The sequence below is a fragment of the Lissotriton helveticus genome, chromosome 5_1 (genome assembly GCF_964261635.1).
Source record: "Lissotriton helveticus chromosome 5_1, aLisHel1.1, whole genome shotgun sequence".
In the NCBI taxonomy this organism is placed as follows: Eukaryota; Metazoa; Chordata; class Amphibia; order Caudata; family Salamandridae; genus Lissotriton; species Lissotriton helveticus.
The window spans coordinates 2,956,447-3,084,113 of NC_136065.1; the positions used below are offsets into that span (position 1 = coordinate 2,956,447).

At 50.0% G+C, this 127,667-nt stretch overlaps 1 protein-coding gene across 1 annotated transcript; it reads left to right on the forward strand.

Moving 5' to 3' along the window:
• Positions 1–33,738: 33,738 nt before the first annotated feature.
• Positions 33,739–100,160, forward strand: LOC144754045 (proteasome subunit beta type-9-like). The gene is made up of 8 exons (XM_078641557.1): positions 33,739–33,860; positions 42,726–42,793; positions 81,921–82,052; positions 86,915–87,044; positions 91,675–91,816; positions 94,174–94,702; positions 96,231–96,472; positions 100,018–100,160. Exons 1-6 carry the CDS (start codon positions 33,810–33,812, stop codon positions 94,299–94,301), a joined length of 651 nt encoding a protein of 216 aa, XP_078497683.1. The 5' UTR covers positions 33,739–33,809; the 3' UTR covers positions 94,302–94,702; positions 96,231–96,472; positions 100,018–100,160.
• The last annotated feature ends 27,507 nt before the right edge of the window (positions 100,161–127,667 follow it).

The following is a 127,667-nucleotide window of genomic DNA, read 5'->3' on the forward strand; positions in this document are numbered from 1 at the left end:
CCCCTTTCTCTGCCTCTCCCTCCCGCTTGTCAGCCCCCTCCCTTCCAGGCAGTGCTGTAAGAAGTTTCTGCGACCCCCACCCCCCTCCCCCTCCCCCTGGCATGAAGAGATGTTTCAGAGTTTAATAAAATGTCTTCTATCCAGGCTGGGGCAGGATGCGGCCTCCATGCAGCCTCTGGCGCCCTCTACTGGTGTCAGCCGAGGCAGCGCCCGCATTAATACACGGGAAGCTTTGTTGGTCAGGCTCCTCGTGGCCCTCAATAAAGTGAGGGTTCTGAGGATAATGCCCACCTTGCCCAGTCAAGCCCCTGAGGAGACTTATTCTTAGGCGCATTACACCGCCCGCTGCATTCAGGATGAACTGCCCTGACGGTGGCTCACTTCAAGTGGAGATGTGCCCACTAGGCTGGCACTGGACGGGCACTGCACTGGCACTCCGTTTGCACAAGGCTGGTGCTGGGCTGGCACTCGGCTTGTAGTGGGTGGGATGGCACTGGACCACCACTGTCGGCTGGCACTAGGCTGGTGCTGCTCTGGCACTTGGCTGGCAGCTTTCTCTGAATCTGAAGACCTGTAGTTAGTCAGGGTGGCGGTGGTAGTATACTCCGCCCCCTGATGGACGGTGCGCCGCCCCTCAGACTTCGCATCAGGTCCAGTGGTGCAACTACACAGGATCTTACCCCAGAAGGGTCCCGTGCCAAAGCAGCGGGTATGAAGCGTCACCGGGGTGGGGGTAGGGGGTGGGGGGAGTCAGCTTTATACTGTTACCTCACAGGGCAGTTTGTGTGCGTGGTCTGGGTACACCCGAAGACACCTGTCGGGGGCACACGTGACTCTACGTCACAGGGCACCTTTTTTGAGTTTCATTCCATAACCACGCCGACCTTGAGGTCACCGAGAGGGGTTATGACGTAATCTTGTACTTTACCCCCTCCTGGAGTAAACCTTCTAATGCTGCCCTTTGTGAGCCCCTGTCCGGTGCAGGTGGCATGGACACAACAGCACCGCCCACGGGCACTGCCCGGTGACCAGCCCCTGCCCCAGTGCCCGGAGGGCAGTCTCCCAAGCAACTTTTGCCCTTTTCCATGTAGGACCGTGGAGGCGCCTAGAATAGGTTTAATGAAAGCAGCGCTATAGGAGCACCTCGGCAGGACTCTCACAAGGCGGAGAGATGACGTCGGAAGGTCTGACGTCACCAGTGTACGTCACCACGGCACGTCATCATTGCGCACGGATTTGGCCTTGGAGCCAGCAGACCTGAGGTCTCATCCTGGCTTTACCACTCTGTCTGGAACTGATGACCATACGCGGTCCTATACATCCGGCTGGGCCCACACCGCGGGGGCGTTTCCTGGAGCAGAGCCCCCCCCTCCCCCTCAGGCCCCCACTGGACTCACCCCCCTCCACCTGCGGTCCGCCCCCTCGCTGGAACACTCAGGAAGAAGCTCAAGACATGGCTGTTCGACCAAGGCTCACAGCACCGGGGTAACGAAACTCAGGCCCCCCCTGCAAGGCACGTGCAGGGGCCCCTCCGGGCTCACTCAGGAGCTCTGCAGCCAGAGTGATGTGCTGAGGGGGCCCCCCTGCAAGGCACGTGCAGGGGCCCCTCCGGGCTCACTCAGGAGCTCTGCAGCCAGAGTGATATGCAGAGGGGGGGCCTGAAGCTCGGGGGCCCTCCAGCTCCGCAGGGGCTGCGGGGGCCTGTGTTACGCCCCTGGCTCACAGAACCCCAGCGCCTGGAGACCGCCACCCAACCAAACATTGCGCTTTATAAGACTGATTGATTCACACACCCCTAATAGCGGTCTAGATGCAAACCGAAGATTGAAGGGACCAGGGGGCATATGTACAAAGGAAGTGGCGGAGTGAGGCGTTAGCCTTCCTGGCTTAACGGCACACTCGCCACTTCTGAAACACAGGGCTTCACCGTATTTACAAGAATATGGTGCAGCCTTGCGTTTCCCCCTGCGCTGGCGCTACACTTAGCAGCCTAGCACCGACGCAGGCACCCTTGCACCATAGTGTGAAGGGAATGACCCGATTTAGGGTCACCCGGGTCACTTACGACCACCTCTTAGCCTTCCAAACAAGTGAAGAGTCGGTCAGACCGGTCAGACCGTGGAGAATACAAACAATCATTTATTAGTAAAATACACTGCAGCGGAGCCCATCTGACCAGCCTCCAGGGATGGCTGTCGAGGGGACTGGCTCCCCAACACTTGGTAATGCATAATGATTCTTCTGACCGCCCCGAACCACGTCCCCAGTGGAAAGTTACCGGCTTGAGCCGTTCATGAACAAAGGAGATACAGAAGGATGGGCTTCCACCTGCGAGATGGGCACACACTATCTCAAGGTTGCCTCGATAGGGCTCGGCTCCTCCTAACGTGGAAGCAGAGCTACGGAGAAGGATAGGAATGCAGCGGCAGAATGGCCTATTCATTAGTAAGTCGGAATACAACCTTGAACACGAAAGAAAAAAATTGCTGAACACAGTCTTCTGCTGAGGCGAGCAATACAGAGAATTGGAGTTCAATCCAGTCACAAAGTAACATGGCCTACGAACTGCAAAATGGAGCCGCTTACGCCAACTTAAGCTTGTGTGACAGGGAATATCCGTGGGGTACAATGGGCGTGGTGGCTGTAACTAACATAGCCTTATATAAGCTAACCTAACATAACGCAAATAAAAGTACATGAATTGCTGAATTCCAACAAGTGCAAGTGTTCCTGAGTGCAGAGGAAAATTGTTTATGTGCAGGAAGGGACACCTTCCTGCACATAAACAATCTTTCAATACCGTTTTGTAACTTGTATGTGTGCTTCTTAATGCAGATTTTGGAAAAGGGGGGTGGTGATGGACAGAGCTTCTGAATGATGCAGAATACTCTTACCAAGTCAAGAGATCATGGTTTTAATCCATCACCGTTTTTTAGCTCACTGCACCATCCCAGCTCAGAACCTGGCTATATGCAAATTAGTCTGTTCCTGTCCCAGTGCATGATGGGAACAGGGCAAACCAAACTACCAAGCCAATTCTTCACTGGAAAGGAAACAAGCTTCCGGGGACCGGTTTCTGGCATTGCAGCCGTCTTCGGCCCGGCTTGCTTGAATCCTGATGGTGCAATGAGCAAGGGACTCACATCTGAGTATACCCTCCCACATTCTTAATGCAGCACACATAGAAGTTGCAAAACAGCATTAAAAAAAATTATTGTTCATGTGCAGGAATGGACACCTTCCTATACATAAACAATCATCGGCCTTTTGGTGTTTTCTTGTGAGCTGCACAACGCCCTGTCACTGTCCAGCACATGCCCTGAGAGATGCTCCTGACGGAGTTAGATTAGTAATTTTGCCCCTGTCACTGTCCATTATATGCCTTGCGGTATACCCCCGGTGGAGTTACAATAGTACTTTTAACCCCTGTCACTGTCCTGCACCTGCCCTGAGAGACGCCCCTGGCAGAGTAAGAAAAACAATGTAGGCCCCAGTCACTGTCAAGGACCTTCAATGAGGTATGCCCCCGGTGGAGTTACAATAGTAGTTTTGCCCCCTGTCCAGCACCTGCCCTGAGGGATGCCCCAGGTGGATTTAGATAAGTATTGTCCCCACAGACACTGTCCAGCACCTGCCCTGAGGGATGCCCCAGGTGGATTTAGATAAGTATTGTCCCCACAGACACTGTCCAGCACCTGCCCTGAGGGATGCCCCAGGTGGATTTAGATAAGTATTGTCCCCACAGACACTGTCCAGCACCTGCCCTGAGGGATGCCCCAGGTGGATTTAGATAAGTATTGTCCCCACAGACACTGTCCAGCACCTGTCCTGAGGGATGCCCCAGGTGGATTTAGATAAGTATTGTCCCCACAGACACTGTCCAGCACCTGCCCTGAGGGATGCCCCAGGTGGATTTACATAAGTATTGCCCCCCCCAGACACTGTCCAGCACCTGCCCTGAGGGATGCCACAGGCAGAGTTACAATAGTATTTGTCCCCCAGTCACTGTCCTGCACCTGCCATGAGGGATGCCCCCCAAGGACTAAGAATAGTAATTTACCACTCACCCCGGTCACTGTCCAGCACCTGCTCTCAGGAAAAGGTATATTTTAAAGCACATGTCCTTTTTATTTATTTTGTTTGAAAAACAAAAAAATGGTCAAAAAAACTCCTGGTAAATTTTAGAATTAAAATATTGTTAAAATGATTCAGATCTTGACTTACATTAACAGACTTGTAGTAAGTGCACCGTAAATAAGTTATCTGTGAATCTGTTAGTAATCTTAGAATTTAGAAAAAGAAAAATGAATATCTATTTATAATTTTAACTGGTCAATTTAAAATGTTTTGTGTTAAGAGCTGTCAGTGTATCACTGAACACAAAATGGTAGACGGCTTAATTTATACATGTTTTTTACTGGTAAACAATAATTGAAACAAGATTATGTTTTGGAATGTATATTTTAACGTGAGTTTGATTCTGACAGAATATGTATTTTTTGTTGGGTGAAAAATAATGTTTTTTGGACTTCCTCATATACTATGACAGCCATTTTACTTGTGGATTAGCTGCACTCATAGGGTTAAAATAAAGGAAGGACTACTGTAGAAAGGTGGTAGTTCGCAACACGTTTATTACAGTAATTGGTGTATTGTGACATGCTTAATTAATAATGTTTATACCTAAAATATGTTTTGAGTAACATTATTATGCTGGCTTATTTTTTTTTACTTTTCATGATTAAAATTACATCTTTTAAATTTCATTACATATTGATTTTAAACATAAATTTCAACATAAAGTTTAATAGCGCGTTGTAACGGCATGCGTGGTCATGGTATGCGTGGTAATGGTGTGCATGGTAATGGTACTTTTAATGTATCCCTATGTGCATGTGTTGGGCTTGGCCCTTCTGGCAGGTTCACCCCTAAACTTTTTGCTTTGGTATATGTGATTTAGTGTCAGTTGTTTCTGGCTTCTGCGCACTTTCACTGTGTCCCAGTGTAAAGTGTGTGCGCACTCTGAGTGCATGTAGTGAGGTTGGCCTGCCCTCCCATAGGAATGCATGGGGAATGTATGTGTCCCTGGTAGTTCCTGATGTGTGGGAAGTGCAGGTGCGAGTTTGGTATGTGCGAACTTGTGAGAGTGAATGCTGCGCGATGATGTGTGCGGCATAAATGTGTCTAGTGTGGAAGTGCCACTTCTAGAAGTTGGCCTGTCTGTGTATAAAAGGTAAATTGGCTGTCTGGCTTGTGATTGGCTGAGACTGGATGGTGAGCCGGGCTCCAGTAAGTCAGGATGGGTCTGCCCCGGTGGTAAGTGGAGAGATCTGCATGATTGATGTGAGGGAGGAGTGCTCCTAGGACCTGAATAGGGCTGGGCTTTCCCCACACAATTCTGGCTCCACCCCCTGTGGTGCGACTGATGGCCCTACCCTGCCAAGTGAATAGTGAGAGGGGCTGAGCACATCAGAGTGCTCTAAAATCAGCTGCGACTGGTTCCCCCCCCCCTGGCAGCTTAGACAAAGGATTTCTGTGTATAAGAAGGGGCTGTGACCCCATACCAATGTTCTTCTCCTGATCCTAATCTGAGGGGGGTCTGCTGCTGCTGGGCGCCAGTAGGACTGCCACTGGGGACTGCCTCCCTGCCTGGAGGGCCCTGTGAGTTGGCCCCTGGGCCCAGCTTTTGCCCCCCTGCCTTTCTAAGAACCTTGCTGGACTTTGGACTCTATTTCCTGTGGCGCTGCGTCAGCGCCTGATTTTTCCCTCAGGAGAGCGCTGGGAATCTAGCCTACAGCCCGGGGCTGCAATCCCCTTTTCCCCGAGGGATTCCCCGGCATGGGGATCCCCCTTTGTGCCTATTTTTCGAAGCAGGTGCCCACCCTGCGTTTTGCCGACTTTTAGTGTCATTCACCGGGTGCCCACCCCGGATTATTGTGGTGACGTGCTTCGCCCCCTCCGGGCCGCCGCGCTGCCTGCGACGACCCGGAAGTGCTTCTGCCAGGAACTGGAAGCCAACGGGAGCCCACCCCGCGCTCCGGTGCGAAGAGGAGAAATTCCGCCTCCCCAGCGAGGCTCTCCCGAGGGAGAGAGCCCCGCCGACGCCGACCGGAGAAGCCCAGCTGCCCTGCCCGCTGCAGAGAGGAGCCGCCGCCGAGAGGAGCCGCAGCCTCCCCAACAGCGGGTGAGTGTGGGCATCCCCAGGGTCGCTCCTCAGCTCTGGGAAGCGTTTCTTCTGAAGAGCCCACGAGAGGCTCAGGGAGCATTGTTTATTTAAAGCCTGTCAGGCTCCGACGTGACCTAGGGGCATCGCTGCATTCCAAGCCCCGAGGCCCCAACGACGGGGCACATTGTTATTTCGATCCCGAGAGGCTCCTGGGCATTGCCTTGTCTTCCGAGTCCCCAGAGGGGGGACTCCAACGTTGGGGGCATATTCAATCAATAGATAAATCAGGCAAATTTATATAGCGCGCTACTCACCCGGAAGGTCTCAAGGCGCTGGGGGGGAGGGGTCCGCTTCTGCTCGAAAAGCCAGGTCTTGAGTTGCTTCCTGAAGGAGAGGTGGTCCTGGGTCAGCCGTAGGTGGATGGGGAGGGAGTTCCATGTCTTGGCTGCCAGGAAGGAGAAGGATCTTCCTCCGGCAGTGGCTCTGCGAATACGTGGTACGGTGGCGAGGCTGGACGATTGCAGCTGGCGGGTGGGCGTGTAGAAGGTGAGGCGATTGTTGAGGTACTTGGGGCCCAGGTCATGGAGAGCCTTGTGTGCGTGGGTGAGGAGTCTGAACGTGATCCTCTTGCTGACGGGGAGCCAGTGCAGGTCTCTCAGGTGGTCGGAGATGTGGTTGTGGCGGGGGATGAGTCGTGCGGAGGCGTTCTGTATGCGCTGGAGTCTTTTCTGCAGTTTGTTTTAGGGTCCCCCGAGCGGGACTCCAACGTCTGGGCACGCACTCTTTCGAGCCCACGAGGCTCCAGCTCCCGCAGGCATTTTGGTATTCAGAGCCTAGAAGGCTCCCAGGGCGCATCATTGTTTAGAGCCAGAGAGGCTCCCACACCCGTATTGTTGGGGGCATTTTGTAGGGTAGAGCGGCCCCGGTTGGCAGCAAGCCGCTCCCCCCAGTGTGGTGGCATTGTTGTCCAGAGCCCACGTGGCTCCAACCACAGGCGCAGTTGGTTATTCGACCCCCAGAGGAGAGCCAGGAGGCACGCTGGTGCCAGGCTCAGCCCTACAGCTGCCCAGCACTTAGTGGGCAGCTGCTCCGTTTAGGAACCTTTGCACAATCTTCTGTGGCTGCCTGCGCAGCCTGCCTTGACATTGTGGACACAGGGCGTTTCAGCCCCTGAGAGGCCAGTTGTCCTAGGGACAGTTCATGTGTTGTGCCCTTGCGTGGGGTACATGTTTGGCCTCATGTGATCTTTGCGCAATTGTGATACCTGCCTAATGTCATTGCTGCATCATGTGTAATGCTTAATACCTCTGATTGTATGTGATGCTTAGGAGGTTGTTTTCCTAGGATCGCGGTCTAGATGATCGACTATCCCACCTTCCTCCCGCCCCCTACAGTGGATAGAAACATCAGATCCGCCCGTCCGCGCAGCGGGCGGACGCAGCGGGCGCGCCGGCGGCGCGCCAAAGGCAAGCCCGTCTGCGCCCGTCCGCGACCGGACGGGACCAGGGGCCACCCCCCCTGCTCAGTGCGGAACAGAACGCAGCAGACCGATGCGGTATGATTCTATTACATTAAAAAACCTAATGCTGCCTATTGACGACACCTGTCGGCACTCTATTCATCCTAATTCTACCACTGGAATCTGTTCTCACTGCAAATTCCTACTTTCCAGCCATGAAGGTAAACTGCACCCTGCCAAAACGTACAAAATGTTTCTTTTAAATTGCCGATCATTAACCAAACACGCTGTGCAAATGTCCCTCCTGCTAGAGGAGAATGATCCCGACGTAATATTTCTGACAGAGACGTGGTTAAAAGATGCATCTGACCCTGATATTACTTCTATTATGCAAATGGGATATATCTTGCAGAGGGTAGACAGACCGGAAGGCAGAGGAGGAGGCCTAGGCATTCTTCTTAAAAACCACTACCTCTGTAGGTCCACCTCGGCCGCAATTTCCAACTGTGAGAGTATGCTCTTCACACTGGATTTCTCACCTACAGTCTCATTTTCTGGTGCTCTCATCTACCGTCCCCCTAACCAATTGGGAGAATGTATGGACTCACTTCAATCTAAGATAGCTGACTTAGTGGTTAGCAGACCCTACTTCTCGCTATTAGGAGACATAAATATTCATTTAGATGACCCCAACAACTCAATGGCCAGGGCATTTCTGGACAGTCTGGCGGCTCTCCAGATCACACAGAAAGGCTTTGAACCCACACATGACAAGGGCCATCTCCTTGATGGGGTACTCAGTAACGATCATAGGCTGGAAGTAGGGACCCCTCTGCCCCTTACTTGGACAGACCACTATTTAATACCTATACAGTGGACACCAGCTATGTCAATACAGGCCCCCCCGCACTATCCTACAAGGGAGAGACTGGTCCAAAATTTCCCCAGACCAATGGGCCAATTCTCTCTCCTCGGCTCCCCCCCATAATGAGACAGACCCGGCACTGCAGTATGAGAACTACATCAATTGGTTGTGCACAGCCCTGGACTCCATTGCACCCATCAAAGCCCTCAAAGAAAAGACCAAATCTAAGGATTCGCCTTGGTACACTCCCCAACTTAAAGAACTAAAGAGGGTGTGTAGAAAACTTGAAAGGAATTGGAGGGTTTCCCGCAGTAACATAGACAAAACCATTCATCTTGAAGCTATCAAAAAATACAAAACAGAAATTAGATGTATTAAAACCTCATACTTCGAGGAAAAAATTATCACCGCCTCCAACTCATCCAGAGAAATCTTTCGGATAGCTAAATTCCTGATTGATACCCCTCCGACTCCCACTGACCCTAGCAAAGCCCAGGCCCGCTGTGATAGCCAAGCTGAATGCTTTCACAGTAAAATACAGAAAATTGCCTCTGCTTTTAACCCATCCAATCGGTTCCAGGACACAGGAACCATTTTACTAAACGCCACGACTCCAAAATTAGATGAGTTTCCACTGTTGGATGAGAACTCACTGGGGGCCCTAATGCTGAAAATTAAATCTGGATCTCCTACGGATCCTGCCCCCCCCTGCCAGCTAGTTAAAATCGAGGACACCATCAAACCTGTTATTCTTAATATTCTGAATGCTTCTATTACCACACGCTCAGTACCCACTGCCTGGAAATGTGCCCAAGTTAAGGCTCTATTGAAAAAGCCTACCTTGGACCCGGAGAACATGGCCAATTATCGACCTATTTCTCTCCTTCCGTGGGTCAGCAAACTCTTAGAAAAACACATCAATACGTCCATTGTCCAATTCTTAGAAAATCATCATCTACTTCATGATTCCCAAGCTGGTTTCCGTCCCAAATTGGGAACTGAGGCGGCTCTTTTGGCGGTAACTGAGCTGGCTAGGAAACAAATGGATCAAGGCGGCACTACAGCAATTATGCTGCTCGACCTTAGTGCCGCCTTCGACACTGTCAACACCAGCATTCTCCTCCACCGCCTCTATCAAATGGGAATTTCTGGGAAGGCCATGCACTGGCTCCAGTCTTTTTTGGAGAACCGCTCCTTTGAGGTTGTTGAGGGCACCACCCATTCAAAAAATTGGCCCCTGGACCAAGGTGTGCCCCAGGGCTCTGCTCTGAGCCCTACCCTTTTTAATATTTATATGCAGCCTCTTGCTGATATAGTGCACTCATTCGGCCTTGACATAGTTACTTACGCCGATGATACACAATTAGTTGCATCTATGAACCAGCTTGACTCTTCCCCCTCGAATCTAAGTAATTGTCTGGTAGCGGTCGCTCAGTGGATGGCTACCTCGCATTTAAAACTAAACGGCGAGAAAACGGAGCTCATGATGCTAGGCAACTCAACCATCCCCAGTCCTATGTCGGACTGGCCCCTGTGTATGGGTCCTCCGCCCCAACCAAAGTCCCATATAAAAAGTCTAGGCATCTGGCTGGACACTAACCTCAGCTTTTTGCAACAAGCTACTACTCTGTCCGCCACATGCTTTGGCCTCATGCGTATGCTGAGAAAGGTGCTACCACTTCTCCCCTTCGAAGCCCGTAGAATAATGGTGCAAGCCATTATTTTGTCCCGTTTGGACTATGGGAACTCCCTATATTTAGGGGCTCCCACCTCCACAATAAGGAAGTTGCAGGTGACACAAAATGCTGCAGCCCGCCTTTTACTAGGCCTCAACAAACGGGAATCAGGCACAATGGCCCTGAGGAAACTGCACTGGCTTCCCATTAAGGCCAGAGTGCTGTTCAAATCCTTGTGTATCATGCACAAAGCCATGTGGAAGACTGCCCCTACCATGATTTGCTCCCTTGCAAACCCCTACCTTCCTCACAGATCGCTGCGATCTAGTACTGCTTTCCTGGCTACTGTCAATAAGATCAGACGCTCCAGATGGGGTGGGCGTTCCTTCTCTTGGAATGCCGCAAAGGCATGGAACTCTCTGCCCTCTCTCCTTCGTAGTGAACCCAGCCTTCTAAAATTCCGGAAGGATCTGAAAACGTATCTGTTCATTTAACTTCTTCCCCTTACATTAGTATGACTATACACAGCGCTACGAGGCCTCCGGGTTGTTTGCGCTTTACAAAACCCGATTAATAATAATAATAATAAATAATATAGGTCCTACTAGTGAGTTCATGATTCCCTGCGTGATATTCTCCTAAGGCGGTTAGGATTGCATAGGTGGTACTTACCTTTTCACCAGTGGTTACTGGTTGTGTGCTACATTTTGTTATTTGGTGCCACAGTTCTATGTTCTATGTGATAATTATTATCTCTACCAAGTGCTAGTTCTAAAAGTGCTTATTCCTGACAGTGGTCCATGTGGCCCTGTCCTGTACATATATCCCCTGTAAATTCTGCCCGTGCCTGTTGGAACATTGTAAAGTGTGTGTTTTTATCTAATATGTTTGTTATAATACAAAGGCTATTTTTATATATAACCATGTGTGGACTTTCCTATGTGGTGGGCCTTGGGTGTTGTTGCTGGGTGCGTGCGCAAATACTTAACTCACATTGCCTCCAGGATAAGCCTTACTGCTCGCGTCATGTTGCCTAGAGGGTGAGCAGGGGTTATCTTTGGCGTGTAACTCCCTTGCCCTGACTAGAGTGGTGGTTTCTGCCTGGCTTTGGCGCAAGCCTTAGCCAACCGGAAATCCCATTTCTAACAATATGCTTGGTAGTGACATGTAGGGTTAAGATGTGCATTGTACGGGTAAGTTCTCAGTAAAGACCGCGTTGTAAAGTACTGCGTGGTAAAGCCATTCGTTGTTCCACCATACATCCGAAAGGTGGTACTTCCTTGGGCCCAAGATCTGTTGGGTTAGAACCGCAACGTTCCCTACATTCTGTCTTATGCGCAAAGTCTACAGTAGTTACATGAAGTGTCACTTAGGACAGGCAAAAATGTATGCACAATATGTCTTTCGAATACGTTCCAAAAAAGATTAACTTCTTCAGCTCAAAACATAGGACCTGATTACGAGTTTGGCGGAACGGTCCTGCTGTTGTTTTTTCAGCGGTCTTCCCGTCCGCTGCCTTGGCAGTCCGACAACTAAATTATTATCTTGGGTGGAACTTTGCTACAAAACCGCTGCAGTCCTTCTGGCACCACCAACACCCCTGCTCCCACATCGAAGGTGGGAGAGCCAGAGGCGGGTCTTGGAGGCAGTCCCGCCAAACATCACACCATCCAGATTAAGATCTGCCTTTCTGTTGAGCTTTTCCTGGTGCCGACACCGCCATATGCGACTCGGCAGAAAGGTAGTAAAGGAGGTGCTTACTGACCTATTTTTGGGGTCCCACTTCGAAATCCATGTAGGACGCCATTATCCAGGTCCTTTCTGTGCTGCTGACCCCAAACCATGACGCTCAGATGTTGTCGCTATAATCGAAGGTAGGCTTCTCTGTCTCTTATCTTATGTGGTGAAAGGTAACAGTTACTTTTAGCTTGTGTTATTTTACATGCAATAAAACACACAGTACGCATAACCTGCATAACCTGCATAACCTGGTTTTTAGCGCCTTGACGCCCACGGGTATATGCAGCGCTTTATAAATATTAAAAATAAATAAATAAATAAATACACATTACGACACACACAACATATATATGTATTTTCTGATATTGACATGTAGTACTTACATATATTTACAGAAGCGGCACGCCACTCCATCAGGACACTGCTGCCAAGAGACCGCCAGTCGATCGTTAACATCCAAATGGGCTCGGCGGTATACTACCAGCCTGACGGCGGCGGAATTCTCCAGCCGCAAGATCTTAATAAGGCGGGTGAGAATGCCTTCAGCTTTCCACTATTATCAGCGCTCCCCGTTTGATGGTATTGATTTGTTTTAACATTTTCGTCTGTATTTATCTATATTTATTTTGTGCTCTTTTTATTGGAATGTATCCATATTTATTTTAGGTTCTGAGAATAAATGGAGTCATAAAATGGTATATTTCTGTATTTATTTAACTGATAAACATGCACTCATACTTTGATACTTTTCATGTTTTAGCAAACGAATCATCCAAATATAACAAAACATTATACCAACAGGTAAATATTTCCATTATATACAAATATATGGTCCTCCTCCCTCCCGTCTTCTACCACCCTGTGACACACTAAGCCTTGAAACCTGGCAACTACTCACCACGCTGCTGCCACATTGCACCGAGGGAGCGTTCACCTGCGCTTCTTGCAAGTTTTCATGCACTTACCACACTCAACAAACCTGCACCAACAGCACTCAACACCCCACTCTTTCCCAATCATACAGTCCTGCAACCACCAACAAAACACTTGCATGTATGCTCCACAACACGCGCTCACTCACGAAACACGCCACTGAGATCTGGGTCCCCCTGCTTAACAATGCCCTGGATTCACTTTTCCTCATGAAAACCTGGCTGAAATCCGCATTAGCACCTGACATCAACACAGCCACCCCCTGCCAGCTACAAGATTACCAGTCAAGACAGACTTCACACAAGCCCAGAGGCAGAATTGTCATCATCCACAAGAACGGCAACACCTGCACCACCTCAATGACCACATCACACAGCATGGACCACCTGCTGTTCAAGCTCCACGTCACAGCCAACTTCAGTCTAAGTGACACTCTTGTCTCTGACTGCTGGGGCCGCACAACAACTTCACCAACACAATGTTGCAATCAAAGAAAGATCCTTTGTAGGCAGGTCAAGTAGGCTTTTTGTTGAAATATATTAGGAGGTAATAGTCTTGGTTACAGAAGCCTGGTAGATGTAACTCCAATGCCCCACCAGGAGCAGCCTCCCGCTGCTCAGCCTGCTCTCCCCAACTGATCTCTAAAGCATACATAAACATTTTAACACTATGACATCATGCACACACACACACACACTGGCTGAACAGCAGGTAGCAGAGAACTAAGGAGAGAATGCATCATGCCTAATTTAAGATATAACACACCATCACAGACTTTTTCACACCACTCGTCTTCGACGCTAGCAATTACATCCTACTTGACCTGAACTTCCACCCGGAAGACTATGCCGACCTCAACTCAAAAGCACTCATCAAAAACCTTTGATGCATGGGCTTCATCCAACTAATAAAAGGACCTAGCCACGTTGCTGGCCACCTCCTGGACCTTATTTTCACCATCTTCTACAACATCCAAGTCGACAAGCTAACACCTGTCTCCTGGACAAACCACATTCTCATCAAGCTCAGCATCTCTGTCCTGGTCCAACACACATGCACCACCACCAGACCAATTTGTCGAAACTGAATAGCATCACTGCCAAGGAATGAAACACTGCTCTCAAAACCTACTGACCTGAACACAGTAGAAGCCTCCCCAAGCAATCAAGAATTTCAACAATTGGATCATCTCCAGCACCCACTCCCTAACTCCGTACAGAGAAACAACACTATCTAGACTCCAGTCCAGTTGGAACACAGAGGAACTCAGACTGATGATACACAACAACAAACAAATGGAGAATAAGCCAGAACAATGCTGACAGGACTCAAATGAGCTGAACTACTAAACGCACTGCTTTGGCATACCGCATCGATGCTGTCACCAACAGAAGCAATGAATTCTTCACCATCATGAACGATTTGACCTCATGAGCTTCCGCCTTTCAGGTTGATAACCCCCTTTGCAAAAATCTTCAGCAACAAAATCACCTCTATGCACAGCATCGCTACAGCAACTTCAACACACAACTGGACCCAACAAGCTTCGTAAAATGCCTCTAGATCGTTTCCAAAGAACCAATGCTAACTACATGACCTGTCATCACCCCAGAAGAAACTGCCACCACCATCAAATCCATCCGCTCAGGGGCCCCATGAGTCCCAGGCCCCACCACACCCACTCCAGAGGACTGCAACCAATCAACGCCATGCTCAAATCCATCCTGAAGTCCTCCTTCCCAGTTGCTTGGAAACATGCAGCTGCCCTCGCACTGCTGATGGAACCCTCCCCGGACCCTTCAACTCTCGTCTACTACTATGTTCTCCCTGCTACTATTCCCAGCCAAGGTCTTAGAGAAAATCATCAACAGACTCCTAATACCTCAGCGACCACCAACTCCTCAACACCCCTCAGTCTGGTTTCAGACCAAACCACAGCACAGGATCTCCCCTCATCGCTGCGATCAATGATATCCTCAAGACTCTGGATGGAGGGGAGATGGTGGTCCTCCTTCTCTTGGACCTTTCTGCAGGGTTGGACACAGTCTCCCACCCCATCCTCATCCAATGCCTACATGGCACTGGAATCCAAGGACACACTCTGATGCATCTGCTCCCTCCTGACAGGAAGGACCCAGTCGGTCAGCCTGGCACCGTACACCTTGGATGCCCGCAACCTCATCTACGGAGTTTTGCAAGAATCCTCCCTGAGCCCGACCCTCTTCAGCACTTACATAATCCCTCTAGCCAGCATCTTCTGCTCTCACGATATCAACGTCCCTCTCTTACACCGATGACACTAAACAAATCACTGACAGAATATCGACGTCAAAAATATCGATGTCAAAAAGTTCAGGGCCAAAATATCGATGTCAAGAATATCGAAGTCCTATCTATATTACGGTAAGTACAAAAATATCGAGAAAAAAATATTGTCCAAAATATTGTTGTTAAAAATACTGTTTTTTTAAATGTTAATGTTAAAAAATCCATATATTTAAAATAAACAGTTAAAAATATGATATAAAATGCATATAAAATATAATATATATACTTAATAATATTTGCAATTAATTCTTGTAATAACTTATAAATCGTTAAAAACATTTTATAAATGATAAATTCATACACATACAAAAAATAATATAAATACAAATATAAAAAATATATCAACAAATAAAAACAAGCATTTACAATGCAACCGTTTCGCCTTTGTAAAAGTTAGAGCTATGTTAATATTGTGCTGTTAAGACCTGGTATATGGTCACCAGGCACTCTTCACACTGCATGAGAACAAAACTACACTAAACAGTAACCCGATTGGCCCCGACGTAATGACACCATCAGTGCTGATACAGCGACCTCCCGCTGTGCCATCCAATCAGTGGCGTCCTGCTACCAGTCTGTCCGTCTTTGGGACCCTGGCACAGAACCTTAACGAACAAATGCGTTTCATATTTATTCTAATTAATGCAGGAAATGACGCACGCGGTGTAGACAGGTCAGCAAGTGTGAACACTGCTAGAGGACTCGACAGACACGCAATGTATTTGTGAAGGACCAGCAAAAGCGCACAGACAAAAATATCATCATAGTAAAACAAATATATTTTATTTTAAGAACCGAACACTAATATTGCAAAATACAAATGACTGCTTATTCGGCTTTGACAAATAATAAAAAAGCCTCATGTTTCGCGTAGCTATTAATGTGCATAAAGCGTGTTTCCTTGCGATGTGCTCTAAAGACATTTAAACAATCTACGTTTAACAGGGCTAGTTAGCCGTCTTCTAAAAAGATTTAAAAACTGATATTTTGATCTTCTTTGACAACCAGAAAAAAAAAACGTTGTTTCGTTTTATTTTTACATTTACATTGAAACTCATCTATACCTGTTGCTTTCTTTGCGCATTAATTATTCCGATGTTTTTTAAGGAGCTCACGGTTAGGGCTGCTAGACTTACCGACGATGCTGCGAAAGTACTCCTCCTCTCTTCCCTTGACACCCCCTTTCTCTGAGTTTCCCAAGATTCCAGTCGCCAGGGGCTATTCAGGAGCAGCCGTCCACTTCCACTTTCGACAATGTACAGGGCTATGACCGGAGGTGGGGGTACGCCGCTGCCTCTAGCTGGCATTCACGAGGAACTGGGCTCGCATTCTCAGGAGCGGCACCTGAGAGGCGACAGGTCTTCCGCAAGGCCGCCCGAGCCTCCGCGCACTGGGCTTGGCAAACACCACAAGCAAGCAGCCTGGCCTTTAACCCGGTGACGAACCATCCCACACAGTGTAAACACGGCCTGAAACGTTCATTACCTCATATATTTTTGGCTGCTCACAATTTTTACTACCTCATGTATTTTGTTTGCTCACAATTGTCACTATTACCTTTACTACCTCATGTATTTTTGGTTGCTCACAATTTTGACTACCTCATGTATTTTATTTGCTCACAAATGTCACTATTACCTTATGTAACGTAATGTATGCTTTTGTAATCTGTTCTTCTGTAATGTTTCTCATTATGTTTCATTTTTGTTCCTTTTGTGAAGCGCTCTGACACCTTCGGGTAAAGTCCGCGCTATATAAAAATGCATAAATAAATAAATAAATGCCCAGCGAAGCTTAATAAATAGAAAAAAAGTTTCACAGGACCTTTAGCACTGACTGTTGCATGGAAATAAAATGTAACCCAGCATAAAATGAATAACGTCACCGCATTCATGTCTGTTCTAATCACCGACCGCATCTGGCACCGGGCGCTGAGGGCCCTGATGAAGAGAAAGATGCAGTCCCCAGCGGGGCCGGCGGAGCCAAGCCCGGCAGGACACCAGCAGGGAGTCTGAGGTAAGATGCGGGAGGGGGGGGGGCGGAGGGGCGGAGGGGCGGAGCAGAGCCCAGCCGCGACGGCAGCAGCAGCGGGAGAGTCACCAGCTCACTTCAGACCCCGGCTCGCTTCAAGCCCCGAGCCCCAGCCAAACAGCGTTTCCCCTTTGAAGAGGATTTTTAAATCTATCGGAGCCTACAAGCCCAAAGATGCCTCGTTCAAGTTCAGGACGGCATGCAGAAAAATAGTTTTTCAAATATATATTTTAAACCTGCGGTAAATATTGTTAAACCACTTACACTCTCATTCTGAGTTCGTATTGGGAGCACGTAAAATCACATGCAATTTTACCTTTAGAGTGCAGTACATCTGCCCCACTACAATGGTTTGGTGAATTACCATGGGGACAGAGTGTTCCAGTTTTAAGACCACATGTAATTAACATACATTTACCACCTGATATAAGATGGTGAATGTATGCGCAGGCCTTTAGGTCGGTTGGTAGTGGTGAATGGGGGGGGAGAGAATATGGGAGGGAGGAGAAAGGTATGTTCTGGCAGCTCTGAGCCATCAGAAAAATAGGGGAAAGGAGGTGCGGCTGCTTCTTCAAACAAAGCCTCATGTGATGTTACTGTGTGGAGCGACCACACAGTACATTTGTGCCTCGTTCTCCCATACCCATGTGTAAAAACTGTTCCAGTTGGAATTAGGTGGAGAAGACACTCCATGAGTTAATTCCGCTCTACCTGACTTGTAGTTAGTTGTAATGAGGGCTTAAATGTTCGGATAAGAAACACATTTTAAATATTCAGCAATATTGTGCCCGTGTCTTATCCATTGCCAAAAAGGTAACATGTTCATTAATCCAAGTGCAGTGGTACAAAGTCACGAGAGAGCCTTGGAACTTCCAAGCTAGCTAGAGGCAGCAAAATCTGTTCTCCGCAGCAACAACAAGTCAGGTCCTGGGCCGTGCTGTGATTGGCTGACGTCACGGGGGTGTCCCGGGCCGGCAGCCAATCACAGCGCGGCCCGGGAATGACGTCACGGGGGTGTCCCGGGCCGGCAGCCAATCGCAGCGCGGCCCGGGACAAAGGGGCGGGGCTTAAAAAAAGCCCGAGAAACGCCCCCGAATCGCGTTTTCCCCGAGAAAGCGCGATTGACAACCTCTGTCTCCCAATGGCTAGCCTCCATTTATGGAGCTAGCCAATGAGAGACAGAGGCGGGTCAACGATCAGATATAGAACTCAAGAGGTTTTGCTAGCGCATGCGCACTACGTGCGCACTTGCAGGCAAAACCTAAAAAATGATACACTACATTAACAAAAACAGTAAATATTGGATAGCGTTGGTGTAAAAATTACTATTCCCACTCCAGAAAGTGCAAAAATAGGGAAAGTGTTGGATAGCATAAGGGTAAAAATTACTATTCCAACTCCAGAGAGTGCAACAGTAGGGACAGTGTTGGATAGCTTAGGGGTAAAAATTACTATTCCAACTCCAGAGAGTGCAACAGCAGCGAAGGTGTTGGATAGAGTAGGGGTTAAAATTACTATTCCAACTCCAGAGAGTGCAACAGTAGGGAAAGTGTAGCATAGTGTAGGGGTTAAAATTACTATTCCAACTCCAGAGAGTGCAACAGGGAAAAGGGAGTTTCGATGGCCCTCCAGCCGTCCCCGGACGCCTGGTTTTGATCGCCCTCCGGCTTCCCTGGGCGCTGGCTCCACCCCCCTGCTGGGGGTCTGGACACCATCATCCCGGCCCCTCTGACCCCCAGGCGCGAGGGTCCGGACATCAAAGGACTCCAGTCCTATATCTGGGCCAGCCCCGGAGTAGGACGCCAGTTGTATCCTGGACTGGAAGCCCTGCTGACGCTGTCACGGCCAACACCAGAAGAACTCATTGCCTGTAACCTGAAGAGACCCTGAGAGCCTGCTGGCGCTGCCGCGGCCCACCTTTGCTGTACCATCCGAGGAGCCTGCTGGCGCTGCCGCGGCTGAACCACCTAGGAGCCTGCTGGCGCTGCCGCGGCGGAACCACCTGAGAGCCTGCTGGCGCTGCCGCGGCTGAACCATCTTGAGAGCCTGCTGGCGCTGCCGAACCATCTTGAGAGCCTGCTGGCGCTGCCGCGGCCTCCTCTCCGTTAAGACCACCTGTCGAGTCCTGCTGCCGCGGCTCGACCTCTCGGAACCCCCGGCTCGAGGATTGAGAGCTGTGCGCAGGGTATCCCTTCCTGTATCCATACCGAGACTGTCCCGCTACCCTGTCCCTTTTACGAGACTCTACAGATCCCTCGATCTGCCTGTATATACCGCTGAGACCCAGTAACCTTTATTCTTGATAAAGCCTAAGAGCTTAACCTCCTGTGTGGTGTCCGTTTGTAGTGTTGTGGTTACCCTGCTGTACGATCCTAGGAGAGGACCCTCACCCAGGAGGCCTCTCGATAACGCTCGGCTACTTCTCGACGGAGGGGTGGACCTAGGGGTGGTCAGTCAGAAATCTTCTGCCTCCCCCGGGATCGCCTTTCTAACACTCCCCTATTCTTTACTGCAAATCACAGCAGCCAATGAAACCGTAACAACATTTCATCAAACAACCAAAAACTACATTTCCCATGAGCTATCCCACCCATGACATCACTCCCTTTCACCAATCATATCTCAATACAGAGTATATAACAGGCTGGCTCAGTTTTCATTCCTCTTTTTTTGTGCAAGTCCAACATAGGTGAACTAGAACATCCAACAAAACTGTCTGGAAAAACTTGGTTTCTCTTTTATCCAAAGATCCCTCCTGCATGAGCAGACGTCGCCAATCTCTCCGACCGCCGATCGAATCCAGAGCATTAGACTGTCAACCAGCTCTGCTAGCGGTATCTCAGGATTCAATCCTGTTTGCCATCAGAGTCTATGGAGAAAAGAAAACATCACTTAATAACCCCCCAAAATACTCCATAAATGCAAGGGTGGGCTGTATCACATATAAGTCCATACTTGACATATCAATGAAATCACTATTAAAATCATTGAAGTTCACCATAAGATACATAAAGGTGGGATAATCCTCGCCTCCATGTCCTTCATAGCATTGAAAATTATTTGCCGCACCAGCTAGAATTTTTTTTATTCAATGCCACGATCGGAGGCTTTGGACTATGCTTGTTCAAAGCTGACCCACAACAACAGGGGCAACAATTGGTTTATGATCAAATATTTTCAGAGCAGAGTCTGAGGACCAATCAGCTGCCGCCATGATATCTTCCAAGCCGGAGCCCAACGCAAAAGATTTGGATGCCAAAGCACCCCTCATTGAATTAACCCAAAAAATGAAGTAGCAATGCCCGCTTTGGACAGCAACCCCTTAACCCATCTGGCCACGGTGGCTGATTTCACTGGATGGAAAGGTTTTTGTAAGGAGATGAGCAACTGACCCCCAGGGGTTTAGTGAACCTCCCTGGTGCAGTCTTTATAGGCCTTAAGACATCGTACTACACAACGTTTATGGTGGTCTGGAGTGCAGGATAGCTCACACATCGAGAGTTTGTTTTGTTCTGATTAGATATACAAAACATCACACCAGTAGGGGAATATACTCTACCTCAAATTCAAAGCAGGCACATCTGAAACCCCTCTCCAGGAGATAAGGCATAGAAGAACAGTAGGGTTTGCTGACAACTGGTTTCTGGAGAGATCCTCATTAGCTGGCCATGGTCTAAGAAAACAAAGTACCACATCAGCATCCCATATGTCACAGTACTTTAGTTTATGGGGTTTAATCAATCTAATATCCCTCAAGAACTTACACACCAAAGGATGTTCACCTCCTGGTCTACCTTCCAAAGGATGGTAACCGTAGAGACAGCTGACCGGAAATTATGAATTGATCTGAAGACAAAGTCAAGTCAAAGTCAAAAAAAGTTTATTTGTAACGGTACTCTATTGAGGACCACAAAATAAAATATATACATTATACATTCTCATTTAATACATTTTCAATGAAATTTTCAAAAACTTAAAAATTTTATAGCAAACATATTCATTTGGGGGGTTTTTACAAATTAATAAAAAGTCCCTTGAGTTTACGATCCTACATGATCGGTAAATGGGTATAAGACATAATAACCTTGCCTTCACAATTACTGTATTAGGACATATAAAAAGAAGATGTTCCAAATTCTGATTGCCCCCCTGACAAAAGGTACATAAAGCTGTCTTATCTGATCTCCAGGTAGAGATAAAAGTTAGTACAGGAAGGGTTCCCAGACGCAGCATCATAATTGCGCGCCTTGCACCGTGTATGAGGGTATAGTCTAGATAGGGCAGATATTGCTTATATTCATGGGAGTCTGCATAGGTCTTATACAAAGATAAACTAACACAATGTGAGTGGTCAATGTCATAACTCAATTTAGGGGTGAATTTTTTTAAAAATAGTTTGAGTTGGGCTGGAGACCATGTAGACAATATTTCCACACTTACTTTAGCAAGCTGAAAGGCCTCTCGCATATTTTTTGAAAAAGTGAGATTGGTAGAACCGATGTTAAATGTCTAAATTTTTAGTAAACTTCGGAGAGTACCTTCCTTGGAGTGGAGAAGGTTATAAGCCCACCTTATGATACTAGCTACAGCTGTAGCATAGGCACTCGTGATGTTGCATTCCAGTCTCAACGCCTGTACTGGAGTAGATGTGGAGAACTTCAGTAAGTTTTTTAGTATTTTACCTTCAATTAAGTTCATATATGTCCATTGATTAATAGGAATGTATTCCGAAGCATAGGAAATAACCGGCGGAATCTTCGCTCGATAAACTTGAATCAGTGCCGAAAAGTGCCTATGTCCAGTAGCAGAATATAGGCGGGACAATGCCCCAGCATGTAGGTCACTTTTCCTTTTTAAGTGTTCAATTTGACTGTTGTTACTCGTGTTTTGCGAAAAAATTCTGCCCAGGTAAGTATATTCCTTTACCTGCTCTACTTTCTCCCCTCCCAACTTCCATTCATATCTCACCCTTTTCTTCTGGTTTGAGAAAGCAACCACTTTGGTCTTACTAATGTTTGGGATTAGGAAATTTTTCTTGGAGTACTGATGTAAAGTGTCTAGGAGATTTTGGAGTCCGAATGGTGTTAAGTCGAACAAGACAATGTCGTCCGCATACAGCAGGGAATGAATATACTCATTGGCTATCTTTGGCGGCGTACTTAAGCATTGTTGTAATTTGCATGGTAAATCACTTAAGTACAAAGGAAATAAAATTGGAGCCAAGAGGCACCCTTGTTTTAAACCATTTGATGTGCAAAATACCCTTGATAGACCTTTATCGCTCCCCATTTGGATACGGCACCAGGTGTCGCTGTGAAGATTCACTATTAAGAGCAATAGCTGTTCCGGTATGCCCATTCTTCTCAGTTTTGACCACAAGGTCGGTCTATCTACTCGATCGAAGGCCGTCGAGTAGTCTATGAACGCTGCATAGATGGTTTGCTTTTTCCCTGATACATATTTATCCAGAATGGTTTGGAGGATCGCTACATTGTCAGTCACTGCATGGTTTGGACGAAATCCAGACTGAAACTTAGTGATTAAACCCAGGGAAAATGCCCAAGTTTTCAGCCTATCCAATATTTCTGCAGCAAAAATCTTCCCGACAGCATCCATGAGGGCAATTTGCCTATAGTTTCCCGGAATGCTTCTTTTTCCTTTTTTATAGATCGGGATAATTATACTCCCCTTCCAGGAGATTGGCATTTTGCCACTATCGATTATATAGTTAAATAGTGGCGAGAGTAGCCGTCCCCACTCTTTGTGGTCAATTTGATAGGCCTTGATAGGTATCTGATCGGGTCCCGACGCACCAGTACTTCTTGCCCATCTTATGATCGTAGAGACAGACACTGCCGACGTTTTATTAATTTTTATTTCATTCTTTCCCAAACATTGTACTTCAGCTTCACCATTATTAATCAACTTGTTTGGACTATAAAGCTCTCGAAGGTAAATTTCCCAATCTTCTTCTGTAACAGGAGTTGATTCTAACTTTTTCTTGGTTCCAGTCATTATTGCAATCAGGGCCCAATATTTGCGCTGGTTCTTTTGTTTAGCTGCTTGTTGGATTTCAATCCAATTGGTGTCCTGCTTCAGTTTTTTCTGTTTAGTTTTTCTCGTCGTATTTGATTTTTTAATCTATTGATTTCCTTTTTATTTGTAAATGAGAAATTCAAAAACTGGGCACGAATCAACCTGTTGATTTGTTTTACGACTGGTTTGTTTGAATTTTTATGTTTACTACTTCGTTTGCTTTTCCTTAATTTTGTTTGTTCTAACTTACTTTGTAGTGCATGTTTCAGCCTATTTAATATGCAGTCAAAGTTCTTTATAAGATCGGCTGAGTATGTAGTAGTCAACAAATTAGTTTGGGAGACCAATAGCCTCACATGGTCCAAATTTTCTGTCCCCCAGTAAATTCGGCCCCTCGTTGCGTTTACTTCCAGTTTGGTTTGGTGAAATATCGGCTGATACTGGAAAGTGGCTTGTACAATCCATTCAGTTGATAGACATAGGATAGCATGATCACTTTCCTCATTGAATGTGATCGAAAGTTGACTCATTCGATCTTTTTCTCCGATCCCACATATGAAATAGTCGAGGATAGAGGGAGATCCATTACCCTGCCTCGTATACGATGCTGGTTTATCACCGTGTATATTACCATTTAAAATTGTCCCGTTGATTCTTGGGAGAAATGATACTAATGCGCGACCTCTCCTATCAGATTTCATTCCTTTTGGGAGTACAGGGAGTGATGTTTCCAAGGATTCCTCATTGAAGAGGAGAGCCCATTTCTTTATTTCGCAGTTTGACATTTTTGCATTCATGTCTCCCATTATAATATAAGGCAAATTGAGTTGGTCTTCAATGATTTGAGAGATGGTCTCCATTAGGCGTTCAAACAACAGATCGCAGTTAATGCTGGGAGGCGCATAGATGTTAAAGAGTAGTAAAAAAGTGGCTGATATTTGGGATTTAAGAGATACCTTTAAACATTGTAAATTATCCGTATTTGTATTAATTATTTCTTGTGACCAAGAGTAATCTTCTTTTAATAAGATTGCTAGACCGCCTTTAGCATGGCCCCTTCTAGAACTTTTTGCCAAGGTTTCAAATACATAGTATCCTTTTTGAATAAAAGGGTTAATGTTCCATGTTTCCTGTAAACCAATAATGTCAGGGAGGATTTCAGTTACATACTTCATTTTTTTGTCCGTCTTCCCTGCCAAATTCCAGGACAGTAGCGTCAGACCTTTGCTAAACTTGATATTTTTGAGGTTTAACAGATTTTTTACTATTTAAGGTTTCTGATAACCATGCCCAAGATTTTGTTGAGTTCTCATTATCGGTAGGTCTTAAATCCCTGGACCATACTGACCTCTCACCTTGCTTTACTTGTATTTTTAGCGAGTCTTTTCTTGTGGGATTTGATACTGTTTCTCCCCAGATTGTACTAGTAAATTCGTTTCTTCGGTTATTTTGTCCCAGGGTACCTTTGTTTAAATTATTAGTAAGTGTGGGTTCCACTACGGATATTACATCGTAACCGTTTTTATGAAGAATTTCCTTCTCCCTGAGTATGATTCCAGGTAGAACTGGCGAAAAAAAGGATACTTGTGCTAGTTTCTTATTCTCTTTATTTGGAAAGAGAACTAGATCAATTTCATTGCTTGTCAGAGAGATCAGAGGTGGCATTTCTTGTAAAAGATTCAGTATTCTACCGCGATTCAATGGCATCTTGTCAATAGGAAACAGTTCCTCTATAATTAAGTGCTTAGATGGAATTCCTTCCCATGGTTGCGTAATAATATTATTCGCTTCTTCAGTAGCCTTAGAATTTCGTTCTGTTGTTCTATATTCTACCACTGGACAGAATTCTTCAGCTTTTGGGTTCAAATGTGTTAACAGCGGAGATTTTGGAATTTCTGAAGAGTTCATCAAGATTTTGGGAGTGAATTTTTGAAATTTCAGTTTATTCCCTTTTTTCCTCTGTATTCTCCTTAGTGGTTTTCTCTTCTTCTTCCCCCTAGCATTTTCCCTCTCATTTCTTTTTTCAGACTGTTCTTGTTGACTATTTTTCTGTTCAGCAGTAACGCCCAATGGCTCTACTTTGTTGTCCCTAATACCCTGATCCTGCTTGTTGTTAGACTCTTTGTACGAAAAGATAGAAAAATGCTTATTAGTATTTCCAGTAATGGATTCCGATTCTTCTTTAAACAATTTTTTAAGAGAATATGTAATAAGAGGTTTATTCTTCTTTCTTAGTTCCTTTGTTTTGGTCACAATTTTTGCTATGTTATTCGTTTGTGTACTAGCTTCTTGCTGTTTTGAAGTTATATTTACATTGTTTTGAAGATCTTCATCTTTTAATGTTTCAAGTGAATCAGGTTTTTTTGATATGTATTTATTTTGGAATATTTTCTTTTTTTCCTCAACCAAGTATTTCAGTATTCCTATTTGCACGTCCAAAGTGTCATCGGAATTAGCAAGAATTTGACCAAGATGAGTAAGCACTGATTCCAAGATTTCTTGCAGTGTAAAAAGCGCCTTTGAGAGAGGAGAAGTAGTATTTCCAAAGGTTAAATGTGAGAAAATTGGATCAGTAAAGTTGGCCTGGTTAGGGTATAGGATAGGGGATTTTTCTGGAGAGCTGGTTAAAGGATGTATTTGGCTCAATATTATTTCAGATTTATCTTGTTCTGGCTTCATATTCATACTTATAAACACATCAGAGGGTAACTCATAATCCTGTTTACTTATTGATATTATAGGGGGTATTTGAGCCGTATTTACGGGAGGATTTTGGTCTTTCCCAGTGAAAGAAATATTTGCCAAATTACTTTCAGATTTTGTCTGTCCTTGATTGTCAATAATCTGGACGAAGAGAGGTAGAGAATCGTAATTTTCCTTATTTATAGATAGTTCTAGCTTGTTTTGATTTTCAGTTGAAAGTGAAGATACAGTTTTTTTCTTCGAAAGGGTAGAAAAATACGTGTTTATAGCTGGAGTACTTGAAATTTGGCCAGGTTTCAATGAATTATCTGCAGTCTTTCTAACAGCTGTTTCAGTCCCCATACGCTTCATATAAATTGTTCGTGAGCGAAGTTTTTTTACAGCCCTCATATTTGGGATCAGAGGTCTAATTAATGGTATATTAGCCACAGTTGATTTTATTTGATTCTAGGATCTTTATTTCAGATGTGTAATAGAAAATTTTCCGTCAAACTTAAGATGTATTTACGAGTTGGTTTCGGAGTATAGGTTTGGTAGAACCTCAGTGGCCAAGCGTAAATGGGGTGGCCCGTCCCGTCCTCGGTCGTCCCCGGACGGCCACAGACGGCCCGCCCTTTGCCCGGGCTTCGCCCGGCGTCCCGCTTAGCGTGGAGGGTGTGTCGTAAATAGGAGGAGCAGGGGGCGGGAAGAGACTCCAGGTGCGCTCAGGTCTCCACGCGCTGAACCCTGGGTCTCGCAGTCCCAGCCCCTGTCAAGCAGCCTCCGACGTGAAGATATGCAACAGCCTGTCTCCTTGGCTTCCCGGAGCAACAGGCAACAGGCAATGAGTAGACGAGGGAAGTCTCAGCAAACAAGAGCACACAGAAGCAGCTGCGAGCGGCGCCCGCGAAGCGGGGGCCGCGAGCTGTAATAGTGCTAGTAGCCAATCAGAATGGAGCAGGCAACCAACTGAGGCGGAGCAGGGGCGGGAAGAGACTCCAGGTGCGCTCAGGTCTCCACGCGCTGAACCCTGGGTCTCGCAGTCCCAGCCCCTGTCAAGCAGCCTCCGACGTGAAGATATGCAACAGCCTGTCTCCTTGGCTTCCCGAAGCAACAGGCAACAGGCAATGAGTAGACGAGGGAAGTCTCAGCAAACAAGAGCACACAGAAGCAGCTGCGAGCGGCGCCCGCGAAGCGGGGGCCGCGAGCTGTAATAGTGCTAGTAGCCAATCAGAATGGAGCAGGCAACCAACTGAGGCGGAGCAGGGGCGGGAAGAGACTCCAGGTGCGCTCAGGTCTCCACGCGCTGAACCCTGGGTCTCGCAGTCCCAGCCCCTGTCAAGCAGCCTCCGACGTGAAGATATGCAACAGCCTGTCTCCTTGGCTTCCCGGAGCAACAGGCAACAGGCAATGAGTAGACGAGGGAAGTCTCAGCAAACAAGAGCACACAGAAGCAGCTGCGAGCGGCGCCCGCGAAGCGGGGGCCGCGAGCTGTAATAGTGCTAGTAGCCAATCAGAATGGAGCAGGCAACCAACTGAGGCGGAGCAGGGGCGGGAAGAGACTCCAGGTGCGCTCAGGTCTCCACGCGCTGAACCCTGGGTCTCGCAGTCCCAGCCCCTGTCAAGCAGCCTCCGACGTGAAGATATGCAACAGCCTGTCTCCTTGGCTTCCCGGAGCAACAGGCAACAGGCAATGAGTAGACGAGGGAAGTCTCAGCAAACAAGAGCACACAGAAGCAGCTGCTCTGAAGACCAAACCCTGATCTGCCAATGAAAATGGAAGTAAATTATCAGCGGTGTAGGAGAGTAGGGTCTGCTATCCTATGGTCACCCCAATTTTTGCTTTTTGCTTCACTGGTTTTCGACTTAATGTGGCTGTGGGCCTGCTGATCAGACCCACAGCCTGCTGTTCTCTCTCTAAATTCACAGACATGTACTACAGGTACATAACCAATTTGGTACTGGACACCTTGTCAGCCCCTATCCAGTGCACTATAGGTGCCCAGGGCATCGGTGCATCCAAGGCCTACCAGGGGCTGCAGCATATCTTTTGCCACCCCTGGCTGGTACTTAAATCGACACAACTGGCTGTTCCCACAGCTGGGGCAAGGTGGTGTACTCACCCCTTGCTTAGATGTAGTATACCTATATCTGAACCTATATCTGGACACATCTATACCTATCAGTCACTCCTATGGCAGGCCTTTACAGTCCTGGAGGCAGAGTGCTTGGTTTTATGTGAGATGGTGCTCTAGCATGAGCTGAGCCTGACTGCAGTGTTGGGACCAATTCCTTAATGCTGTTCCAGTGATACTGCCATACCATATACTCTTAAGTGCATTATAATCCTCGCGGTTATTGTAACTTTGGTTTGGCTTTATCAAAACATGTTGTGTTTGGTGTCATACACATTGGAATACTATCCCCTCGCCAGTCCTGATGAGGATAGCATTCCCCCCTGCTAGATGGAGAAGGCATGTTACTTTACTAAAATGCGGTTAATCCTAACCAGAGCCTCAGCATCACAAAATGGATGCTGCCTGCCACAGACACATGTCTGATCTCCTGCTGCTGACCGAAACTCGGCAGAGGACGCCTGGACAAAGGGTTTCCTGTCACAGGGAGGTGTCACACCACCCCAGACAGGAGATAGTGGATTGTAGCAGGGAGGGTTGAATGAAACTAGACACTGCCTGGGGCACACAAGGTGTCCCTGGGCAGATTCCAGTCAAACCGGTTATGGGGCCATCCAGCCCCAGTCCTGGCGCGAAACTGGACAAAGGGAAAGGGGTGTAACCACCCCTTCTCAGGTCCCACCCATAGGAGGGACCTAGCAGGTAATCCAGCCCCCAGATTTGGAATATAGGTGGGAGCAGTGCCAATGCACATCAGATTATCCTGACTGAAACTTATGAAACGAAACTCTGGACCCTTCGACATCCCACTCCTCGTGGAAGACTGAAGAATCTCCCTTGTGGTCAAGGAGTGACCACCCTGTGCAAACAGGCACCATCCAGCACCTCGACGTTTGCTTTGTTGCAGTTCCCGCCGGAACTCGAGCGACAGAGACCAACAAGAGCCAGCTATCCTGACTTCCAACAGCCCGATCCACAGTCCATGCAGAGCTGGGACCCATGGAGGCGACCTGAAGCGTGGGAGCGGCCATCTTGAATAAACCACGAAGCGCTGACCGTGCAGCACCCGAGGCTTCCTCGAAGCTGTGCATTGGACTTTGAGAAGCTCCAGCCCCAAGCAGCTTTTGCACCGAAGCTCACCCCTCCACACTTGACGAGTGCTGCGTGGGGCCCTTTTGCATTTTCCTGCTCGAAGCATTGGTCCAGTCGCTTGCCCCTTGGCTAGTGGCCCCAGAACCGATGAACCTACAAATTTACACAGCTGGTCTGGTTGCTCCAGACTGGCTCTAGCTCCCCTGAAAAGGAGCACCCGCTCAGACCTTGCTGGTCCGAGTGTTAAGCCATCTGCGAATCCTGCGTGGGTTGCCTTTGCCAAGGCTTGTTGACTCCGATCTTGAAGCCGACACCGCCGACAGCAAGAGCCTTCATGGGACAGCTCGTGATTCACTCCAGGACATCCTCGATGCCCCAGAGACCACGTGGCAGTGGAGAGAAGCTACATGACATTGACCTGATTGCGCCCGACATTGCCTGGTTCCTTCCTGGTTCCTTCCTGGTCACTGGCTAGTGACCCAGACTCTGTTCCCTCTGCTTTCAGGTACTCTACAAATTCGATCCACCCTTGGATCGCACCGGACACTTCTCTTCTGGACGCCTGCATCATCTTCATCTCCAGGCACCCTAGATCTGCGTGACGAAACCCGACACATCATTGCACCTGTGCACCCTCTTCCTGTGGGTGAGGTAACTCTTTAACGCCGATGCTCCTGTAGAGGTTTACACCTCTAGTGTCTAACTCTAAAGTTTTGTCCTTCTAGTCCAGTCGGAAGACTCTTAAAACTGTAACTCGATAACTTTTACGCACCATTGACTTTGCATTGGTGCAAGCCTGTGCTTTCTGCACTGCACCCGAATCCCGCGGGCTACTCCCGTCCTAACTGTGGGTAGTCCAGTGTAGTCCAAGCGATTCCCAAGGCCCTAGGCCTTACCCCAGATCGATTAGTGATTGTTATACCACTTTTTTGATATATGGTTTGAGTGGCCACCGGCCTCATCCAAAACGTGCAACTTGTCTATGTTTAACTGTGCTTTTATTTAAACGCTTGTGCTCCATTGCTCATAAAGAGTAGTGGGGATTATTCTAAAGAATAAATACATATATTTTGATAATATATAACTTGTGTGGTGTCCTTTCATTTGATATTACAGTATTGCATATGGTAAAACAGCTGGCTTCACATGTCCTTTGGAGTTAAGCCGTTAAGGCTGCTTAGTCCATGCTACCCCTAGGATAGCTTGTCTATAAGGTTGACTTACAACCACCACCATAAGGGATTGTTTGGACTGATACAAGGTGCCCACAGAACTGTGGACATCATATACCAGGCCAACTTCTCACAAGCGGTGAATCTGCGATCAGGTGATCCAAAGAGAAATACACTTAACGTATGGCTGCTGAGCAGCAAAGAAAGAGGAAGGAAATTGTAGTCAGCCTGTTATAAACTCTGTATTGAGATATGATTGGTGGAAGGGGAGTGATGTCATGGGTCTTCTCATGGGAAATATAGTTTTTGGTTGTTTACTGAAATGTTGTTATGATTTCAGTGGCTGCTGTTTTTTTGCAGTAAAGAATAGAGAAACACAATCCTTGCCTCTGTGTCCTTAACAGAATTGAAAATTTTTTGATGCAACAGCTAAAAATCTTTTTACTCCAGCCTGACTTGTGTGAAAACCCAACTCTCCCAACATGGAGGGAAGAGGTGGATGTAAAGTGTGCAGAACCAGTGAAAAAGTTGAGGCTAGTTGGAAAGATAAAAGGTGAAAGGTAGTGCATGGATGGTGGCGGCAACTATAGGAGAGGCAGAATCAACAGGAGAACTTAAATTACAGGAAAAGGGAATGGTGAGAGGTGGATGTAAGAGGGTAGACCCACTGAGAGAAGGTAGGAGGCCGGGGGGAGAGGCAGAGGAGACATATCTGTTGAAGGGACAGAACCAGTGAGAGATTTGAGGCTGAGGAGATATGAGAGGTAAAGGATGCAGCAGCGAAGAGAAAGATAGATGTTAGAGGAGCAGAACCGGTGAGGAAGATCAGGGGTAGGTATGGATTGAAATGTAGAGCTTGGAGGGAGAAGCGGATGTAAGGGAAGCAGAAACAGTGAGAAGATAGGAGGCTAGGGTTGAAAGAGGAGAGGTGGATGTAACGGGGAGAGACCAGTAAATGTGTTACAAGGAGGAGGGAGAGATGAGAGGTGAAGGGTCGCACTTGAACGGGAGCTGGTAAGAGAAACAGAACCAGCAGCAGAATTGAAATGGAGGGAGAGAGATGGAATTGTGAGAGGCGGGGGTAAAAGAGGCTGAATCAATGAGAACTGTAAGAGTTGGGCAGGGAGATGAAGTGAAATGTAGAGCATGGAGTAGAAAGGAATCAACAAGAAAATGTCTGGTGTTTCAGGAGGGTGAAAGATAGGAGGTGGAGGTAAATGGAATAAAACCAAGAAAGAAGTCGTGACTCTGCGGGAGAGATGAAAGGTGAAGGGTAGTGTATGTATAAGAGGCATGGATATGAGAAGCAGCCAACAAAAGAACATATGCAGAGTGGGGAGGCAAGCAAGTGTGAGAGGTAGATGGGAGCGAGTAGAAACACCAACATATGAGAAGAGGCTGAAGAGAGAGACGAGAGGTGGAACTTAGATGGACAGAAGCAGGAAGAGAGAGCTAAAGGCAGGGCTTTAAGTGGGCCGGGTCTCACCGGGTCTGAGCACCGACAGTTTTTTAAAGGAGCCCCGAAACGGGTCTCTATCGGGCTCTGTTTGGTGCCCTGGCACAGACGGTCAGTTTTTTTCTGGACTACAGTGACAGCGGCACATCGATGTGCGCATGCCCACACTGCTCACTGCTCACTGTTCACTAGTGGAGAAGTTACGGCATGACGTCATGCCAGGTGAGCGTTGAAGGGAAGGGAAATCCTTTCAAGAGTCATTTTCTCTCTGAGTTTCCCTTCACTTTTTGAAACTCAGGAGCAGCAACATTGTCGTGGTGTCATCAGGGCTTTAAGTGGAAGCTTTTTCAATATTATATATAAACCATAGTTGCTGCTTATTTATCTTATGCAATCAACAACCATTGACAAAACCAATAGTCCTGGCTTGTTGTAGGTACGATGTTACTTGTTGTATCACATATCTGGATGCAATGACAGAAACAGCAAGATACAAGTCGGGGGGCGGGGGGCACACAATGCAAAGCACAGTTTTTTAGCCTATGTGTTTTAAGCCACGCCCCTAAATACATTGGCTACATCCCTTTGAGAGACCCCCAGTTTTTTCATCCCACTTAAAGCCCTGGTTAAAGGCTTAGTGAGAGACGAGTAGATCAGAGAGGTAGAGGTCATTGTAAGAGGGGCAGAAGCAGCAGGAAAGGTGCGAGGCTGGGTGGAAAGAACAGAAGTAAAGAGGAGAACAAGAAGCGGAAAAAGATGAATGTAACACTGGCAGAACCAGATAGAGAAGGTAAAGGCTGCAATTTTACCAAACTTCCTGGGGAAAAGGTGGCGATGAAGCTCTAATACTGTGTAAACTGTTTAGAAAGCCTAGTAGGTGGAGGCCAGTGCACCTGCCCCAGTGTAGCAGTGCATTGTCACGAACTGTCCTAGAAACTAGAACTATACATGCCACATTACCAGTGACACAGTCCTAAATCACGCTCTATTCTGGAAACAGTTAGTGAACATCAAAATAATTAGATCAGTTTTGGAGAGATGTAGGCCTAGCTTTACCACCTAGTTTGATTAATTTAAAGTGTTTGCACTTAATTGTGATTTTCAATATATCTACTTATTTTAGTAAGATCATTTTTTATAGCCATTTTACTGATATCCAGATTATGAAAGTGGCTGCTTGCAAAGTGGCTTCGGTAATCCAAGAGAAATATGATCAATGGATGTCACTCTCTGCTTGGTTACAACGTATGCAAAGTGATAGGGCCTCGCATGTTCCTGTCCTGCCCAGGGCCCCACACACCCTAGAACCGCCCTGGGAGGATTCCAAGCATCCTGGGGCCAGAGTCTGCACGTGCAGGGGCTGCAGCGCTGGGCACAAGGGGGCGCCTCTGCATTGATGAGTGTGGATGACACGGCAGTCAAGTGGAGTGCACCACTCTATTGCCTGGAGCCATGCAGCATGACAAATGACGTGCACCAATGGCGTGGGACCTCTGTGCGCGTCACCGGTCGTTAGGCAGACCGTACTAGCCAACCGTCGCTTCTTTCTTCCAGGGTTGTGCTTATGAACCAATAGCGTTGGAGTTCTGTCGGCGTCATCGGTTGCCAGGGAGCTGTGTCTCTCTGAAGGCCCGAACGGAGACAGCCAGGGCCGTGAAAGGGAACCAATGGCGTGAGAGACCGCACACCGCGTCATGAGTTGTCAGGTGGGCGTGCTCCTGTACCGCTCTGTCTGGAGCTTTTCGTGCGGTGAAGTCAGCCAATGGCGTGTGGATGCGTCTGTCGCGTCACCAGTCTCTGGACAGACGTGCGCGCTGGCGGAGCGGTTCCGAAAAGGGGATTCCCAGCCCTTCCACGCGCAGAGGGGGAGGCAGCTGGTGTAAACACACCTACGGCGCCCTCTGCCGGCTGCAGCGAGTACTGCACACTGAGCTGTAATACATTCGGCTCAGACAGTTTCACTTTCACTTTCGCAGCCGAGCTCACTAGGAGGTGCAAGGGAGCAGCGGGACAGACACGGGGACAGGAGAGCGCAGACATGGAGGGCTCAGCCGACCCCTGGAGCGCGGCCTGCGAGATCAAGACTGGGGTAAGAGGGGGGGGGGCGATCCCTCCTTGTGGCCACTCAGGCGGGGAGGGCGGCACCTCTGCCAGTCCGAGGCATCAGCTGCACAGCGAGCCCCCATGACTTGCAAGTCTTTAAAAAAAAAAACCCTATAGACCTGTCAAGTGCTGTAAAGATCCCCCACTTTTAAAATGCGGATCCAACCTCACCTTTTCATGAACATGCATTGTTCTGCATGAACGGATGCCAGCGGGAAACTGATATGTTTACCCACGTCAGATAAATGTTATACATTAAATGCATTGCTGTATCTGCAACTTACTTTCTGTTTCATCTTGTCCTGCTTTAATTTCCATCCTTCTAATGTTATCAATGAGTTCTAATCCCTCCCTCCAGTGCTTAATTTGTAAAAAGTGCGGGGGGTGGGGGGTCGTCAGGTGGCACCGCAGTTTGCAGAACACATTGCCACCGGACTTACACAACTACTAAGCCTCACACTGCTACAAGTGTAACAATGCAAGGTGCTCGAGGCTGCCAAAGCTTTAAGAATGGAGAATGGATTTGAAGACAGGTATTTATTATTTTTATTTTTTTGCAGTTGTATATAGCACAAACTTGACTCAAAGGTATTGGAGCGCTTTACATGAGCACCAGTTACATTACAGATGGACACATTCATTTTTGTAGGCATGGGGGGATTAAGTGATTTACCCAAAATCACGGGATGAAGAGCGACGCTGAGGCTCGAACCTCTTTCCCCAGCTCCAAGGTTGGAAGCGTTGGCCGTTATGTTGTTAATGTATTTTGAATTAAGAAACAACTATTTTTCTCGTCATCTTTAAATTAGACAAACAGCTCCACCATGTGGCAGCTGTCATAATTACAGGTTCAAGCAGTTAAGTGCCGGTGCTGAGCACCAGAAACCACCCGCTCAAATTAAGCACTGCCTCGAGCTGAAAGATACTGTTTCAGAATGCCAACCTGTTTTTTGCAAACAATAAATTAGCTTATGTTTAATTCTGTGTGACTAGCTGGTGTGTCAAATTTTTTGCAGGACTCTGGGTCAAGGACCTACAGTTTGGCACTTCTATCTACAAAGGGGCACATAGGTTGAGTCCATGTTTCTAAGTTAAACAAGCGTTGGTAGAATAAATAGGTCTGGTCTTATGCATACCTAATTGACTTCAAGTTATTACTAGATGTTACTCTCGAATCAGATGCAAAGGCTAAAGTCTTTAATAAGGTTCCACTCCTTCACCCAATCAATCAGTCAGAGTTTTGTAAAGCGCACTACTCACCTGTGAGGGTCTCAAGGCGCTGGGGGCGGGTGTGAGCGGCTCCGTTGGGTCATACAAAGAGCCAGGTCTTGAGGTCCTTCCTGAAGTGGTGCAGTGTCAGGCTTCATCGGAGGTGAAGGGGGAGTCCGTTCCAGGTCTTGGCTGCGAGGTAGGGGAAGGGTCTTCCACCTGCCCTGGGTACTGTAGAAGCGTGGGGCGGTGGCTTCCAGACTTTACTAGCTTTTCTTCTGGAGACAGAAGCCACTGCTTAACAAATCTTTCACAAAGCTGCAGTACCCGAAGTTGCTACTAGATACCCTCCTAAGTCAATTCCAACGGCTTGGAATCTTCACAAAGCTGTAGTACCGTAAGTCATTACCACATATCCCTATACATTTTTGCTATGATTTTTTTCTTCATGGTGGCAAGATGGACTCAAAAAACCTCAAGTTGTTCATAGTCGCCCCTCTCAAGTCAGATGCAAAAGCCTGAAAACTCTTTTACAAGGCTGTAGATCTTCAAGTGGTTCCTAGACGCCCCTCTCCAGTCTGCCCCAACTGCTTGAAGTTTACAAGTTGCAGCATCTCAGGTCGTTACTTGATGTCCCAAACAAATCAAATGCATTTATTTTAAGTGGCCTTCACTAAGCTGAGGTGGTGTGGCATCATCATATGTTATGTCATCAGTGTTGTAATAGCACGCTTATCACCCATGAGGGTATCCAGGCGCTTTGTAGCTGGTATGCGAGGCCATCCCTGGAGAGCTTACTGTAAGAACCAGCTATGTAGCTTCTTGCAGACGTCAATAAGAGAGGAGGAGGCTCTGATGTGTTGTGGGAACTCTTTCCAGGTTTTACGAGCCAGATATAAGTGGCACCACCTCCTCCTCTGCTTTTGTGTATGTGTGCGATGTGTGCTAGTGAGAGTCGAGAGAGTGGATGTTAATGAAAGATTGGTGGAAATGAATGCGGCTATTCAGGCAGGCTGGGCCTGTGTTGTGGAGTGCTTTGTAGGAGTGGGTGAGGAGTTTGAAGTGTGCACGCTTGTGTGTCAGGAGCCAGTGAACTCCCCTAAGGTGTGGTGTGATGTGAGCTCGACACAGGAGGTTGCGAGCTAGTCTGGCTGCTGCACTTTGAGTGGTCTGCATTCTTCTTGTGAGCTGGTTGGTTATCGCTGCACACAGGGTGGTCCTGTAGTCTACTCTGCTGGAGGAGAGGGTTTTGGTGATATTTTTCCTTGGGTTGTCCAGTAGTTACTTGAAGATTTTTTTCTGTATCCTTAGGGTGTTGAAGCAGGGCGAGGCTACTGGGTTGACTTGGGCGGCCATGTCAAGTTTGTTGTCTATCATGATTTTGAGGTTTTTTGCTTGTGAGCTAAGCGTTGGGGTGGGACTGAGGTCTGTGGGCTCCCATGGTGAGGCGTCTTTCCCAAAGACTACCACTTCAGATTTCACAAGTGTTTTGTCTAAGAGGGACGGTATCCTTTGCGTGTCGTCTGTGTACGTGGCATGTTTATCTTGTGAGTCCGTTTAATATCAACCAGTGGAGTCACGTGGATGTTGAAGTGTTTCGGGCTGAGCGAGAAGCTCTGCGGGACTCCACAAATGATTCCTCGTGCTTCAGAAGAATGTGGGGCATGTTGACAGTTTAGGTTCTTCCGGTGAGGATGGAGCAGATCCATTCGAGGGGGAGTACCTGGATATCTGTTCATGAAGTCATAGTTTCAGAATGGGATTGGAGGTGGTGTTGAAGGCTGCTGATAGGTACAGAAGGATGAGGGCTGCATTTCTTGGGGGCCAGAGTGTTGGCGCAGTTGGTGATACACTTCTTGAAGTTTTTGATGATTTGTGCTTGGTGTCGTGAGTTCCGGTTCGGCTCGCGGAGGGCAGATGTCCACTCTGCCCTTGTTTGGTTGTTCCAGTGTCAGTGTGCTGAGTACACTGTGGGGGTTCTTCTGAATGGATGGGTGTTGAAGGTGACTGTCTGGGTTTGTTGATAGTGATGTTGAAGGATATGCCTTGGTTCAAGAAGAAATCACGCGATTTCCACCACATGAAAGACAAGTCCTCCATACGAGCGGGTAAAGGTAAGTTTTTAATTACAGCAGGTAACCCAACAGCATTAGCATAGCATGACGTGTTGCGACCCAGCTGGGTCTTAATCATATGCAAATTATGAGGGGTAATTGCTTGTGGATTTAAATATTCTGCAAAATCAAACAGTGAGGATAGAGTGCAGACATATTGTTTATACACTCTCATTTACTAGTTAAGCTTCACAGTTCTTTTTGTTTAGGGGATCAGATGACACTCTTAATAGCCAGTACTCTATATCATTATATTGCTGATGCACCCACTTTAGAAATATACGAGTTGGTAGGTCAGTGATCGTAATGTCCCAGTATTGACAGGACACCAATGTCCATAATGCCTTGCAACTGTGAATAGACATCATTGCAACATTACTTTTAGCACACAGTCATTGAATGCCTTGTTTTATAATTACAAACAAACAATGCAGTTTTCTTGCCTAAAATGGAGTAAATTCTGTGTAGGGCGAAGCGACAGCACGTGTCTCACTTTACATCCAAAGCTCTCGTCCTCGTGCTCTTATTGATATGGTCTCAACGTCAGTACCTGCTCATTAAAGCCTCCAATGTTCTCCCACTCTTGAAGTTCAAAGATGAATGCCCCGCAAACTATGGCTGCCATCAAGGTTCTTCTAAAACAACCAGCAGGCAGGCCTCCCGTTCCATCAGTGCCAGAGCCTCCCGGGAACAGTGGCACCGACTCAGCCTAATCCTCTGCTGCAAATTAAATGCAGCCGGCGGCATCCAAAATTATACCTCCCAAACGAGCCTTGATGAGAAAGGATGCCCAGCCTGAGAGGTTGGGGCTCGGTATATATATTTATATCTATGCCGGCAGGAGCACGAAAATAAACAACTTTGCATTCAGAAAAGTGGGGTCTGTTCCTTACTGATTCCGGTGGCAGGGAATCGAAAAGTAAAGGTGTGGACTCAGGGTTTTAAGTGGGGAAAAAAACTGGGGGTGCTCTAAAAGGGGTGTGGTACATTTCTTAAAGGGGTGTGTCCTATCCGAGTAGGGGCGTGGTCTAAATCAAGATAACTAGCATTGTGTGCTTAAGAAAACCATGAAGTGGCATCCAGCAAAGGACAATAAAATGGGCAAAAAGGTATATTTATGAAGTATAAGCCATAAAATAGAAAAATTCTTAAAGATGGCAAGACACTCACAAACCTGCAGTACCTCGAGTCATCACTAGAGGTCCTTTTCAAATCAGATGCAAAATCCTCAGAAAGATCTTCCTCAATCAATCAATCAGGATTTATAAAGCGTGCAAATTAACCGTGAGGGTCTCAAGGCGCTGGAGTTGCCAGCTGCTTCACGGAGAAAGCAGTGAAAAGCAAGGTAAAAGCTGGAGTAAACATTCAGAAAAACAGGGAAAGGAAGTAAAAAAAATGAGGCAAAAGCAGGAAGAAGCATTCAGAAAAACAGGGAGAAAGGCAGAGGGTGCTGCAGCTTGGGAGAGCTGGGCGTGAAGCTTGCTCAATGGGGTCTTTAGTAGTTGTGTTAAATTGCCAGGACCCTCTTATGGATTGCTGAGAGACTCCTGCCCCTCAAGAATCCACCTTCCATAAGTCCTGCTCTATGGTGGGAGTCCATCCAGATGTTGGGTTTGAATTCCTGTCAGTGATGCTCTACCTCCAGTCCTTTGGCTGTCTGAGGAGCTGCAGCCTCCGAGCAGCTTCCAACGAGGCGACTCTTCAGTGCCCAGAGACAGTGGTCCATTGTCACCTCCACTGAACCAGTCCCGCATCCTCTGTCTTGACCCTCGTCAGTCACGTCCGAGGATGCTGCCTGCACCGAACCTTCTCAGACCTCAGGCACAGCAGCATCCACAAAATCACAATTACCTTATTTAGGGGTGTTTGTGTCCAGGAAGACTGGAGCTTTCCGATCCACACTATTTACCAACCAGTGTGACACCATACACTATCTAAGTTCAGGGGGTTATTAGACTCCAGTTGTGACAGTAATTTACTACCGGTAACCTCAGCTCTGTGCTATCAGACCCCAAAATGTATTACCAGGCAGTCCCCTTAAAGTCTTGACTCTTGGGCCCATCAGAGGAGGCCATTAAGCTTGGAGACTCCGAACGCTGTGTAATATAGAACTGCTTAATCACAAAACAACTGAATGTCCATCCACTGTTTTACTTTTATAAACACATAAACTAAGTAGCAGTCACAATATAAGGACACATGAAGAAAGTGAGAGCAATCGCTTCTTTCTAGCCAGACGTGCGCCTCCGAGCGCAGGCGCTGTATTAAGGCTTGAAGCACCGGAATGTCGATCAATGATGGAGTTGGTGTTCATTGTTAAAGTATGAAGATGCTTGTTCCCCGTTCACAAGCATACAATCAACGTTGGCTTTGCTAACATTAGAGTGGGCTACCAGATTGTTCCCCATTTTCTTCGATGACGCGGTTTCAATTGCGTCCTCTCAAGCACAGCTCCAAATGGTGTGGCATCACACAATCTCACTGTCTCTCCCTCAATACAGTTCTGTCACCAGGTGGGATTACTACACTCCAGAGGTGTTAGAATGGGATTTCTGGTTGGCTAAGGCTTGCGCCACAACCAGGCAGAAACCACCACTCTAGTCAGGGCAAGGGAGTTACATGCCAAGATAACCCCTGCTCACCCCCTTGGTAACGTGACACGAGCATTAAGGCTTACACCGGAGGCAATGGAAGTTAAGTATTTGCGCACGCACCCACCAGCAACAACATCCAAGGCCCCCCACAAAAGGAACTCCACACAAGGTTATATCAAAATAGCCTTTGTATTATAAGAACACATCAGAATCAGAATCACAGGATGTACATTGTGCCATAGGCACGGGCAGAATTTACAGGGGATTATATACATGGGACAGGGCCACATGGACCACTGTCAGGAATAAGCACTTGGTAGAACTAGCACTTAGAACATATAACAATCAGAAGCTTCACACATGATGCATAAAAACACATTCAGCGGTGTAGGAAAGACACATGATGCATAAAAACACATTCAGCGGTGTAGGAAAGACACATGATGCATAAAAACACATTCAGCGGTGTAGGAAAGACACATGATGCATGAAAACACATTCAGCGGTGTAGGAAAGACACATGAATCACAATTAGCACAGAACTCACATTAAGGTCCAGGTTGCGCCACTGCGCCAAAACCTAAACGTAGCAGCTGCCCACTACTTGCTGGGCAGCTGAGGACAGGGACAGAACAGGGCCCAAACGCTGCAGCTGGCACTAAGTGCTGCGCAGCTGGGGAAGGCCAAGGTAGGGCGAAGGAGTGCGACTCACTCCTGAGTCCAAAAGAACATGTCCCCTAGGAATAAAAGCCTAAACGGTGCAGCTGCCCACTACTTGCTGGGCAGCTGGGAAGCAAATTGCAACAGGGCTCTTGCTAGCCCCTCAGGAACCAAAACTGCACAAACTGGGAGCCTCCTAGGCTCTATGACAAATACTGCACACCTTGGAGCCCTCTAGGCTCTGAAAATGAACATGCCTCTTGTGGGAGCCACGGAAGCTCTAGAGGCAAACATGCTGCCATCCTGGGGGGAGCAGCCCGCTGCCTACTGGGGCCGCTCTACCACCCGAAATGCCCCTTCAGCTCTGGGGCCTTGTAATGAATCACTGTGCCCCCAAGCCCCTCACAGGGGCTCTTAAACAAACATGGGCCATCGTTGGAGCGGCCCGCTGCCACCTGGGGTCGCTCGGGAGAAGGGGCACCACTTTGGTGCCTGGGCGCATGTGTGGCCTTCCCCCCCAGCCCTAGCCGTCTACACTTACCGGCTCTCAGCGGGGGAAAGGCTCCTCTCGTTGTCGCGGCGGGGCAGGCACCGGTCCTGGCCTAGCGCCCCGCCCGCAGGACAGTCAACGGCGCTGGCGGGGCTCTCCCTCACTCCCGGGAGCCCCGCCTTCGTAACGTGCCATGTTTCCCCCAGTCCTCGCTCTTCAGGGACCGGGACTCTGAATGGGAGCCCGTGAGGCTCCGGACATGACGTGGAGCTGGCCCTGCCTCCCTCTTCATCTTCCGGGTTGCATCAGGCAGCGGCCCGGCAACAGGTTGAACACTTCTCCCGGGGCTCCCGCCATCGCATGGGAGCCCCGCACCACTCGCGCTGCGTCCTCTTCCCGGCTGGCGGCCCCGGGGCTCTCCACAGCTCACGGGAGCCCCGGGCCGCGGGAGGACTTTGCTTCTTCTCTGGGGGCTCGAGGAGGCGGGGTGGGCTCCCGACCTCCTCGCTGGCAATATAACTTCCGGGCCGCACGCGTCACTTCCGTCCTGTGGCCCCCCCCCCCACAGTCAGGCGGGCAGCGGGCGGCGGCGGCATTTCCCTGGGGCCAAAACATGAGGGGTAGGCTCCCTCGAAGTGAAAAATAAACGTAGAAGCGGGTTGGGCACCCGCTACGGTGCATATAAACGGGGTGGCACCCGTAAATAGAAGTAATTCAAATGTGGGCAATATGCATGGTAGGCGCCTGCCTGGTAACACGAGCAGGTCAGCGAGCAGCTCCATGCTGCAAAAGTTCAAATAAAGCGCTCCCCGAGGGGGACACCGGCAGCCTCAATTCCTGGGGCAGGGAACTGGAGTAGGCATCTCCTAGGAAAGAAAAAGTCCTCCAGTCCCCCAGGCAAGGCAGAGGGGCCCCACAGGGAGAGAGCTTTCCAGGCATCCAGGATATCCATGGGCTGGGCAGGGCCCAGGGAGGCAAGCCTTCCCCTGGGCCCCAGCAGCAGCACGCCCCTGGTAGATTCCAGTCAGAAACAAGAACCTTTTACAAGAGGTCACAGCCTCTTTTTATACACACAATTCCTTTGTCTAAAGGTGCAGGCAAGGGGAGAACCAGATACAACTGGTTCCTGAGCACTTTGTTTTGCTTAGCCCCTCTCTCTATTGACAGAGTGGGTCAGGGACATCAGACACACCACAGGGGGTGGAGCCAGCATTGTGTGGCGGAAGCCCAGCCCTATTCAGGTCCAAGGTGCACCCCTCCCTCACATCACTCATGCAGATCTCCCATTCACCACCGGGGCACACCCATCCTGACTCCTGGAGCCAGGCTCACCAGCCAGCTCCAGCTAATCACAAGCCAGCACGTTCACTGCACAGGCACACCAACTTCTAAAAGTGGCCCTTCCATACTAGACACAATAACGCCGCACACATCATCACGCAGCATTGAATCACACGAGTGCCACATACCAAACTCGCACCTGCACTCCCCACGCATCAGGAACTACCAGGGACACATACATTCCCCAAGCATTCCTATGGGAGGCAGGCCAAACTTACCACACGCATGCACTTTACCCTGGGACACAGTGGTAAAGTGCGCAGAAACCAAAAATCACTAACACCAGGTCACAATTAAAAGCAAAAAGTTCAGGGGTGAACCTGCCAGAAGGGCCAAGTCCAACAAGAGGTGATCTGTGTCCCTTTGTTTGCTGAGCTGAGATGTTTGCTGAGATTGTTGCTGCTTCTCAGAGTTGCAATGTCTATTTGTTCCCTCTCTTGCAGACGACCATCCTCGCCGTGGAGTTTGCCGGGGGTGTTGTGGTGGCCTCAGATTCCCGGGTGTCTGGGGGGTAAGTCATAGTTATAACTCATATAGAAATCATATATTTAAGCTATAGCTGCTTAGAATGTAAAGAATGTTGTCAAATGTTATAAAATAAACCTTCAGAAGCTGTCTGGAAGAAATCCTCTACATCTACAAGTCACAGTAAGCCACCATTAAAGGCTGGCAGCAGAGAACACATCAAAATCAGGACGGGGTGAGACATTTAATACCATAATTCAACCATACTTTACACAGACCTCTAGGGAAATCTCCCGGGATTCTAATAAGGTGGTGTTGTATCAAGCACCATCCCCAAAAGCCTTTTAGCAATATCACTAGATGAAATGGTACTCTGTCAGACACCCTCCTCTCCAGCCCCCTGAAGCCACTCTCTGAGCGGCGACAGACACCCTCCTCTCCAGCCCTCTGAAGCCCCTCTCTGAGCTGTGACAGACACCCTCCTCTCCAGCCCCCTGAAGCCACTCTCTGAGCGGCGACAGACACCCTCCTCCCCAGCCCTCTGAAGCCACTCTCTGAGCTGTGACAGACACCCTCCTCCCCAGCCCTCTGAAGCCACTCTCTGAGCTGTGACAGACACCCTCCTCCCCAGCCCTCTGAAGCCACTCTCTGAGCTGTGATAGACACCCTCCTCTCCAGCCCCCTGAAGCCACTCTCTGAGCTGTGACAGACACCCTCCTCTCCGGCCCCCTGAAGCCACTCTCTGAGCTGTGACAGACACCCTCCTCTCCAGCCCTCGGAAGCCACTCTCTGAGCTGTGAGACACCCTCCTCTCCAGCCCCCTGAAGCCGCTCTCTGAGCTGTGACAGACACCCTCCTCTCCAGCCCCCTGAAGCCGCTCTCTGAGCTGTGACAGACACCCTCCTCTCCAGCCCCCTGAAGCCACTCTCTGAGCTGTGACAGACACCCTCCTCTCCAGCCCCCTGAAGCCACTCTCTGAGCTGTGACAGACACCCTCCTCTCCAGCCCTCTGAAGCCACTCTCAGAGCTGTGACAGACACCCTCCTCTCCAGCCCCCTGAAGCCGCTCTCTGAGCTGTGACAGACACCCTCCTCACCAGCCCCCTGAAGCCGCTCTCTGAGCTGTGACAGACACCCTCCTCTCCAGCCCTCTGAAGCCACTCTCTGAGCTGTGACAGACACCCTCCTCTCCAGCCCCCTGAAGCCACTCTCTGAGCTGTGACAGACACCCTCCTCTCCAGCCCCCTGAAGCCACTCTCTGAGCTGTGACAGACACCCTCCTCTCCAGCCCCTGAAGCCACTCTCTGAGCTGTGACAGACACCCTCCTCCCCAGCCCTCTGAAGCCACTCTCTGAGCTGTGACAGACACCCTCCTCTCCAGCCCTCTGAAGCCACTCTCTGAGCTGTGACAGACACCCTCCTCTCCAGCCCCCTGAAGCGACTCTCTGAGCTGTGACAGAAACCCTCCTCTCTAGCCCCCTGAAGCCACTCTCTGAGCTGCGACAGACACCCTCCTCTCCAGCCCTCTGAGGCCACTCTCTGAGCTGCGACAGACACCCTCCTCTCCAGCCCTCTGAAGCCACTCTCTGAGCGGCGACAGACACCCTCCTCCCCAGCCCTCTGAAGCCGCTCTCTGAGCTGTGACAGACACCCTCCTCTCCAGCCCTCTGAAGCCACTCTCTGAGCTGTGACAGACACCCTCCTCTCCAGCCCCCTGAAGCCACTCTCTGAGCTGTGACAGACACCCTCCTCTCCAGCCCTCTGAAGCCACTCTCTGAGCTGTGACAGACACACTCCTCTCCAGCCCTCTGAAGCCGCTCTCTGAGCTGTGACAGACACCCTCCTCTCCAGCCCTCTGAAGCCACTCTCTAAGCTGTGACAGACACCCTCCTCTCAGGCCCTCTGAAGCCACTCTCTGAGCTGTGAGAGACACCCTCCTCTCCAGCCCTCTGAAGCCACTCTCTGAGCTGTGACACACACCCTCCTCTCCAGCCCTCTGAAGCCACTCTCTGAGCTGTGATAGACACCCTCCTCTCCAGCCCCCTGAAGCCACTCTCTGGGCTGTGAGAGACACCCTCCTCTCCAGCCCTCTGAAGCCACTCTCTGAGCTGTGATAGACACCCTCCTCTCCAGCCCTCTGAAGCCACTCTCTGAGCTGTGACAGACACCCTCCTCCCCAGCCCCCTGAAGCCACTCTCTGAGCTGTGACAGACACCCTTCTCTCCAGCCCTCTGAAGCCACTCTCTGAGCTGTGACAGACACACTCCTCTCCAGCCCTCTGAAGCCACTCTCTGAGCTGTGACAGACACCCTCCTCTCCAGCCCTCTGAAGCCACTCTCTGAGCTGTGATAGACACCCTCCTCTCCAGCCCTCTGAAGCCACTCTCTGAGCTGTGATAGACACCCTCCTCTCCAGCCCCCTGAAGCCACTCTCTGAGCTGTGACAGACACCCTCCGTGTTGGACTTGGGCCTTCTGGCAGGGTCACCCCTGAACTTTTTGCCTTGAAATTATAGTGATTTCTGGTCTTTGCGCACTTTGACACTGTGGCGCAGTGTAAAGTGCGTGCTCTCCCTGAGTGCGTGTGTGAGATTGGCCTGCCCTCCCATAGGAATGCATGGGGAATGTCTGTGTCCCTGGTAGTTCCTGGTGCGTGAGGTGTGCATGGTCAAGTTTGGTATGTGTGAACTCGGGGGAGTGAATGCTGCGAGATGGTGTATGCAGCATGTATGTGTCTAGTAGGGAAGCGCCATTTCTAGACATGGCTGTACGTGTGCTGTGAGGGTGCTGGCGTGTGATTGGCTGGAGCTGGCTGGGATGCCAGGCTCCAGGAAGTCTGTGTGGGTCTGCCCCGGTGGTGAGTGGGAGATTAGCATGAGTGATGTGTGGGAGGAGTGTACCTGTGTCCTGGATGGGCTGGGTTTTCCCCACACAATGCTGGCTCCGCCCCCCTGTGGTGTGACTGATGACCCAAGCCCTGCCAGTGAATAGAATGGGTGGTTGGGCCATCAAGAGTGCTCCAGAACCAGCTGCGACTGGTTCTGCCCCCTGCACCTAAAGACAAAGGGAAAAGGTGTATAAAAGAGGGGCTGTGACCCCATGAAAATGTTCTTGTTTGCTGCTTGAATCTTGCCAGGGGCGTGCTGCTGCTTGGGCTCAGGGATGGCTTGCCTCCCTGAGCCCTGCCCAGCCCCTGGACTTCTGATGACACCTCCTGAAGGACTTTGTGGCTTTTTGTGCCTTCATAGCGCTGGGAGCGCTATATTTTCCTTCCTAGCGCTTGGGAGCGCTCTCCTTTGACCCCTGGTGCATGAGAGCTTTATTCTGTGTGCCTAGCGCTGGGCGAGCGCTTTATTTGCCTTATAGCGCTTGAAAGCGCTGTGTTGTTCCTTAGCGCTCGGAGCGCTTTATTTTGACTTTTGCCCCGGTTATTTAATTATTTCACGGGTGCCACCCCGCATATCAGAGCCCTAGCGGGTGCCACCCCGCTATTTACGGTGTATTTTGAGGGTGCCCACCCCTCGCTATGGCCCCGAGAAATCACCGCCGCAGCCGCGGGCAAAACCAGGAAGTCAGGCGGCATCGCGCCTGACTGTAGGCGGGACTTCCGGTTTGCCGGAGGAAGTCCCGCCCGCCGCCGCGCTGGGATTGGCTGCCGCCGACCGGAAGAGGATTGAGGCGGAGCGATGGCCGCCCGGGGCTCCTGTGAGGTGAGGAGAGCCCGGGGCAGCCAGCCAAGTGCAGCGCCGGTGTTGCGGGGCTCCCATGTAATGGAGGGAGCCCCGGCCAAGCAGTCCAGACCGCAGCACAGGAGAGCCCCGAGGAGCGGGAGCTCTCCTTCCCCCCAGCCGCCGCGAGACCGGTGAGTGCCTACAGAGTGTTTTGGAGGCTCGTGGGGGCCCCCCGTGATATCGAGTCCCCGAGAGGGACTCCGCCTACCTTTGCCCCGGCGAGCCTGCGAGGTTCGGTCCCCGCATTCTTTGATAGAGCCCAGAGAGGCTCAAGAAGGCGCCACAGTTGTTTGAAGAGCCACAGAGGCTCTTGAGGGCAGTTCATTGATTTTGAGTCCCCGGAGGTGGAGTTCTGGACTTTTTGGTTCCGTCCAGAGGTGTCAGGGAAACACCCGAAGACCCCGGAGTTCAACCTGTCTCGGTGCACAAACAAACAGAAACACGGGCTTCTCGATGGTGGCGTCAAAGACCAAAGGTTTATTACTGCAGGGACACAGAAGTCACAGAAACTACACATGGGCAGTATCTAGGAGCCTGTTCAATTTGTACAAAGAGGGTTGCTCCTTATATACTGAATATTGGGCTTCAGGCAAATTCTTTACATGTTAGCACATTCCAAAACCTTTGTATCTTGTACAATAAATATTTGGCGTTGCACAGGAATCGTCAACAATATCTGATGTCAAAACATTACGAACGAGGGGTTCCCACTAGTCCATCATAATCCCATGTCAACTTTCCATTCAAGACCCGGACCGCCTCATCGTAAATTTCGTTACCTCCCCCTAATAAAGGCCCAGAAGGAAAGGAGCAGAGCCAGGTGCAGTAGATAGAAAAGTAGGATAAGAGATGTTTGTGGGTTGTAAATGGGCACGGTTACCAGCTTCGGCCGCCTAATCATGATCAGACCAACGAACACGAGAACCAGTATAGCAGGACTGGCCTCAGGCTGGGGAGACAGCTCTTGCCGAGTCATGCTGCCACAGCGTTGCTGGCCTAAGGTGCACGTGTCACTAGCAAGGTGAATTGCCGGCTAAAGCCTACGTGTCCTTAAATGAAAAAGAGGTCATTGCGTGTCCATTGACTATGTGAGGGCAAGGAATACAAAATGGCTTCCTTGTTCTAAGATGGATGCCACGGGTAGAACAGAAATGTGTTTGTAACAGGAGTGCTCTTGCTCGTAGCATAGCGAAAACACCAGGATATACTAAATGGATCATTTGCGGTTCACTGATACCAAAATTATGTATTTGCGACAATGTTACAAACACGGGTTCAAATCGTCACGGAACCTCAGACCCTCCTTTTGCCCTTACATAGGCAATTACTCAGTCTATGTCAGAATCTAACTCTATGCTCATTAGGTCAGTGACATGTTGTTGCATCATCATCCTGTCTCGTGCCTTTTCTCCTAATGCAGGTGGTTTTCTGAAACAGGTTGCAGCACAGAGACTACACAAAGCGGGACCACATTGGATAATAAGGCAGCATGAGAACAGAAATACTAGGATGACACCAATGACCATCAGAACCTTCCATCCCCACGCTGATACCAGAGTCCAAAACCACTCCATGAAGGACCAGTTTCCCTTGTCTACGTGTATAGAGTCGGAAATCTTGTGTAGCTTAGAGATTGCTTCATAGACGGTTGGAGCATTATTGGGAATAAAAACACAGCAGCTCGATTGGATCATTCTGCATACCCCACCTCGATCTGCAAGTATTACGTCTAGAACCATACGGTTCTGCAACGTCATGAGACGATCCGCCTGAAGCTCAGCTGTTAAGTTACTAAGGGCACCAGCAGTTTCTGTAATAGTAGATTCAACTACCCGTGTTAGTTGACGTAGATTTCTACTATTGGCCATAGGCCCCCAAAACGGAAGGAAACCTTTGAAGAAGTCTCCAGCTTCCTGACCAGCGGTATCTTCCTTGCTGAAGACACCTCTTGCCACTCTGGTCTTGTGATAATCTGAAGAAGCAGTGTATGTCGGAGGTAACAATCGAGCAATATAACATGAACCTGAAAAGTCAGCAGGCAGCCATGTATACGCTCTGTCTTGACAGATGAAGTAAGTACCCCTAGCAGTAAGGAAGGCAGGGGAGGAGTTAGACGGAAATACGTAAGTCTCAACGCACTCACTCCTCCCTAGCTGAGCTCTCAGATTTCTCCCATTTCCTTGCAAACAGACCTGACCTCGGTGAGGCACGACCCAAACTGAAGTGGAGCTTTTACGCTTGCTTTCTCCCAAACTAAGGCGATACTCGGTAGAGTTCCAACTCAAATACACCCGTAATTCATCTCTAGGGTAAGATGGAGTATTATTGACGTCTTTAATCATGTCAATAATTCCCTGGACTAAAGCTTTGTTGGCTGAGTTGTATTTAGTGGACCGTGGTGGACGCGGAGGATAGGTCTCAAGGGCATAGGAAAAAATGGTCTGAAAGGCCTGAAATGATCCATTATAGCTAAAAGGCAAGACTAGATAGGGAATGCCTTTATCCATAGTGTGAGGTATCAAGCCACACACCCAGCAGTCTGTAGTATTAACTACCAGTTGGTGTTGATGCAAGAGCTGTACAAATGTATTGTTAATAAATTCTAAGCGTCGAGCTTGTTCGTGTTCAGGGAATGAGTGAAAAGAATGCATAGAAGAAACCGTAGAAGTAGTAGGATCAAGGGGAGGTACTGTAGTTACCGGCATAAAAATCAAATGTACACCAAAGATGATTCCACCCACCAACGTTATCAAAACAATTAAAAATGTAACTGCACATTGCATTAGAAAGCATTTGCTGTGAAGTATTCGGTACAGTCTATTTCTGCAAACATAAATTACATTCATTCGTTGCAGCTCAGGAAGCTCCATCTTCTACAATCCGCTCGTGACCACTGATGATGTGTACGTAGATGAAAATGCCTCTATCAGCCCTGGGAGTTCCCAGAACTAACAGAAAGATCGACCTTATGTCTGACCCCTGCAGATTCACCTAGGCACACAGCCACGACCCTACGGCTACCCAGACGGCAAGGCAAAATTTAAAACAATAAAATAATAGCAAACTTCCTGGCTGGAGGCAATGTATAGAAAATTCAAATCTGAAAATAGGCAGTTTCCTGCTTTATTTGTCCATATTGCGAGGTCGCAAGTTGTATCTCAGTTTTGCAGGAGCTGTCTGATCTGGAAACAATATATTTTCAGCCGACGCTGCAATGTTCGCGTTTGCAGATGACAAATGTTCTTTTGGTGCAGATGACAAATGTTCAGGGTTCAAAAGAGCAGTTTCAGGAGGAGAGTCAGAGTTTGATGTATCAGTGATCAGTTCTGCATCACTGAAAGGGATGAACCTGGGTATTTGTTCTGCTTCAGAGGCACTGATTCCTTTCTTTACCCAGTTGTCGTAAGGAAGTGGCAGAGGCACACGTTTGACATGTGTCGTATGAATCCAATTCTTCCTTCCGGCCACTCGGATAGCAGTTCTCGTCGCCAATAGGACTTGGAAAGGGCCAACGAATCTGGGCTGAAGATTTTTCGTTCTTGCAAAATTTCTAATGACTACTTGATCCCCAGGTTTCAGCTGATGACCTGGACTCTCCGGTGGCTTTGGCAATGCATCGAAAACCTGTTGGTGAATAAGGCTCAATTTAGCAGTCAAGTCAAAAAGATAATCAATTAACATTGGGTATTCCAGCTGCTTTAATTCTTTCGGTCTAGGTACCCCCCAAACATTTGCAGGACGACCAAAAATTATTTCATATGGACTAAGCCCTACTCTAGAATGTACAGTTGCTCTTGTTGATAACAAAGCCAAAGGCAGTGCATCTGGCCAGGGCAAACCCGTGGATGCTTGTATCTTAGCAAGTTTCAGTTTAAGGGTGCCATTGTAACCCTCAACTAAACCCGCGGACTGGGGATGATTCGCACTGTGGAACTTTTGTCTAATCCCTAGGCCGGCACACACACTCTGCATAACTTTCCCTACGAACTCACTTCCTTTATCTGACCATACAATCCGTGGCATTCCGAATCTGGGGAAGTATTCTTTAAGAAGGATCTTGGCAGTGGACAAAGCAGTATTGTCCTTCAGTGGGTATGCTTCGATCCATCTGGAGAACGCACAAACTACCACTAGGACGTACTTTAGATTATTACAACGATCCATGTGAATGAAGTCTAGCTGGATCACTTCAAAGGGGCAGGAAGGAGGAGCGAAGTGACCTGCAGGTGTGGGGATTCCCTTGCCAGGATTATGCATCAAGCATACCATACAATTTCTCACCACTCTCTCTGCACACTTACTAATCCCATCATTCTTCCAAACTGGAGCCAACATCTTACAAATCCCTTTAGAACTGATGTGCGCTGCTCCATGTGCCATCGTAACTACTGCAAGCGCATACGCATCAGGCAACATCCACCGCTATTGTTCCGACAAGTCAATCCAACACCCACTCGAGTCCAATTTACCCGTGCTCTCTTTCCATGCACGCTTTTCCTCCTCAGTCGCCTCTTTCTGAATTTATTTCACGCTTTCCACTGTGTCCTCACACATTCCAGACTCAGAAATCCATCTTGCAGACGTTGCAACATACATTCTACTCATCATATTTCTAGCTGTCTGTTTTGCAGTCTCATCAGCAAAAGCATTCCCACGACCAACATCATCCGTGATTGCTTTATGAGCACTGCATTTCACAATCGCAACTTCAGTCGGCAAGGTTAGAGATTCCAACAAGTCATTAACTAGCTGACCATGTTGGATCTTAGTCCCATGGGACGTAATGAAACCTCTCTCTTTCCACAAACGGCCAAAACTATGGGCCACGCCGAACGCGTACTGACTATCTGTGAACACATTCACTCTCTTTCCCTTAGCTAAAACGCATGCTCTTGTCAGCGCGATCAATTCTGCAGCCTGGGCAGAATTCTGACTTACTCTCGCAGTCTCCACAATCGTTCTCAAAGTCGTTACTGCATAGGCAGCAGTCACATCACCATTCTCCAATTTGAAGCAAGACCCGTCAACATACAACGTGCCATCTGGATCTGATAATGGAGTGTCTTTTAAATCAATTCGTCCTTTTGTTTCTTCCTCAGTTTTAAAACAACAGTCGTGTGGTTCGGAATCACTCGACTCTTGGCTAGTCGGCAACAATGTTGCTGGATTCAATACATTGCATCTTTTGATCTGAATATGACTCGCTAACAATGTCAGTTCGTAACCTGATAATCTAGCACTGGTAAGGTGCTGCGTCTTGGTTCGGTTCATGAGTGTATCCACAGCATGAGGAACCATAACTACTAGCATGTTGTTCATTACCAAACCAGCAGATTGCCGAATGGAGGCTGCAGCTGCGGCTGTAGCTCTCAAGCAACTAGGCAACGCTCTAGCTACCGGATCTAATGTTGATGAAAAATACGCACAAGGGCGTTGTTTATCACCAAATTTCTGTGTCAAAACACTCAACGCACAACCTTCTCTCTCATGGACATAGAGCGTGAATGGTTTACTGTAATCGGGTGTACCCAATACAGGAGCTGAACACAGTGCATTTCGTAACTCAGAAAAACTCTCCTGACATTCGGCAGACCATGGCACTGGACTCGGAACATTTTTCCCAGTCAAAGCTACCAATGGTTTCGCCAAAAGAGAAAAATTTGGGATCCATTGCCTACAATATGAGGTAATACCCAAAAAGGCACGTACTTCTCTCTGCGTGCTAGGAACATTCATCTGTGTAATTGCTTTTATTCTCTCTGGGGTCAACTTCCTTCCCTCCTTTGACAAGAGATGACCTAGGTAGGTCACTTCTTGGCAACAGTATTGCATTTTTGAAGGTGACACCTTGTGATTCAAGTTTGACAAATGATGCAATAAGGAAATTGTAGCTGTTTTGCAAGTTTCCTTGTCATCGGCAGCCACTAGAAGATCATCGACATATTGTATTAAAGCAGAACCAGGAGGAAGTACAAATGAGTCTAACTGGCTTTTTAATGCTTGACTGTAAATGGATGGGCTTTCACATTAACCTTGTGGAGCGCGTTTAAACCTGAAGCTTCGTCCTCCTAGAGAGAAACCGAAGATATCTCTGCTTTCCTCGGCTATCGGAATGCTGAAAAAGGCATTTTTCAAGTCGATAACTGAAAACCATGCTGCTGTAGCAGGAATTAACGTTAACAATGCAGTAATGTCTGGAACCACAGGAAACTGTGGAATCACAATTTTATTAACCTCTCTAAGATCAATTACAAATCTATATACTGGAGGTTTTGTTGGGTCCGTTCGTTTCAGAATGGGCAGTACAGGACTATTGCAGACATTACCTCTAGTTTCTTCTATAACGCCTTTCTTGATCAGATCTTGTACTATCAGTAGGAGCGCACGCTCACCTTCAGTAGAAATTCTGTATTGTGGAATTCGTGGAAATTTTACATTCGCTTTCAAAGTTACTACATATGGTGGAATTTCTAAAAGACCTACATCATTAGGACCAGTCGCCCAAAGAGTATCAGGGAGTGAACGCAGCTCTGGTGGGAGTGCATCCATCGACAAGTACATTGGAGAGATGATTCTTTTACCCAACGTAAGCTGTACTCCTTCTGGAGAACAGTACAATGTCGCATATAGGCGTTTTAATAAGTCTAAACCAAGCAGATTTTCATTACAACCTGTCGTCAAAATCAGGGGTGCTTTCAATTTTCGAGGTCCAACAGAAATAGACAAAGGACCAGAAACAGGGTTGTGAACAGGGGCGCCTGAAAAACCTACTGAAACGTTTGTTGAGCCAGACAAAGGTGCGCCAGGGAGTTTCGCATGAATGATAGAACTTTTTGCTGCACCAGTATCCAACAGAAACGGTTCGACTATACCTGATGTTGCTACTGCGACATAAGGCCCACTCTGATCTACTGGAACTGATACTACTCCCTCTCTTTGTCCATGGCTGTCCTAGTACTCCCTTGGCTGAACTTCCTCACTAGCTTCATAGTAATCTTCAACATGATACTGTTGAGACTTATTCTGTTGGGCAGATTGTCCATTTCGTTGGTCGAAATAATTAGAAGGGCGATCACTTGTCTGTGGAGGCATAGCACCTCTTCCTCGACCTCTAGAATTCTGCATATAACCACCACGACCTCTCTGAGCTGCCGCAGTATTATTTTGTGCCCGTACCGGACACTCAGTCTTATAATGGCCTTCCATTTTGCAATAAGCACACTGATTCCATTGGTACTGTGGCCTCTGAGAATTATACTCCGTTCTTTGATATGACCCTTGCTGTGTATTGGTCTGATTGGTGCGAGGCGGATATGCTTGCTGTAAAAGAACTTTAGTTTTTAACTCTTTCGTCTTTTTATCTGATTTTTCTTTCTCCTCTTTGTCCCTATTTTCATAGTACTGGGCAGTAGCAAGTATTTGCGCAGTCGTAGAGACAGCCCACGCACTTTCAGAATTCTTTAATTTACCACTAAGTTCTGGCAACAGATTGTGCACAAATTTATCAACAAATAATCTTTGGCCTCCTTCTGTGCTCATATCCTGACCACTATGATCCACAAAAGTCTCCTCGAATCTTGTGAAAAAGTCGGAGACGCTTTCGTCTTTCTTCTGTTTGCACGCGGACAATTTGGCCCAGTTAACGCGTAATGCTGGCATTAGGGTTTTCATTAAATCTATTATTCTACCAGGCAAATTAGCAATTAAGGGTTCAGGTTTAGAACCACCTATTTGTTGACCATCCGCTGCAATTATAGCTGCCCAATCACCACCTAGGGCAACTGGATGATTCTCTTTACGAATTTTAGCCCAAATTGGTTGCGGTACTACATTACCAAATAGCAGATCTATGTCAGCTAGATTTAATACACAAGCGTCAACTGTCTGAGCCAACTCTTTGTAGTACCCTGCAGGATTTTTACGCGGATCTGGCAAGGCCTGTTTCACTGCTAATACTTCAGCTCGCTTCCATGGAATATGTATCCATACTCTCTGGAATTGGGCCGGAGCGGCTGCAATACCAAGGTTTACATTAGCTTGCACAGCTTCACGCCAAATTGATGGAACCTCTCTCATTGGATATTGACGATTTTGTTTCGTACTACGTTTCTCTGACTCCCTCGGAGAACGAAGGGATGGGTCATTCCTATAACTTAAAATCAGTTCCATCGCTTCTTTTATATTTTGTCCAACTATCATACCTGCAGCAAACTCTTTCTGAACATTAATTAATTCTTCTAGATTTGATTCAGGGTCATCCTCTTCCAATTCCTCACGTAGAAGGAAGCACATTTCATCAAACACATATCGTTGTGTCGGTTCGTTCCATTGCATAAATGTATCTAATACATCTTGTACATTATATCTTCCAACTTTCGAAATCCATCTAAGAGCAGTGGAATCTAATATCCCTCTTTCTTCAGTACTGGGAAGCTGACTACGTCTCTGCACAGAGTCAGAGGTAGGAGTCTTAATCAGAGTTTTATAGAAGGGAGATAGAATGTTAGAGACAGAATCAGTGATTCTTCGACGAACAGAAAGTGGAGTCATAATATTAGCGGAAGCAGTAAATAGAGTAGCAGTTGGAACAGATAGATTAGAAACAGTAGAAGTAGCGGGCAAAACAGCTTGTGAACTAGCAGGTGTGAGCGATACAGGTATAGGTAAAGAAGCCGGCAACCCTGAAAGAGGGGGTGCCGAAGGAACATTAATATTGACCATAGGAGGTACAGGAACTTGATTCAGAGGAGCAGGAACACCAGGTTGTCCAGCAACCGGTAATTGAACATTCGGTATAGGTGGAGCCGTAGCACCCTGTGCATACGGTGGGGGTGATCGTAACAAGTAAGACAACAGGGGATCCTTTTCAGGGTCCTCTACTATCTTAGCTGTACTTGATGGCAAAGCAGGATAGCACTTGTCTATTGCTAAATTATGCTCTCTATTGGCCACCTCCATCGCTTTCTCAGACTCGTTGAGTTGTAGCTGCTTAGCAGACTGTTCTAAAGTCAACTCTTGCTCTTTCTGTTCTTTCTTCAACTTTTTAATTTCTCTCTGTTTAGATTCTTTTCGCCAATAACGGAAAGAATCAAACATTGCCGGCCGGGCTTTCTTCTTGAATAATTTTGTTTCTAAATTATCAAGAACTTGGGGTTCGAAACTACCATGCAGTGGCCAACTAAGGACACCATCTTTCTCTGTGTAGTGGATCCATACCTCGTTATAAGAGATAGGGCCCACACCAAATTTGCAATATAGATCATAAAGGGGAGTTCCAATCGGAGGAACCGAACACGAGTCCTCCAACTGGGAATCACTGTTGCAACTAAAACAAGACAACATACAATTTTTCCGACTTACCATTTTATAACCCGGAACACAAAACAGACGAAACACAAATTAACAGAAAGGTGCGCACTTGAACCAAGAACTTAGGCCTACCAGAACAGACAAACGTATCGATACCCGAACTGAACTGAATGATTATCGTAACCAGAATAACCAGCGATAATCTTATGAAACCAAACCAAACCAAAAACTAAAAAGGATTATCCAAACAGGAGCAACCCTTACGAAGTAACCAACTATCAACCACTTAATACTTAACTGAGGCACTGAAGACGTCACCAAGGAGAAACCCGTCACGTCTCGCCGTACTAAGGACTGCACCTCGGGTCCAAGACAGGGCGACGGTCAAGGCAACGAACCACTGCAGCCGTCTGAACGGGAACCCTCGTGGAAGAGAACGTCGGGCCACTTTTGCGATATGCCGGGATCGATGAAGTGGGGCGCCTCCCTCTGAAATCTTCACACGAAGCTTCTCGAACTCTTCAGGCTTTTGGACCGGTACCGAATGACGTCGCCCCACGTTGGGCGCCAATTGGAGTTCTGGACTTTTTGGTTCCGTCCAGAGGTGTCAGGGAAACACCCGAAGACCCCGGAGTTCAACCTGTCTCGGTGCACAAACAAACAGAAACACGGGCTTCTCGATGGTGGCGTCAAAGACCAAAGGTTTATTACTGCAGGGACACAGAAGTCACAGAAACTACACATGGGCAGTATCTAGGAGCCTGTTCAATTTGTACAAAGAGGGTTGCTCCTTATATACTGAATATTGGGCTTCAGGCAAATTCTTTACATGTTAGCACATTCCAAAACCTTTGTATCTTGTACAATAAATATTTGGCGTTGCACAGGAATCGTCAACAATATCTGATGTCAAAACATTACGAACGAGGGGTTCCCACTAGTCCATCATAATCCCATGTCAACTTTCCATTCAAGACCCGGACCGCCTCATCGTAAATTTCGTTACCTCCCCCTAATAAAGGCCCAGAAGGAAAGGAGCAGAGCCAGGTGCAGTAGATAGAAAAGTAGGATAAGAGATGTTTGTGGGTTGTAAATGGGCACGGTTACCAGCTTCGGCCGCCTAATCATGATCAGACCAACGAACACGAGAACCAGTATAGCAGGACTGGCCTCAGGCTGGGGAGACAGCTCTTGCCGAGTCATGCTGCCACAGCGTTGCTGGCCTAAGGTGCACGTGTCACTAGCAAGGTGAATTGCCGGCTAAAGCCTACGTGTCCTTAAATGAAAAAGAGGTCATTGCGTGTCCATTGACTATGTGAGGGCAAGGAATACAAAATGGCTTCCTTGTTCTAAGATGGATGCCACGGGTAGAACAGAAATGTGTTTGTAACAGGAGTGCTCTTGCTCGTAGCATAGCGAAAACACCAGGATATACTAAATGGATCATTTGCGGTTCACTGATACCAAAATTATGTATTTGCGACAATGTTACAAACACGGGTTCAAATCGTCACGGAACCTCAGAGGGGGGACTCCAACATTGGCCCCACATTTGCTCGAGCCCAGAGAGGCTCAGGGGCATTGCTTAATTTGAAGGCCTAGTGGGCTCCAAACTGCGCCTATGTATGTTCTAGAGCCTAGAAGGCTCCCCGTTTGCACAGTTTTGGTTCCTGAGGGGCCAGTGAGGGCCCCTGTCGCAGATTTGTTCCCCAGCTGCACAGCAATTAGTGGGCAGCTGCACCGTGTAGGTATTTCTTTCCCTAGGGACATACACTGTGGACTTTAGGAGTGAGGCGCACTCCTTCATCCCTGGCCTTTCCCCAGCTGCGCAGCATTTAGTGCCAGCTGCAGCGTTTAGGCCCCCTGTTCTGTCCCTCAGCTGCCCAGCACTTTGTGGGCAGCTGCTACGTTTAGGTCTTGGCGCAGTGGCGCAACCTGGACTTTGTGAGTTCTACGCTAAAGGTTTAGATGCTGTTGTGACCTATGTCCTATTGCTTTTGGGTGTTAGGAAATGTACAATGTGTAGTATGTTTTGCGCACCCTGTGTTCTGCACCTCTGAATGTGTTGTTGATACATTATGTGCCCTGTTCCCTACACCGCTGAACGTGTGTTGATGCGTCATGTGTTCCTTACACCGCTGAATGTAGGTTCTGCATCATGTGTTTTGTCCCCAGGTCTATGCCCCTACTTGTATTGTGATACTGAGGTGGTTGTTCTTGCTAGTGCAGGTGGTGCTAGTAAGGTCCTGGTTCCCTGCGTGACCTGTTCCTAGGGTGGTTAGGATTGCGTAGGGGGGACTTACCAGTTACCAGTGGGTACTGGTTGTGTGCTATGTCCTATTTTTGTGTTACAGTGATCTTCTGTTATAAGTGATCCCAAGGGCTTGATACTAAGCTTGCCCCCTGACCAGAGTCCCAGGACCAGTGGACTCTATGGTGCCTTCCCTGCCAAATTGATGGGACTTGTCTGATCTCCCTGGGCCCCTGGGGCCTCGCTGAAGTGTGCCTCGCTCGTTCCCTTCGGCAGCTCGTGCCGGCAGCCCGTCCAAGCCTCGAGCAGCGCCGCTTTCCCCTGAGCCGCGCCGCTTCGCTGGGTCGCCCGCATCCTGCCTCCCCCTCCTCTTCTGAGCCGCACACATTGGTCGCCCCAGAGAAACGCTTGTACCGTGCCGGCAGCCCGTCCAAGCCTCGAGCCGCGCCGCTCTCCCCTGAGCCGCGCCGCTTCGCTGGGTCGCCCGCTCAAGCTTACTAAGGAGGTCACTCGCATTATCCCGTGCAACCAGGACGGAAGGTACTGTCTGATAGGCTATGTTCTAAGTTCTAGGCCTCAAGTATTGTATTGTTACTTCTAAACGTGCTGATTCCTGACAGTGGTCCAGGTGGCCCTGTCTTGTAAATAATCCCTTGTAAATTCTGCCCGTGCCTCTGGCACATTGTAAAGTGTGTTTTATCTAATGTGTTTTGGTGTAATACAAAGGCTATTTTTATATAACCTTGTGTGGAGTTTCCTTTGTGGTGGGCCTTTGGTTGTTGTTGCTGGGGTGCGTGCGCAAATACTTAGCCTACATCGCCTCCAAGTTTAGCCTTGCTGCTCGCGCCACGTTACCTAGAGGGTGAGTAGGGGTTATCTTGGCGTGTAACTCCCTTGCCCTGACTTGGGTGTGGTGGTCTCTGACTGACTTTGGCGAAAGCCCTGGCCAGCCGGGGATCCCATTTCCAACATTGGCGGCAAGCGGTGGGATCAGGATTTGTGTTTGCGTTGTACCTTAGTAGCAGCTGGCTGCACCACAAAACTCTACATTTTAGATAAAAACATTTTGGGGATTATTGTATGGAGTTTGCTAAAAATGTCATTTCTGTGGAAATGTGTTTCTTGTGCACTTTGAGTTAGGTGTCCCTAGCTCGGGAGGGTAGATCATCCCCCTAAGTGCAGTGTGTTTTCTGGATTCACCAGAAGGGTGAGATCCAGTGGTGGCAGCATAAGTGTGTCCAGTGCATGTGTCCCCCGTCCCTGCCCTGGAGTAATGGTACCTGTGTCAAGTGTGGTCAGGTTGAGAAGTCAGGGGTGGTAGAAACTGCCTTACCAGTCTGGGGAGGGGTGTGTGTGGATGAATGGTGTGTGGCACTGGACGTGTGTGTAAGTTCTCTGGATGGGGAGCTTGCTGAATGCTTGTTTTGTTCAGATATTTAAGTCCTGTGTGTTGAACTTTTCCCAAGAACGTCTGCAGATAGTGGAGCCTGCTTTTTGATTTCTGTGGTCTGTTGAGAGACAGAATTTTGGAGTTGGTAATGTTCTGGGAGGAGAGAGGCATAGGGGATGGAGTGATTCCAAAAGGAGTGTCTGAGGTGTCTTCCAGCCCAGCGTGGTGGAAGAGGTTCAGTGTAGCCCAGCTAGGTCTCGGTGTAGGGGCTCACGTCCTGTCTCAAGAGGAGAAGGAGTGGGTGGGACTGCATGTCTCCAGGTGCCCGAAACCCAGTGTCAGGGCCTGGAGTGTTTCTGAAGGGAACATCAGGTCGGGCCTAGGCTGTACCAATAGGTCATTTGAGGAGGATCTTCCAGAGTGTCTGGAGAACGTGGAACCTCTGTAACCAGGGTTCCAGTAGTTCTGGTGTCTGGCAGTACCGCTCCAGTTGGGAGGGTGCAGAAGTCCAGATGGAGGGGTGCGAGGGGGATAGGTTCCCCAGTGGAAGAGCCAGTGGGTCAGGGGCCAGCCAGAAGGGTTGTGTCGCCAGGTAGTGACCATGGTGATGCCACTTCTGTCCTGAGTGTCAGGCAGACTTGTACACGACCCATTAGTTAGGTGTCACCCTCAAGGAAGTCCTGGTGCGCCAGGCATCTGACCAAAGGGTACGTCCCTCGGTTGGGGAGCCAGTAGCCGGTGTTTCCGGATCTGGACGTAAGGGCAACTGTATGTAGTGTCCTGAAGTTACAAGAGGGAACTCCTGCCTGAAGAGAAGGAACCGGGTAAGCTGTATGGGGTATTGACCTGCAGTGGTTGCCTTGCTGCTGAAGGAGGAGAGAAAGTCTTAGATTTTTGTTTTCAACTTGTAGAAGTCCTGGTGCGCCAGGCATCTAACCAAAGGGTAGCGTCCCTAGGTTAGGGAGCCAGGTTCAGGTGTTGCCTGTCCTGGACGGCAGGGCGACTGTAGCCAGTGTCCTGGCCGGTTTGTCTTCTAGGGGTACCCCTGTGAACACAGGTGGGGCTCATCTTAAGTGAAGAGACCCTGTGTTTCCCAGAAGGGGTGTTACAGGCCTAGCAGGGATCTTTAGGGTTCTTGGCTGAGTGTTGTGGTACTACCCTGAGAGCAGGTGGGGCCTACCTTAAGTGGAGGGACCCTGTTCTACAGTGGGAGGGTGCAGAACTCTGGAAGGGGGTCAGAGGGAGTCTGACCCCTGTGCATCCGGTGAATTTGAATCCCAGGTGGTAGACCAGTTAAGGGAGTGGTGACCTATCTGTCATGACCAGCCTGGTGTCCTGTAGGCACCGCACTGAGCCGCGTCTGCCTTCGGCCGCGCAGTCTATGCCGCTCGCCGTCCCCGTCTCGACGCGGTCCGCGAGCCGCCGCCTGCGCCGCATCTGGCAGCCCGCAAAGTGCAACGCCTTACTACACCGATCTTGTGCTGGTCTGACTGTGGTCACTGCTGCTGAGGAAGTCAGGTCTTAAACTGGTGGGAGAGTTGTGTTCTGGAGGGTGCTTCAGAAGTAGAGGTAGGGTGGGGCATTCTTGCCCGTGACCTCTGGTCAGCCTGAGGGTGTGGACCCTAGGTTGAAGGATCAGTGGTAGTTTGGAACTACACTGAGAAAGGGAGTGGAGAATGGCTAGTGCAGGCCAGGGGTTACTACCCCCCACTCTGTGGATTGGCAAGGACCAGTGGTATCTGGGTGGCCTAGGGCCTGGTCCTAGCCGTGGACAACTAAGGAGTACCAGTGGGGTAGCCTAGTTGGGCCTGTGTTTTTTTTAAGGATGTGCTTGTCTTATGGATCCACTTGGCGTAGAACCGGAGGGTGTCCCTGCAGTGCGGGCCCGCGTCCGTGTTCTATCGCCCCAAGCAGGGAAGTCCATCACGGTGGTGATTGGCCTACCCTGCGTTTTGGCTGGAAGGGGGTCGTGTTGGACTTGGGCCTTCTGGCAGGGTCACCCCTGAACTTTTTGCCTTGAAATTATAGTGATTTCTGGTCTTTGCGCACTTTGACACTGTGGCGCAGTGTAAAGTGCGTGCTCTCCCTGAGTGCGTGTGTGAGATTGGCCTGCCCTCCCATAGGAATGCATGGGGAATGTCTGTGTCCCTGGTAGTTCCTGGTGCGTGAGGTGTGCATGGTCAAGTTTGGTATGTGTGAACTCGGGGGAGTGAATGCTGCGAGATGGTGTATGCAGCATGTATGTGTCTAGTAGGGAAGCGCCATTTCTAGACATGGCTGTACGTGTGCTGTGAGGGTGCTGGCGTGTGATTGGCTGGAGCTGGCTGGGATGCCAGGCTCCAGGAAGTCTGTGTGGGTCTGCCCCGGTGGTGAGTGGGAGATTAGCATGAGTGATGTGTGGGAGGAGTGTACCTGTGTCCTGGATGGGCTGGGTTTTCCCCACACAATGCTGGCTCCGCCCCCCTGTGGTGTGACTGATGACCCAAGCCCTGCCAGTGAATAGAATGGGTGGTTGGGCCATCAAGAGTGCTCCAGAACCAGCTGCGACTGGTTCTGCCCCCTGCACCTAAAGACAAAGGGAAAAGGTGTATAAAAGAGGGGCTGTGACCCCATGAAAATGTTCTTGTTTGCTGCTTGAATCTTGCCAGGGGCGTGCTGCTGCTTGGGCTCAGGGATGGCTTGCCTCCCTGAGCCCTGCCCAGCCCCTGGACTTCTGATGACACCTCCTGAAGGACTTTGTGGCTTTTTGTGCCTTCATAGCGCTGGGAGCGCTATATTTTCCTTCCTAGCGCTTGGGAGCGCTCTCCTTTGACCCCTGGTGCATGAGAGCTTTATTCTGTGTGCCTAGCGCTGGGCGAGCGCTTTATTTGCCTTATAGCGCTTGAAAGCGCTGTGTTGTTCCTTAGCGCTCGGAGCGCTTTATTTTGACTTTTGCCCCGGTTATTTAATTATTTCACGGGTGCCACCCCGCATATCAGAGCCCTAGCGGGTGCCACCCCGCTATTTACGGTGTATTTCGAGGGTGCCCACCCCTCGCTATGGCCCCGAGAAATCACCGCCGCAGCCGCGGGCAAAACCAGGAAGTCAGGCGGCATCGCGCCTGACTGTAGGCGGGACTTCCGGTTTGCCGGAGGAAGTCCCGCCCGCCGCCGCGCTGGGATTGGCTGCCGCCGACCGGAAGAGGATTGAGGCGGAGCGATGGCCGCCCGGGGCTCCTGTGAGGTGAGGAGAGCCCGGGGCAGCCAGCCAAGTGCAGCGCCGGTGTTGCGGGGCTCCCATGTAATGGAGGGAGCCCCGGCCAAGCAGTCCAGACCGCAGCACAGGAGAGCCCCGAGGAGCGGGAGCTCTCCTTCCCCCCAGCCGCCGCGAGACCGGTGAGTGCCTACAGAGTGTTTTGGAGGCTCGTGGGGGCCCCCCGTGATATCGAGTCCCCGAGAGGGACTCCGCCTACCTTTGCCCCGGCGAGCCTGCGAGGTTCGGTCCCCGCATTCTTTGATAGAGCCCAGAGAGGCTCAAGAAGGCGCCACAGTTGTTTGAAGAGCCACAGAGGCTCTTGAGGGCAGTTCATTGATTTTGAGTCCCCGGAGGGGGGACTCCAACATTGGCCCCACATTTGCTCGAGCCCAGAGAGGCTCAGGGGCATTGCTTAATTTGAAGGCCTAGTGGGCTCCAAACTGCGCCTATGTATGTTCTAGAGCCTAGAAGGCTCCCCGTTTGCACAGTTTTGCTTCCTGAGGGGCCAGTGAGGGCCCCTGTCGCAGATTTGTTCCCCAGCTGCACAGCAATTAGTGGGCAGCTGCACCGTGTAGGTATTTCTTTCCCTAGGGACATACACTGTGGACTTTAGGAGTGAGGCGCACTCCTTCATCCCTGGCCTTTCCCCAGCTGCGCAGCATTTAGTGCCAGCTGCAGCGTTTAGGCCCCCTGTTCTGTCCCTCAGCTGCCCAGCACTTTGTGGGCAGCTGCTACGTTTAGGTCTTGGCGCAGTGGCGCAACCTGGACTTTGTGAGTTCTACGCTAAAGGTTTAGATGCTGTTGTGACCTATGTCCTATTGCTTTTGGGTGTTAGGAAATGTACAATGTGTAGTATGTTTTGCGCACCCTGTGTTCTGCACCTCTGAATGTGTTGTTGATACATTATGTGCCCTGTTCCCTACACCGCTGAACGTGTGTTGATGCGTCATGTGTTCCTTACACCGCTGAATGTAGGTTCTGCATCATGTGTTTTGTCCCCAGGTCTATGCCCCTACTTGTATTGTGATACTGAGGTGGTTGTTCTTGCTAGTGCAGGTGGTGCTAGTAAGGTCCTGGTTCCCTGCGTGACCTGTTCCTAGGGTGGTTAGGATTGCGTAGGGGGGACTTACCAGTTACCAGTGGGTACTGGTTGTGTGCTATGTCCTATTTTTGTGTTACAGTGATCTTCTGTTATAAGTGATCCCAAGGGCTTGATACTAAGCTTGCCCCCTGACCAGAGTCCCAGGACCAGTGGACTCTATGGTGCCTTCCCTGCCAAATTGATGGGACTTGTCTGATCTCCCTGGGCCCCTGGGGCCTCGCTGAAGTGTGCCTCGCTCGTTCCCTTCGGCAGCTCGTGCCGGCAGCCCGTCCAAGCCTCGAGCAGCGCCGCTCTCCCCTGAGCCGCGCCGCTTCGCTGGGTCGCCCGCATCCTGCCTCCCCCTCCTCTTCTGAGCCGCACACATTGGACGCCCCAGAGAAACGCTTGTACCGTGCCGGCAGCCCGTCCAAGCCTCGAGCAGCGCCGCTCTCCCCTGAGCCGCGCCGCTTCGCTGGGTCGCCCGCTCAAGCTTACTAAGGAGGTCACTCGCATTATCCCGTGCAACCAGGACGGAAGGTACTGTCTGATAGGCTATGTTCTAAGTTCTAGGCCTACAAGTATTGTATTGTTACTTCTAAACGTGCTGATTCCTGACAGTGGTCCAGGTGGCCCTGTCTTGTAAATAATCCCTTGTAAATTCTGCCCGTGCCTCTGGCACATTGTAAAGTGTGTTTTATCTAATGTGTTTTGGTGTAATACAAAGGCTATTTTTATATAACCTTGTGTGGAGTTTCCTTTGTGGTGGGCCTTTGGTTGTTGTTGCTGGGGTGCGTGCGCAAATACTTAGCCTACATCGCCTCCAAGTTTAGCCTTGCTGCTCGCGCCACGTTACCTAGAGGGTGAGTAGGGGTTATCTTGGCGTGTAACTCCCTTGCCCTGACTTGGGTGTGGTGGTCTCTGACTGACTTTGGCGAAAGCCCTGGCCAGCCGGGGATCCCATTTCCAACACTCCTCTCCAGCCCTCTGAAGCCACTCTCTGAGCTGTGACAGACACCCTCCTCTCCAACTCTCTGAAGCCACTCTCTGAGCTGTGACAGGCACCCTCCTCTCCAGCCCTCTGAAGCCGCTCTCTGAGCTGTGATAGACACCCTCCTCTCAGGCCCTCTGAAGCCACTCTCTGAGCTGTGATAGACACCCTCCTCTCCAGCCCTCTGAAGCGACTCTCTGAGCTGTGACAGACACCCTCCTCTCCAGCCCTCTGAAGCCACTCTCTGAGCTGTGATAGACACCCTCCTCTCCAGCCCTCTGAAGCCACTCTCTGAGCTGTGACAGACACCCTCCTCTCCAGCCCCCTGAAGCCACTCTCTGAGCTGTGACAGACACCCTTCTCTCCAGCCCCCTGAAGCCTCTCTCTGAGCTGTGACAGACACCCTCCTCTCCAGCTCTCTGAAGCCACTCTCTGAGCTGTGACAGACACCCTCCTCTCCAGCCCCCTGAAGCCACTCTCTGAGCTGTGACAGACACCCTCCTCTCCAGCCCTCTGAAGCCACTTTCTGAGCTGCGACAGACACCCTCCTCTCCAGCCCTCTGAGGCCACTCTCTGAGCTATGAGAGACACCCTCCTCTCCAGCCCTCTGAAGCCACTCTCTGAGCTGTGACAGACACCCTCCTCTCCAGCCCTCTGAAGCCACTCTCTGAGCTGTGAGAGACACACTCCTCTCCAGCCCTCTGAAGCCACTCTCTGAGCTGTGACAGACACCCTCCTCTCCAGCCCCCTGAAGCCACTCTCTGAGCTGTGACAGACACCCTCCTCTCCAGCCCCCTGAAGCCACTCTCTGAGCTGTGACAGGCACCCTCCTCTCAAGCCCTCTGAAGCCACTCTCTGAGCTGTGACAGACACCCTCCTCTCCAGCCCTCTGAAGCCACTCTCTGAGCTGTGAGAGACACACTCCTCTCCAGCCCTCTGAAGCCACTCTCTGAGCTGTGACAGACACCCTCCTCTCCAGCCCCCTGAAGCCACTCTCTGAGCTGTGACAGACACCCTCCTCTCCAGCCCCCTGAAGCCACTCTCTGAGCTGTGACAGGCACCCTCCTCTCAAGCCCTCTGAAGCCACTCTCTGAGCTGTGACAGACACCCTCCTCTCCAGCCCTCTGAAGCCACTCTCTGAGCTGTGAGAGACACACTCCTCTCCAGCCCTCTGAAGCCACTCTCTGAGCTGTGACAGACACCCTCCTCTCCAGCCCCCTGAAGCCACTCTCTGAGCTGTGACAGACACCCTCCTCTCCAGCCCCCTGAAGCCACTCTCTGAGCTGTGACAGGCACCCTCCTCTCAAGCCCTCTGAAGCCACTCTCTGAGCTGTGACAGACACCCTCCTCTCCAGCCCCCTGAAGCCACTCTCTGAGCTGTGACAGACACCCTCCTCTCCAGCCCCCTGAAGCCACTCTCTGAGCTGTGACAGACACCCTCCTCTCGCGCCCTCTGAAGCCACTCTCTGAGCTGTGACAGACACCCTCCTCTCCAGCCCTCTGAAGCCACTCTCTGAGCTGTGACAGACACCCTCCTCTCCAGCCCTCTGAAGCTACTCTCTGAGCTGTGACAGACACCCTCCTCTCCAGCCCTCTGAAGCCACTCTCTGAGCTGAGACAGACACCCTCCTCCCCAGCCCTCTGAAGCCACTCTCTGAGCTGTGACAGACACCCTCCTCTCCAGCCCCCTGAAGCCACTCTCTGAGCTGTGACAGACACCCTCCTCTCCAGCCCCCTGAAGCCACTCTCTGAGCTGTGACAGGCACCCTCCTCTCAAGCCCTCTGAAGTCACTCTCTGAGCTGTGACAGACACCCTCCTATCCAGCCCCCTGAAGCCGCTCTCTGAGCTGTGATAGACACCCTCCTCTCCAGCCCTCTGAAGCCTCTCTCTGAGCTGTGACAGACACCCTCCTCTCCAGCCCTCTGAAGCCACTCTCTGAGCTGTGATAGACACCCTCCTCTCCAGCCTTCTGAAGCCACTCTCTGACCTGTGACAGACACCCTCCTCTCCAGCCCCCTGAAGCCACTCTCTGAGCTGTGACAGACACCCTCCTCTCCAGCCCCCTGAAGCCACTCTCTGAGCTGTGACAGACACCCTCCTCTCGCGCCCTCTGAAGCCACTCTCTGAGCTGTGAGAGACACCGTCCTCTCCAGCCCTCTGAAGCCACTCTCTGAGCTGTGACAGACACCCTCCTCTCCAGCCCTCTGAGGCCACTCTCTGAGCTGTGAGAGACACCCTCCTCTCCAGCCCTCTGAAGCCACTCTCTGACCTGTGACAGACACCCTCCTCTCCAGCCCTCTGAAGCCACTCTCTGAGCTGTGAGAGACACACTCCTCTCCAGCCCTCTGAAGCCACTCTCTGAGCTGTGACAGACACCCTCCTCTCCAGCCCCCTGAAGCCACTCTCTGAGCTGTGACAGACACCCTCCTCTCCAGCCCCCTGAAGCCACTCTCTGAGCTGTGACAGGCACCCTCCTCTCAAGCCCTCTGAAGCCACTCTCTGAGCTGTGACAGACACCCTCCTCTCCAGCCCCCTGAAGCCGCTCTCTGAGCTGTGATAGACACCCTCCTCTCCAGCCCTCTGAAGCCTCTCTCTGAGCTGTGACAGACACCCTCCTCTCCAGCCCTCTGAAGCCACTCTCTGAGCTGTGATAGACACCCTCCTCTCCAGCCCCCTGAAGCCACTCTCTGGGCTGTGACAGACACCCTCCTCTCCAGCCCTCTGAAGCCACTCTCTGAGCTGTGATAGACACCCTCCTCTCCAGCCCTCTGAAGCCACTCTCTGAGCTGTGACAGACACCCTCCTCCCCAGCCCCCTGAAGCCACTCTCTGAGCTGTGACAGACACCCTTCTCTCCAGCCCTCTGAAGCCACTCTCTGAGCTGTGACAGACACACTCCTCTCCAGCCCTCTGAAGCCACTCTCTGAGCTGTGACAGACACCCTCCTCTCCAGCCCTCTGAAGCCACTCTCTGAGCTGTGATAGACACCCTCCTCTCCAGCCCTCTGAAGCCACTCTCTGAGCTGTGATAGACACCCTCCTCTCCAGCCCCCTGAAGCCACTCTCTGAGCTGTGACAGACACCCTCCGTGTTGGACTTGGGCCTTCTGGCAGGGTCACCCCTGAACTTTTTGCCTTGAAATTATAGTGATTTCTGGTCTTTGCGCACTTTGACACTGTGGCGCAGTGTAAAGTGCGTGCTCTCCCTGAGTGCGTGTGTGAGATTGGCCTGCCCTCCCATAGGAATGCATGGGGAATGTCTGTGTCCCTGGTAGTTCCTGGTGCGTGAGGTGTGCATGGTCAAGTTTGGTATGTGTGAACTCGGGGGAGTGAATGCTGCGAGATGGTGTATGCAGCATGTATGTGTCTAGTAGGGAAGCGCCATTTCTAGACATGGCTGTACGTGTGCTGTGAGGGTGCTGGCGTGTGATTGGCTGGAGCTGGCTGGGATGCCAGGCTCCAGGAAGTCTGTGTGGGTCTGCCCCGGTGGTGAGTGGGAGATTAGCATGAGTGATGTGTGGGAGGAGTGTACCTGTGTCCTGGATGGGCTGGGTTTTCCCCACACAATGCTGGCTCCGCCCCCCTGTGGTGTGACTGATGACCCAAGCCCTGCCAGTGAATAGAATGGGTGGTTGGGCCATCAAGAGTGCTCCAGAACCAGCTGCGACTGGTTCTGCCCCCTGCACCTAAAGACAAAGGGAAAAGGTGTATAAAAGAGGGGCTGTGACCCCATGAAAATGTTCTTGTTTGCTGCTTGAATCTTGCCAGGGGCGTGCTGCTGCTTGGGCTCAGGGATGGCTTGCCTCCCTGAGCCCTGCCCAGCCCCTGGACTTCTGATGACACCTCCTGAAGGACTTTGTGGCTTTTTGTGCCTTCATAGCGCTGGGAGCGCTATATTTTCCTTCCTAGCGCTTGGGAGCGCTCTCCTTTGACCCCTGGTGCATGAGAGCTTTATTCTGTGTGCCTAGCGCTGGGCGAGCGCTTTATTTGCCTTATAGCGCTTGAAAGCGCTGTGTTGTTCCTTAGCGCTCGGAGCGCTTTATTTTGACTTTTGCCCCGGTTATTTAATTATTTCACGGGTGCCACCCCGCATATCAGAGCCCTAGCGGGTGCCACCCCGCTATTTACGGTGTATTTCGAGGGTGCCCACCCCTCGCTATGGCCCCGAGAAATCACCGCCGCAGCCGCGGGCAAAACCAGGAAGTCAGGCGGCATCGCGCCTGACTGTAGGCGGGACTTCCGGTTTGCCGGAGGAAGTCCCGCCCGCCGCCGCGCTGGGATTGGCTGCCGCCGACCGGAAGAGGATTGAGGCGGAGCGATGGCCGCCCGGGGCTCCTGTGAGGTGAGGAGAGCCCGGGGCAGCCAGCCAAGTGCAGCGCCGGTGTTGCGGGGCTCCCATGTAATGGAGGGAGCCCCGGCCAAGCAGTCCAGACCGCAGCACAGGAGAGCCCCGAGGAGCGGGAGCTCTCCTTCCCCCCAGCCGCCGCGAGACCGGTGAGTGCCTACAGAGTGTTTTGGAGGCTCGTGGGGGCCCCCCGTGATATCGAGTCCCCGAGAGGGACTCCGCCTACCTTTGCCCCGGCGAGCCTGCGAGGTTCGGTCCCCGCATTCTTTGATAGAGCCCAGAGAGGCTCAAGAAGGCGCCACAGTTGTTTGAAGAGCCACAGAGGCTCTTGAGGGCAGTTCATTGATTTTGAGTCCCCGGAGGGGGGACTCCAACATTGGCCCCACATTTGCTCGAGCCCAGAGAGGCTCAGGGGCATTGCTTAATTTGAAGGCCTAGTGGGCTCCAAAATGCGCCTATGTATGTTCTAGAGCCTAGAAGGCTCCCCGTTTGCACAGTTTTGCTTCCTGAGGGGCCAGTGAGGGCCCCTGTCGCAGATTTGTTCCCCAGCTGCACAGCAATTAGTGGGCAGCTGCACCGTGTAGGTATTTCTTTCCCTAGGGACATACACTGTGGACTTTAGGAGTGAGGCGCACTCCTTCATCCCTGGCCTTTCCCCAGCTGCGCAGCATTTAGTGCCAGCTGCAGCGTTTAGGCCCCCTGTTCTGTCCCTCAGCTGCCCAGCACTTTGTGGGCAGCTGCTACGTTTAGGTCTTGGCGCAGTGGCGCAACCTGGACTTTGTGAGTTCTACGCTAAAGGTTTAGATGCTGTTGTGACCTATGTCCTATTGCTTTTGGGTGTTAGGAAATGTACAATGTGTAGTATGTTTTGCGCACCCTGTGTTCTGCACCTCTGAATGTGTTGTTGATACATTATGTGCCCTGTTCCCTACACCGCTGAACGTGTGTTGATGCGTCATGTGTTCCTTACACCGCTGAATGTAGGTTCTGCATCATGTGTTTTGTCCCCAGGTCTATGCCCCTACTTGTATTGTGATACTGAGGTGGTTGTTCTTGCTAGTGCAGGTGGTGCTAGTAAGGTCCTGGTTCCCTGCGTGACCTGTTCCTAGGGTGGTTAGGATTGCGTAGGGGGGACTTACCAGTTACCAGTGGGTACTGGTTGTGTGCTATGTCCTATTTTTGTGTTACAGTGATCTTCTGTTATAAGTGATCCCAAGGGCTTGATACTAAGCTTGCCCCCTGACCAGAGTCCCAGGACCAGTGGACTCTATGGTGCCTTCCCTGCCAAATTGATGGGACTTGTCTGATCTCCCTGGGCCCCTGGGGCCTCGCTGAAGTGTGCCTCGCTCGTTCCCTTCGGCAGCTCGTGCCGGCAGCCCGTCCAAGCCTCGAGCAGCGCCGCTCTCCCCTGAGCCGCGCCGCTTCGCTGGGTCGCCCGCATCCTGCCTCCCCCTCCTCTTCTGAGCCGCACACATTGGACGCCCCAGAGAAACGCTTGTACCGTGCCGGCAGCCCGTCCAAGCCTCGAGCAGCGCCGCTCTCCCCTGAGCCGCGCCGCTTCGCTGGGTCGCCCGCTCAAGCTTACTAAGGAGGTCACTCGCATTATCCCGTGCAACCAGGACGGAAGGTACTGTCTGATAGGCTATGTTCTAAGTTCTAGGCCTACAAGTATTGTATTGTTACTTCTAAACGTGCTGATTCCTGACAGTGGTCCAGGTGGCCCTGTCTTGTAAATAATCCCTTGTAAATTCTGCCCGTGCCTCTGGCACATTGTAAAGTGTGTTTTATCTAATGTGTTTTGGTGTAATACACAGGCTATTTTTATATAACCTTGTGTGGAGTTTCCTTTGTGGTGGGCCTTTGGTTGTTGTTGCTGGGGTGCGTGCGCAAATACTTAGCCTACATCGCCTCCAAGTTTAGCCTTGCTGCTCGCGCCACGTTACCTAGAGGGTGAGTAGGGGTTATCTTGGCGTGTAACTCCCTTGCCCTGACTTGGGTGTGGTGGTCTCTGACTGACTTTGGCGAAAGCCCTGGCCAGCCGGGGATCCCATTTCCAACACTCCTCTCCAGCCCTCTGAAGCCACTCTCTGAGCTGTGACAGACACCCTCCTCTCCAGCTCTCTGAAGCCACTCTCTGAGCTGTGACAGGCACCCTCCTCTCCAGCCCTCTGAAGCCGCTCTCTGAGCTGTGATAGACACCCTCCTCTCAGGCCCTCTGAAGCCACTCTCTGAGCTGTGATAGACACCCTCCTCTCCAGCCCTCTGAAGCGACTCTCTGAGCTGTGACAGACACCCTCCTCTCCAGCCCTCTGAAGCCACTCTCTGAGCTGTGATAGACACCCTCCTCTCCAGCCCTCTGAAGCCACTCTCTGAGCTGTGACAGACACCCTCCTCTCCAGCCCCCTGAAGCCACTCTCTGAGCTGTGACAGACACCCTTCTCTCCAGCCCCCTGAAGCCTCTCTCTGAGCTGTGACAGACACCCTCCTCTCCAGCTCTCTGAAGCCACTCTCTGAGCTGTGACAGACACCCTCCTCTCCAGCCCCCTGAAGCCACTCTCTGAGCTGTGACAGACACCCTCCTCTCCAGCCCTCTGAAGCCACTTTCTGAGCTGCGACAGACACCCTCCTCTCCAGCCCTCTGAGGCCACTCTCTGAGCTGTGAGAGACACCCTCCTCTCCAGCCCTCTGAAGCCACTCTCTGAGCTGTGACAGACACCCTCCTCTCCAGCCCTCTGAAGCCACTCTCTGAGCTGTGAGAGACACACTCCTCTCCAGCCCTCTGAAGCCACTCTCTGAGCTGTGACAGACACCCTCCTCTCCAGCCCCCTGAAGCCACTCTCTGAGCTGTGACAGACACCCTCCTCTCCAGCCCCCTGAAGCCACTCTCTGAGCTGTGACAGGCACCCTCCTCTCAAGCCCTCTGAAGCCACTCTCTGAGCTGTGACAGACACCCTCCTCTCCAGCCCTCTGAAGCCACTCTCTGAGCTGTGAGAGACACACTCCTCTCCAGCCCTCTGAAGCCACTCTCTGAGCTGTGACAGACACCCTCCTCTCCAGCCCCCTGAAGCCACTCTCTGAGCTGTGACAGACACCCTCCTCTCCAGCCCCCTGAAGCCACTCTCTGAGCTGTGACAGGCACCCTCCTCTCAAGCCCTCTGAAGCCACTCTCTGAGCTGTGACAGACACCCTCCTCTCCAGCCCCCTGAAGCCACTCTCTGAGCTGTGACAGACACCCTCCTCTCCAGCCCCCTGAAGCCACTCTCTGAGCTGTGACAGACACCCTCCTCTCGCGCCCTCTGAAGCCACTCTCTGAGCTGTGACAGACACCCTCCTCTCCAGCCCTCTGAAGCCACTCTCTGAGCTGTGACAGACACCCTCCTCTCCAGCCCTCTGAAGCTACTCTCTGAGCTGTGACAGACACCCTCCTCTCCAGCCCTCTGAAGCCACTCTCTGAGCTGAGACAGACACCCTCCTCCCCAGCCCTCTGAAGCCACTCTCTGAGCTGTGACAGACACCCTCCTCTCCAGCCCCCTGAAGCCACTCTCTGAGCTGTGACAGACACCCTCCTCTCCAGCCCCCTGAAGCCACTCTCTGAGCTGTGACAGGCACCCTCCTCTCAAGCCCTCTGAAGCCACTCTCTGAGCTGTGACAGACACCCTCCTCTCCAGCCCCCTGAAGCCGCTCTCTGAGCTGTGATAGACACCCTCCTCTCCAGCCCTCTGAAGCCTCTCTCTGAGCTGTGACAGACACCCTCCTCTCCAGCCCTCTGAAGCCACTCTCTGAGCTGTGATAGACACCCTCCTCTCCAGCCTTCTGAAGCCACTCTCTGACCTGTGACAGACACCCTCCTCTCCAGCCCCCTGAAGCCACTCTCTGAGCTGTGACAGACACCCTCCTCTCCAGCCCCCTGAAGCCACTCTCTGAGCTGTGACAGACACCCTCCTCTCGTGCCCTCTGAAGCCACTCTCTGAGCTGTGAGAGACACCGTCCTCTCCAGCCCTCTGAAGCCACTCTCTGAGCTGTGACAGACACCCTCCTCTCCAGCCCCCTGAAGCCACTCTCTGAGGTGTGACAGACACCCTCCTCTCCAGCCCTCTGAAGCCCCTCTCTGAGCTGTGATAGACACCCTCCTCTCCAGCCCCCTGAATCCTCTCTCTGGGCTGTGACAGACACCCTCCTCTCCAGCCCTCTGAAGCCGCTCTCTGAGCTGTGATAGACACCCTCCTCTCCAGCCCTCTGAAGCCACTCTCCGAGCTGTGACAGACACCCTCCTCTCCAGCCCCCTAAAGCCACTCTCTGAGCTGTGACAGACACCCTCCTCTCCAGCCCTCTGAAGCCACTCTCTGAGCTGTGACAGGCACCCTCCTCTCAAGCCCTCTGAAGCCACTCTCTGAGCTGTGAGAGACACCCCCTCTCCAGCCCTCTGAAGCCCCTCTCTGAGCCGTGAGACACCCTCCTCTCCAGCTCTCTGAAGCCACTCTCTGAGCTGTGACAGACACCCTCCTCTCCAGCCACCTGAAGCCGCTCTCTGAGCTGTGACAGACACCCTCCTCTCCAGCCCTCTGAAGCCACTCTCTGAGCTGTGACAGACACCCTCCTCTCCAGCCCTCTGAAGCCACTCTCTGAGCTGTGACAGACACCCTCCTCTCCAGCCCCCTGAAGCCACTCTCTGAGCTGTGACAGACACCCTCCTCTCCAGCCCTCTGAAGCCACTCTCTGAGCTGTGACAGACACCCTCCTCTCCAGCCCTCTGAAGCCGCTCTCTGAGCTGTGATAGACACCCTCCTCTCAGGCCCTCTGAAGCCACTCTCTGAGCTGTGACAGACACCCTCCTCTCCAGCCCTCTGAAGCCACTCTCTGAGCTGTGACAGACACCCTCCTCTCCAGCTTTCTGAAGCCACTCTCTGAGCTGTGACAGACACCCTCCTCTCCAGCCCTCTGAAGCCGCTCTCTGAGCTGTGACAGACACCCTCCTCTCTAGGCCTCTGATGCCACTCTCTGAGCTGTGACAGACACCCTCCTCTCCAGCCCCCTGAATCCTCTCTCTGAGCTGTGACAGACACCCTCCTCTCAGGCCCTCTGAAGCCACTCTCTGAGCTGTGACAGACACCCTCCTCTCCAGCCCTCTGAAGCCACTCTCTGAGCTGCGACAGACACCCTCCTCTCCAGCCCCCTGAAGCCGCTCTCTGAGCTGTGACAGACACCCTCCTCTCCAGCCCCCTGAATCCTCTCTCTGAGCTGTGACAGACACCCTCCTCTCCAGCCCCCTGAAGCCACTCTCTGAGCTGTGAGAGACACACTCCTCTCCTGCCCTCTGAAGCCACTCTCTGAGCTGTGACAGACACCCTCCTCTCCAGCCCTCTGAGGCCACTCTCTGAGCTGTGACAGACACCCTCCTCTCCAGCCCTCTGACGCCGCTCTCTGAGCTGTGATAGACACCCTCCTCTCAGGCCCTCTGAAGCCACTCTCTGAGCTGTGACAGACACCCTCCTCTCCAGCCCTCTGAGGCCACTCTCTGAGCTGTGACAGACACCCTCCTCTCCAGCCCTCTGAAGCCACTCTCTGAGCTGCGACAGACACCCTCCTCTCCAGCCCCCTGAAGCCGCTCTCTGAGCTGTGACAGACACCCTCCTCTCCAGCCCCCTGAATCCTCTCTCTGAGCTGTGACAGACACCCTCCTCTCCAGCCCCCTGAAGCCACTCTCTGAGCTGTGAGAGACACACTCCTCTCCTGCCCTCTGAAGCCACTCTCTGAGCTGTGACAGACACCCTCCTCTCCAGCCCTCTGAGGCCACTCTCTGAGCTGTGACAGACACCCTCCTCTCCAGCCCCCTGAAGCCCCTCTCTGAGCTGTGACAGGCACCCTCCTCTCAAGCTCTCTGAAGCCACTCTCTGAGCTGTGACAGACACCCTCCTCTCCAGCCCCCTGAAGCCACTCTCTGAGCTGTGACAGACACCCTCCTCTCCAGCCCTCTGAAGCCACTCTCTGAGCTGTGACAGGCACCCTCCTCTCCAGCCCCCTGAAGCCGCTCTCTGAGCTGTGACAGGCACCCTCCTCTCCTGCCCCCTGAAGCCACTCTCTGAGCTGTGACAGACACCCTCCTCTCCAGCCCCCTGAAGCCGCTCTCTGGGCTGTGATAGACACCCTCCTCTCCAGCCCTCTGAAGCCGCTCTCTGAGCTGTGACAGACACCCTCCTCTCCAGCCCCCTGAGGCCACTCTCTGAGCTGTGACAGACACCCTCCTCTCCAGCCCTCTGAAGCCGCTCTCTGAGCTGCGACAGTCACCCTCCTCTCCAGCCCTCTGAAGCCACTCTCTGAGCTGCGACAGACACCCTCCTCTCCAGCCCCCTGAGGCCACTCTCTGAGCTGTGACAGACACCCTCCTCTCCAGCCCTCTGAAGCCACTCTCTGAGCTGTGATAGACACCCTTCTCTCCAGCCCCCTGAGGCCACTCTCTGAGCTGTGACAGACACCCTCCTCTCCAGCCCTCTGAAGCCACTCTCTGAGCTGCGACAGACACCCTTCTCTCCAGCCCCCTGAGGCCACTCTCTGAGCTGTGACAGACACCCTCCTCTCCAGCCCTCTGAAGCCACTCTCTGAGCTGTGACAGACACCCTCCTCTCCAGCCCTCTGAAGCTACTCTCTGAGCTGTGACAGACACCCTCCTCTCCAGCCCTCTGAAGCCACTCTCTGAGCTGAGACAGACACCCTCCTCCCCAGCCCTCTGAAGCCACTCTCTGAGCTGTGACAGACACCCTCCTCTCCAGCCCCCTGAAGCCACTCTCTGAGCTGTGACAGACACCCTCCTCTCCAGCCCCCTGAAGCCACTCTCTGAGCTGTGACAGACACCCTCCTCTCCAGCCCTCTGAAGCCACTCACTGAGCTGTGACAGACACCCTCCTCTCCAGGCCTCTGAAGCCACTCTCTGAGCTGCGACAGTCACCCTCCTCTCCAGCCCTCTGAAGCCACTCTCTGAGCTGAGACAGACACCCTCCTCTCCAGCCCTCTGAAGCCACTCTCTGAGCTGTGACAGACACCCTCCTCTCCAGCCCCCTGAAGCCACTCTCTGAGCTGTGACAGACACCCTCCTCTCCAGCCCTCTGAAGCCACTCTCTGAGCTGTGACAGACACCCTCCTCTCCAGCCCTCTGAAGCCGCTCTCTGAGCTGTGATAGACACCCTCCTCTCAGGCCCTCTGAAGCCACTCTCTGAGCTGTGACAGACACCCTCCTCTCCAGCCCTCTGAAGCCACTCTCTGAGCTGTGACAGACACCCTCCTCTCCAGCTTTCTGAAGCCACTCTCTGAGCTGTGACAGACACCCTCCTCTCCAGCCCTCTGAAGCCGCTCTCTGAGCTGTGACAGACACCCTCCTCTCTAGGCCTCTGATGCCACTCTCTGAGCTGTGACAGACACCCTCCTCTCCAGCCCCCTGAATCCTCTCTCTGAGCTGTGACAGACACCCTCCTCTCAGGCCCTCTGAAGCCACTCTCTGAGCTGTGACAGACACCCTCCTCTCCAGCCCTCTGAAGCCACTCTCTGAGCTGCGACAGACACCCTCCTCTCCAGCCCCCTGAAGCCGCTCTCTGAGCTGTGACAGACACCCTCCTCTCCAGCCCCCTGAATCCTCTCTCTGAGCTGTGACAGACACCCTCCTCTCCAGCCCCCTGAAGCCACTCTCTGAGCTGTGAGAGACACACTCCTCTCCTGCCCTCTGAAGCCACTCTCTGAGCTGTGACAGACACCCTCCTCTCCAGCCCTCTGAGGCCACTCTCTGAGCTGTGACAGACACCCTCCTCTCCAGCCCTCTGACGCCGCTCTCTGAGCTGTGATAGACACCCTCCTCTCAGGCCCTCTGAAGCCACTCTCTGAGCTGTGACAGACACCCTCCTCTCCAGCCCTCTGAGGCCACTCTCTGAGCTGTGACAGACACCCTCCTCTCCAGCCCTCTGAAGCCACTCTCTGAGCTGCGACAGACACCCTCCTCTCCAGCCCCCTGAAGCCGCTCTCTGAGCTGTGACAGACACCCTCCTCTCCAGCCCCCTGAATCCTCTCTCTGAGCTGTGACAGACACCCTCCTCTCCAGCCCCCTGAAGCCACTCTCTGAGCTGTGAGAGACACACTCCTCTCCTGCCCTCTGAAGCCACTCTCTGAGCTGTGACAGACACCCTCCTCTCCAGCCCTCTGAGGCCACTCTCTGAGCTGTGACAGACACCCTCCTCTCCAGCCCCCTGAAGCCCCTCTCTGAGCTGTGACAGGCACCCTCCTCTCAAGCTCTCTGAAGCCACTCTCTGAGCTGTGACAGACACCCTCCTCTCCAGCCCCCTGAAGCCACTCTCTGAGCTGTGACAGACACCCTCCTCTCCAGCCCTCTGAAGCCACTCTCTGAGCTGTGACAGGCACCCTCCTCTCCAGCCCCCTGAAGCCGCTCTCTGAGCTGTGACAGGCACCCTCCTCTCCTGCCCCCTGAAGCCACTCTCTGAGCTGTGACAGACACCCTCCTCTCCAGCCCCCTGAAGCCGCTCTCTGGGCTGTGATAGACACCCTCCTCTCCAGCCCTCTGAAGCCGCTCTCTGAGCTGTGACAGACACCCTCCTCTCCAGCCCCCTGAGGCCACTCTCTGAGCTGTGACAGACACCCTCCTCTCCAGCCCTCTGAAGCCGCTCTCTGAGCTGCGACAGTCACCCTCCTCTCCAGCCCTCTGAAGCCACTCTCTGAGCTGCGACAGACACCCTCCTCTCCAGCCCCCTGAGGCCACTCTCTGAGCTGTGACAGACACCCTCCTCTCCAGCCCTCTGAAGCCACTCTCTGAGCTGTGATAGACACCCTTCTCTCCAGCCCCCTGAGGCCACTCTCTGAGCTGTGACAGACACCCTCCTCTCCAGCCCTCTGAAGCCACTCTCTGAGCTGCGACAGACACCCTTCTCTCCAGCCCCCTGAGGCCACTCTCTGAGCTGTGACAGACACCCTCCTCTCCAGCCCTCTGAAGCCACTCTCTGAGCTGTGACAGACACCCTCCTCTCCAGCCCTCTGAAGCTACTCTCTGAGCTGTGACAGACACCCTCCTCTCCAGCCCTCTGAAGCCACTCTCTGAGCTGAGACAGACACCCTCCTCCCCAGCCCTCTGAAGCCACTCTCTGAGCTGTGACAGACACCCTCCTCTCCAGCCCCCTGAAGCCACTCTCTGAGCTGTGACAGACACCCTCCTCTCCAGCCCCCTGAAGCCACTCTCTGAGCTGTGACAGACACCCTCCTCTCCAGCCCTCTGAAGCCACTCACTGAGCTGTGACAGACACCCTCCTCTCCAGGCCTCTGAAGCCACTCTCTGAGCTGCGACAGTCACCCTCCTCTCCAGCCCTCTGAAGCCACTCTCTGAGCTGAGACAGACACCCTCCTCCCCAGCCCTCTGAAGCCACTCTCTGAGCTGTGACAGACACCCTCCTCTCCAGCCCCCTGAAGCCACTCTCTGAGCTGTGACAGACACCCTCCTCTCCAGCCCTCTGAAGCCGCTCTCTGAGCTGTCATAGACACCCTCCTCTCCAGCCCTCTGAAGCCACTCTCTGAGCTGTGACAGACACCCTCCTCTCCAGCCCTCTGAAGCCGCTCTCTGAGCTGCGACAGACACCCTCCTCTCCAGCCCTCTGAAGCCACTCTCTGAGCTGTGACAGACACCCTCCTCTCCAGCCCCCTGAAGCCACTCTCTGAGCTGTGACAGACACCCTCCTCTCCAGCCCTCTGAAGCCACTCACTGAGCTGTGACAGACACCCTCCTCTCCAGGCCTCTGAAGCCGCTCTCTGAGCTGTGACAGACACCCTCCTCTCCAGCCCTCTGAAGCCACCCTCTGAGCTGTGACAGACACCCTCCTCTCGCGCCCCCGGAAGCCACTCTCTGAGCTGTGACAGACACCCTCCTCTCCAGCCCTCTGACGCCGCTCTCTGAGCTGTGATAGACACCCTCCTCTCCTGCCCTCTGAAGCCACTCTCTGAGCTGTGACAGGCACCCTCCTCTCCAGCCCTCTGAAGCCACTCTCTGAGCTGTGACAGACACCCTCCTCTCGTGCCCTCTGAAGCCACTCTCTGAGCTGTGATAGACACCCTCCTCTCCAGCCCTCTGAAGCCACTCTCTGAGCTGTGACACACACCCTCCTCTCCAGCCCCCTGAAGCCGCTCTCTGAGCTGTGACAGACACCCTCCTCTCCAGCCCCCTGAAGCCGCTCTCTGAGCTGTGACAGGCACCCTCCTCTCCAGCCCTCTGACGCCACTCTCTGAGCTGTGACAGACCCCCCCCCCCTCTCCAGCCCTCTGAAGCCACTCTCTGAGCTGTGACGGACACCCTCCTCTCCAGCCCTCTGAAGCCTCTCTCTGGGCTGTGACAGACACCCTCCTCTCCAGCCCTCTGAAGCCGCTCTCTGAGCTGCGACAGACACCCTCCTCTCCAGCCCTCTGAAGCCCTCTGAAGCCACTTAAAAAAACCCTCGGCGGATCCAACCTCCCTTGGAAACTACAGACCTATTTCCCTCCTGCCTCTTCTCAGTAAGATCCTTGAAGGGATTATTAACCGGCAGCTAAGTTCTTATCTCGAGGCAAACCAGCTCTTGGACCGCTCGCAGTCAGGTTTTAGACCTGGGTTCAGTACCGAGATGGCGACTCTAGAGGTAACAGATTCGCTAAGACTTACTGTCGATGCAGGAGGGTCAGCAATCCTAGTTCTATTGGATCTCTCCGCAGCCTTTGATACCATCTCGCACCGTAGGCTGTCAGAGAGATTCATGGAAGCAGGGATCAACGGAATGGCACTCAAGCGGCTTAACAACTTTCTCTCAGAGAGATTCCAAACGGTGGTACTGGGCCCCTACTCACCTAAAAAATATCACCTAAACAGAGGAGTGCCACAGGGCTCTTGTTTGAGCCCGGGCTAGGATTGTGGAGCAATTAGGTTTTGGTATCGTCTCCTATGCAGACGATACGCAGTTGATCTTTAATATTGGATCATATCCCGCTTTAGACAAAATTCGTTTTGCCAAAGGAATTCTTACCATTGCGAACTGGATGACTGCAAATTATCTCCAGTTGAATCTGGATAAGACCGAATTGATGCTACTAGGTACAGCTACTGAAGTCTGGTCAAATGATTGGTGGCCACAAGAGTTAGGGACTGCTCCATCACCCAAAGAGACAGTGAAAAGTCTGGGACTAAAGCTGGATCAAGCTTTAAATATAAAAGCCCAAGTCTCGGCAATCACAAGCTCATGTTATTATGCCCTCCGACTAGTGAGGAAAATATTACCTTACATTCCGCTCCACCATCGGGGAACCCTAGTCCAAGCAATGGTCACCTCACAATTGGACTACGGGAATGCCCTATTGGCGAAAGTCGGGGAGACGCTTAGGGCCAAGCTACAGGTGGTGCAGAACACTGCCACCAGAATGATCCTCAATCAACCAGCGGGTTCCCCCTCAGCACACTGTTAAGGAAACTTCATTGGCTATCAGTAAAAAAGAGGTCATTCTTTAAGATCTGTTGTCTGACCTTTAAAGCAGTCAATGAGACTGGTCCAATGTACCTACGTAACAAGATACGGAAATATACCCCTAGTAGGCATCTGAGATCAGCAACTCAGCATTTGCTACAGTCCCCGCGCATTCGACTGGTCAGGACGGGAAGGAAAGCCTTCTCGTACCTGGCACCCAAGTACACCTAGCTACAACGGTTTTAGAAAACAGTTGAAAGCTTATCTATTTTAAACTTAGAGTATTCTCGTTTCTTCATCTTTAGGGAGGTTGTTTTTACTGGATAGCGACGCGATGCCCCAGGGCGAGGTGAGCGCTTTATAAACTATTAAAATAAACTATTAAACTAAACTGTCTGAGCTGTGATAGGCACCCTCCTCTCAGGCCCTCTGAAGCCACTCACTGAGCTGTATGAGGCCTCATGGGTCACCAGCAGGCGAGCAGCTGGGCCCTAACAAACTATAAATGCTGCTCAGTTTCAAAAACTTTGAGCAATCATGCAGTCTTTGCTTGACTCACAAAGGGATTTGAGGAATTTGTTTCATATATGCTAATAATATACACAAGAATTCACCTTTGTCAAAGCTAGAAGAGTTTAGGGGCATATTATCAAGAACGGCGTTAAAATTATCGCCGGTTTAGAGGCAGAAAACTGCTGCTAAAGCGGCGATAATAGGCTTGATATTATGCCCTTGTGAATTCTCATAGAAGCCCATGTTCTGGTGTGACCCTGGGCTTCTATTGGAATTCTCCAGGGCATATTATCAAGCCTATTATCGCCGCTTTAGCAGCAGTTTTCTACCGCTAAACTGGCGATAATTTTAACGCCGTTCTTGATAATATGCCCCTAAGTTTCCATCCTTTGTCCAGGATATACTCTCATCCTGGGTAGTAGTAAGCAATAACCGCTATCTAGAGGTCATTGCTTACTGCCCGTGTATCTCGGATATATGATGCACCCCACGGCTATGCACAGTTTGTTCCTTTGGGTGATGCAGGACCCTGAGAGCTGGGCAGGGATGGGGGTACCACAGAGGTCAGATCTCAGTTTCTTTTTTGGGGTGATGGGTACCAGTAGTCAAATATCACTGTATTTTGGGGTGATCCACCAGCCAGAGAGCTGGAGCAGGGATAGATGATACAGAGGTTGGATCTCCGTTTGTATCTTGGGGTGACGTGGCCACGTAGGTCAGATCCGAGTTATACTTTGGAGTGAGTGGTACCCTACGAGCCAGAGTTCAGGCCCTTTGTAGACCACAATGCTGGTAGGTGTTGGGGTGAGGTTCATGCAGACCTTTAAGTGTTAACAAATCAATTCCGTCCCTCTCCCCACCTTTTCAGCGACTCAGTGGTGAACCGAGTGTTTGATAAGCTGGCCCCCCTTCATGAGCGTATTTACTGCGCCCTCTCGGGGTCTGCGGCCGATGCACAGGCCGTGGCGGACATGGTGAACTACAGCCTGGAGCTGCACAGGTGAGAGGTTAGGGGGAATTGGGGGTGCCAGCATGCTGATGAGTTTTTTCTCTGTCCATTTCTCTTGTCTTTTCCTAGTCTTGTCTCTCTAACTTGGCTTCCCGCCCGGTCTCTTCCGCTCTGCCTACCCCTACTATTCACATTATAAATGAGTGAGTGTTAGAGAGTTGGTAGTACTTACCTCAAATCGAGGCACCTTTAGGCAGCGTGTGCAATGCTTGATTGTTTATTTGGGTACTGAGGGGGGAGGTGGAGCCTTACAGGGGGTAGATCATTTCATCTGACACTGGTGATGGGCACATAACTCTGAAATAGTGCTACAAAGTAATACCGGGCCCCAACAATATCTTAACAAACCAAAACATATATCCAAAGCTTGCACATCACCCTCACCCCTCTCCTACATGCAAGAACAGAACGCTCCTAAGACGATACAAAACACAACCACAGAGCTGGACTTCAAAGCCTCAAAGCAACAATTGAACAACAATTGACCCAATTGAAAAAAAAACACGATGTCATTGAGCGAGGTGACTAGAACCTCTTAGTACCATCCCTTTGTCTAGGATAGAGGCTATCACATGTGTATGGAGAAATCACACACAAACAAGATCGACTACGCCACCAGCATTCCCGATTAATATCCCCATGACCTCCTCACCTCAAGATCCAAAGCCCTGCAGTGAAACCAAATGTATGCTCCTCAACTGCAGATCTGCAACCAAGCATGCAACTCAACTAGCAGAATTCATCCTGAACCACGCAGACGTAGCATTCATCACAGAAACATGGCTCAATGAATACTTTTACCGGATAATGGACACACCAGTCCCACCAGGACTCTCACTCATCAAGAAAGACAGGACGTAGCGCCATGGTGAAGGCATTGCCATTATACACAAGAAAGACATCAACGTGGAAGAAAAAGACTCCCTACCCTACAACACATTTGAATATCTCAACACCACCATAAGGATGAAAGACAATACAACTATAAACTGTCACCTTCTACACCACCCACCAGGTAACATACTCTCTTGTGATGAACACCTAACAGATTTGATAACACACTGCTCACTCTCGGCCACCAAAACATCTTCCTAGGGGATTTCAACCTTCACTTCAATGACGAAAGCAATGCTTGAATCCAATCCTTAAATGACATCCTAATCAATAAGAACCTCTCCCAGCATTGCAGACGTCACACCCACAACAAAGACTCAACCCTGGATGGCATCATAGCCCAGGAAGAAACACTCTTAAAAGCATCCCCCATATATTGGTCAGAGCACCACCTCATCCTGTTCCACATCAATAGAGCGCCACACCTCCAAACGCGCTGCAAAAAGCTCTTCAATAAACAAGAAACATAAGACAAATTCCCTTAGCAGACCTCAAAGAAAGACCACCCATTACAAATCAATGATGTTCCCCAAACTAGATCAAGTAGCCCTTCTAAAACTGAAAAGAATGATAAACACCCTCAAGATCCTGGTTCAACAAAGACCTCAACACTGAAAGCCGACAGCTAAGAGCCTCAGAAAGACTCTGACACACAAACCCATCCACAGCCCACCTTGATCAGCTCAGCAGGGATCGCTGAAACACATCACAAAAGAACAAAAACTCCTTCTCTCGAAATGCACTAGACCAGGCTAAAAACCATCATAAAGTGCTTTTCACTATTATCAGACAACAAACCTCCAAACCACCACCAAAGAACCCTCGGATCTCCAAGAACAGTGTAACAGCTTTGCCGAATTTTTCAATTACAAAATCACGAAAATAGAGCTCTCCCTTCAAGATCACAATCACACAACCAAAAAATAGAGCTTCCTCTTGAACATCTCAGTCAGCCATCCAACAAAAACCCTCCTCCTAGAAAGTCATATTTCAACACCCCTCTCCCTCCACGTCCATCCTACCAATGATCATTCAACAGGATACAATCAAAACTCCCAAAAGCTGGAGGGTATTCAACCCAATCTCAGAGAAGGACATTTGTGCTGTGTTGGCCAAATCTAAACCCTTGTCCCACATTGCGGACCCCATCCTTGGCACAAAAACTCAACCACACCCTATCCCGATCAGGTCCAAGATCATAAACAACTCCCTGATGACTGGAGTGATGCCAGACTGACTCAAACTCGGCCAAGTCACGCCATTCCTCAAAAAACTGGGACCTCAACAACTTCCGACCGGTCTCCAACCTCTGCTTCCTAGCCAAAACCCTAGAAAGATATGTTCTCTCACAACTATAACAACACATTGACAACCACAATCTCCTGGACCCTCATTCGTCGGGCTTCAGAAAGGGCTGCATTACAGAAACAGCTACTCTGAACATAGTGGATGACCTTCAAAAATCCCTGGACACAGATCGATGCGGCCTGCTCATACTCCAAGATCTACCGGCGGCCTTTGACAAGGTCGAACACAAGCTTCTCTTGGATACCCTCCAAAAAAGATCGGAGTGGAAGGGGTGGTCCTTCACTGATTCACATCGGCTCTTCAAAATGCAACACATAAAAATAGGAATCAGACCTCAGACACAATTCCAATCACTCGGGTGTCCCCCAAGCCTCTGTCCTCTCACCTACACCGTTCCAGATATCCCCTCACTCTCATTCTCAACCAAGCAAACATCCCCTTACACCGATATATAGATGACACCCAGCTCTATTTGATAATCTACTCACTAGACGGCGTACACAGACTAGACACCACCCTGAAAGAAGTACAACATTGGCTATTCGGCAACCACCTAAAACTTTCAGTATAAGACAGAAATTCTACTCATATCAAAGTCAAAGCATTCCCCCAAATACAGGATTGGCTAAACTCCATAGACTCCCTTAACTACAAACGTACCCGAGCCAACTCCGTCAAATCTCTAGGAATCACATTAGACCCCAAACTGAACATGGAAAACCATATAAAGAACAGTGCGAAGAGAGCCTTTTACAACCCGAAACTTCTAAACAAAACAATCCCTACCTACTGCCCATCAAACCTGAAAACTGCCAGACAAGCAATTGTGCTGTCAAGACTAGACTACGGTAATGCCATCCTCACAGGCACTGCAAAATCACACCTTGCACAACTTAGAACCACTCTCAATGCAGCAGCCAGAATGGTCACAGGAACAAAAACAATAATCATATCTCTCCTGTGGTGAGAGAACTGAATTGATTGAAGCTCGCTGCGTCTTCAGCACAGCCTGTCTCACACATGAAGCCCTCCACACCAGGAAACCAGCTTACCTCCCCTCAAAACTTAAAATGGTAGGCCAGTCAAGAAATCTAAGAATTTCTAAAGCCCTACTCCTTATCCCACCCAAACTCTACAAACAAAACCCCTGGCCTGCTCCTTCTATAGCAATGCCCCTAAACTCCATCCCAGTTCCTATCAGGACAAACCATTCCTTCTTGTGCTTCATGAGACAGTTAAAGGTTCTCCTCCTCAACAGAAACCTTAACTAGCAGGATGGCAACCGACTGCCAAGACATGACCTCAGCCGCTAAGTCTCCCTGTATGCCTTCCCTGCAACCCCTCCTCCCCCTCGCTCAAACTTTGTCTAATTTAGATTTTACCCATAATGTGTGATCTTACTCGTTATTTGTATTAAACATGCTCTGATGTAAAGCACTCTGATACCCTCGGGACTTGCCTGTGCTATATAAAACTACCTACATTTAATAATACATTTAATAAATAAATAAATAATATGTTGTTTGACCGGTTACCTTTTGGCATGTTTCTCCTGTCTTTTTTCTTTCTTGCCACCTGTTTTTATGGTATGTTGGACTTCATCTTGCTGGCTCTGCGCACTTTCTAACTGTTGTTCGGTGTTAAAGTGCAAGTGCTCCTACTGTAAATTGTGTTTATGGATTGGTGTTTCCATGATTGTCTATTTGATTTACGAGTACATCCCTCATACAGTGCATTGTGTGTGCCCAGGACCTGTAGATCAAATGCTGCTAGTGGGCTGCAGCACTGAGTGTGCCCCCCAAACAAGCAGTCTTTTCAAGTTGTCTCAGACCTTCTACTGCAGTGTCTGTGTGCAAGTTTTCCTGCCATGTCGACCGGGCAAGTGCACCCACTTGCCAGGCCATGACATTCCCTTTTCTTGCATATAAGGCACCCCTCAGGTATGCCCAAGGTACCCTCATGGGCAGGGTTAAGTGTATATGAAAGGTTGGACATGCACTGGTGTGTGTGACATGTCCTTATAGTGAAATACTGCCAGTTTTGTTTTTCATGGTTCAAAGGCTATCTGTCTCCATAGGCTAACTTGGGAATTGCTTTGTAACAGCTCACAAATATAACTCTCCATTGAGACACAACAGAGGAATGAAGTTTAGGCTCTCTGAACTCAGAATTTAATAACACAACTTTTATTAAAGATGCTTTTTAAATTGTTTAGAAAGTGGGCTTTTTCTTACTTAACCCCTTCGACGCTGATGACGAGCTGGGCTCGTCATGAGGTAGCCTCCTCGCACGCTCATGACGAGCCCAGCTCGTCACGTAAAGTGCGATTTTGAAAAACCCAGCGTACGGGCGGAATTCCGCCCGCACGCATGCGGTTAACCATCCTGTGTGCCTCTGCCTGTTTGTGTATTTGCTTTCTGGTTTTGGAATGCCAGGAGTAAGGATGTGCATTCGCTCTAGACAGTCACAAGGGGGGTGAGGTGTGTTCTGCCTTTCCTGGGTGACTCAGAGTTGGGCTGAATATGCCTGGTCTGTATTTAGAGTGGTGGGAGGAGATTTCACAGGCACCTAAATAGGCTGGGTCTGCTCTGCACAAAGCTGTCTCCACCTCCTCTAGTGTTTGGTTGACAGACGCCTTCTCTCTCTCCTAGCCTGGACATGGATGAAGCCCCCTTGGTGGTGGCCGCCGCCAGTCTTGTGAGGGGCGTCTGCTACAAGTACAAGGAGGAGTTGCTGGCACACCTTATAGTGGCGGGCTGGGACCGGCGGTTCGGAGGGCAGGTGAGTGACGCCTAGTGCACGCCTGCGCTGTTGTTTGGGGCAATGGTTATCAGTTTCTCAGTTTCTAGATCTTTCACTGCATCTATCTATCCGTCTGTCTGTCTGTCTGTCTGTTTGTCTGTCTCTCTGTCTGTCTGTCTATCTATCTATCTACATATCCGTCCACCTATCTGTCTGTCTGTCTGTCTCTCATTTTTTCTTCCTAACTGCAGCTGTTGTTTCGATGCACAGGGCGTCTATATCAGTCTATTTTCAGACCTGTAGTGTGATTTAGCTGCAAAACGTCACCTTCCGACACCCTTTTGAGGCTGAATGTTTTATTAAAGTCCAACAAACAAAATCAGGACTCTGTGAGCAGCAGTGACTTTGTGTATAGAGGTAATGCATAAACCATTACGCCAAGACTATAAAACAGGGAATGAATGTGGAAAGCCAGGTCATGGGGGATCTGTTCATGTTTAATGAACGGAGGAATATTTTTGGAACTTCATAGCACTAAGGTTTAGCCTCTAGTTTTGTTATTTTGCGCCTGCGGAACTTAGCATCAACTCTGCTATTATTCGTTTAGAGACATGTTTTGGGGAGGAAGCTGTACTGTGTCATAGTAAGTTATGTTATGTTATTTTATGTTATGTTAACTCCATTTGTAAGCGCACAGCTGCCCCAGCTAGGGGGCGTCCCGGCGCTGCGCCTGGAAAGGAACACAACACAAACAGAACAACAGAAGGAAACAAAATAGAAAAAAGTTAACAACTGTTTGGGAAAATATAAGTTTTTACAGCTTTCCTAAATGTCAGAAGGTCATAAAGGGCACGAACATGGGCAGGAAGAGAGTTCCAAAGTTTAGGGGCAAGCCTTTTTTGGTCTGAAATCCACAGCAGTAAAAACAAAGAAAAAGAAATTCGTAATATCATTGCAAACAATAACATAATCTAATTGTTGTTTAAATCACACGCACCTTAATAATTCACAGGCGGCAGGTCAAGAGTGTGGCGAGGAGAGTCCTACATTTAAACAGTTACTAAGACACTAAATGAGGTGGGGCTCCCAGCTCTCGCTGGGTTTGCATGAAAATCATATTGGTCACCTCTGGTTCCTTGTGACCCCCCCGCTGCCCTGCCCCCACCGTCACTTTTGTCTGACCCAAAACACAAAGGACCTTTCCTGTCTGAGGCTCTTGGTGGGCGTTCATCCGATTAGGCCCCATTTTATCCATAAAACCACCCCACCTCCTAAATTATGTGCCTTTCCTGCATTCCTACTTCCCTGCTTCCCTGCTTCCCTGTATCCCTCCTTCCCTGCTTCCCTCCTTCCTTGCTTCCCTGCATCCCTCCTTCCTCGCTTCCCTGCATCCCTCCTTCCCTGCTTCCCTACTTCCTTGCTTCCCTGCATCCCTCCTTCCCTGCTTCCCTCCTTCCCTGCTTCCCTCCTTCCCTGCTTCCCTCCTTCCCTGCTTCCCTCCTTCCTCGCTTCCCTGCTTCGCTCCATCGATGCTTCCTTCCTTCCCTCCTTATCTCCTTCTAATGGCAAGGGCGCACCTATGACTCCCAGGAAGTGAGGTGCGGCTGCATTTAGTACCAGGACTGGCTGAAGTTATCACACATGACACAGAGACACCTGGGACAGTATATAGAATTATAGATGGATACCTGACAAGAATTCTTTTTCACTGGAGCCTTCCAGTGACGTCACAGACAACCTGAGTAAACCTTGACTTCTCCAGATGTTACTTAAGGCCAGAAGTTCCAGCCTCCCTGTTGTTTTCTCCTGCAAGGAGTACCTAGGGTTTGGTGTTTGCTTTGGTGTACTCAGGTTCCCATCTGCTCTCACTGTGGAGGCTTCAAAGAGGCAGGTGTTAAGGGGACAAGGCTTTGTAGCAAACCCCCCCCCCCCCGGAGAGATGGATACTGGTTGGCTCTGGAGAGTGCAATTTAAAAAGAGAAATGTTTAATATTGTGTGATGTTTCCTGCCTTGTTATAATTTGTGATTTTATCTGAGTTAGAGAACCCCTATCTGTGCACACGTGCAGTGTGATGGAAATAATGTCCTGTAAAGAGCAGATACACATATGGGGCAGATTTACAAGCCCCCTGCGCCACCAGTACGTCACTTTTCGTGACGTACTGGTGGTGCAGGGGGCTCCTCCATATTTACAAGGGCAGGTAAAGCCGCCCTGCGTGACTTTTCCTCTGATTGTAAATATGGCCCCTTCGCACACAGCACTGTGCGCTGAAGGGGCGTTCCATGGGTGTTGCTGTGGGTGTTCCCACGCAACACCCATGGAACAGACACATCTCCAGATTTACGAGACATCATAAATCTGGAGATGCGTCTGAATGCTACGCCACCCTAGAGGTGGCGTAGTGAGGCGCAACGAGGAGAAATGTTTTCATTTCTCCTTGTTTTTTTTTTTTTTTAAATATTTTTTTTTATTTAACAGTAAGACAAGAGCAGGCATACAAACAGCAGGTGTTTCACAATAGAATACAAAATAAGGACCAGGCAGGGGAAATGAACAGACAATAATCAATGCAAAAAATAAAAGGCCCAGTACGGGTACACACAACGGAAAAGGGAAGTAAGTAAGTTGTGAATCAAGCAAAACAGTCCCACCCGCACGTCCTCGTCCATAGAGTTACAGGATAATGGAGTCAGCTAATACACCTGGACAATAAAGGATCCGCGAAAGATAATCAGCCCGTCTCTCGTAAAAGGAAAGGGAAAAGAAAAGGGGCCATAGAACACAAAAAAGGCAAAATAAAAAACCCCACCCCTAACCCCCCACCCTGCACCCCTGCAATGGCTACGGCCTAACCCCACTAGCAGCGTGCCTGTCGCCCAAGAACTACCCTAAGGGAAGGGAAAAGAAGAAACGGAGGAGGAGAAGCAAACACACTCCCGGCCTCCCACACCCCCCGCCAACAGCGACCACCCAGAAACATGATAAAGTCAATTTTTAGCAATTATACACTAGTCAGAATAGGATAATCAACCGCCGCCCAATTCCCGGCACAATATAAATACCACCCTGGCATCACGAAAAGGTATCATATCAGAACCCTGCATGAAAGTTCAGCCCTGGCCATAACAATCCATCAGAAGAGTCTTTACCACTCGAGCCGCCATTTTGATAGAACAAGCAGAGCGTCCACGAAAGTCTTTATCTGCACCAAAGGATCGAAAACAGGATAAATGTTCACAGTTCAAACTAGGAAATGTGTCCAAAAACAGCGAGTATCCGAAGCCATCAACAAGGAAATCGAAGTCACACGGAAGACCGTCTATAGATGTGTTAGGCGGCAGCAGGGTAATGCGAAAGACGCCAGCGAACGGCTCGGGCTGGCTAGCCCATAACAAGGGACCATCAGGATTCATAAACTCTGGGTTATGCCCGGGGACCTCGACCTCCGAGACGTAGTGCACCGCTGGTACCGTCTCCAGCTGGAAACCAAATGAGATGTCTTCCTCAGGTTCCAGGATGCCGTCCACTTTCCCAATCAGTGCCCGGAACACAGCAACTGTGTGTGAATGGAGCGCCCCAATGGCGACCACGACGGCCCGTAGCGATGGCGTGCCTTTCGTCCGCTCCATCTCCTCTCAGTAGGAGACAGAGCCGGATTCGAACCCCAGAGACCGGTCGCTCCGGAGTCACAGGCCAGGCAAGCCGGTCACAAATAATGGGCGCTCCTCGTCGTGCCGGACACACCTTCGCCGTCAGAGAGGAACCCAGCCCATTGACCCCGACTGGCAACAAGGTCTCCGGGCACCGGGCCCCCACCACAGCTATCGGCGTGACACGATGAAGCGTTCCGGGCGTGGATCGTGCAAAGGATCGTCAGAGAAAGTCAACAATTTAGGCACTCTTCGGGAGACCGGGCTCAGTCCAGGTCTCACGGCCGATGTTGTTCAACTCCGACTCGGGTCGTCCAGAAATCGAGGCCCCAGCTGCCACACGGTGGTAGGCCGAGAAAGGAAACACGGCGTATCTTCGTCAGTCGACAAGGTAGAAATCTCGGAGTTGCACCTTTGGAAGCTGTAAACCTTCAGAAACAAGAAAATCAGGTGTGAGGTCAGGATGAGAGACAGGATAATCGAGCTGCTGGCGGTGGTCAGCGGAGCCGGGAGCTTACGCGGCCATCTTGATTCGTAGCGTAGCTCCTCCCTCATTTCTCCTTGTTTTTTCCTCTCTCAATGAGTGCTGCATTTTACAGCACACATTGAAAGATGAAAAAGCCTCTTGTGATTGTTTTTGTGCAGGAAGGTGCCCCTTCCTGCACAAAAACAATCTCCCCATGGCGTGGGCATCCTTGCACCATAGTGCAAGGGTGCCTGCACCGGCGCATGGCAGCAGTTTCTACACCAGCGCAGGAGAAGCACAGGAATGCGACATATTCTTGTAAATATGTCACATTCCTGTGGTCTGAAAGTGCCGCAGCGTAGAGCAGCTAAAGGGCTTGCAGTGCCACGTTGCGGCACTTTCTCGTAGATCTGCCCCACTGTCTCATTGGCCGCCCTTGGAGGTAGAGGAGGCACCTTCAGAATGTTCACGGGCAGCTGACCTAGTGCCTCTGTGTTGCATTGCCTTTGCTTGCTTCACCAGCTCTGACATGCCTCTGTTTCCTCGCCCAGGTGTACGGGACGCTGGGGGGGATGCTCGTCCGCCAGCCCTTCTCCATTGGAGGATCCGGGAGCTCGTACATTTATGGCTACGTAGACTCCGCCTTCAAGCCAGGGATGTCCAGAGAGGACTGTGTTCAGTTTGCAACTAACGGTAAGTTTATGCATTGGTAAAGCTTATTAAATGTGATCTACGGAGCACAGAACCCCGTTCAGAGGGCCATGGAGCAAGCAGGGGTTACTGAGCCCGATGGTGGCGGTCGAGGTCTTTTACGCTGATGTCCCGGGGCCCGACCTACTACCGGGCCAAGTATCCCTGCAGCACCAAATTCTCAGTTGTAGTGCGGGTCGATCAGTCCAAGGCTTCTCAGTGGAAGGCCGACACATGGCAGTGAACCCAGACTTGCCACTGAAAATGCAGCAGTAGTAAAGATTAATGATTGTAAAGTCAAATATTTGCTTTTACGTAAAAAAAAGGAGTATTTATATACGACCACAAAGTAAAATTAGACATTCACAAACAATACACAGAATCCCATGAGGTCAGGGATATAGTGTCTCATAGGCGGGTCCCTGAGTCCCACTCCCGTCCAGCTATGGTTATTCCCCATTCACTATAAGTGACATTCAGGTTAGCCCTACTAGTATTCTTGATTAAAGCCAAAGGTTTTCTGGTCCCGTCTGGTCTGAGCATCAGCCAGAACTGAAGGTCACAGTACTGAAAAGGAGCCGCAGAACTGACTTGCATAGCGGCTGGAAGGCGGCCAATCCAACGAGCACATCTCTCCCTTATCTTCACCCGATGCATCCAAGCTCAAAGCTTGCACTTGGTTAGTCATCCCGTCCTAGATACTTCCAAACACCCGTGTGCGGAGCTTAGAGTTTCCTCTTTTAACCTCCTTATGAGGCACTCTCTTTTATATTGAGTGCTGCCCAGACTACCCACACTCACGATCGTTCCTGGGCATACCCTCAAGATATTGAGACCTAGCAGGCAGACAGCTGCCGCCTCCAGCAACCAACTGTCCCCGGCAAGCTGATAGCTCTAAACACTATTTCTATTGTAATGGTTTTGCTGCTCACTAAATACATAAACACAATAAAAAATAACAGAGCTCTGTACTCTGTCCCTTGTCACCACCACATTGGTGTACTTGACCGACATATGTGCCTTCTCACACACACCCCCTTCACGCTCGCCACCCCCTCTGTTGCTATCTCTTGCTTTATCTCGCCCTTTCTGTTACTCTCTGGTTTTAGGTATTACCTGAGAGAGTGGATGTGTTGTCACTTGCAAGACATTTTGTTTACTTACATGGGGCTTAGGACCCGCCCGTTGCTTACCATTGGTTGGCTTCATCATCACTCTCATGTCCTTGTTTCTCTTTGGTCTGTGCATGCCAGGTTCACTTCCTCTTTGTGGAGCATGGCCCAAGTACCTCTTCCTTGCCCAGCGTCCTTCCACTGTGCTTTCGGCCCTACATTTTTCTTTTTGTTGCAGCACTCCATAAGAGTGTAAATGTTTCCAGGCAGCCTTTGCCCCACGTCCCCTCCCGTATTGTTGTTTCCATCTGCCCTTTCCTGCATTGTTGCTCTTACCCATCATTGTTGCTCGAATCTTCCATTTTGCTGATTATCCCATCATTGTATTCCCTATCCCGTTGGCTTCCTATCCCCTTCCATGTTGTCTTGCTTGCCTTTTCCCTCTTGCACTCTCCCTCGTTGTGTTGCTTCCCTCTCCCTCATTGTGTGACTTGCCCTGTCCCTCCTGCCCCCTTCTATGTTGTGTTGCCTGCCCCCTCCCACAATGTATTGCTTGCCCCATCCTTCCGACGTTGTGTTGCTTGCCCCACACCTCCTGCCCCCCCCCAAAAAAAATGCTGTGCCAGGCAACATGGTGTAGGCTCTGTGTATACTATACCAAAGTAAGGGATAGTAAGCATGGAGTCCAGTGGATCACCAGAGGCTTAAGTAGATAATACTAAAAGCTCTGGGCCTCATTTATGAAAAGCTTTGCATCACTGCGTGAAAACAGCAATGCAACACTTTTAGGTGCGCCCTACTTGCGACACCATGGATGCTCCGTATTTACTATACCCTCCATGTTGCAAGGATTTACAGATATGTTATTATTCCTGACGCATCTGTAGGCGCAAACGTGGTGCATTGCTGGGGTGTGTCTGAAAACAAACGCAACTCCACCAAAGTGTCCTTTCACATGGGCAAATGTTAAAGGGCCTGCATCAGTCTTACGCCTGCTGCTTTACAGCCCCAGGTCACCAATCACTTCATGAATGCCTCTTCCTATGCACTCTTTACCAGTGGGATTCGCTCTGTAGCAGCATAAGCTTCAAGCACTCTCGGTTATGGTCACTGTTTCTGTCAAACCAGCAGACATGTCTTAAAATTCCAACCATAGACGTGTTTACGTTAACAGCCACAAGGCTCTCAGAAGTGCCGAATGGCCTCTCTGGGGAGTGCTAACACGTGTCCTCTCTGGTTTCTTCACAGCTGTAGCGTTGGCGATGGCCCGTGATGGCTCCAGCGGAGGCGTGATCTACATGGTTACTATCACCAAGGCAGGAAGTGAACACAAGATCATTGCTGGTGCTGACCTGCCACAGTTCTATGATGAGTGATATTCACCCGGAAGTAGATGCAGTTTACCTAGAAACATTTCAGAAGCATTTTAATACAAACATTCCATTGAATAGAGCACATGAAGAGTCTTTGTATTTGTATACATTTTTATTGTATTAAGAATTTACAGTACAGTACATAAAGCATAACTATAGATCCAAAAAAAGATAAGCATCATAATAACAATAACATTTAGGGAATTTTATTCCTCCTCTTTCTTTAGGTAATTTTTATTTATACAGAGAAATTCTAGGCTTTCCATTTTGCAGTAAAAATGTAGACAACAAAATAGCGATCTAAAGGATAGACTTTGGGAAATTACAAACAACATCGAAAGAAGATATAAAATTATTGGTGAAATCATAATTTTATTAGAATCCAATCTGCCCCACCAAGATAGGTATAAAGGAGACTAATTTTTTTCAAGACATTTTGTAAATTATATTTTAAAGTCTGATTAACTGACCTAGAGAACCAGGCTCCGAAATATTTAAGTTTTTCCTTACACCAAATAAATCATAATTTCTAAAGGTCTTTGAAACAAAATTTGTTTAAAAGGAGCTACACCAAATGTGTTTGAATTAAGTTTATAACCAGAAACATAAGGATTGTTTTCAACTTCCTCATAAAAAGCTATTAAAGAATGCTCAGGATTGTTCATATCAAGCAGGTCATCGTCCGCGTAAGCTGAGTATTTAACTTCCATAGAGCCAGATCAAAACCCTTCAACATATGAATGTTGTCAGATTTTAGCTAGAAAAGGTTCAACAGATAAAATATAGAGAAGGAGGAACCCGAGGACAGCCTTTCCCAATGCTCCTTTCAGTGTGGAATATGGATGAAATAATACTGCAAGCAACATCAAAGGCACAGGGAGCTTCACATAATAAAGAAACCATATTTAAAAATATGACCTAAACCATACCAATACAAGGCATTTAACATAAAATCCTGGTAGAGGGGGTCAAATGCTTTCTCAGCGTCCAAAGACTCTAGCATTGTCCGAGGCGATTCTTCCATTAACAAACTCCACCTGTTCTGGTTTATTGACATCAGGAGGAAAGGCCCAAAAAGGAAATGTGGAGACATCAAGATTATGCCTCGCATATAGATCCATATTGGTGATGTGGGTAGCTGCGGTTCTTGGCCCAGGCTCGGCACCTTTTAGAACAAGCATTGGCATAGCCAATACGTCTCGTCTTTGGGACCGTATAAGTGTTTAGCCACGCAACAGTAGATGTTGTTGCACCAAGAATATTGTGCTGCATAACTAAAGAGTATATAAGGTCCCAAAGGCGAGACCTATTGGCTATGCCAATGCTTGTTAGTTTTGGTGCCTGGGAAGTTCTAGGTTGTACTAAACATTGCTTTGATAGACCAGTCCACCCCTTCATATAAACTCTTTCTTTGGCAAGGATCCATGAAAGCTCGGTTCCTTTTTACTGGCTGAAAGTTCAACTCCGAGCGGATATGGCCACTCAGAGCATATCCTGCCAGGCAGGCTTTAAAAAGAATCCCTAAATAGTTGACTTTGAGGTTAAGTAAGCGTAAAACTGCACAATATGAGAGTGGCCAAACTTATAAGCCACATTTATAAAAAAAAATGCCCAATTTAGCTTATCATAAGTTCATTTGGTGGCAGTGATAAACACTGAGCCCATTAAAAGAAGTCTCCAGCTTCTTATAGCAGCCTCATACCCAGAAGTTGGCTCAATGAGGCAGGGCAAATTAGGAATTAAGCAGTAACAAGTCTGCATCTCTGTTCATGGGACCCACAGACAATGAACATCTTGTAGCGTTTTCTCAAGTCAGACCCATAAAAAGCTCTCACAATTTTCATGGGTCCTTGCCGTGACTCATTGGTGTGTTGAGACTGTTTCCTTGCCGTATTAGGTTTCTGAAACCTTCCAAATGTTACTCTTGTTTAGATGTCTGCTGGGAAAGGACAGGGCTGTGAGCAGCGACCTGAAACAACAGCCTTCTTGCCTGCATGCTTGTGTATTTCTACACTTGTGTGTTCTTGAGGCAGGGGATGAGCATCATCAGATTGGATTTCTAGCATGACAATGTACTCATGGGGGGGGAGGGCGGGAAAGTTCATTTGTTTGTTTTGTTGTTACCCTATGGCAGTTTGATGCACTGACCAGTCATATGGTATGCTACTGGGGCAGCACTCGCAAGCACACTAGCTGTCTATCTGAGGAGGAAACCCTTGACCTCGCCCTTTCTTACAACTTTTCCCTCCTCACAACAAATCCACTAGACCTCACTGAAAAGGAAATCCAGGATTTTCTCAAGGACCATAATGCAGCCCCTACCTCTCCTTGTCTCCCAGACGCGAGTGCCGCACACCCCGTCTGCACGGTCGCTATTGACCCCTACAGATCAGCCCCCCCTCTGTAATATAAGGGTAATCAGCACCTTGCACCCGTACCCCTGTCTGTCCCGACTCCTGCTACCACCCCCCTCCCTGCTATGACGGGTCTCTTAATCAACTGCCGTTCTGCAGTAAAGCATGCGGCCGATGTCGCTGCTCTCATTCTGAACAACAACACCGACTTAGCCATTCTAACAGAATCATGGCTAATGACGCATCATCCCCATGCCTAGACCTCTTAGTCCCCCCCAACTTTAACATTGCCAGGCTAGACAGACCACATAACAAAAAAGGTGGCGGAATCGCCTGCATCCATCGCTCGAACCTCCTTGTCACAGAGCTTCTAACGGATACCACTAATTCCTGCAAATATCTAGCCCTCTCAGTCTGCAGTAACACCACCCATCTATGCAACCTACACATCTTTTACCACCCCCCAGGCACTAACGAACCCTTCACTAACTACCTCATGGAAATTATCACGGCTAAGTACTCCCCCAACACCAAAGACATTTTCCTCGGTGACTTCAACCTGCACTGGAACGACCTTAAGGATACTCATTTCAACGCCATTAAAGACCTCTTGGCCGAACTAGCCCTGACCCAAGCTCGCCCTCTCCCAACCCACTCGAAAGGGGCCATTCTAGACTGGATCATCTCTAAGGAGACAACCGTCAAGCTCATATCGATTGACCCCTGCGACTGGTCAGACCACCATGCCATCGCCTTCCTGCTACCTGGCACACGCAAGACAAGGACACCACAACCGGTGCTCCCAAAACGCTGGGTCAGAGACACCAAACCCTAGACCTCAATGAACTTGAGATCCGCTGCAAATCTGACCTACCCCCACATCTCTTCGGTCAGTGACCTCAATGATCACTACTCTGCTACAATGTCGAACATCTTAGATGACCTAGCCCCTCTTAAACTAAAAAGATCTCAAGTCAAAGATAGAAACCCATGGTTCACTGGTTCTCTCAACGACGAGAGGATATCCCTCCGACAAACTGAAAGAATCTGGAGACAGCACCCCTCGGCAGATCACCTAAAACTTCTTCGCCAGGCCAGAAATACTTACAACAAGAACATCGTCAACTCTAAAAAAGAGTTTTTCAGGGCGGAATTAGGAAATGCTCAGAACAGACCACGCAAACTCTTTGAGATGGTCAAACTCCAATCGAACAAACTGTCCAAAACAGCGAAAGAAACCCCCAAGTCTCTCATCTCATCCGATGATTTCTCCTCGTTTTTCGCAAACAAAATTAAATCCTTAGGTATCGAACTCAAGGCTGCCTCACTCCCCCCACCGAACCATGACCCTCCGCCTCCCCCCCGCCACCATGGTCTTCACCTAAGAATCTAGCACACTGGTCCGAATTCGCACCCTACGATGAAGACGCTGTCACGAAAATCCTTTCCACCTTGAACCTGAACAACCATTTCAATGATCCACTCCCCTCGAACTGTCTTGCCACTATTACCAAATCTATTATTCCCAGCTGGACTGCGATAATCAACGCCTCTCTCCGGCAGGGATCAATACCGGCCTCGCTGAAAGCAGGCCAAGTCGTCCCCATTCTGAAAAAGCCGTTGCTCGACCCAGCCTCCCCAGACAACTTTAGACCAATTTCCAACATTCCTCTCTTGGCCAAAGTGCTGGAAAAGTGTGTACAAATACAGCTAAGTCACCACATCAACAACTTTCATCTTCTCGACGACTGCCAATCCGGCTTCCGACCGGGACTCAGCACTGAAACCACCATGCTCCACATTGTCGATGACGCTCTTCAAGCCCTTGACCAAGACAAAACCTGTCTCCTAATCCTCCTTGATCTATCCTCGGCCTTCGACACGGTCAACCACGAGATGCTACTCGAACGCCTCAAACTGAGGATGGGATTAGATGGCACAGTCCTCGATTGGTTTAGTTCCTACCTCCAAAACCGATCTCAGAGATTCCTAATCAATGGCGAACTGTCCGCTCCCTCCGTGGTCACGGTGGGAGTCCCTCAAGGATCAACGTTGTCCCCCACCCTTTTCAATCTCTATTTAGAACCCCTTGCCGAAGTCCTTCGCACTGCAAATATCTCCTTCCATATGTACGCTGATGACACTCAGATCTACATAAAAATCTCATCTCTTGCGGAGATCCTCACCTTGAATGAGGCCCTGAAGCTGACCGTCCGATGGCTCTCCTCCAACAAACTCAAACTCAATGCTAAGAAAACTGAGTTCCTACTAATCTCCCCGCCCAAAAGCAACTCTGAGATCCAGACTTGGATTAAAGCTATAACAGCCTTAAACTGTCCCCCGACCATTGTAGACTCGGCCAAATCTCTGGGAATTACCTTGGATTACAACCTAAACATGCAAGACCACATCAACTCAATGGCCAAATCTGCCAGATTCCACCTGAGCTACCTATGGAAACTGAAACTCTTTCTAGACGCTCCCGACCTAAAACTTGCAGTCCAGTCATTAGTTATCTCTCGGCTGGAATATGGTTGCTCCACACTCTCCGGCTTACCCAAGATCTCCTTAAAAGCCTGCCTCAATGCAGCCGCCAGATTACTTACAGGCTCCAGAAAATTTGATCCCATCACTCCTCACTTGAAAGCGTTGAACTGGCTTCCCCTCGAGGCTAGGATTGACCTTAAGCTGGCATGCATCACGCACAAGGCTTTACACACTAACTCCCCTGCGTATTTTGCACAGAAGCTTGTGATATCTGGAGGAAGCAGAAACTCACGATCAGCCAATGCCCTCCTACTCCGGTCTGCACGCTTTAGGAAAATAAAAACCTACAATCGGGCTTTCGCCGGGACTGCACCAAGAGTTTGGAGCTCCCTCCCTCCCGACATCAGAAGAATCCCCTCCCTGGCACGCTTACAAAAATAGACTAAATCCTTCCTCATGGGTAAATTCCTTGGCTAAACCTGCTCCCTGCCACCTGAGAGACTGTTGCCTTATCCTGCGACCTCGCCACGTAATCATCATACACCATCTGTAATCTATGATTATAATGCTTCCTTGTATTCACCCACCCCGCTGGTACCCTGCACCTCCTCCCAAATGTACAGTACTTGTGTGATATCCTGCCTATTGTATGACTCTTGACTCTGTAAAAAGCCCTGATGTATAGTTTTTCATATCCCCCAATGTACAGTACTCGTGTGATATCCTGCCTACCTTATGTCCCCCGACTCTGTAAGCTCTCTGATGTACAGGTCTCCTGTGACGACCTGCCTTTTGTACTACTCTATGAATCTGTAAAGCACTCTGATACCTTCTCGGGTCAAGTTTGTGCTCTATAAAACCTTAAAATAAATAAATAGGAGCCATGTCTAGTGATGGTGAAGATGTATTTATGGTGGGTCGTTCAGCCAATGGAAAAGGACTTGGCATGTCATGTCACTTGTGCTTTGAATGGAAATGCGTTTTATCAAAATGCTAATAAAAATATATTTAAAAATAAAAAGTCAGTTTACTCCTGTGTTTACCCTCCGTGAGGGTCAGATGCCAGACTGAAAAAACTGATCTGAGCTGCACATGTATTACTTTCTTTTGACCAACAATTTTCCAACTTTTAAAGACCGTACAAGTACAAATAAATCTTGATACAATAAGATCAATTCAACATTTTTAACTCCAACAATATGAAAGATCTGTGGGGCATATTATCAAGAACAGCGTTACAAGTATCGCAGCATTAGCAGCAGGAAAATGCCGCTAAAGCGGCGACAATGGGCTTGATAATATGCCGTAGAGAATTCCAATAGAAGCCCATGTTCACACCAGAACATGGGCTTCTATGGGAATTAACAAGGGCATATTATCAAGCCCATTATCGCCGCTTTAGCGGCAGTTTCCTGCCGCCAAAGCGGCGATAATTTTAACTCCGTTTCTTGATAATATGCCCCTAAAAATGTTGTCAGTTTACCAACGAATCAACAATCTCCAATGATATCAGCCAGTGAACAAGAAAAGAGCAATTTCCATTAAAACCTTGGAAATCACCACTAATTGACTAATGCAGAGAAACATATACATTTTTTATTGCATATTCAGAACAACACGATTTCCAGTTAACCCTGCATGAGGACAAAAAGGGTGTGTGTGTGTGGGGAGAGGTTCCCTGCTCATTATGGTGTCAAAATAACTTCATAGTCCTGCACAGGTAGCCAAGTGACTCCAGGGTGGGATAACGGCGCTATACCTGTTGCAGCTATTGAGGCTTTGCACAACAGAGGGAACCCATTTGCTGCTGATAAGAAACAGTGTTCAACTACAGCATAGCTCTTTATTATACAAAAAAACACTGACACCATTTGAAGGCCGAACGCAGAGGGAGCAGAGAATGAAAAGTTTACCTTACAGCTCTCAAAACTACACGTTCCTTCCAGAGACCAGATGAAAGAACAAAAACAAATGTAATAGGTTACATGATACTTTCTGCAAAAAAGGCACATTTTCTTGTATGTCAATTCTTCAAAGCTGTTTCACATTAATAACTAGCCAATCTTCAGCTCTTTTACCTGGTTTATTTAAGCACCATTTTTTCTGTTCTATCACATGCACCTGGAAACATTCCTGCTCGCTCCTGCAACTGCAAAAGCAAAACAAGTATTTTGAATGAAAAAGAAATGGCCCCTGCGTGCGCCGCTGTTTAAAACAAGCCCTGAAGTGGTGCGTGCGCACGCAGTGTGCTCTTTTTGGAAGCACATACTCGTGCTTGTGGCGCGCCCCTGCTCGCTTCTGCAAGGTGGATCCCGCCACAAGCACGGGTATGTGTTTTCAAAAAGAGCAGAGCAACGGGTAAAGGTCCTCCCTCCTAAGCAGCGCATGCGTGCTGCGTAGGCGAGACCTAAACAGCAACAAACCCAGACGTTTCTGAATACTAGATATGCAGGGGAGTGTCTTGCATGATTCCTCTAGGTTTCTTTTACCCAGAATGCCTGTTAAATGTGAAACATAAGCTAAAAATACGCATGTTCAAGGCATGTGTGGCTGTAGATACAAATGTTCAAGGCATGTGTGGCTGTAGATACACATGTTTTGCATACTTTGCATACTGCCGCCATCTAGTGTTGGGTTCGCATATGTATTAGTTATTTTTTAGGTCGAGCCTAGAGTCAGCACGCATGCGCTGCTCTGAGAGACTTGTTGGAGTGGAGTATGTAATAGAAGCCCCACCCACTCTCCCCCATATTTGTCATTGGCTTGAGTCAGTGTCCCACGTAAATGTTTTTGTCTGATTCATAAAGAGGCTTGTTAATCCCTCCTTAGTACCCCCTTGTCTTCATCTGTAACGTCCCGTGGCGACTGTCCCTTTTACTTCGGCTGTTACACGGTACATCTTTTTTAGCCTGTGAGCACTATTTTCTTTGTTGAGTTTTTCTTGCTGTAGGCACTACGTGTCTGATTACATTTAGCAGTGCTCCATCACTACCGAATAATAATTATCTGTGCTGGCAAGTTGAGACGGAATACAGGTGGGTATTGCCTGTTGAGCTGAGCTGTGTGCTGCCCCTTGCTACCCTATAAAAGCCCCCTCTGAAAACTTGGGGAAGAAATGTCATCACACTCTATTCTATCCTCCGTAGTTTCCACGTGGCTCCTGATGACAACCATTAAGTGATTGTTCTGTGTTGGGCTTATAGATTTTAACGTATACGCTGCCATACAAAGGACCTCTCAAACCAGCGCAACGACCAAATGACTTGCGATCTGCATTGTTAATACCTATTTAGCAGGCATGTCGATCCGCAGCGCTATCCTCATTGAGTCAAAGTTTTCACCAGGCAAAACCTCCGATCCTTCGAGGCAGCAACAAGTCCTAACACCATAATATGTTGGTCACAGGACACCCCCACCCGAAGTCCGTGCCCAGTGAGATGACACCGCTCTATGGCCCGCCCCGACTCCCAGCATGTGACTGTGTAGTGTACCAGGCTGAGCGCAATGCATTCCCTTCCTCTCATGGTGGGAAGCAATCTCCCCGCCAATCCACTTACTGGAAATTACAGCTGTTGTGCAAAAACGCTATACGAACCGGTATTACTCAGGCACCAACCAAATTGCCGGAACACAACTACTGGAACTGCCCAAAGGGCGGGTAACGAGCCAATATGGCAGCAAAGCGGAAGGCAAGGACAAAACACAAGTTTTGAACTCTATGAAGAATCCCTAAAATGATCCCCGATGAAGGAGTCGCGCAAGATGTCACTGATCAACCAAAGTTTGGGGAACCGGCCTGAGTCTCCGTGCCAGGAACCCCCTCCTGACACCATAACACCCAAAGTTATTGCTCTCAAAGGCCTGAGTGCAGAAAGCCGACTGGCCAGTCCTTAGACCAATGTACCTCTAGCCCCAAACAAGGTGACCACACCATGAACAACTCGAAAACAGAACTGCTCAGAGCACACGCCACCAACGTTGCCACCCCCAGACGACAGGACAGGCTGTGCTCGTGCCCAAACCGAGCGACACAACCTACCAACCACACGTGGCACAGCTCACTTGCCAGGTTACCCCAAACTTGTTACGCACTCCTGCAGGAACTCAGGAATTAGTTCTCCAAGTGCAGCCACCCTGCTGCCCCAGGGCCACACCTGGTTGGGAGGGACAGTGAAACTCTTCCAATTAGAACAGACACTTCAGGGTGCTGTCACTTACAACACCAGAACCTGGGCTTCTATGGGAATTCTCAAGGGCATATTATCAAGCCCATTATTGCCGCTTTAGCGGCAGTTTCCTGCCGATAAAAGCGGCGATAATGTATCGCCCCTTCTTGATAATATGGCCCAAAGTCTCAGTTGGCATTAAAGCCATTTTAAACTCCTTGCCTCCCACGGCTTTCTGAATTGCCACTGTCGGTGTGCTGCCTCCATAGCCATGTTTGCACAAATGGACACAATAATGTGAATGTGATCGACAACATAGGGACAACATGGGCCCTCCACTGTCACACACTGTGTGATGGTGAACACAGGGACATCATGCAATTGATAGATCCCATGCTGAATACTATCACAGCATGACGCAAGGCAAGTCCTCTTAGACCCCTGCATTCTTGGGGGATTCACATGGATCTCTAGCAGGGACGCTGCAAAAGGCTACTGCGCTTACAAGCTCCTGGGAAGCAGAGCGGCATCTACCCTGGGCTACAAGAGATACCGAACCAGGGCCTGCAGTGCCATCTATTAGCGTACCGGTACTGCCCCTGGCTAAAGAGAAGTGCCGTACTGACGGCCAGACATTTCAGAAGTGCCGGTACTCAGTACCGGTGAGTACCGGCCCATTTAAAGGACTGTAGTAAGTATTAGATCTGTTTGACAGCTGCACTGTGAAACCCCAGACCTAAAGGCAGAGTAACCCCATGAAGCGAGCTGCTTCTCTCTGGAAGAGTTGTGACCCTACCTCTAATGCCACACTGCAGTGAGCTCTGAACACTTCTACTGCATGCACCAGTCATTCTGTGTATGTGTTTCCTGCCACTAGACTCGAGTTTGCGCTCCTTTGCATGAGCATGGCCCAAGAAACAGAGCACTTTGCAGCAAAAATGTGGGATGAGAATCCTGTTTCGCTGGCTAAGAGGGAAATTACATCTCACTGGAGGGCGGCGGTTGGTCTTGGCTACGCCAGATGGAAGGCAGCGCTGCTAAGGTGGGCGGACAGTGAGAGTTCGGTTCGATTACAACAGGCTCATAGGTCCCATAGCGATAGGGCGCTAGAAGCGGCGCGGGCGTGGGAGGCTTTGGTGATAGAGCTCCGGACTTCAGATTTAGACACTGACTCGGACTCCGGCGTGCCGACGGAGGATGAACGCCAATAGGCGACTTCCTGAATCCTTGGCCTTGGGGAGATTAGCCTGGGAGGGAACTCCCGACTTCCATGGTGGTCGCGACATTCACTGAGATTATTGATGCGACAGCCTGCACACACCTTGCACACTAGTGTGGCTTCTTCTCAGTGCTCACTCTCCTAGATAGTAGCGCCGGCGGCAGGGGTGGGGGGTTAGGGGTGGATAGACATAGGGGACGGACCCATCTGTGGGGCTGAATGTCGACCTAGAGCCCAGAATTTCCTACGTGATGGACTGCTGAATGGGGGGCTTGCCACTGCAGCAGCAGCCCTAGAACAGGGGCACAGCGTCTTTCCGCCTGATTCATCAAGCTAAATTGCACTCACAAAGGGCAAGATTCTCAGAATCTTGCCTTTTGCGAGTGCAATTTTTGCATTTGGGATTCATCATCCCAAATGCAAAATTCGCTATTTAAGAATTCGCACATTTGCGAAGAATTGAATTTAAGGAATCTCTATTTGAGATTCCTTAAATGCAATTCATGAAGCATTTTAAAATTGTGAAATTGCAATTTTGGGCCACTATTTACCGAGAGGTCAGACCTCTCGGTAAATAGCAAAAACTTAGAAAAATGCATTTAAATGCATTTTTCTAAGTTGCATGTTACACACACACATGTCCTTTGGACATGTGTGTGCGCAACACCAATGTAGATTACATTTCAGGGGTGCTACAGGGTGTCCTTTGGACACCCCTGCACCCTTGAAATCGCATCCTTATTTGAGATTAGCAAATTGCTCATCGCAAATAAGGAATAACTCCCCATTCATTCCTATGGGCCTGTAGGCCCATAGGAATGCATGGGGAGTTATTCCTTATTTGCGATTAGCAATTAGCTAATCGCAAATAAGGAACATGTAGGAATCGCAATATTTATTGCAATTCCTACATGAATCCCGTTTTGCAAGTCCTTAATAGCGATTCGTTATGAATCGCTATTAGGGGCTCGCAAAACGGGAGAATGATGAATCAGCCTGTTTATCTATTATTTTGCCCTTGACTGGTTGGGTTGCTGGGTCAATGTCGATGGTTATTTTATTATTGACTGTTGGATTTTTTGCACTGCTGGTGATCTGGCCTCATGTCTATTTGTATTTGGAAACAATAAAAAGATTTTTTTTAAATAAAAAAAATGAGAATCCTGTTTCGGCTAAGTGGTGGCATCTTCACAGCCACCTGGGGCACTGGAGGGCATTGGCTAGTCTTAAGTGTGTAGGGTCTGTTATTTTGGTGGACTTACTTGCGCTTTGAGGGGTTGCATGTAGTCTAACCCGGTATGCAGTTCGATAGCGCAGGACACCAGTATAGTGAATGGGAGTGCGAGAGGCAGAGGGGATGGCCACTGAAGTGTTTAAAGTGGCTTCCTATTGTTTTCTGCCTGATGGACAGGCTATTTGGGATGCGCTTCTACTAGCAGAGGAAGCCATTTTGAATTTTCGATTGCAGGAGGAATCAGTAAGCTGTAAAGCATCCAGTGTGGATGATACCAATGCGTCGAGACAGCCAAGTCATGCCTGCGGAATGAATCTTTGCCAATATAGCCACTTATGGCGATTACATGCTTCGAATGGATTCACTTTCTGAGCATTGGCAAGCCTTTACACGTATCATCAATCAATCAATCAATCAAAGACATTTATAGAGCGCGCTACTCACCCGTAGGGTCTCAAGGCGCTTGGGGGGGGGGGGGGTGCCGTTACTGCTCAAACAGCCAGGTCTTGAGCTTCTTCCTGAAGGAGAGGTGGTCTTGGGTCAGGCGCAGGTCGGTCGGGAGGGAGTTCCAGGTCTTGGCGGCCAGGTAGGAGAAGGACCTTCCTCCTGTTGTCGCTCTTCGGATGCGGGGGACGGCGGCGAGGGCGTGGCTGGTTGATCGGAGGTGGCGTTTGGGAGCGTAGAAGTTGATTCGGTTGTTGAGGTAGCTCGGGCCTTGATCGTGTAGGGCTTTGTGTGCGTGGGTGAGGAGACGGAAGGTGATTCTTTTGTTGACGGGGAGCCAATGCAGGTCTCTCAGATGTCCGGAGATGTGGCTGTTTCGTGGGATGTCGAGGATGAGTCTGGCTGAGGCGTTCTGGATCCGCTGGAGTCTCTTCTGGAGCTTGGCGGTGGTTCCGGCGTAGAGGGAGTTGCCGTAGTCCAGTCGGCTGGTGACGAGGGCCTGGGTGACAGTCTTCCTGGTCTCGGTGGGTCTTCCGTAGCATGCGCAGGATGTTGAAGCATGACGAGGAGACGGCGTTGACTTGTCTGGTCATCGAGAGGGAGGAGTCCAGGATGAAGCCCAGGTTGCGTGCGTGGTCCGTCGGTTTGGGTGCGGTGCCCAGGGCGGGGGGCCACCAGGAGTCGTCCCAGGCGGAGGGCGAGGAGCCCAGGATGAGGACCTCCGTCTTGTCTGAGTTCAGTTTCAGGCGGCTGGTCGTCATCCATTCGGCTACATCTTTCATCCCTTCGTGCAGGTTGGCTCTGGCGGCGGCGGGGTCGTTGGTCAGGGAGAGGATCAGCTGGGTGTCGTCGGCGTAGGAGATTATGTTGAGGTTGTGTTGGCGTGCGATGGCCGCGAGGGGGCTCATGTAGACGTTGAAGAGGGTGGGACTCAGCGAGGATCCTTGAGGGACGCCGCAGATGACTTCGGTGGCCTCTGACTTGTACGGTGGTAGGCGGACTCTCTGTGTTCTTCCGTCGAGGAAGGAGGTGATCCATTCCAGTGCCTTCTCCTGGATTTCGACGTTGCTGAGGCGCTGCACTAGGGTGCGGTGGCAGACAGTGTCGAATGCCGCGGAGAGGTCTAGGAGGATGAGGGCCGCTGTTTCTCCGTTGTCCATCAGGGCTCGGATGTCATCGGTGGCAGCGATGAGGGCGGTCTCGGTGCTGTGGTTGGCTCGGAAGCCAGACTGTGAGGGGTCGAGGGATCCATTTGACTCGAGGAAGGCGGCCAGCTGTTTGTTGACGGTCTTCTCGATGACTTTGGCCGGGAACGGGAGGAGCGAGATGGGGCGGTAATTCTTGAGTTCGGTGGGGTCCGCTGTAGGTTTCTTGAGTAGGGCGCTGAGTTCGGCGTGCTTCCAGCTCTCAGGGAAGGTGGCGGTGTCGAAGGAGGTGTTGATAATGTCCCGCAGGTGGGGTGCGATGACAGCGTCGGCCTTGTTGAAGACGTGGTGAGGGCAGGGGTCGGTCGGAGATCCGGAGTGGACGAAGTTCATTGTGCGGACGGTGTCTTCGGTGCTGATCGGAGTCCAGGCGCGGAGGGTGGTGGTGGGTGGCGTTGCTGCGGTCGTGGCGTACGTCGGTTGGATGCTGAAGCTGTTGTGTATGTCCGCAATCTTGTTGTGGAAGTAGGAGGCGAGGGAGTTGCAGAGGTCTTGCGATGGGGTGATGTCGTTGTTTCCGGCGTTGGGGTTGGAGAGCTCTTTCACGATGTTGAAGAGTTCCTTGCAGTTGTGTGCGTTGTTGTCCAGCCGGTCCTTGTATGCAGTTTTCTTGGTGGCGCGGATCAGTTGGTGGTGCTTCCGGGTGGCAAGCTTGAGGGTGGTCATGTTGTCCAGTGTTGGTTCCCTTCTCCAGACTTTCTCGAGGGCTCGGCAGTTCTTCTTGGAGCTCTTGAGTTCGTCGGTGAACCATGGGGCTTTTTTGCTGCCGGGTCTGCTGGGCGGGGTCCTCAGAGGGGCGAGTTCGTCCGCGCAGTTGCTGATCCACTTCGTGAGGTTGTCGGCGGCCTGGCTGGGGTTCGCTGAGCTGGCAGGAGGGTGCTGGCTCAGGGAAGCGGTGAGCTGGTCGGCTGTGATCTTGTTCCAGCTTCTTCGGGCAACCTGTTGCTGGTGGTGGTGGATCGTCGTTCTTTTGAAGGTGAAGTGGACACAGCTGTGGTCCGTCCAGTGGAGTCCTGTGGCGTGGCTGAAGGCGATGTCTTTGCAGGATGAGAAGACGGCGTCGAGTGTGTGTCCGGCGAGGTGGGTGGGGGTGGGCACCAGCTGCTTGAGTCCGAGGTTGGCGAGGTTGTCGAGCAGGGTGATGGTGTTTCGGTCGCTGTTGTTCTCCAGGTGGAAGTTGAGGTCCCCCAGGAGGATGTAGTCAGCGGAGGGGAGGGCAAGCGGGCTGATGAAGTCGGCGATGTCCTCGCTGAATTGTGTGCGTGGTCCCGGGGGTCAGTAGATCAGGGTGCCTCTGAGGGTGGTCTTCGGGTCGGTGTGGATCTGGAAGTGCAGGTGTTCGGCGGTGGTTAGGGTGTCGTCGGTGTTGGTCGTGATGCGGATGGTGTCCCTGTGGATGATGGCGATGCCTCCTCCGGTCTGGTTGGCGGTGTGGTCCCTCCGGGTGATCTTGTAGCCCTCTGGGATGGCGATGGCGATGTCGGGCGCTGAGGAGGCGTTCATCCAGGTCTCCGTGAGGAAGGCGACGTCAGGGGCTGTGGTGTCGAGGAGGTTCCAGAGTTCGATGGCGTGTCTGTGGACGGAGCGGGTGTTGAGCAGGATGCACTTGAGGTGGTTGCTGCTGGTGTTCGGCTTGGCGGGTGCTGGTGCAGGGCAGGTGCGGATGCAGGTGAACTTGCAGGCGTGGCAGCTGAAGGGTCCGTGGGTGTGCTTCGGGGTGGCTCGGTGACATCCAGGGATGCCGCCGGTGTTGAGTGAGATGAGTTCGGCGGCGTTGTAGGTCAGTCGGGTCGTCTTCTGTCGGTGGGGGCCAGGGGTCCTGGCGCTGGGCGCGGTCCAGGCGCGGACGGGCGTAGACGGGCTTACCTTTGGCGCGCCTTCGGCGCACAATCGGCGCGTCCGCTGCGCGTGACCGCTGCACGTTCGCACGGTCGCCATATATGGCGAAGTGCGAGGGGGGGCGGAGCAGCTGGGAGGCGGGAGCGGGGAGGGTACAGAAGGAAAAAAGGGGCGGGGTTAGCGGTGGTGGCGGGAAGCGGGGAGGGAAGAGACGATGGGCAACTACAAAACAGGAAAACAGGCACTACAGAAAGCAAATGTACAATACTATACAATTACAACAATAAAACAGGGGCACAGGGCAAGAAGCGGCGCCCAGGAGCCTGCAGGTCAGGCGAGCACGGACCACGCTGCTCGCAGGCAGGGGGCGTGGTCACGCGGCGGCAGCCGGGCAGCGAGGCAGTCAGGCGGGGAGGCACACGCAGCAGCTGGTGGCCGTGCAGCGCGGGGGTGTCCTAGACTAGGTCACACTCACCTGCGTCGCACGGTCGCCATATATGGCCAAGTGCGAGGGGGGGCGGAGCAGCTGGGAGGCGGGAGCGGGGAGGGTACAGAAGGAAAACAGGGGCGGGGTTAGCGGTGGTGGCGGGAAGCGGGGAGGGAAGAGACGATGGGCAACTACAAAACAGGAAAACAGGCACTACAGAAAGCAAATGTACAATACTATACAATTACAACAATAAAACAGGGGCACAGGGCAAGAAGCGGCGCCCAGGAGCCTGCAGGTCAGGCGAGCACGGACCACGCTGCTTGCAGGCAGGGGGCGTGGTCACGCGGCGGCAGCCGGGCAGCGAGGCAGTCAGGCGGGGAGGCACACGCAGCAGCTGGTGGCCGTGCGGCGCGGGGGTGTCCTAGACTAGGTCACACTCACCTGCGTCGCACGGTCGCCATATATGGCCAAGTGCGAGGGGGTGCGGAGCAGCTGTGAGGCGGGAGCGGGGAGGGTACAGAAGGAAAACAGGGGCGGGGTTAGCGGTGGTGGCGGGAAGCGGGGAGGGAAGAGACGATGGGCAACTACAAAACAGGAAAACAGGCACTACAGAAAGCAAATGTACAATACTATACAATTACAACAATAAAACAGGGGCACAGGGCAAGAAGCGGCGCCCAGGAGCCTGCAGGTCAGGCGAGCACGGACCACGCTGCTCGCAGGCAGGGGGCGTGGTCACGCGGCGGCAGCCGGGCAGCGAGGCAGTCAGGCGGGGAGGCACACGCAGCAGCTGGTGGCCGTGCGGCGCGGGGGTGTCCTAGACTGGTATCATGACCATTGTTGATTTACTAATTGCAGTTGCATTCCACCAAATAACGAAAAATTCAAAGCAATCCACACAGCTCTCTTTTCAAGCTTGGCGGTATAGTGTTTGCTACAATCATCGACTCGACCGAGCATATGTCTCTCCTCTATCTCTACTCCTTAAAAGAGAACATATATGGCCCCCTATAACTGTTTTCTTAGACACTTCTGCTCGACAGTTTACCCATCATTGCCCGTTCTTGGAAGAAGTTCCCAAACCACCATGAATTGTAGTATTTTTATATTATTTATTTTTATTTTATATTTTCTGAGCTTACTTTACAGCCATTACTTTTCACAATGTTAGTACTTTTTAAAAAAACGCTTTAAAGCTCTCCCGCTCCTTTATTATTATATATAGTTATTTTGCTATTATATTATTTCCCTTTGACTTTTTCTCTCTTTACAGTAATTACAACCTTTCTCATATATGCAACCATTTTGATTTTTCTGACTTTTTATTATATTATTAGCTAATCTATTGTTAATGAGTGCATTGTAATTTTAATTGTTTGTGTACACTTTGTTGCATTATTTTAAATAATAAAGTTTCTCTTTCAAGCTTAAAAAGAATGGATTGAGGGGGCATATTCAACTCCTACGACAATATCACATGGTGGTTTTGGCTTTTGCTGCTAGGACAAGTATTGTCAATCTGTCAGAAAGTAGAACCATAACAGACCTGCTTTTCGGTCGAGCCTGGGCAGCGAATGAGCTGCTCTGCAAGGAATACTGTATTGAGCTATGGACTTCAGCTCTGCCCATTTCCAGCCCATCTCTTCAATTGGCTCCTGTTACTGTCCTTTCTAAATCGTAACTTTTGATTCATGAATAGGCGTTGTAGTCCCTCCTTGGTACCGCCTTCTCTGCATTTGTATCCTTCCATAAGGACTTGACTTTTTACTTGTGTTGTTACACGGTCTGCTTTATCTAGTCTGTGAGCACTATGGGGCACATGCATCATTCTTACATTTTGCATTTCTTAATTTGCGAAAATTACCGAATCGCAAATTAAGAATTGCAAAATGCTATGCATCATTTTTTTAGGTATTTTTTTGTGATTCGGTAAAAATCGCAATTTTTACCAATTGCAAATAAATACCAAATTCCTAACTGCTTTTTCGCAAATCCCATTGATTCCTATGGGCCAAAAGGCCCATAGGAGTCAATGGGAAGGCATTTACGAATTCGCAATTTGTTGATGCATTCCAAGGGTGCAGGGGGGGGTCCAAAGGACTCCCCCCTGCACCCCTGAAATGTATTTGAAAGTGCATGTTTCAAACACACATGTCCTAAGGACATGTGTGTCTGTAACATGACAGAGTAAAAAATGCATTTTTTTGCATTTTTTAAGATTTTCGCAAATTAACACGAGGGTCAACCTCGTGTTAATTTGCACTTCCAATTTCAAAATACGCATTTTTTTTAAATTGATGCATTGCATTTAAGGAATCGCACAAATGCGATTCCTTAAATGCATTTGCATTTTTAAGAAATGCAAAAAAATGCGAATATTGAAATAGAGTTTGATGCATTCCAAAAACGTATTTAGGAAGTGCAAACGACCGAATTTACCGATTCGCACCGTTTGCACTTCCTAAATAGGTTGATGCATGTGCCCCTATTTTCTTTAATGATTTCCCCTATTCCACCCACGACGTGCTTTCCTACAATGCAGCACGCCGCCCACTTTGATATTTTTGTAAGTAATGGCGGAGGTCCTCTTTAACTGTAGCAACCGCACTTCTTCATGTTATTTGTCAGTGTGGTTTGCTTTAACTTTAGAGGCTGTGCTACGGAACCTTTGTTTTTTTGCATTTTATTTTTTGGGGGAGAAAGTGCCCCATACGGTGCTTTCACTTTCATGGTGGTCGCGGCCCTTTCTATGGACGCTGCTTGCTGTATTCGGGCTACAACGAGCCGCGTCTAAAGAAAGGGGCGTGGCCACCATTAAAGTGAATGCAAAACAACAGGTGATGAACAGAATGCAGAACAATGTCATACATTCACCCCAGTACAGAGATCTGGGCCTAAATCCATCGTGTTTTTTGCTCACCATGCCTTTCCAGTTTTAACCCAGCTATATGCAAATCAGTCTTGACCCTGTGCCCCATGGGAACAGTCCAGCACGAACTGCCAAGCCAGGTCCTCTCTGGACTGGAAACAAACATCCAAGGACCGGTTTCGGGCTTTCAGCCCTCTTCAGCCTGGATAGCTTGATTCCAGTGGCATGGAGAGCACGGGACTCACGTCTGAGCATACCCGTCCCACTCGGGGTGACAAATGCAAAACAACAGGTGATGGACAGAATGCAGAACAATGTCATACATTCACCCCAGTACAGAGATCTGGGCCTAAATCCATCGTGTTTTTTGCTCACCATGCCTTTCCAGTTTGAACCCAGCTATATGCAAATCAGTCTTGACCCTGTGCCCCATGGGAACAGTCCAGCCCGAACTGCCAAGCCAGGTCCTCCCTGGACTGGTAACAAGCATCCAAGGACCGGTTTCGGGCTTTCAGCCCTCTTCAGCCTGGATAGCTTGATTCCAGTGGCATGGAGAGCACGGGACTCACGTCTGAGCATACCCGTCCCACTCGGGGTGACAAATGCAAAACAACACATGGCTTGGCAGTTCGGGCTGGACTGTTCCCATGAGGCACAGGGTCAGACTGATTTGCATATAGCCATGTCTGAACTGGGGTGGCTGAGTGAGCTAAAGAATGGTGATGGATTAAACTCAGATCAGTTGACTGGGGGTGAGTGTTTGATTTGCTCAAACGCTCCGTCCATCATCCCCTTTTGTATCGCACCATTAAAGTGAAAGCACAGCATGGGTTGCTTTTCCGAAAAAAAATGTGTTCACAAACAAATTATGATTTTTTGTTTTGTGAAAAGCGCCCCATGACGTGCTTTCACTTTAGTGATGGTAGCGCCCCTTTCTTTAGACGCAGCTCGCTGTAACCTCAATACGGAGAGCAGGAAACTGCCGCTAAAGCGGCGATAATGGGCTTGATAATACGTCCTTGTGAATTCCCATAGAAGCCCAGGTTCCTGTGTTAACCTGGGCTTCTATGGGAATTCACAAGGGCATATTATAAAGCCCATTATCGCCGCTTTAGCGGCAGTTTCCTGCCGATAAAAGCGGCGATAATGTATCACCCTTTCTTGATAATACGGCCCCTGGAGATTATGGCCTAGATGTATCAAGATTCCATTTTGCGAATCTTAAATAGCGATTTTTTGCGAATCGCTATTTCGAATTCGCAAAATGGAATGTATGTAAAAAATCGCTTTTTTTTAGCGATTCCTTATTAGTCTTTATTTGCGAATTCGCATTTTGCGAATTCCCAAATAAGGAATAATTTCCCATGCATTCCTATGGGCCTGAAGGCCCATAGGAATGATTGTGAAGTAATTCTCAAATTGTGAATTCGCATTTTGCTAATCGCAATTTGAGAATTATTTCAAGGGTGCAGGGGTGTCTCATGGACACCCTGCTGCACCCCTGAAACTTACATGTGTGTGCATATGGTGCACATACATGCCCTTTGGCATGTCACATGCCACCCTCAAAATTGCCAAATTTTGGTTTTTGAAAGGACTTCGCAAATTAACACGAACCTCAAATTGGTGTTAATTTGCGATTCCTTAACCTGAATTCGCAAATTAAAAAAGCATCATACATGGCATTTAAGGAATCTCAAAATTGCGATTCCTTAAATGCTTAAGCAAAATAAGGAATCGCAATTTTTTGCGAATCCTTATTTTGCTAATTTCACATACATTCCAAAAGATGCAAAATGTCCGTTTGCGATTCGTTAAGGTCGAAATTCTGCGAATTTTGGCCTTAACGAATCGCAAAAGGCTTGATACATCTAGGCCTATATTTCATAACAAACTTACTTTTGAGACTGGCCCTTTGAATCTCTCACCCACGTGCTTCTTCATGTTAAAGGTGATCAAGGAAATCCTGGCATTGCTTTCCAGTCCTCAAGGAAAGCTCTGGTCGAAGCATTGGTTATTTCTAACTTAAACTATTCAAAGCTTTGGTCCTGCACATATCCAACTATCTTCTCACAGGCTGCAGCTCACTCATAAATCTACAGCTGACCTCATTCCAGGGCTCAGTAGGATAGTAAGCATCACTGATCGTCGTTCTGCCATCCGCTGGCTTCCCTAATGGAAACGCTGCCTGTCTAATGCTCTCTGCATCTGTCATAAGGATTTACACAGCCTGCCCCATGACGGATACATGGCTTATCTCTTCTTTGATTGCCGAATGCAGCCTGCACTCACCGCTCAGTTAACGTTCCCAAATTCAGGAAAGCTGATCTAGGCAGCCACTCGTCCTCCCAGGCTCGGAATGTGCCGAAACGTGGGGCATATTACCAACAACTAGCGATAATTATCGCTATGTTGGCTTAGCGGCAAGTTTTTTTATCGCCGTGCTGCGGCGATTTTTATCGCTTAGGAACCTTGCTATTATCAAGGTTTATCTCCTAAGCGATAAAAATAAGCCGAAATGCATGAATATCGCTGAAAAGTCAGCGATATTCATGCATTAACGAGCTAATGCTCTTAGCCATGGTATCCACCTACCATTGGATAACATGGCTAAGAACTGCTCAGGGGCAGGTGTTAGCTTTTGGAGATATTCGCGCTTAGCGCGACCACTGCGCCTCTGGCCTGGTCGCCCCCTGTGCCTACCTGCTGCCCGCTGCCTACCTGCTTTCTCTGCCGCTGCCCCAGACGCCGCAGGGCCGCCCTCCAAGCCTCTGCCTCCTGTTTTTCCCGCCGCTGCCCCAGACGCCGCAGGGCCGCCCTCCAAGCCTCTGCCTCCTGTTTTTCCCGCCGCTGCCCCAGACGCCGCAGGGCCGCCCACCAAGCCCGACTTCATTTTCCCGCCGCTGCCAGCCCGCGGCCCCGCCCCCCCGCCAGCCGATTGGTCGGCCCGCTCCCGCCTCCCCGCAGACCCTCCCTACCGGCTCCCTTCTTAAGAAGACCCAGACCCTTCCAGGGAGCGACCACCGCGCCTCTGGCCTGGTCGTCCCCTCTGCCTACCTGCTGCCCGCTGCCTACCTGCTTTCTCTGCCGCTGCCCCAGACGCCGCAGGGCCGCCCTCCAAGCCTCTGCCTCCTGTTTTTCCCGCCGCTGCCCCAGACGCCGCAGGGCCGCCCTCCAAGTCTCTGCCTCCTGTTTTTCCCGCCGCTGCCCCAGACGCCGCAGGGCCGCCCACCAAGCCCGACTTCATTTTCCCGCCGCTGCCAGCCCGCGGCCCCGCCCCCCCGCCAGCCGATTGGTCGGCCCGCTCCCGCCTCCCCGCAGACCCTCCCTACCGGCTCCCTTCTTATGACGCCCCCGGAGCGACCGCGCAGCGGGAGCACCGATTGAGCGCCGAAGGTGCGCCAAAGGTAAGCCCGTCTGCGCCCGTCCGCGCCTGGCCCGCGCCCAGTGCCAGGACCCCTGGCCCCCACCGCCGGAAGCCGACCCGACGGACCTACGACGCCACCGAACTCAACGCACTCAACACCGGCCGAACCCCGGGCTGCTACCGAGCCACACCGAGACGCACCCACGGACCCTTCAGCTGCCACTCCTGCAAGTTCACCTGCAACCGGACCCACACCACACCATCACCCATCAAGCCGACCACCAGCAACACCCACCTGAAGTGCATCCTGCTCAACACCCGCTCCGTCCACAGACACGCCGTCGAGCTCTGGAACCTGCTCGACACCACAGACCCAGACATCGCCTTCCTCACGGAAACCTGGATGAACGTCTCCTCAGCGCCCGACATCGCCATCGCCATCCCAGAGGGCTACAAGATCACCCGGAGAGACCGCGCCAACCAGACAGGAGGAGGCATCGCCATCATCCACAGGAACACCATCTGCATCACGACCAACACCGACGACACCCTCGCACCCGCCGAACACCTGCACTTCCAGATCCACGTCAACCCCAAGACCACCCTCAGAGGCACCCTCATCTACAGACCCCCAGGACCACGCACACAATTCAGCGAAGACATCGCCGACTTCATCAGCCCGCACGCCCTCCTCTCCGCTGACTACATCCTCCTCGGGGACCTCAACTTCCACCTGGAGAACAACAACGACCGCAACACCACCACCCTGCTGGACAACCTCGCCAACCTCGGACTCAAGCAGCTGGTGACCACCCCCACCCACTACGCCGGACACACGCTCGACCCGGTCTTCTCTTCCAGCAAGGACATCGCCTTCAGCCACGCCACGGGACTCCACTGGACGGACCACAGCTGCGTACACTTCAGCTTCAGAAGCACCACGCGCCACCATCACCAGCAACAGGCTCCGCGCAAAAGCTGGAACAAGATCACTGCAGACCAGCTCGCTACTTCCCTGAGCAAGAACCCTCCCACCAGCACAACGAACCCCAGCCAAGCGGCCACCAACCTCACAAAATGGATCAGCGACTGTGCAGACGACCTCGCCCCGCTGAAGACCCCGCCGAACAGACCCGGCAGCAAGAAAGCCCCATGGTTTAACGATGAACTCAAGAGCTCCAAGAAGAACTGCAGAGCACTCGAGAAAACCTGGCGCAGAGACCCAACACCGGACAACATGACTGCCCTCAAGCTCGCCACCCGAAAACACCACCAGCTGATCCACGCCACCAAGAAAACCACATTCAAGGAACGACTGGACAACAACGCACACAACAGCAAGGAACTCTTCAACATCGTGAAAGAGCTCTCCAACCCCAACGCCGGAAACAACGACATCACCCCTTCGCAAGACCTCTGCAACTCCCTCACCTCCTACTTCCACAACAAGATCGTGGACATACACAACAGCTTCAGCACTCAACCGACGCACGCCACGTCCGAACCACCGCCCCCCACCACCACCCTCCGCGCCTGGACCCCGATCAGCACCGAAGACACCATCCGCACGATGAACTCCATCCACTCCGGATCTCCGACAGACCCCTGCCCTCACCACGTCTTCAACAAGGCCGACGCTGTCATCGCACCCCACCTGCGGGACATCATCAACACCTCCTTCGACATCGTAACCTTCCCGGAGAGCTGGAAGCACGCCGAACTCAGCGCTCTACTCAAGAAACCATCAGCAGACCCAACCGACCTCAAGAACTACCGCCCCATCTCGCTGCTCCCGTTTCCTGCAAAAGTCATCGAGAAGACCGTCAACAAGCAACTGGCCGCCTTCCTCGAGACGAACGGCTCCCTCGACCTCTCGCAGTCTGGCTTCCGGGCCAACCACAGCACCGAGACCGCCCTGATCGCAGCCACCGATGACATCCGAGCCCTGCTCGACAACGGAGAAACAGCGGCCCTCATCCTCCTGGACCTCTCCGCGGCCTTCGACACTGTCTGCCACCGTACCCTAGTACAGCGCCTCAGCAACGTCGGAATCCAGGAGAAGGCACTGGAGTGGATCACCTCCTTCCTCGCCGGAAGGACACAGAGAGTCCGCCTCCCCCGTTCAGATCGGAAGCCACCGAAGTCATCTGCGGCGTTCCTCAAGGCTCCTCGCTCAGCCCAACACTCTTCAACGTCTACATGAGCCCCCTCGCAGCCATCGCACGCCAGCACAACCTAAACATCATCTCCTACGCCGACGACACCCAGCTGATCCTCTCTCTCACCAATGACCCCGCCACCGCCAGAGCCAACCTGCACGAAGGGATGACAGACGTAGTCAAATGGATGTCGAACAGCCGCCTGAAACTGAACTCAGACAAGACGGAAGTCCTCATCCTGGGATCCTCACCCTCCGCCTGGGACGACTCCTGGTGGCCCCCCGCCCTGGGCAGCGCACCCAAACCAACAGACCACGCACGCAACCTGGGCTTCATCCTGGACTCCTCCCTCTCCATGACCAGACAAGTCAACGCCGTCTCCTCGTCATGCTTCAACATCCTGCGCATGCTACGTAAGATCTTCCGATGGATCCCCACCGAGACCAGGAAGACGGTCACCCAGGCCCTCGTCACCAGCCGTCTGGACTACGGCAACTCCCTCTACGCTGGAACCACCGACAAACTCCAGAAGAGACTCCAGCGGATCCAGAACACCTCAGCACGACTCATCCTGGACATCCCCCGCCGCAGCCACATCTCCGGACACCTGAGAGACCTGCACTGGCTCCCGGTCAACAAGAGAATCACCTTCCGGCTCCTCACCCACGCACACAAAGCCCTACACAACCAAGGACCAGGATACCTCAACAGCCGCCTCATCTTCTACGCTCCCAAACGCCAGCTTCGATCGACCAGCCACGCCCTCGCCGCCGTCCCCCGCATCCGAAGAGCAACCACATGAGGAAGGTCCTTCTCCTACCTGGCTGCCAAGACTTGGAACTCCCTTCCGACCCACCTCCGCCTGACCCAGGACCACCTCGCCTTCAGGAAGAAGCTCAAGACCTGGCTGTTCGAGCAGTAGCGGACCCCCCCCCGCGCCTTGAGACCCTCCGGGTGAGTAGTGCGCTATATAAATGCTATGATTGATTGATTGATTGATTGATATCTCCAAAAGTTGGTAATAGGAGATAGCGATGTTAGCGACTGTTTCCAGTCGGTAACATCTTGGCACGCCCACTTTGCATGTCATTAGTGATAAATTTCACTGACATGCAAAGCTGGGCCCAAGATAGTCGCTATCTCCTACTAGCTGTCGCTAACTGGTGTTAGCGACAGCTAGGTAATAGGGAGATCATTTTACCTCCGCTTTCTTGGCTTTAAAAACCAAAAAAGCGAGGTAAACCCCCTTGATAATATGCCTCCGTGTCTCCTTCCACCCAGCAAGCTTCTCAAATCCTACTTTTCTCTCCATGATTCTGCTGCAGTACAGTGCAGCTCCCTCCGTACCAGGGCACCCTTTCTTTGTGCACTTCACAGCATCCAATGAAACTCAAATATATGTTCATAGTGAAAAGGATCAGAGTGCATGTAAAAAATGGAGATACTTGTTATCTGAAAGGTAGCCAGTGCACAGGTAGAACATATGTGCCCTACCAGCTGCAAGTGACCATACTGTCCAGCCCTAAACTGATGTAAGTGACAATCTTTCTTCACCCAGTGAGACAGACAAGTGTCCATGCTGCAAGAACACTTCAAGGTGAACAGTGAAACACAGGCCCCTGAAGGGCACAATATTCTTAGAACACTGTATTCACATACAACAAACATGAAGAAAAGCAATGAGGACGTAGCAAACACAAGATGATGGACGGAGCGCTGAAACTTTTCAATCACTCACCCCCAGTCACAAGTCTGGGTTGAATCCATCGTTTTTTTTTGCTCACCAAATCACCCCAGTTTGAACCCAGCCATAAGCAGCCCAGTCTGGACCCTGAGCCCCATGGAAACAGTCCATCCCGAACTGCCAGGCCCTCCCTGGACCCAAAAAAAGCTTCATGGGACCGGTTTCAGGGTTTCACCCCTCATCAGCCAGGATAACTTGAATCCAGTGGTGTGGAGAGCACAGGACCCTCATCTGGGCATACAGGTGGCCGCTTAGAGTGAACATATCAAACAAAACAAGATGATGGACGGAGTGTTGAAACTTTGCTTGTTTGTAGTCCAGGGACGACCTACCCTGGCAGTTCGGGCTGGACTGTTCCCATGAGGCACAGGGTCAAGACTGATTTCCATAGGGCTGGGTCCAAACTGGAATGGCATGGTGGGCAAAGAAATGATGATTTTAGGCCCAGATCTCTGTATTGGGGTGAATGTTTGACATTGTTCAGCATTCCGTCCATCAATTGTTTCTTTTCCATTTCTTTGCCATAAGTGTGGCAGGGTATGCCCAGACGGATGTCCCTTGCTCACTTTGCCACTGGATTCAAGATAGCTGGGCTGAAGAGGGGTGATGCCCAGAAACCGGTCCCAGGATGCTTATTTCTGGTCCAGGGAAGACCTGGCTTGGCAGTTTGGTCTGGACTGTTCCCATGAGGCACAGGGTCAGACTGATTTGCATATGGCCATGTCTGAACTGGGATGGCTGAGTGAGCAAAGGAATGATGGATTCAACTCAGACCTCTTGACTGGGGGTGAATGTTTGACAAGGTTAGCATTCCGTCCATCATTTGTTGTTTTTACAGAAGGGAATAGAGTGGACCGATGCACAAGCCACAAAGAAAAGGAACAACATACAGTGGACAGGGGACACTAGAAAGCACTGTGGGAGTTTTAATACCAAATTCTGAACATTCTCTCAATGGCAGCAATGCTATGGAGACAGGCAGTGTAAGCAGAAGTTGAGTTAAACTACACATCATAAGGAGAAGCGTTAAACGCAAAATACTCAAAAGCAAAATCCATCCAAACGGAAACTGTACAAGTAACTACCCCAGAGTAGGTATGCTTGGAAACCACTCAGCACCATGGAAGAAAGTGAGTGAAGCAAAAGCTGGGACTAGCTGTATACCTTTTCAACCCTCCTGTCATGGGCAGGCTGGCAGCCAATCAGCTCCACGGCAGGAAGTGATGGAGCATGATTTCTGTTTGATCAAATCCTGATCAAATACGTTTTCCTAAAACAAATGACTCAAAAGGCTTGCAAAAACGTGAAGCAGCAATGAGAAACGTGCAGGAGAGCTGCACATCGATTTGATAGAGTCTGCTCATTTCAAGAGAGAACAAATAAGCTAATGAGTTATTGATAAGTTGCTGATGACAAAAGAGAGAATCATATTAATGATTTACTCACACTACTGAGACACATAAAATGAGTCTAGGTCACTGAAAAACTGTAAATGTGAAAATGTTCGTTTAACAATTTCTTTTTGTGTTTCCTTCTGTGACAATATAGATCTGAAGGAGAAGGTGTTTATAAGGTGTATTAATGAAGTGTGATTTAGGCTATTTCATTATTTTCTGTAACTGTGCTTTTATTTCTATGACAGCTCTCAATGGCTTTCCAAGTTACCATGTTTTCCTTGGTCAGGATGGCTTGGTAGTGTTTCTTCTTCAGGCCTCAGGATGTAATTTGTCCTTTCTTATTTCCTTCGAGCAGGCTGGGAATGCTGACCTGATTGCAAGTAGTTTCTTTCCTTTAGTTTGAATAATGAATATCCTTTGATTTCGTAGGATGTTACAACACTGCTGCAGGCTTGGAAGAGAGCACGTGGAGCGGACATACTGAGGTACATTTGCATTCTTTTATTTCCGAGGGGGTGGGGTTTCCTTATTCATTGAGGACATTATTTTAGATAATGGTATGGGTATGATGCTGATTGGATCTTGAGCTGGAGAATGATCACACCCTGACCAATGAGAATCATGCAAGTGGCTCAAAAGATACCTTGTGGGCAGGAAGTTTGAACCTATACTGCTATAACTGCCCAGTGGGAAAGGACACCCGCGTCTATTTCTTCGCAAACCTTTGGGCCTGACATGCTGTTGGTTTGAACTCTGATTCCTGCTGAACTGAACTCTCCAACCTCCCCCGACACTTTAACGGCTGGTAAAGACGAGCAGGCTATAACCTGTCGGCTGAGAGGTTCATGACCCTGGCTGAGTCCATCTCGTTATTGTTTTCCATTAGATCTACAACTAAAGATTTAGGGGCAGATTTATGTTAAGTGCCGCATCCCCAGGGATGCGCCAGTTAATGTGCGCCGCTGCTCCGCCTCCCATGGTGCACCGCATTTACAATGCGGCGCACCATGGTGCAAGGCAGTGAGGATGCGTGACGCATCTCTCGGCGCACAAGCGGCGCATTGCAGGAGTCATGTCGCAAGTGCAACATGACTCCTGCAATGCACAGGGGACACCTCTTCAATTGATGGTGCGTCACCCTTACGCCTGCTTCAAGCAGGCGTAAGGAATTGACGTAGAAAGTGACTGAGTGAAATCTCATAGATTTCACTCAGCCACTTTTAGGAGGCGTTCCTGCGCAGGAAGGCCCCCCCTGCGCAGGAACGCCTCCTTATGGCGCAGGGCTTTACAACATGACGCATCTCCTAGATGCGTCACGTTGTAAATAGGGTGCATTGTTTGCGCCGCCGTTGCGTCACATTAAGTGACGCAATTGCGGCGCAAAGAGGCGCAAGGGCCTCATAAATCTGCCCCTTGGTTTGTATGAATCTCGAATTGCATATTGTCAAATTTGCAATGTTTGTTCTTTTTCTCTCTCCCCTATTGTATCAGGTGTTTATCGATGCCTGGTGATGTACTCAACACGCAATGGATTTACATCACATTAAAGTGGCAACGTCCACAGTGAAAAACAGGCCAAACACATCCCCTCCCAATATTATAAACCGAGGGAAACCTTCCTGCACAAAAACAATCACAAGAGGCTTTTTCCTCTTTCTATGTGTACAGCATGCAGCACACATAGAAAAAAAGGAAAAACGAGAAGAAATAAAGATATTTCTCCTTGTTGTGGCTCCCCTAAGTTTTTGGCGCTGCCTCAAGAGTCACGATTTCTCGTAAATCTGGGGCAGTGTCGAAAAGCCATGGATGTTGCTGGGAACGCCCCCAGTAACACCCATTGCACGCCCCTTTAATGCAGAAAACGTTGAAAAAATTGCCATAATTGAGTCTAGCATTCCTAATATTACTTCTTCTACAGCCCACCGCTCATATGTAGGAACCCTCTATCGCTAAATCAGGTCTCTTCTATTTCCAGGGAAGTCTTTTTTAGCCTTCTAAGGAAGGTTGAATCCGGCTCCCCTACTGACTGCTGCCCCTGCACATATTACAGGAAGCTTTTCTCACCTGCCCGGATCCTCCTCTTTTGCTCCTGAAAACTCCCTTAAGCAGGGCATTGTCCCAAATGTATTTAAAGATGCGGAAATTGTCCCAATCTTAAAGAAACCAGGGTCAGACCCCCTAGCCCTAACTAACTATCGCCCTATCTCTCTGCTCCCCTATTTAGCTAAAGTTCTGGAAGCGCACCTGGATATTTTCTTCAGCTCCGTTATCGAATGTTCCCACAATCTTGACCTTCACCAGGCAGGCTTCCAACTGGCGCACTCTACAGAGACTGTCATCCTCACGGTCGTGGACGACCTTAGGCGGGGGTTGATGAGGACATCACCCAGGGCCCAGTACTTCTTGATCTCTTGGCGGCCTTCAACATGGCGACCATGACCTTTTGATCGACCGTGTCAGTAACGCAGGGATCCAGGACCTGGCTCTTAAGTGGCTCTCATCTTTCTTCAGCAACCGCTATCAAGCTGTTCGCCTCGCTAATATTTCTTCTGCCAAAATGAAATTGATCTGCATAGTTCCTCAGGGTTCTTCTCTCTCACCGCTCCTTTCTAAACTGTTCCTACAGCCCCTGATCCGCTCTCTCGAGAAAAGGAAGGTCGGCAACTACGCCGACGACCTCCAATTGATATTTGATATCGTTCAATCAGCATCTTCTGTCCTTAACTTTCAATCCACCTTGCGATTTAAAAGTGAATGGATCAATAGTAATCATCGAAAATTGAACCCTGATAAAACGGAGCAGATCCTAACTGGTGGATCAGCCGACCACTGGAACTCCAACTTCTGGCAGAACGCTCAATCAAAAGTCTGGGTATTATTATCAGCAGTGACTTATCTGCAAAAGCCCAGACTGGGACAGTGGTCTCTTTCTGTTTATTCCAGTTGTGAAGGATCAGGAAGATCAGTAGATTTCTGACTACAGAAGCCGTGACCCAAGTCATCCTGGCTTTGGTGTCCTCCCGCATTGATTAAGCAAACTCACTTTATGCATTCCAGCATGTCAACTAAAACGTCTGCAGCTGGTACAAAACCAAGCGCACAGATTAATCTACCACCAGCCAAATGGTATCATGTTACACCATTAATGGAAAGTCTACACTGATTTGATTTGATTTGTCAACTTGTAAAGCGCGCGAATGCCCGAAGGCGTCTTGGCGCTATGACAGACCCTCGACTCTCGGGAATGGTATCTAGAGCTGTGCAGAAAACAACCAGGCTTTAACTTCCTTTCTAAAGGATTCCAAGGATGGACTGATTTTTATAGCGAAAGGCAGCTGATTCCAGGTTTGTGCTGCATGTACCAGAAAGCTTCTTAAACCCCAACTGGCTCGTCTGAATTTTGGGACCCTAATGAGCTTCAGTTGGCCGGATCTAAGAGGTCTGGTTGGTTCATATTGTTTTAAATGTGACTTCAGGAATTGTGATCCTGTTCCCTGAAGTGCCTTATAGGCCAGGCAGAGTGATTTAAATTTCACCCTTTTTGCAATTGGCAGACAATGCAGGGTTTTTAATTTGTGACTGATTGGCTCAAACTTGGGTATGCCTAGAACCAGCCTGGCTGCTGCGTTCTGCAGGCGTTGTAATTTGGCTATGATTTTTGTTCTAGCTCCGGCATATAGGCAATTCCCGTAGTCCAGTCTTGATAAAGCTAGAGCTGTTACTACTGTTTTACGCGAATCCTGTGGTAGGTAAGGCAATATCTTTTTTATCATTTTTAAGATATACCAGAGTGTTGATGCCAACTTGCTGGCTTGGGCGTCAAAGGAAAGATTGGTGTCTAAAGTGATGCCCAGATTCTTCACTTTTTCTGACGAATCTGGGCATCTACCCAAATCATTGGGCCACCAAGCGGGGGACCAGATGTTTGTGTCACCTCCTAGTATCATCACCTCACTCTTGTCCCCGTTAAGTTTTAGGCAATTCTTTTCCATCCATTGGCTAACCTGTGTCATGCATAGTTGGAATTTTCAGCTGTATCCTCAACCTCCTTGCTGATAGACACCACGATTTGGGTATCGTCAGCGTAGGATATTGGGGTGAATCCACAGTCCCTTATAATTTCTGCAAGAGGGGCCACATATAAGTTAAAAAGGGTGGGGCTCAGCGAGGACCCCTGCGGGACCCCGCATGGTGAGTTGAATGGTTTAGTAGGAGGCAATGAGGGTACATGCTGAATTATGTATTTCTGCTGCTCTTAGTTAGGAGAATCTCGTGGCTGACCGTGTCGAAGGCCGCCGATAGGTCCAGTAACACCAAGGCGGCCTTCGCTCCATTATCCAGCACTTTCCTAAGTTCTTCCACCGCTGTGATTAAAGCAGTTTCCGTTCCGTGACCCTCACGAAAGCCGAACTGAGAATGGTCTAGCCAGTTACCATCCATCAGGTAGCAGGATAGCTGTTTGTTTAGAAGTTTCTCTAAAAATTTTACGGCGAAAGGGATCCTGGCTATTGGTCTATAATTGCTTGGTTCTTCACCATCCAGATTTGATTTTTTCAACAGAGGCCTGATCGATATTCTTTACCAGTCATCTGGAAAGGTATTAGTTACAAGAATTTGAGCAAATAATTTTTCTAGTATCAGGCTCAGCTGTTCTGAGCAGATTTGCATTACTTTAGGTGGGCAAGGATCCATTGGGCTATCTGAATTAGTGGTGAGCAACTCCTTCTGGATTTGATCTGCTGTTGGAGGGGCGAAGTGGAACAATATGGGTTGGACTGATTGTTCCACCAGATTTATTGGATATGAGATAGCCTGATCTGCCATGTCTGTGTTATGCTTTTGAAAGAGTCATAAACTGATGATACTTTGTTCACAAGGAATTCACCTAGTGTATTGCAAAAGTCTGACGACATTTCTTCTGAGCTATTGTTTTCAATTTTTGATAGTTTTTTTACAGTATCAAAGAGGGCTTTACTAGAATTTTTTGACTCGTTAATTTTCTGAACGAAGTATTTGCTTTTTTCCATTGTAATTAATTTTTTATAGCTAGAACTGCTTTATATTCTTTTTTTAGCTGGATGTCATAGTTGGATCTCCACTTTTTCTCTGCTCTTCTACACGTCTGTTTTTGTGCCTTTAAAGCTTCTGAGAACCATGGTTGTGAGGGAGTCTTTCTTTTGAAGGTGACTCTCTTTTGTGGGACTGTGAGTTGAACTGCAGCATCCAACCACTCATTAAATTGTTTACAGGCTTTGTTGCTGTCTACATCGAGAGTTGGGTAAGAGGAGCAGAGAGTGTCAATGAAAGCCTGGGGATTAACTTTAGACCAGTCTGGATATGTGGTTTTCTTTATAGTTTCAGCGGGTCTCCCCGTATCTTTTGTGATTTCTAATGAGAAGGAGACCATCTTTCGATCCGACCATGGGACCATGAGCGTATCAATTTTATTTAGGCTCTGACATGAGGTGAAGATGCCATCTAAGGTGTGGCCAGCACAATGGATATCTAAGTGTACTTTTTGTTCCAAATCAAAGTTTGCCATTTCATCTTTAAGTAAAACTACCTTGGGGTCGGAAATTTTCTCCAAGTGCAGATTAAAATCTCCTAAAATTGTATAGTCAGGGCCTGTCACGCTTGATTCTAAAAAAGGACTTAGAAGCTCAATCAGAGGCGTCTTGGCATTAGGTGGTCTATAGATTAGTAGGCCATTAAACGTGTAGTTGTTCGTAATCTTAATTTGAAAGGTCAAAGTTTCACAATCCGGGTTGCTTCCTCTTTCTGCGCTCTTGATCCTGAATTCCTCTTTTGCTATGATTGCTAATCCTCCCCCGCGTTTAATTTTTCTGTTGGCTCTAAAAATAGAAAAACCCTCAGGGATTGCAAGGGTCAGATCGGCATCCGATGCTTCGTCTGCCCAAGTTTCAGTTACAAACAGAAGGTCAATATTTTGGCTTTCGATTACCTCTGCTGTGTGGATATTGTGTTTGACCATGGACCTGACATTAATTAAGCCAGCCTTGATAGTAAAATTTCTTTAGCTTACTATCTTAGGTTGGTTTTGGGCGTGTTGAGGTCTCTAATCGGTGAAAAATCAAAGGTACATGAGCAGGATAGACATTTTTTACCTTCCTCATGTAGTTCGATCGGGATACATGTGACGCTGGGTCTTAGTGATAGGAGCTCCTGGCTGGAATATGTCCACTGTTCTCTAATGGGATAGTTCTGGGCAGGGGGTATGGCCCTGGGCCCGGTCCCGGCGCGGATGGGCGCAGACGGGCTTGCCTTAGGCGCGCCCGCTGCGCGGCCGAGCATATGATGTCATTTTATGCTGTCCGGGAGGTGGGATCGTCCGGCCAAATGCAGCGTCACCCAGCACCTTCCTAAGATGGCGGCCAAACTCGTAATCAGTTTCCCCTCCCAGCGCCTAATCGGCTGCAGAGAGCACGGCCACTGAA

What these genes read in the sequence shown, in the direction of transcription:
- LOC144754045 (XM_078641557.1), top strand. Translation starts at nt 33,810, where the DNA reads ATGGAGGGCTCAGCCGACCCCTGGAGCGCGGCCTGCGAGATCAAGACT. An exon ending in ACCGGCGGTTCGGAGGGCAG is followed by an intron (nt 87,045 to 91,674) that starts GTGAGTGACGCC and finishes TTCCTCGCCCAG; the next exon opens with GTGTACGGGACGCTGGGGGG. An exon ending in TGTTCAGTTTGCAACTAACG is followed by an intron (nt 91,817 to 94,173) that starts GTAAGTTTATGC and finishes GTTTCTTCACAG; the next exon opens with CTGTAGCGTTGGCGATGGCC.